Raw genomic sequence first — 144,179 nt, forward strand, 5'->3', positions numbered from 1 at the left:
GAGGAAACCCAGCGCAGTTTTGGCAGCACTGGCTTTGTGAATCCAGTGCTTGCCTCTCTGCGCTGCGTTGGCGCAGCGTACAGGAGATACGCTACAGCGGCATAAATGTGCGCCGCTGTCTGTGAATCTGGGCCAATGTATTTATCTGTTTGCCACCTTGAATGAGCCTGCAAGCTTTGTTGTGCAAAATTATCTTGAATACGCTAAATACCTACCTGCGCCCTATAAAAACCAAAGGGGTCTACTTATAACAAATATGCTGTGTGAATGTCTCAAGCATGAATAATCACTGTAATTTTGTTTATTTCCAATGATCGTCAGCTCCATCTAGTGGCTATAATTTGGTATATTCCCCAAAATACCTTAATCAGGAAAATACCACATTATGGCCCTTAGATGGAGCTGATGAGCATAGGAAAAAAATAATATTAGGCAAATTATGGGGACTATTCATGGCAGCAAAGAGACGTTCGCCTAGTGAAGGTTTATATATATATGTATATATATATATATATATATATATATATATATATATATATATATATATATATATAGACCCCATAGCGTATGGGCTCAATCAATGTAAATAAAACATGGAGCAAAAGCAAATGGTTTTCCACAACCTCCTAGTACAGTCATGGAACTCCCGGTACAGAATGGAAGCAGATATCATACAGATAGGAGACTTCATAGTCTACAGAGCGTATCTCAGCCCCTCGACAGAGCTTTGCATATATAATGTTTCTTGTTGTCACACGGGATGTCATTCATTGACCGAATGTTTTTCTTAATCTCTGCGCAGTTTTCACGACCGTAATCGTTATTGGGTTCCCCTTTGTCCCACGCACTGCAAAATGAAGAAAAAATTAAATATGTCACTTTTAGGTCTCCTTCATGCGGCTATGTTCATGCAGTCGCTGGATTCCAGCAGCAAGAATAATGCGTATGCTTGCGTCTGGAAGGACTGAGGGGGTACGCTGTGTGCGTGGAGTGCAGGACTGAGGGGTGCGCTGTGTGCGCAGAGTGCAGGGCTGAGGGGGTGCGTTGTGTGCGCATGGAGTGCAGGGCTGAGGGGTGCGATGTGTGTGCGGAGTGCAGGGCTGAGGGGTGCACTCTGTGTGTGAAGTGCAGGGCTGAGGGGTGCGCTCTGTGTGTGAAGTGCAGGGCTGAGGGGTGCGCTGTGTGTGCGGAGTGCAGGGCTGAGGGGTGCACTCTGTGTGTGAAGTGCAGGGCTGAGGGGGTGCGCTCTGTGTGTGAAGTGCAGGGCTGAGGGGTGCGCTGTGTGTGCGGAGTGCAGGGCTGAGGGGTGCACTGTGTGTGCGGAGTGCAGGGCTGAGGGGTGCACTCTGTGTGTGAAGTGCAGGGCTGAGGGGTGCGCTGTGTGTGCGGAGTGCAGGGCTGAGGGGTGCGCTGTGTGTGCGGAGTGCAGGGCTGAGGGGTGCACTGTGTGTGGGGTGCGCTGTGTAAATCTCCCCCCCACAGTACAAAGCTTGCTTACTCCCCCCAGTTCCTCTCCCACCACCTAGAAAAATTCAGAGTGGAGCTGCAGAGTACTCACAGTATGTCCGTGCAGGCTGCCAATCAGGAGGAGCTTCTCTCCATGTAGCTTCCCCTGCCCCTCCCTCCTCTTCTCTCCTATAGCGTTCGGCTCTTGTAAGGATTCCCCGCCCCTCCCTCCTCTGCTCTCCTATAGCGTACGGCTCTTGTAAGGATTCCCCGCCCCTCCCTCCTCTGCTCTCCTATAGCGTTCGGCTCTTGTAAGGATTCCCCGCCCCTCCCTCCTCTGCTCTCCTATAGCGTTCGGCTCTTGTAAGGATTCCCCGCCCCTCCCACCTCTGCTCTCCTATAGCGTTCGGCTCTTGTAAGGATTCCCCGCCCCTCCCTCCTCTGCTCTCCTATAGCGTTCGGCTCTTGTAAGGATTCCCCGCCCCTCCCTCCTCTGCTCTCCTATAGCGTTCGGCTCTTGTAAGGATTCCCCTGCCCCTCCCTCCTCTTCTCTCCTATAGCGTTCGGCTCTTGTAAGGATTCCCCGCCCCTCCCTCCTCTGCTCTCCTATAGCGTTCGGCTCTTGTAAGGATTCCCCGCCCCTCCCTCCTCTGCTCTCCTATAGCGTTCGGCTCTTGTAAGGATTCCCCGCCCCTCCCTCCTCTGCTCTCCTATAGCGTTCGGCTCTTGTAAGGATTCCCTGCCCCTCCCTCCTCTGCTCTCCTATAGCGTTTGGCTCTTGTAAGGATTCCCCGCCCCTCCCTCCTCTGCTCTCCTATAGCGTTTGGCTCTTGTAAGGATTCCCCACCCCTCCCTCCTCTGCTCTCCTATAGCGTTTGGCTCTTGTAAGGATTCCCCGCCCCTCCCTCCTCTGCTCTCCTATAGCGTTCGGCTCTTGTAAGGATTCCCCGCCCCTCCCTCCTTTGCTCTCCTATAGCGTTCGGCTCTTGTAAGGAATCCCCGCCCCTCCCTCCTCTGCTCTCCTATAGCGTTCGGCTCTTGTGAGGATTCCCCGCCCCTCCCTCCTCTGCTCTCCTATAGCGTTCGGCTCTTGTGAGGATTCCCCGCCCCTCCCTCCTTTGCTCTCCTATAGCGTTCGGCTCTTGTGAGGATTCCCCGCCCCTCCCTCCTCTGCTCTCCTATAGCGTTCGGCTCTTGTGAGGATTCCCCGCCCCTCCCTCCTCTGCTCTCCTATAGCGTTCGGCTCTTGTAAGGATTCCCCGCCCCTCCCTCCTCTGCTCTCCTATAGCGTTTGGCTCTTGTAAGGATTCCCCGCCCCTCCCTCCTTTGCTCTCCTATAGCTTTCGGCTCTTGTAAGGATTCCCTGCCCCTCCCTCCTCTGCTCTCCTATAGCGTTTGGCTCTTGTAAGGATTCCCCGCCCCTCCCTCCTCTGCTCTCCTATAGCGTTTGGCTCTTGTAAGGATTCCCCGCCCCTCCCTCCTTTGCTCTCCTATAGCGTTCGGCTCTTGTAAGGATTCCCCGCCCCTCCCTCCTTTGCTCTCCTATAGCGTTCGGCTCTTGTAAGGAATCCCCGCCCCTCCCTCCTCTGCTCTCCTATAGCGTTCGGCTCTTGTGAGGATTCCACGCCCCTCCCTCCTCTGCTCTCCTATAGCGTTCGGCTCTTGTGAGGATTCCCCGCCCCTCCCTCCTCTGCTCTCCTATAGCGTTCGGCTCTTGTGAGGATTCCCCGCCCCTCCCTCCTTTGCTCTCCTATAGCGTTCGGCTCTTGTAAGGATTCCCCGCCCCTCCCTCCTCTTCTCTCCTATAGCGTTCGGCTCTTGTGAGGATTCCCCGCCCCTCCCTCCTCTGCTCTCCTATAGCGTTCGGCTCTTGTAAGGATTCCCCGCCCCTCCCTCCTCTGCTCTCCTATAGCGTTCGGCTCTTGTAAGGGTTCCACGCCCCTCCCTCCTCTGCTCTCCTATAGCGTTCGGCTCTTGTGAGGATTCCACGCCCCTCCCTCCTCTGCTCTCCTATAGCGTTCGGCTCTTGTAAGGATTCCCCGCCCCTCCCTCCTCTGCTCTCCTATAGCGTTCGGCTCTTGTGAGGATTCTCCACCCCTCCCTCCTCTGCTCTCCTATAGCGTTCGGCTCTTGTAAGGATTCCCTGCCCCTCCCTCCTCTTCTCTCCTATAGCGTTCGGCTCTTGTAAGGATTCCCCGCCCCTCCCTCCTCTGCTCTCCTATAGCGTTCGGCTCTTGTAAGGATTCCCCGCCCCTCCCTCCTCTGCTCTCCTATAGCGTTCGGCTCTTGTGAGGATTCCCCGCCCCTCCCTCCTCTGCTCTCCTATAGCGTTCGGCTCTTGTGAGGATTCCCCGCCCCTCCCTCCTCTGCTCTCCTATAGCGTTCGGCTCTTGTGAGGATTCCCCGCCCCTCCCTCCTCTGCTCTCCTATAGCGTTCGGCTCTTGTGAGGATTCCCCGCCCCTCCCTGTAAGGATTCCCCGCCCCTCCCTCCTCTGCTCTCCTATAGCGTTCGGCTCTTGTGAGGATTCCCCGCCCCTCCCTCCTCTGCTCTCCTATAGCGTTTGGCTCTTGAAGGAATTCCCCACCCCTCCCTTCTCTGCTCTCCTATAGCGTTCGGTGCTCGTGTAGCTTCCCCCGCCCCTCCCTCCTCTGCTCTCCTATAGCGTTCGGCTCTTGTAAGGATTCCCCGCCCCTCCCTCCTCTGCTCTCCTATAGCGTTCGGCTCTTGTAAGGATTCCCCGCCCCTCCCTCCTCTGCTCTCCTTTAGCGTTCGGCTCTTGTAAGGATTCCCCGCCCCTCCCTCCTCTGCTCTCCTATAGCGTTCGGTGCTCGTGTAGCTTCCCCCGCCCCTCCCTCCTCTGCTCTCCTATAGCGTTCGGCTCTTGTAAGGATTCCCCGCCCCTCCCTCCTCTGCTCTCCTATAGCGTTCGGCTCTTGTAAGGATTCCCCGCCCCTCCCTCCTCTGCTCTCCTTTAGCGTTCGGCTCTTGTAAGGATTCCCCGCCCCTCCCTCCTCTGCTCTCCTATAGCGTTCGGCTCTTGAAGGGATTCTCCACCCCTCCCTCCTCTGCTCTCCTATAGCATTTGGTGCTCGTGTAGCTTCCCCCGCCCCTCCCTCCTCTGCTCTCCTATAGCGTTCGGCTCTTGTAAGGATTCCCCGCCCCTCCCTCCTCTGCTCTCCTTTAGCGTTCGGCTCTTGTAAGTATTCCCCGCCCCTCCCTCCTCTGCTCTCCTATAGCGTTCGGTGCTCGTGTAGCTTCCCCCGCCCCTCCCTCCTCTGCTCTCCTATAGCGTTCGGCTCTTGTAAGGATTCCCCGCCCCTCCCTCCTCTGCTCTCCTATAGCGTTCGGCTCTTGTAAGGATTCCCCGCCCCTCCCACCTCTGCTCTCCTATAGCGTTCGGCTCTTGTAAGGATTCCCCGCCCCTCCCTCCTCTGCTCTCCTATAGCGTTCGGCTCTTGTAAGGATTCCCCGCCCCTCCCTCCTCTGCTCTCCTATAGCGTTCGGCTCTTGTAAGGATTCCCCTGCCCCTCCCTCCTCTTCTCTCCTATAGCGTTCGGCTCTTGTAAGGATTCCCCGCCCCTCCCTCCTCTGCTCTCCTATAGCGTTCGGCTCTTGTAAGGATTCCCCGCCCCTCCCTCCTCTGCTCTCCTATAGCGTTCGGCTCTTGTAAGTATTCCCCGCCCCTCCCTCCTCTGCTCTCCTATAGCGTTCGGCTCTTGTAAGGATTCCCTGCCCCTCCCTCCTCTGCTCTCCTATAGCGTTTGGCTCTTGTAAGGAATCCCCGCCCCTCCCTCCTCTGCTCTCCTATAGCGTTTGGCTCTTGTAAGGATTCCCCACCCCTCCCTCCTCTGCTCTCCTATAGCGTTTGGCTCTTGTAAGGATTCCCCGCCCCTCCCTCCTTTGCTCTCCTATAGCGTTCGGCTCTTGTAAGGATTCCCCGCCCCTCCCTCCTTTGCTCTCCTATAGCGTTCGGCTCTTGTAAGGAATCCCCGCCCCTCCCTCCTCTGCTCTCCTATAGCGTTCGGCTCTTGTGAGGATTCCCCGCCCCTCCCTCCTCTGCTCTCCTATAGCGTTCGGCTCTTGTGAGGATTCCCCGCCCCTCCCTCCTCTGCTCTCCTATAGCGTTCGGCTCTTGTGAGGATTCCCCGCCCCTCCCTCCTCTGCTCTCCTATAGCGTTCGGCTCTTGTGAGGATTCCCCGCCCCTCCCTCCTCTGCTCTCCTATAGCGTTCGGCTCTTGTAAGGATTCCCCGCCCCTCCCTCCTCTGCTCTCCTATAGCGTTTGGCTCTTGTAAGGATTCCCCGCCCCTCCCTCCTTTGCTCTCCTATAGCGTTCGGCTCTTGTAAGGATTCCCCGCCCCTCCCTCCTTTGCTCTCCTATAGCGTTCGGCTCTTGTAAGGAATCCCCGCCCCTCCCTCCTCTGCTCTCCTATAGCGTTCGGCTCTTGTGAGGATTCCACGCCCCTCCCTCCTCTGCTCTCCTATAGCGTTCGGCTCTTGTGAGGATTCCCCGCCCCTCCCTCCTTTGCTCTCCTATAGCGTTCGGCTCTTGTGAGGATTCCCCGCCCCTCCCTCCTCTGCTCTCCTATAGCGTTCGGCTCTTGTGAGGATTCCCCGCCCCTCCCTCCTCTGCTCTCCTATAGCGTTCGGCTCTTGTAAGGATTCCCCGCCCCTCCCTCCTCTGCTCTCCTATAGCGTTTGGCTCTTGTAAGGATTCCCCGCCCCTCCCTCCTTTGCTCTCCTATAGCTTTCGGCTCTTGTAAGGATTCCCTGCCCCTCCCTCCTCTGCTCTCCTATAGCGTTTGGCTCTTGTAAGGATTCCCCACCCCTCCCTCCTCTGCTCTCCTATAGCGTTTGGCTCTTGTAAGGATTCCCCGCCCCTCCCTCCTTTGCTCTCCTATAGCGTTCGGCTCTTGTAAGGATTCCCCGCCCCTCCCTCCTTTGCTCTCCTATAGCGTTCGGCTCTTGTAAGGAATCCCCGCCCCTCCCTCCTCTGCTCTCCTATAGCGTTCGGCTCTTGTGAGGATTCCACGCCCCTCCCTCCTCTGCTCTCCTATAGCGTTCGGCTCTTGTGAGGATTCCCCGCCCCTCCCTCCTCTGCTCTCCTATAGCGTTCGGCTCTTGTGAGGATTCCCCGCCCCTCCCTCCTTTGCTCTCCTATAGCGTTCGGCTCTTGTAAGGATTCCCCGCCCCTCCCTCCTCTTCTCTCCTATAGCGTTCGGCTCTTGTGAGGATTCCCCGCCCCTCCCTCCTCTGCTCTCCTATAGCGTTCGGCTCTTGTAAGGATTCCCCGCCCCTCCCTCCTCTGCTCTCCTATAGCGTTCGGCTCTTGTAAGGGTTCCACGCCCCTCCCTCCTCTGCTCTCCTATAGCGTTCGGCTCTTGTAAGGATTCCACGCCCCTCCCTCCTCTGCTCTCCTATAGCGTTCGGCTCTTGTAAGGATTCCCCGCCCCTCCCTCCTCTGCTCTCCTATAGCGTTCGGCTCTTGTGAGGATTCTCCACCCCTCCCTCCTCTGCTCTCCTATAGCGTTCGGCTCTTGTAAGGATTCCCCGCCCCTCCCTCCTCTGCTCTCCTATAGCGTTCGGCTCTTGTAAGGATTCCCCGCCCCTCCCTCCTCTGCTCTCCTATAGCGTTCGGCTCTTGTAAGGATTCCCCGCCCCTCCCTCCTCTGCTCTCCTATAGCGTTCGGCTCTTGTGAGGATTCCCCGCCCCTCCCTCCTCTGCTCTCCTATAGTGTTCGGCTCTTGTGAGGATTCCCCGCCCCTCCCTCCTCTGCTCTCCTATAGCGTTCGGCTCTTGTGAGAATTCCCCGCCCCTCCCTCCTCTGCTCTCCTATAGCGTTCGGCTCTTGTGAGGATTCCCCGCCCCTCCCTGTAAGGATTCCCCGCCCCTCCCTCCTCTGCTCTCCTATAGCGTTCGGCTCTTGTAAGGATTCCCCGCCCCTCCCTCCTCTGCTCTCCTATAGCGTTTGGCTCTTGAAGGAATTCCCCACCCCTCCCTTCTCTGCTCTCCTATAGCGTTCGGTGCTCGTGTAGCTTCCCCCGCCCCTCCCTCCTCTGCTCTCCTATAGCGTTTGGCTCTTGTAAGGATTCCCCGCCCCTCCCTCCTCTGCTCTCCTATAGCGTTTGGCTCTTGTAAGGATTCCCCGCCCCTCCCTCCTCTGCTCTCCTTTAGCGTTCGGCTCTTGTAAGTATTCCCCGCCCCTCCCTCCTCTGCTCTCCTATAGCGTTCGGTGCTCGTGTAGCTTCCCCCGCCCCTCCCTCCTCTGCTCTCCTATAGCGTTCGGCTCTTGTAAGGATTCCCCGCCCCTCCCTCCTCTGCTCTCCTATAGCGTTCGGCTCTTGTAAGGATTCCCCGCCCCTCCCTCCTCTGCTCTCCTTTAGCGTTCGGCTCTTGTAAGTATTCCCCGCCCCTCCCTCCTCTGCTCTCCTATAGCGTTCGGCTCTTGAAGGGATTCTCCACCCCTCCCTCCTCTGCTCTCCTATAGCATTTGGTGCTCGTGTAGCTTCCCCCGCCCCTCCCTCCTCTGCTCTCCTATAGCGTTCGGCTCTTGTAAGGATTCCCCGCCCCTCCCTCCTCTGCTCTCCTTTAGCGTTCGGCTCTTGTAAGTATTCCCCGCCCCTCCCTCCTCTGCTCTCCTATAGCGTTCGGTGCTCGTGTAGCTTCCCCCGCCCCTCCCTCCTCTGCTCTCCTATAGCGTTCGGCTCTTGTAAGGATTCCCCGCCCCTCCCTCCTCTGCTCTCCTATAGCGTTCGGCTCTTGTAAGGATTCCCCGCCCCTCCCACCTCTGCTCTCCTATAGCGTTCGGCTCTTGTAAGGATTCCCCGCCCCTCCCTCCTCTGCTCTCCTATAGCGTTCGGCTCTTGTAAGGATTCCCCGCCCCTCCCTCCTCTGCTCTCCTATAGCGTTCGGCTCTTGTAAGGATTCCCCTGCCCCTCCCTCCTCTTCTCTCCTATAGCGTTCGGCTCTTGTAAGGATTCCCCGCCCCTCCCTCCTCTGCTCTCCTATAGCGTTCGGCTCTTGTAAGGATTCCCCGCCCCTCCCTCCTCTGCTCTCCTATAGCGTTCGGCTCTTGTAAGTATTCCCCGCCCCTCCCTCCTCTGCTCTCCTATAGCGTTCGGCTCTTGTAAGGATTCCCTGCCCCTCCCTCCTCTGCTCTCCTATAGCGTTTGGCTCTTGTAAGGAATCCCCGCCCCTCCCTCCTCTGCTCTCCTATAGCGTTTGGCTCTTGTAAGGATTCTCCACCCCTCCCTCCTCTGCTCTCCTATAGCGTTTGGCTCTTGTAAGGATTCCCCGCCCCTCCCTCCTTTGCTCTCCTATAGCGTTCGGCTCTTGTAAGGATTCCCCGCCCCTCCCTCCTTTGCTCTCCTATAGCGTTCGGCTCTTGTAAGGATTCCCCGCCCCTCCCTCCTCTGCTCTCCTATAGCGTTCGGCTCTTGTGAGGATTCCCCGCCCCTCCCTCCTCTGCTCTCCTATAGCGTTCGGCTCTTGTGAGGATTCCCCGCCCCTCCCTCCTTTGCTCTCCTATAGCGTTCGGCTCTTGTGAGGATTCCCCGCCCCTCCCTCCTCTGCTCTCCTATAGCGTTCGGCTCTTGTGAGGATTCCCCGCCCCTCCCTCCTCTGCTCTCCTATAGCGTTCGGCTCTTGTAAGGATTCCCCGCCCCTCCCTCCTCTGCTCTCCTATAGCGTTTGGCTCTTGTAAGGATTCCCCGCCCCTCCCTCCTTTGCTCTCCTATAGCGTTCGGCTCTTGTAAGGATTCCCTGCCCCTCCCTCCTCTGCTCTCCTATAGCGTTTGGCTCTTGTAAGGATTCCCCACCCCTCCCTCCTCTGCTCTCCTATAGCGTTTGGCTCTTGTAAGGATTCCCCGCCCCTCCCTCCTTTGCTCTCCTATAGCGTTCGGCTCTTGTAAGGATTCCCCGCCCCTCCCTCCTCTGCTCTCCTATAGCGTTCGGCTCTTGTAAGGAATCCCCGCCCCTCCCTCCTCTGCTCTCCTATAGCGTTCGGCTCTTGTGAGGATTCCCCGCCCCTCCCTCCTCTGCTCTCCTATAGCGTTCGGCTCTTGTGAGGATTCCCCGCCCCTCCCTCCTCTGCTCTCCTATAGCGTTCGGCTCTTGTGAGGATTCCCCGCCCCTCCCTCCTTTGCTCTCCTATAGCGTTCGGCTCTTGAAAGGATTCCCCGCCCCTCCCTCCTCTTCTCTCCTATAGCGTTCGGCTCTTGTGAGGATTCCCCGCCCCTCCCTCCTCTGCTCTCCTATAGCGTTCGGCTCTTGTAAGGATTCCCCGCCCCTCCCTCCTCTGCTCTCCTATAGCGTTCGGCTCTTGTAAGGGTTCCCCGCCCCTCCCTCCTCTGCTCTCCTATAGCGTTCGGCTCTTGTGAGGATTCCACGCCCCTCCCTCCTCTGCTCTCCTATAGCGTTCGGCTCTTGTAAGGATTCCCCGCCCCTCCCTCCTCTGCTCTCCTATAGCGTTCGGCTCTTGTGAGGATTCTCCACCCCTCCCTCCTCTGCTCTCCTATAGCGTTCGGCTCTTGTAAGGATTCCCTGCCCCTCCCTCCTCTTCTCTCCTATAGCGTTCGGCTCTTGTAAGGATTCCCCGCCCCTCCCTCCTCTGCTCTCCTATAGCGTTCGGCTCTTGTAAGGATTCCCCGCCCCTCCCTCCTCTGCTCTCCTATAGCGTTCGGCTCTTGTGAGGATTCCCCGCCCCTCCCTCCTCTGCTCTCCTATAGTGTTCGGCTCTTGTGAGGATTCCCCGCCCCTCCCTCCTCTGCTCTCCTATAGCGTTCGGCTCTTGTGAGAATTCCCCGCCCCTCCCTCCTCTGCTCTCCTATAGCGTTCGGCTCTTGTGAGGATTCCCCGCCCCTCCCTGTAAGGATTCCCCGCCCCTCCCTCCTCTGCTCTCCTATAGCGTTCGGCTCTTGTGAGGATTCCCCGCCCCTCCCTCCTCTGCTCTCCTATAGCGTTTGGCTCTTGAAGGAATTCCCCACCCCTCCCTTCTCTGCTCTCCTATAGCGTTCGGTGCTCGTGTAGCTTCCCCCGCCCCTCCCTCCTCTGCTCTCCTATAGCGTTCGGCTCTTGTAAGGATTCCCCGCCCCTCCCTCCTCTGCTCTCCTATAGCGTTCGGCTCTTGTAAGGATTCCCCGCCCCTCCCTCCTCTGCTCTCCTTTAGTGTTCGGCTCTTGTAAGTATTCCCCGCCCCTCCCTCCTCTGCTCTCCTATAGCGTTCGGTGCTCGTGTAGCTTCCCCCGCCCCTCCCTCCTCTGCTCTCCTATAGCGTTCGGCTCTTGTAAGGATTCCCCGCCCCTCCCTCCTCTGCTCTCCTATAGCGTTCGGCTCTTGTAAGGATTCCCCGCCCCTCCCTCCTCTGCTCTCCTTTAGCGTTCGGCTCTTGTAAGTATTCCCCGCCCCTCCCTCCTCTGCTCTCCTATAGCGTTCGGCTCTTGAAGGGATTCTCCACCCCTCCCTCCTCTGCTCTCCTATAGCATTTGGTGCTCGTGTAGCTTCCCCCGCCCCTCCCTCCTCTGCTCTCCTATAGCGTTCGGCTCTTGTAAGGATTCCCCGCCCCTCCCTCCTCTGCTCTCCTTTAGCGTTCGGCTCTTGTAAGTATTCCCCGCCCCTCCCTCCTCTGCTCTCCTATAGCGTTCGGTGCTCGTGTAGCTTCCCCCGCCCCTCCCTCCTCTGCTCTCCTATAGCGTTCGGCTCTTGTAAGGATTCCCCGCCCCTCCCTCCTCTGCTCTCCTATAGCGTTCGGCTCTTGTAAGGATTCCCCGCCCCTCCCTCCTCTGCTCTCCTATAGCGTTCGGCTCTTGTAAGGATTCCCCGCCCCTCCCTCCTCTGCTCTCCTATAGCGTTCGGCTCTTGTAAGGATTCCCCGCCCCTCCCTCCTCTGCTCTCCTTTAGCGTTCGGCTCTTGTAAGTATTCCCCGCCCCTCCCTCCTCTGCTCTCCTATATCGTTCGGCTCTTGAAGGGATTCCCCACCCCTCCCTCCTCTGCTCTCCTATAGCGTTTGGTGCTCGTGTAGCTTCCCCTGCCCCTCCCTCCTCTGCTCTCCTATAGCGTTCGACTCTTGTGAGACATTATGGGTGCATGCAGGGGAAGGCTGGCACTATTGGTTGTAGAGAGCCGAGCCCCTAGCTGGTCACCTAGCAACAGTAATGCTGTATAACCTTCTCTGTTGCCGATCGGGATGTGATCCAGGTGATGCTTCCAGTCAGATCTAATAAACACAGTATTTATTAGCTATATATACAGCTATAAATAAGCAACCGTATGTTCAGCAGCCATGTGGGCTCTATGCCTGTAAAGTGTGGACTTTGATCAATAGAATCACTATCATATTTAACATTAGGATTTGACTAGAAGCATCACCTGGATTGCATCCCGATCAGCATGTCAGAGAAGGCTGGATGAGCCGAACACCCCCCGGTTCAGTTCGCACCAGAACTTGCGAACAGTCAAAGAATTTGTTCAAACACACGAACACCGTTAAAGTCTATGGGACACGAACATGAAAAATCAAAAGTGCTAATTTTAAAGGTTATTATGCAAGTTATTGTCCTAAAAAGTGTTTGGGGACCCGGGTCCTGCCCCAGGGGACATGTATCAATGCTATTTTTTTTTTTAACCACTTAAGACCCGGACCATTATGCAGGACCCTTTTTGCGTTTCGGCACTGCGTCGCTTTAACTGACGATTGCGCGGTCGTGCGACGTGGCTCCCAAACAAAATTGGCGTCCTTTTTTCCCCACAAATAGCTTTCTTTTGTTGGTATTTGATCACCGCTGTGGTTTTTATTTTTTGCGCTATAAACAAAAATACTTTTTGCTATAATAAATATCCCCCAAAAAAAGATATAAAAAAAACTTTTTTTTTCCTCAGTTTAGGCCGATACGTATTCTTCTACATATTTTTGGTAAAAAAATCGCAATAAGCGTTTATCGATTGGTTTGCGCAAAGTTTATAAAGTAGGGGATAGTTTTATTGCATTTTTAATAATCATTTTTTTTTTACTACTAATGGTGGCGATCAGCGATTTTTTTTGTGACTGCGACATTATGGCGGACACATCGGACACTTTTGACACATTTTTGGGACCATTGTCATTCTCACAGCAAAAAGTGCTATACAAATGCATTGTTTACTGTGAAAATGACAATTGCAGTTTAGGAGTTAACCACTAGGGGGCGCTGTAGGGGTTAAGTGTGACCTCATACAGTATGTGTTTCTAACTGTAGGGGGGCGAGCTGGACGTGTGACGTCAGTGATCGTCTTTCCCTATATCAGGGAACAGACGATCAGTGACATTGCCTCAGTGAAGAACAGGGAAGGTGTGTTTACACTCACCTCTCCCCGTTCTTCAGCTCCGGTGACCAATCAGCAGCGATCGGGTCCGCGGGTCCCGCAAGCGCGGTCATGGAGCTTAGGACCGGGTCGCGAGCGCGCCGGTGCCATTCTGCCGACGTATATTGGCGTGAAGTGGTCCTTAACAACCTAACCCTCGAACCATATTGCTGGTCAAAGACCAGGCCACTTTTTGCGATTCGGCACTGCGTTGCTTTAACTGACAATTGCGCGGTCGTGCGACGTCGCTCCCAAACAAAATTGGCTTCCTTTATTTCCCACAAATAGAGCTTTCTTTTGGTGGTATTTGATCACATCTGTGGTTTTTCGTTTTTGCGCTATAAACAAAAATAGAGCGACAATTTTGAAAAAAATGAATATTTTTTACTTTTTGCCATAATAAATATTCCCAAAAATATATATAAAAACATTTTTTTTCCTCAGTTTAGGCCGATACGTATTGTTCTACCTATTTTTCGTTAAAAAAATTGCAATAAGCGTTTATTGATTGGTTTGCGCAACAGTTATAGCGTTTACAAAATAGGGGATAGTTTTATGGCATTTTTCTTAATATTTTATTTTTTTACTAGTAATGGCGGAGATCAGCGATTTTTTCGGTACTGCAATATTATGGCGGACACTTCGGACACTTTTGACACATTTTTGGGACTATTGGCATTTTTATAGCGATCAGTGCTAAAAAAAATGCATTGATCACTATAAAAATGCCACTGGCAGTGAAGGGGTTAACACTAGGGGCGGGGAAGGGGTTAAGTATGTTCCTTGGGTGTGTTCTAACTGAAGGGGGGGTGGGACTGACATGGGGAAATGACAAATCGCTGTTCATACATTGTATGAACAGACGGTCAGGCATTTCTCCCCTGACAGGACCGGGAGCTGTGTGTTTACACACACAGCTCACGGTTCTCGCTCTGTAACGAGCGATAGCGGGTGCCCAGCGGTGATCGCAACCGCCGGGCACGTGCGTCGGCATCAGGGGCGAGCGTGCCCCTATTGGCTACGTGATCTCGCCCAGCAGAGCCGACCTGCCGCCGTATAACTGCGGTGGGTGGTCGGCAAGCAATTAAGTGGTTAAAATGGATGTTTTTTCAGAGCAGTGATTTTAATAATGCTTAATGTGAAACAATAAAAGTGAAATATTCCTTTAAATTTCATACCTGGGGGGTGTGTATAGTATGCCTGTAAAGTAGCGCATGTTTCCCATGCTTAGAACTGTCCCTGCACAAAGTGTAATTTCTAAAGGAAATACAGATGAAAGTCATTGAAAAAATTACTGGGTCTGGTATGAATATTAAGGAGAACCCCTGCCATTTTTTCAATGACTTTCATCTGTATTGCCGTACCCGACAATTCATTAATAGCAGCGAGTAGTTTTAAATTACTTTTTTTTCTTCAAAAATGACATTTTGTGCAGGGAACCAAAATTTAAAAAAAAATGTGTGGGGGTCCCCCCAAATTCCATATCAGGCCCTTCAGGTTTGGTATGGATATTAAGGGGAACCCTGCATCATTTTTTTTAAATGATGTGGGGTTCCCCCAAATAATCCATACCAGACCCTTTAAGTCTGGTATGGATTTTAAGGGGAACTCCGTGCCGAAATTAAAAATAAATTGGTGTGGGGTCCTCCCAAAAATCCATACTATACCATTTATCTGAGCATGCAACCTGGAAGGCCGCAGGAAAGGGGGGGATGAGAGAGCACCCCCCCTCCTGAACCGTGCCAGGCCACATGCCCTCAACATGGGGAGGATGCTTTGGGGGTCTGTGACCCCTCAAAGCACCTTGTCCCATGTTGATGGGGACAAGGGCCTCATCCCCACAACTCTTGCCCGGTGGTTTTGAGGTCTGCGGTCGGGGGACTTATCAGAATCTGGAAGCCCCCTTTAACAAAGGGGGCCCCCAGATCCCGCCCCCTATGTGAATTGATAATGGGTACATTGTACCCCTACCATTTCATTAAAAAAGAGTCAAATTGTTAAAAACCACACAGACACAGCTTTATAAGTCCTTTATTAAAAATAAAAAAAAATTTAAAAGAGAAAAAAGATTCCAGCGATGTTTCGATCTCCACTCCAGCGATGGAATCCATTCTCAGTATTCAGCAATGGGTGATCTCTACGTTCCAGTGAGGAACACGCACACGATGCTGACCCCACCGGAGACACCCCGGGAATGACCGCGGCCAGCCTGACAGCTCTTATGTAGCTGAGGGCGGGGCCACCCGTCACATGACATCATCCCCCTCTGACGCAAGGGGAAACACCGGGCTTTCCCATTGATGTGGATGGGTGGTTTCCGTTGCATTTAGAGGGGGCGGAGTCACCCATCCACGTCACTGGGAAAGCCCGGTGTTTCCCCCTGCGTCATAGGGGGACGGGGTCACGTGATGCGTGGCCCCGCCCTCAGCTACATAAGAGCTGTAAGGCTGGTGCCGCGTCATTGGTCGGGTGCCTCTGGCAGGAGGCAGAATCGTGTGGGTGTTCCTCGCTGGAGAACGAGAATTGGATTACATTGCTGGAGATCGAGGATGGATTTTTTTGGATTACATCGATGGAATCTCTTTTTTATTTAATTTTTTTTATTTTTAATAAAGGACTTGTCCCAAGTCTCCTGTGGTTTTTTAACATTTTGACACTTTTTTTGTAAAATGTTACCAATTCACATAGGCGGGGCGGGATCTGGGGGTCCCGTTTGTTAAAGGGGGCTTCCAGATTCCGATAAGCCCCCCACCCGCAGACCCCACAAGCACTGGGCAAGGGTTGTGGGGGTGAGGCCCTTGTCCCCATCATTATGGGGACATCCTCCCCATGTTGAAGGGCATGTGGCCTGGTACGGTTCAGGAGGGGGGGCGCTCTCTCATCCCCCCTCTTTTCCAGTGGCCTGCCAGGTTGTGTGCTCAGGTAAGTGTCTGGTACGCCATTTTTTTTTATTTGGCGTAGGGTTCCACTTAATATCCATACCAGACCTGAAGGGCTTGGTAATGGAATTTAGGGGGGCCCCACACTTTTTTTTATTATTATTATTTTTCAATGACTTTCAATGACTTTTATGTGTATTGCTGAGACCCGACAATTCATTATAGCCGTGAGTAGTTTTAAAATCCTTTAGAAATGACACTTTGTGCAGGGACAGTTATAAACACGGGAAACGTGCGCTACTTTACAGGCATACTATACACACACCCCTAGGTACGAAATTTAAAGGTATATTTCACTTTTATTTTTTTACTTTAAGCGCTTAAGGACCGCCTCCTGCACATATACGTTGGCAGAATGGCATGAACAGGCATATCAACATACCTGTACGTCCCCTTTAAATGGCTGTTCGTGTGGTCGCGCGTGCACTCGCTGACCTGGCACCACCCCTGTAAATCGGATCGCGGGTCCCGCAGACTCAATCTCCGCAGGAATCCCCGCAATCGTCTCACTGAGGTATAGAGAGGAGAGATGCTTGTGTAAAAAAGCATCTCCCCGCTCTGACTAGTGACAATGACACTGATCTCGGCTTCGTGTACCTACAGTAAGAAACACTATGCAGGGAACACTTAACGCCTACAGCGCCACCTAGTGGTTAACCCCTTCACTGGCAGTGTTATTTTCACAGTCAACAGTGCATTTTTATAACACCGATCGCTGTGAAAATGACAATGGTCCCAAAAATGTGTCAAAAGTGTCCAATGTATCCGCCATAATGTCGCAGTCACAAAGAAAATCGCTGATCGCCGCCATTACTAGTAAAAAAAATTTTTTTTTATAAAAATGCCATAAAACTATCCCCTATTTTGTAGACATTATCACTTTTACGCAAACCAATCAATAAACGCTTATTGCGATTTTTTACCAAAAATATGTAGAAGAATATGTATCGGCCTAAACTGAGGAAAAAAAATGTCGCTCTATTTTTGTTTAAAAATAAAAACCGCAGAGGTGATCAAATACCACCAAAAGAAAGCTCTATTTGTGGGGAAAAAAGGACGTCAATTTTGTTTGAATACAACGTCGCACCACCGTGCAATTGTCAGTTAAAGCGATGCAGTGCCGAATCGCAAAAAGGGGCCAGGTCCTTTAGCTGCAAAATGGTCCGGGGCTTAAGTGGTTAAACATTATTAAAATCATTGCTCCCAAAAAAACTTCAGTTTTTAAAACTTTTTTTTTTGCATTAATATATGTCCCCAAGGGCAAGACCCGGGTCCTCAAACAACTTTTATGACAATAACTTGCATATTAAAGCAGAGCCCCGCTTTAAAAAAAAATATTAAAAGCCAGCAGCTACAAATACTGCAGCTGCTGACTTTTAATGTTAGGACACTTACCTGTGCTGGAGTCCAGCGACGTCTGCAGCAGATAAACGAGCGATCGCTCGTCTATCTGCTGCCCCCACCGCCGACCTCGGTGAGGGAACCAGGAAGTGAATCACTGCGGCTTCACTGCCAGATTCCCTATGGCGCATGCGCGAGTCATGCAGCGCCGTCCTCACTGGTTCCCGTTGTGTTCTGGGAGCGGAGTGTTTCCCAGAACACAACGGGTGGGGGCGGAAAGTAATGCACTACCCACAGAATCCCCGCAGTGAGGACTCCTGGAAGTGGATGCATATACCTGTCTTTGACAGGTATTTGCACCCCCCTCCCCCTGAAAGGTGTCAAATGTAACATCGAAGGGGGAAGAGTTCTGATGAGCTAGGGTGAAGCTCTGCTTTAACCCTTAACATTTTTCATGTTCGTGTCCCATAGACTTTAACGGTGTTCGCATGTGGGAACACATTTTTTGCCTGTTCGCATGTTCTGGATGCGAACAGAACCGGGGGGGGGGGGGGGGGTTCGACACATCCCTATTCAGGAGTGTATATTGCACAGGAGGCAGGACTCAGGAGTGTGTATTGTACATGGTGCATGGTTCAGGAGTGTATATTGCACAGGAGGCAGGACTCAGGAGTGTGTATTGTACATGGTGCATGGTTTAGGAGTGTATATTGCACAGGAGGCAGGACTCAGGAGTTTGTATTGTACATGGTGCATGGTTTAGGAGTGTATATTGCACAGGAGGCAGGACTCAGGAGTGTGTATTGTACATGGTGCATGGTTTAGGAGTGTATATTGCACAGGAGGCAGGACTCAGGAGTGTGTATTGCACAGGGTGCAGGGTTTAGGAGTGTATATTGCACAGGAGGCAGGACTCAGGAGTGTGTATTGTACATGGTGCATGGTTTAGGAGTGTATATTGCACAGGAGGCAGGACTCAGGAGTGTGTATTGCACAGGGTGCAGGGTTTAGGAGTGTATATTGCACAAGAGGCAGGACTCAGGAGTGTGTATTGTACATGGTGCATGGTTTAGGAGTGTATATTGCACAGGAGGCAGGACTCAGGAGTGTGTATTGCACAGGGTGCAGGGTTTAGGAGTGTATATTGCACAAGAGGCAGGACTCAGGAGTGTGTATTGTACATGGTGCATGGTTTAGGAGTGTATATTGCACAGGAGGCAGGACTCAGGAGTGTGTATTGCACAGGGTGCAGGGTTTAGGATAGGGTGACCAGACATCCCCGGTTTCTGGGGACAGTCCCTGGATTGAGGACACTGTCCCCAGACCAAGTCTGTCCCTGGTCTTGTCCCCGCATTGGATTTGAACAGGGGCTGGGGCAATTTCAAAGACAGTCAGTGCAGAATTAAAAATATATATATATGAATTACACACCCCTCCCCCGCTCTGCCGCTCCTACTAGCTTGGGGGGTGATTTTTTCCATCATCTGTGCCCCTTTCTGATGATCATGTGCTGGTCGGAGCGAAGGGAATATTTCTTCAGTTTCGGGCACATGCCCATTCAGCTCCTCTCGCATGTTCTTCCGCCTTGGCTCAAGTCCCGGTCAGCCGCCTGCCTATCACCTTGCCTTCCCTGGCGGAGTGATCTTCCTCCGCTCCCCACCCGGCAGTAGCCGGGGCCCGGAGAGTTGACAGGCTGTGAGGCGGGCGGCGGCGGCGATGGGCAGAGAGTCACTGATTGCCGCCATTAATAGTAAAAATAAATATGTCCCCGGATTTTATTTTAAAAATCTGGTCACCTTAGTTCAGGGGTGTGTATTGCACAGAATGGAGGACTCAGGGGTGTGTATTGCACAGAATGGAGGACTCAGGGGTGTGTATTGCACAGAATGGAGGACTCAGGGGTGTGTATTGCACAGAATGGAGGACTCAGGGGTGTGTATTGCACAGAATGGAGGACTCAGGGGTGTGTATTGCACAGAATGGAGGACTCAGGAGTGTGTATTGCACAGAATGCAGGACTCAGCAGTGTGTATTGCACAGGATGCAGGACTCAGGAGTGTGTATTGCACAGAATGCAGGACTCAGGAGTGTGTATTGCACAGAATGCAGGACTCAGGAGTGTGTATTGCACAGAATGGAGGACTCAGGAGTGTGTATTGCACAGAATGCAGGACTCAGGAGTGTGTATTGCACAGAATGCAGGACTCAGGGGTGTGCATTGCACAGAATTCAGGACTCAGGAGTGTGTATTGCACAGAATGCAGGACTCAGGAGTGTGTATTGCACAGAATGCAGGACTAATGTGTATGTATTGCACAGGGTTGGGTTACTCTTCACAGCCAGTTTCCCTTAGTTTAGGAGTGTGTATTGCACAGAATGCAGGACTCAGGAGTGTGTATTGCACAGAATGCAGGACTCAGGAGTGTGTATTGCACAGAATGCAGGACTCAGGGGTGTGCATTGCACAGAATGCAGGACTCAGGAGTGTGTATTGCACAGAATGCAGGACTCAGGGGTGTGCATTGCACAGAATGCAGGACTCAGGGGTGTGCATTGCACAGAATGCAGGACTCAGGGGTGTGTATTGCACAGAATGGAGGACTCAGGAGTGTGTATTGCACAGAATGCAGGACTCAGGGGTGTGCATTGCATAGAATTCAGGACTCAGGAGTGTGTATTGCACAGAATGCAGGACTCAGGAGTGTGTATTGCACAGAATGCAGGACTCAGGGGTGTGTATTGCACAGAATGCAGGACTCAGGAGTGTGTATTGCACAGAATGCAGGACTCAGGAGTGTGTATTGCACAGAATGCAGGACTAATGTGTATGTATTGCACAGGGTTGGGTTACTCTTCACAGCCAGTTTCCCTTAGTTTAGGAGTGTGTATTGCACAGAATGCAGGACTCAGGAGTGTGTATTGCACAGAATGCAGGACTCAGGGGTGTGCATTGCACAGAATGCAGGACTCAGGAGTGTGTATTGCACAGAATGCAGGACTCAGGAGTGTGTATTGCACAGAATGCAGGACTAATGTGTATGTATTGCACAGGGTTGGGTTACTCTTCACAGCCAGTTTCCCTTAGTTAAAGCGGAGTTCCACCCAAAATTGGAACTTCCGCTTTTCGGAACCCTTACCCCCTCCGGTGTCACATTTGGCACCTTTCAGGGGGGAGCAGATACCTGTTTAACCACTTAGTTCCCGCCGGACGACTATAAATGTCCTCTCTTTGAAGAGGAATACCGTTGTTATGATAGCAGCTACCTACCATAACCCCCGGTATCCTCTTCAAGAGCTGACGGTTCTCTTTCAGATAAAAGTGGTGTCTGCGGCGGATTCTTTTATCGGCGGCGGGAGAGGGCCCCCCTCCCGCCGCGCTCCATGCCCTCCACCGCTTACTGTGGCCGTCGGTAGCGGCGGTGGTGATCCGGGCCTGTCCCTAGCCTGACACGGAGACGAGTGAGGGAAGATGACCCCCACCCGTCTCCAAGTCATTGCAGGGCGGAAGCGACGTCAAAACATCACTTCCGCCCATACGACGTCAAAACATCACTTCCGCCCATACGACGTCAAAACCTCACTTCCGCCCATACGACGTCAAAACGTCACTTCCGCCCATACGACGTCAAAACATCACTTCCGCCCATACGACGTCAAAACGTCACTTCCGCCCATACGACGTCAAAACGTCACTTCCGCCCATACGACGTCAAAACGTCACTTCCGCCCATACGACGTCAAAACCTCACTTCCGCCCATACGACGTCAAAACCTCACTTCCGCCCATACGACGTCAAAACATCACTTCCGCCCATACGATGTCAAAACGTCACTTCCGCACCATAGCTCTTAAAAGATCATTATAAATATATATTTTTTTTAAAATGACAATTTTTTTTATTGCATTTTAGTGTAAATATGAGATGTGAGGTCTTTTTGACCCCCGGATCTCATATTTAAGAGGACCTGTCATGCTTTTTTCTATTACAAGGGATGTTTACAATCCTTGTAATAGGAATAAAAGTGACACAATTTTTTTTTAAAGAACAGTGTAAAAAATAAAAAATAAAAGGTAAAATAAATAAGAAAACATTTTTTTAAACGTGACCCGTCTCGCCGAGCTCGCGTGCAGAAACAAACACACATGTGAGTAGCGCCCACATATAAAAACGGTGTTCAAACCACACATGTGAGGTATCGCCGCGATTGGTATAGCGAGAGCAATAATTCTATCCCTAGACCTCCTCTGTAACTCAAAAGATGCAACCTCTTGAATTTTTTAAACAACGCCTATGGAGATATTAAAGGGTAAAAGTTTGTCGCCATTCCACAAGCGGACGCAATTTTGAAGCGTGACATGTTGGGTATCAATTTACTCGGCGTAACATTATCTTTCACAATATAAAAAAAAATTGGGCTAACTTTACTCTTGTCTTATTTTTTTATTCAAAAAAGTGTTTGTTTTTTCCAAAAAAAGTGCGCTTGTAAGACCTCTGCGCAAATACGGTGTGACAGAAAGTATTGCAACAACCGCTATTTTATTCTCTAGGGCGTTAGAAAAAAAAAAATATATATAGGCCCGGATTCAGATACAATAGTGTATCTCTCGGCGGGCGTAACGTATCTCAGATACGTTACCCTGCTGTAAATTAGGGCGCAAGTTCCGTATTCAGAAAGAACTTGCTCCCTAAGTTAAGGCGGCGTAACGTATGTGGTCCGGCGTAAGCCCACAGAATTCAAATGTGGATGATGTGGGCGTGTTTTATTATAATTAATAGTGACCCCGCGTATTTGAAATTTTTTATGAACGGCGAATGCGCCATTCGTGAAAAAATCCCAGTGCGCATGCTCGAAATTACGCCGCAAATCGTCATTGCTTTAGACGTGAACGTAACTTACGTACAGCCCTATTCGCGAACGACTTACGCAAACTACGTAACATTTTCAAAATTCAACGCGGGAACGACGTCCATACTTAACATTAGCTACGCCTCATATAGCAGGGGTAACTTTACGCCGGAAAAAGCCGAACGTAAATAAGTAAAAAAATGCGCCAGGCGGACGTACGTTTCTGAATCGGCGTATCTACCTAATTTGCATATTCGACACGGAAGTCTTGGGAAGCGCCCCTAGCGGTCAGCGTAAATATTGCACCCTAAGATACGACGGTGTAGGAGACTTACGCCGCTCGTATCTAGGCAACATTGAGGCGTATCTGATTCTATGAATCAGACGCCGAGATACGACGGCCCGCACTCAGAGTTACGACGGCGTATCAGGAGATACGCCAACGTAACTCCTTTCTGAATCCGGCCCCTATGTTTGGGGGTTCTAAGTAATTTTCTAGCAAAAAAAATGTTTTTAACTTGTAAGCACCAAATCTCAGAAATGGGCTCGGGTCTGTAGTGGTGAATACAGGTATTTGCTCCAGCTTCCGGGCAGAGATCGCCGCATTATTTGCGGGTATCTACACCACACTCCTCCATCTCCCCCGCTGTATTCTGGGAGACACACAGGTCCCAGAAGACAGCAGTGACCATTCGGATCGCGCATTGCGCAGTAGGGAACCAGGAAGTAAAGCCGCAAGGCTTCACTTCCTGATTCCCTTACCGAAGATGGCGGCGGCAGCATCGGAGAGCCGAGGGAGAGATCGGCTTCGGGTGCCGACATTACGGGCACCCAGGACAGGTAAGTGTCCTTATTTTATGCAGTATACGTAGCTGCTGACTTTAAAAAAAACTAAAAATTGGGCGGAACTCCACTTTAACATGCCGGTGATAGAGCCCCGAAGCTTGGTGAAGAATGGGCTCTGGTGAGGATGTAACTGGACCCATTGGCAGGTAAGTTATCAATTACAGTATTTTTAGCTGCTGACTTTAAATTTATTGGGGGGTGAGTGAAGCTCCTCTTTGAGCTGTAAAGGCAGCGGATGATGATGTACACCTGCCTGTAGCCAAAATTATGCCCCCTGTTGATTTTGGTGGGCAGTACCACCCTCTGAATGCAACGTATTCCACTAAGTAGGGCCGCACCATGACATAATGCCTTCTTGGATCACTTTTCAGATGGCTAACAATTGTATAAATGATCCCTTAGCGGGATGGGGAAGTAGAGTGGTATTATTTTGTTTCATGTTTCTTTGATGACTGAGTCCCCCTAATTGGGGGATACTAGGGTGACCACCTGTCCCGGATTGCCCAGGACAGTCCCACATTTTGCAGGTCTGTCCCGGGCACATTTATTCCAGGACAATACAGTGTTCCGGAATGAAACTGACACAGCCAAACCCCCCCCCCCCCCAGGCCAATCTGATGCCCCCAAAAAAAGGGGCCACATCACCGCTTTACTCACTGACAGTACTTGTCCTGGCAAGGAATGCCTGGAGGAGCACAGTCCCCGCCCCCTGCTTGTGATTGGAGAAATCATAAATCCCGCCTCTTGTGTCCAATCACTGTGCTGTGATTCGTTACAGCACAAGCTGATTTTTTGGGAAGGGAGGGTGTCCCTGAATGGTAATTTGGAAATGTGGTCACCCTAGGGGATACACTCACCTGAACGTGAGAGGGGTCCCATCTACCCACAGCCAGCGATCGCTGTTCTTGGTGTCCCGCTGTAGTCCTATCCAGTATCTATCTCCTTCCATGAAGGGCAGCAAAGAATCCTAGATTAGGGATGAAAAATTAATTAGCAGAAATATAACACTGAAAGAAACATTGTCACAGTTTCACATTGGTAGGTTAAAGTAGAAGGAGCCCCCCCCCCACAAACATTTGTGAGGTCAGGCACTGATGTGGGCGAGAAGGCCTGGCTCAAAGTCTCTGATCTAATTCATCCCACAGGTGTTCAATCGGGTTAAGGTCAGGACTCTGTGCAGGTTAGTCAAGTTCCTCCACCCCAAACTGGATTCAGGGGGTCGGATTCAGATAGCCTTTATGCCGGCGTATCTATTGATACGCCGCATAAGTGCTACGAAGCGCCGGCGTATCTTCTTTCTGTATTCAGAAAGCTAGATACGCCAGAATTTCCCTAAGATCCGTACCGTCGTATCTAAGTTGCATATTTACGCTGGCCGCTAGGTGGCGCTTCCGTATATTTATGCGATGAATATGCAAATTATTAGATACGCCGATTCAGAAACGTACGTTTTTTTACGTTGTTTACGTTAGGCGTTTTCCGGCGTAAAGTTACCCCTGCTATATGAGGCGTATCCTATGTTAAGTATGGACGTCGTTCCCGCGTCGAGTTTTGAAAAGTTTACGTCGTTTGCGTAAGTCTTCGCGAAAAGGGCTGTACGTAAGTTACATTCACGTCTAAAGCATTGACGATTTGCGGCATAATTTCGAGCATGCGCACTGGGATTTTTTCACGAACGGCGCATGCGCCGTTCGTAAAAAATGTAAATTGCGCGGGGTCACCATTAATTTAAATTAAACACGCCCACATCATCCACATTTGAATTAGGCGGGCTTCTTTCTTCCTAACGGAACTTGCGCCCTATTTTCCGGCGGCGTAACATATCTGAGATACGTTACGCCCGCCAAAAGATACACCAATGTATCTGAATCCGGGCCAATGTCTTTATGGACCTTGCTTTGTGCACTGGTGTGCAGTCATGTTGGAACAGGAAGGAGCCGTCCCCAAACTGTTCCCACAAAGTTGGGAGCATGAAATTGTCCAAAATGTCTTGGTATGCCGACTCCTTAAATGTTCCCTTCCCTGGAACTAAGGGGCCAAGACCAACCCCTGAACAACAACCCCACACCTTAACCCCCCCTCCCCCCCCCCACCATAATCCCCCCTCCACCAAATGATTTGGACCAGTGCACAAAGCAAGGTCCATAAAGTCATGGATGAGCGTGTTTGGGGTGGAGGAACTTGACTGGCCTGACCTGAACCCAACGGGAACACCTTTGGGATGAATTAGAGCGGAGACTGTGAGCCAGGCCTTCTCATCCAACATCAGTGCCTGACCTCACAAATGCTCCTCTGGAAGAACGGTCAAACATTCCCATAGACACACTCCTAAACCTTGTGGACGTCCTTCCCAGAAGAGTTGAAGCTGGTATAGCTGCAAAGGGCGGGGCCAACTCAATATTGAACCCTACAGACTAAGACTGGGAAGCCATTAAAGTTCATCCCAATGTATGCAACAAAAAACAGGAAATCGCCCTGGAGACTTTAAATGAGGTGAATGCGGTTAGCCAACAATTGACAGGGTAAATGCAGTCTCAAAATGTATTAAAATTGTCATGCAAACATAAGCAACAAGAATCATGGCCAAGCCACTGAAATGATACATACAGTAAAAAATGTCATTACACGTATCGTGGTATAAAATGTAAATTACAAAGTAATTTGAAAAGGCATGAAAAATATGCGAAACGCGTTGGGCTACTTTTCATGCCTGTGTATTTTATACCACGATACGTGTAATGACATTTTTTACTGTATGTATCATTTCAGTGGCTTGGCCATGATTCTTGTTGCTTATGTTTGCATGACAATTTTAATACATTTTGAGACTGCATTTACCCTGTCAATTGTTGGCTAACCGCTAGGCATGTGCAAGAGGAAAAAATTTGTTTTGTTTTGTTTCATTTTAATTCGTTATTTAATTCGTTTCGTTAAGTTAGATTCGTTACATGTGTTAAATTCGTTTTCGGAATTCGTTCGTTTTCGACCGAATTTCCAAAAATCCGGTCGGATTCGAAAATATTTCAATCGGATTCTAAAACAAATTCTATTCGAATCGAATTCGAAAACAATTTGATTCGAAAACATATTCTATTGTATTTGATTACATTCTATGAAATTCCATTCTGTTCTTTACCATTCTTTGATTTTCATTCTATTGTTTTATTATTTTATATTCTATTTTATTGTATTCTTTTTTAGATCTATATTTTTTAGATTTTGATTCAAATTTGCTTTCAATTTTCATTCGAATTTGTTTTAGAATTCAAGTCGAATAGAATTTGTTTTAGAATTCAAGTCGAATAGAATTTGTTTTAGAATTCAAGTCGAATAGAATTTGTTTTAGAATTCAAGTCGAATAGAATTTGTTTTAGAATTCAAGTCGAATAGAATTTGTTTTAGAATTCAAGTCGAATAGAATTTGTTTTAGAATTCAAGTCGAATAGAATTTGTTTTCGAATCGAATTGTTTTTGAATTCAAGTCAAATAGAATTTGTTTTAGAATTCAAGTCGAATAGAATTTGTTTTAGAATTCAAGTCGAATAGAATTTGTTTTAGAATTCAAGTCGAATAGAATTTGTTTTCGAATCGAATTGTTTTTGAATTCAATTCGAATAGAATTTGTTTTAGAATTCAAGTCGAATAGAATTTGTTTTAGAATTCAAGTCGAATAGAATTTGTTTTCGAATCGAATTGTTTTTGAATTCAAGTCGAATAGAATTTGTTTTAGAATTCAAGTCGAATAGAATTTGTTTTCGAATTCGATCGAATTTCGTATGCGGGTTTTCGATTCGAAAACGTTCGTTCGGATTCGGTTAATTAGTTAATATTACAATTCGGGAGATCGTATGCATCCGATTGTCCGAATAATGAAAAATTTGTCCGAATTTCGATTCAGAACGAAACAAAATGCACATGCCTACTAACCGCATTCACCTCATTTAGACCCCATTCACACCTGAGCGTTTTGTAGCATAAAGCCTGAAGCTACAAAACACTGGAGGGGAAAAAATTCATTATTCTCTATGTTAATGGTTCACATCTCCACTCCAAAACGACTGAAGCCCAGGCTGTGTCCCAGGGTGTGCCCAGGCACAGGGGGTGTGCCTGGGCACACCCTAATCACTCCAAGTGCCAATGTATCATCCAATGTATCCAAGTGTGAGCCTCGAGGGGACCAGCCTGAGGGCATGATTGTGAGTAGCAGGCATACTGAACCCCCTTTTTTCTCTCTCTCTCTCACCCCTCCTCTCCGTGCTCACCCCCAACTCTCCACTCTTTCGTGCTCTCTCCTACACCCTCATCCCCTCTTTCTCTCAACCCCCTCCCCCTATCTCACTCTCACCCTCTCTATCAATCACCCCCTCTCTCTCTCACCCCCCTTCTCTTACCCCCTGTCTCTCTCTCACCTCCCTCTCTTCCTCACCTCCTCCTCCTCCTCTTCCCTATTATATATTTTTCTCATCCCCTCTCTCTCACCTACTCTCTCTCTCATCCTCCCTTCTCTTACCCCCTGTCTCTCTCTCACCTCCCTTTCTTCCTCACCTCCTCTTCCCTATTATATATTTCTCTCACCCCCTCTCTCTCACCCTCCCTTCTCTTACCCCCTGTCTCTCTCTCACCTCCCTCTCTTCCTCCCTCCTCCTCCTCTTCCCTATTATATATTTCTCTCATCCCCTCTCTCTCACCTCCTCTCTCTCTCACCCCCTTCTCTTACCCCCTGTCTCTCTCTCACCTCCCTTTCTTCCTCCTCCCCTTCCCTCTTATATATCTCTCTCATCCCTTCTCTCTCATCCTCCCTTCTCTTACCCCCTGTCTCTCTCTCAGTTCCCTCTCTTCCTCACTTCCTCCTCCCCTTCCCTCTTATATATCTCTCTCACCCCCTCTCTCTCTCACCCTCCCTTCTCTTACCCCCTGTCTCTCTCTCACCTCCCTCTCTTCCTCCCTCCTCGTCCTCTTCCCTATTATATATTTCTCTCATCCCCTCTCTCTCACCTCCTCTCTCTCTCACCCCCTTCTCTTACCCCCTGTCTCTCTCTCACCTCCCTCTCTTCCTCACTTCCTCCTCCCCTTCCCTCTTATATATCTCTCTCACCTCCTCTCTCTCTCACCCCCTTCTCTTACCCCCTGTCTCTCTCTCACCTCCTCCTCCCCTTCCCTCTTATATATTTCTCTCACCCCCTCTCTCTCATCCCCCTTCTCTTACCCCCTGTCTCTCTCTCACCTCCCTCTCTTCCTCACCTCCTCCTCCCTTTCCCTCTTATATATTTCTCTCATCCCCTCTCTCTCTCACCCCTCTCAATCTCACCCCTCCTTTATTTCTCAACCCCCCCCTTCCCTCTCTCTCTCACCCCCCTCTTTCCCCCTCTGATCGGCTCTGCCGTAAGATGAAAACATTTATTAAAATATAAAACAACATTTATTTAAAAGATTGTGTGTGCCTGTATACATGTGTGTATTATTGGTGCACACCCTAATGCAATGGGCTGCGCACACCTATGCTGAAGCCAAAATCTCCAAAACGCCTGAAGCTCAAACAAGTTCTGGGACTTTTTTTCAGGCAGATCTCTGCTTTTTACATTGGTGACCTTTTGACCTGTACAAAATCGTGGCAAAAACGCGGTAAAAAAACGTTGCAAAAATCACTGCAAAATCGCGGTAAAATTGCGTGACTTTCTGCCTGAAAATGCTATGCTCAGGTGTGAATGGGACCTTAAAGTCCCGGGGGGATTTCCTGTTTTTCGTTGTATAGTGTATACACAGGGCAAGGACCAGGGTGGGCAGGAGAGGAAGCTGCCCTGGGCACTGTGCTATCATGTAATATGGGGGGGTCCCTGTGAGGATATTGAGGGGAAGGGGAGTTTGGGGCACAGCAGGGGGGTAAGAATTGCTAGGAGAGGTGACTTAGGGAGATTTGCATTGGAAAGGGGGAAAGGGATTTGTGCTAGAAGGGGGGATTTGGTAGGGTTGTACTGGAAGGGGTATTATGGTAGAGGGGGTTTGCTTTTTTTTGTGGGGGGGGGGATTTGTGCTGGTAGCGATTGCTGAGAGGAATTTGTACTAGAAGGGGACATTTGAGAGGGGGGTGGTTTGTGCAAGGAGGGGGTTTTTGAAGTGGGGGGAAGAAGATATGTACTCATAGGGGATATTTGAATGGTAGAAGATTTGTGCTAGGAGGAGTGATAGTTTTTTTTTGGGGGGGGGGTGGGTACTTGTGTTTGGGGGATTTGGGGGATTGGGGGACAAATATATGTGCTGGGGGGGGGGGGGGGTTCAGCAAGGGGGCAGATTTGTACTGGGGGAATGTATGCTTATGGAGTAAGCATGCTGATTAGTGCTCAATTTTTTTTTGGGGGGGGGGATTTTTACTCACACATCTTGGGGAAGGGAGGGGGGGCGCAATTTCGCATATTTTCCCTGGGCTCTAGATGACCTCATATACATATATACTGCATTCAGCAAGCATGTGGGAATTCCAAGCATCAGCAACATGGAAGCTCACACAAGAGACACCCTCCTCACACAGAAAAACTTTGCAGAATCATTTGACAGGAAGTAAGGAGGTGATCTGATGCTTCCTCTCCACCTGTTTTAACCACTTCAGCCCCGGAAGAATTTACCCCCTTCCTGGCCAGAGCATTTTTTGCGATTCGGCACTGTGTCCCTTTAACTGACAATTGCGCGGTCGTGCAACGGGGCACCCAAACAAAACTGACGTTTTCCCCCACAAATAGAGCTTTCTTTTGGTGGTATTTGATCACCTCTGCGGTTTTTATTTTTTGCGCTAGAAACAAAAAAAAATGCAATATTCTTTACTTTTTGCTATAATAAATATCCCCAAAAATATTAAGGGGGAACAATTGGGAGGTCCTAAAAACACAGCTCAAACATGCATTGTTATTGCCCCCCAACTGCAAGTCACAGTGAATCATTTACTTTGCGGGTCCTTCAAATATGCAGAAAACAGGATAGAAAACTGCAGTTGTAATATGTGATTGTACCTACTCCGTGTTTGCAACCCATAAAGAGAACCTGTCAGAACCACCACATACAGAGCTCAGACAATTACCAATTCATCCTTGTCCTTCAGGATCAGAAGAACGCCGCCATGCTTAGGACATTCCTCCCGGCTCCTCTCCCAAGTTTCCTCAGTTTCATGGAAATAGTAGCATTTGGAGCCAATCGGTATCCAGCCTTTGGGGCAGCAGGAACTGTTTGCTAGGGGAAAAAAGGATATTTACAAATGGAATTTGTAAAAGCTTAAAGCCCAACTCTGAAGCCTCGTACACACGCTCGGTTTTCTCGGCAAGAACCAGCAAGAAAACAGCTGGCAGAGCTTTCTTGCCGAGTAAACCGAGCGTGTGTACGAGGCTTTCAGGTTTCTCATCTGGAAATCTGCCCAGAATCTTGACGAGAAAAATAGAGAACCTGCTCTCTATTTTCTGGTCGGGATTCTTGTCGGCCTGTTTCCCGATGAGAAACCCGAGAGTGTGTATACTTACCTGTCGCTGTGGAAACCCGTGCATGCTCGAAATGACTTTGACTCATGCGCGGTAGCTTCCACGGCATTGGTAGGGTGAAGCAAGATGGCGGCGACGGCATTGAATGTGATGAGCGCATGCTTGTCTTACTCGATGATATGAATGGAACGTCTTTGATAGTCTGGTCTCAAAAAGTTGCCGACACCCCTGATGAACAGAAAAAGTGGAGGATCCCCCAGGGTGGGGCTTTTTAGGCAACAGTAGTACAAGTAGTCATAGTAGATACAAAGGTAAGTAGTAGTTTAATAGTAACAAGAAGTATCAAACAATATATGATAAACATGTATAATACAAAAGTTTAAAAACAACACATTAATAGGGTGTGATTGGAAAAGAGTGATGAGTCCACGATATGAATACCGGGCCCAGTATTCATATCGTGGACTCATCACTCTTTTCCAATCACACCCTATTAATGTGTTGTTTTTAAACTTTTGTATTATACATGTTTATCATATATTGTTTGATACTTCTTGTTACTATTAAACTACTACTTACCTTTGTATCTACTATGACTACTTGTACTACTGTTGCCTAAAAAGCCCCACCCTGGGGGATCCTCCACTTTGTCTTACTCGATGACGTCACCGCGTTCATGCCTTTCAAAAGAACCGTGGTTCTTATGAAAGGTCTGTGTGTACACTCGGGCGGCAAGAGATTCCTGTCAAGAATCTCGTCAGGAAAAACAATGTTTTTTCCTGACAAGATTCTGGCACGTGTGTACAAGGCTTAAGATCTGAAACTTCTCCCTTGAAATGGGGAATAACTTTTACTAACCCAATCTTTCATTCTGTCTGAAAATGGCACTCCCCCATACTCTGGAGATGGACTCTCCTTTGGAGTCTTCATGTCTATTATAAGGGTATGGACTTTATATCAGCCTTGATGACATCACAGGACCTTAGACTACTAGAGAATGGGGGGGGGGGAGACATTGTGCGGAGCAGTCTAGCAACACAAAGGAGCTGAGGATCTATAGATCAATCCATTTTAAGTCTACTTTTTCATTCCCCCTGGACCGGGAAAGCCTAAGGCCGCGGACACACGGTCAGTCCATCCGATGAGGACGGTCCGAAGGACCGTTGTCATCAGTTAACCGATGAAGCTGACTCATGCGGGACAGGGTCAAGGGAGCTTGGCTTTTTTTTGCCACACCAGTGGCTACTGATCAATGATGCATGCACTGTCCTGTCACCATTTAAGGCCACAAGGATGGTGAGCAGTGACAGTGCATGCATCAGTGATACTGTCCCTGTTTGGTATATTTTCTCCACTGCAGGTGGCGCTCAACCGCAGCAACATTGCAGGGGGAGAGAAAGTCAAGAGGAATGCGTTTTTTTCCCCATAAAATCCACACCAGATCTGAAGGTGGTCGAGAATAGGTGAGGGTTGTTGCTTTTACAGATCTGGATGGCATTTTCTATTTGATATATTTAATAACCAAAAGTAATGGAAACATTTTATTTTTTTCCTTTATATGGTAAAAAAGAAAAGTCCAGTGTTAATTAAAAGAGAAGTTTGCGAATGCAAGTAAACAAACATTTATATTTACCAGGTGGATCCCACTCTGCTTCTAGAACCAAGAACTGAGCAATCAAATACTGCTGATTGTTCAGTTCTCAGTCTTAAAGCGGTAGTAAACCCTCATCTCCTCTCCTAACTATTTACATATTCTGAAAGACATTGTATTGCTACATCGATCGATCGCTACGTAATAAGTGACATTTATAGTCGTACCGTTTAAATCTTTGATTTTGTGCAGTCTCCTTGTTATAGTATGCCCGCGCCATTGTTGATAATATCTTCCGCATCTTATGCAGGGATAACTTCCGCCCACAGTTGATTACTCTTGCTGAAATCCCGCGTGTGTGCACTACAGCTATTATTCAAGCCTCCTCTTCGTTTCCGGTTACTATGGAAACGAAGAAAAGCTCTTCACAGAGAGTCACAAGGTAACCATGAGCCTCTGGGGGGAGGAAATGTCAGCCTATACTTTGCGTGATGTCGGGGCTGACGTCAACAGCAGGAAATGACGCAGCCCCGACATAAACAGAGATTTTGCCGGCAGCGTCTCGGTTTGCCGGATTTGGCGATCATACGGCGCATGTGCGGAACAACATCATCAGTCGGTATATCGGCGATATCAAGAAAAGGAAGCAGGTAGGACACAAAAAAAAAATGATCAATGATTTGGGGAGATTCAGATGCCTTGAGAAATATACAGTATAACATTTAGGTATACAACCACTTTAAGTGAGCAGAGAGAGGTGAGTGTCAGTCAGCTCTCTGCTCTGCCCCTACATTATTTACTGGAGCACCGGGTTGTGGAGAAGGCAGGAGTGACTGGCTCAGACTCCCAGTGGCTCGCTAAGATGGGATCTCTCCAGAGCCTAGAGTGGCTTAGTGACATCAGCCAACAGCAGATTTTAGCTGCTGTCAGCTGAAAACAGAATCATGTATGCAGGATCTCCTTCCACTACCTCCTCCTCCACAGAATTATGTATGCAGGATCTCCTTCCACTACCTCCTCCTCCACAGAATTATGTATGCAGAATCTCCTTCCACTACCTCCTCCTCCACAGAATTATGTATGCAGGATGTCCTTCCACTGCCTCCTCCTCCACAGAATTATGTATGCAGGATCTCCTTCCACTACCTCCTCCTCCACAGAATTATGTATGCAGGATCTCCTTCCACTACCTCCTCCTCCACAGAATTATGTATGCAGAATCTCCTTCCACTACCTCCTCCTCCACAGAATTATGTATGCAGGATGTCCTTCCACTGCCTCCTCCTCCACAGAATTATGTATGCAGGATCTCCTTCCACTACCTCCTCCTCCACAGAATTATGTATGCAGGATCTCCTTCCACTACCTCCTCCTCCACAGAATTATGTATTCAGGATCTCCTTCCACTACCTCCTCCTCCACAGAATTATGTATGCAGGATCTCCTTCTACTACCTCCTCCTCCACAGAATTATGTATGCAGAATCTCCTTCCACTACCTCCTCCTCCACAGAATTATGTATGGAGGATCTCCTTCCACTACCTCCTCCTCCACAGAATTATGTATGCAGGATCTCCTTCCACTACCTCCTCCACAGAATTATGTATGCAGGATCTCCTTCCACTACCTCCTTCTCCACATAATTATGTATGCAGGATCTCCTTCTACTACATCCTCCTCCACAGAATTATGTATACAGGATCTCCTTCCACTACCTCCTCCTCCACAGAATTATGTATGCAGAATCTCCTTCCACTACCTCCTCCTCCACAGAATTATGTATGCAGGATCTCCTTCCACTACCTCCTCCTCCACAGAATTATGTATGCAGAATCTCCTTCCACTACCTCCTCATCCACAGAATTATGTATGCAGGATGTCCTTCCACTACCTCCTCCTCCACAGAATTATGTATGCAGGATCTCCTTCCACTACCTCCTCCTACACAGAATTATGTATGCATAATCTCCTTCCACTACCTCCTCCTCCACGGAATTATGTATGCAGGATCTCCTTCCACTACCTCCTCCTCCACAGAATTATGTATGCAGGATCTCCTTCCACTACCTCCTCCTCCACAGAATTATGTATGCAGGATCTCCTTCCACTACCTCCTCCTCCACAGAATTATGTATGCAGGATCTCCTTCCACTACCTCCTCCTCCACAGAATTATGTATGCAGGATCTCCTTCCACTACCTCCTCCTCCACAGAATTATGTATGTAGGATCTCCTTCCACTACCTCCTACTCCACCTAATTATGTATGCAGGATCTCCTTCCACTACCTCCTCCTCCACAAAATTATGTATGCAGGATCTCCTTCCACTACCTCCTCCTCCTTCACAGAATTATGTATGCAGGATCTCCTTCCACTACCTCCTCCTCCACAGAATTATGTATGCAGGATCTCCTTCCACTACCTTCTCCTCCACAGAATTATGTATGCAGGATCTCCTTCCACTACCTCGTCCTCCACAGAATTATGTATGCAGGATCTCCTTCCACTACCTCCTCCTCCACAGAATAATATATGCAGGATCTCCTTCCACTACCTCCTCCTCCTCCTCCACAGAATTATGTATGCAGGATCTTCTTCCACTGCCTCCTCCTCCACAAAATTATGTATGCAGGATCTCCTTTCACTACCTCCTCCTCCACAGAATTATGTATGGAGGATCTCCTTCCACTACCTCCTCCTCCACAGAATTATGTATGCAGGATCTCCTTCCACTACCTCCTCCTCCACAGAATTATGTATGCAGGATCTCCTTCCACTACCTCCTCCTACACAGAATTATGTATGTATAATCTCCTTCCACTACCTCCTCCTCCACAGAATTATGTTGGCAGGATCTCCTTCCACTACCTCCTTCTCCACAGAATTATGTATGCAGGATCTCCTTCCACTACCTCCTCCTCCACAGAATTATGTATGCAGGATCTCCTTCCACTATCTCCTCCTCCACAGAATTATGTATGCAGGATCTCCTTCCACTACCTCCTCCTCCACAGAATTATATATGCAGGATCTCCTTCCACTACCTCCTCCTCCACATAATTATGTATGCAGGATCTCCTTCTACTACCCTCCTCCTCCACAGAATTATGTATGCAGGATCTCCTTCCACTACCTCCTCCTCCATAGAATTATGTATGCAGGATCTCCTTCCACTACCTCCTCCTCCACAGAATTATGTATGCAGGATCTCCTTCCACTACCTCCTCCTCCACAGAATTATGTATGCAGGGTCTCCTTCCACTACCTCCTCCTCCTCCACAGAATTATATATGCAGGATCTCCTTCCACTACCTCCTCCTCCACAGAATTATATATGCAGGATCTCCTTCCACTACCTCCTCCTCCACAGAATTATGTATGCAGGATCTCCTTCCACTACCTCCTCCTCCACAGAATTATGTATGCAGGATCTCCTTCCACTACCTCCTCCTCCACAGAATTATGTATGCAGGATCTCCTTCCACTACCTCCTCCTCCACAGAATTATGTATGCAGGATCTCTTTCCACTACCTCCTCCTCCACAGAATTATGTATGCAGGATCTCCTTCCACTACCTCCTCCTCCACAGAATTATGTATGCAGGATCTCCTTCCACTACCTCCTCCTCCACAGAATTATGTATGCAGGATCTCCTTCCACTACATCCTCCTCCACAGAATTATGTATGTAGGATCTCCTTCCACTACCTCCTCCTCCACAGAATTATGTATGCAGGATCTCCTTCCACTACCTCCTCCTCCACAGAATTATGTATGTAGGATCCAGTGGCGGCTGGTGGTCAAAATTTTAGGGGGGGCGCAAAACAGAACTGGCCCCCTGCACTTGCTCTCCCCCCCAAGGCAGGCTCTTGCACTACATAGTAGTTGGCAGATCTATAGGAAATTGCACAGACTGTATTGCATATAGTCTGATGAAAAAGGGGATTGGACAGCGTACGGTCAGCTTTAGGACAATACCAACTGCTTTTATATAGGAAAGAGGAGGGATAGCCACAATATACACAACCAGCAGGAAGGGGTGTGAAGGGATGGATGGACAGGTAGGGGAGTGAATAGATGGGTGGGAGAATGGGTGGGTGGATGATGAGGTGGATGGATAGGGTGGGTGGATGAAAGGGGTGGAATGGATGGGATGGGTGGATGAATGGGGTGGGGTGGGTGGATGAATGGGGTGGGGTGGGTGGATGAATGGGGTGGGTGGAATGGATGGGATGGATGGATGAATGGGGTGGGATGGGATGGGTGGATGAATGGGGTGGGGTGGGTGGAATGGATGGATGGGTGGGGTGAGTGGAATAGGATGGGTGGATGAATGGGGTGGAGTGGGGTGGGTGGGTGGATGAATGGGGTGGAATGGATGGGATGGGTGGGGTGGGTGGATGGATGGGATGGGTGGATGAATGGTGTGGGATGGATGGGATGGGTGGATGAATGGTGTGGGGTGGGGTGGATGAATGGGGTGGAATGGATGGGATGGGTGGGGTGGGTGGATGGATGGGATGGGTGGATGAATGGTGTGGGATGGATGGGATGGGTGGATGAATGGTGTGGGGTGGGGTGGATGAATGGGGTGGAATGGATGGGATGGGTGGATGAATTGGGTGGGGTGGGTGGATGAATGGGGTGGAATGGATGGGATGGGTGGATGAATGGTGTGGGGTGGGGTGGATGAATGGGGTGGAATGGATGGGATGGGTGGGGTGGGTGGATGGATGGGATGGGTGGATGAATGGTGTGGGATGGATGGGATGGGTGGATGAATGGTGTGGGGTGGGGTGGATGAATGGGGTGGAATGGATGGGATGGGTGGATGAATTGGGTGGGGTGGGTGGATGAATGGGGTGGAATGGATGGGATGGGTGGATGAATGGTGTGGGATGGATGGGATGGGTGGAATTGATGGATGGGTGGGGTGGATGAATGGGGTGGGTGGAATGGATGGGATGGGTGGGGTGGATGAATGGGGTGGGTGGATGAATGGGATGGATGGGTGGGGTGGATGGATGGGGTGGGGTGGATGGATGGATGAATGGATGGAATGGATATGATGGAGCAATGAAGGAGATATTTAATGATCAGGAGGAGAATGTAGATCTGCCTGATCCAGCACAGATCAGTGTACAGTGAAGGAAGCTTGTCTTCTCCTCCTCCTGTCTTCCCAGCACAATGTCACCATGCCATCCAGTTTGATCTGATCCCCCTGCCAAGGAGAACCTCTAATCTCTGCTCTCAGACTGGGAGCAAATTTAGCTGGATGAGAGGAGAGGACAGCCTGAACAACTATTCTAACATTATCCACTACGTCCCAGGCTGCCCCTCCCCCTACCTGCCACACATATAACACTAGCAGCCCCATCCAGATTACTGTCCCCAGGAAATGTGCTAAAAGCTTCTCAGCCCTTCACTGCACTCCCCCCCTTCTACCCCCCAGATCCACTACACAAAGTACACAGGAAACTGCTGCACGTCCTGAGAGCACAACTCTCTGCCTAATTACCTGCCAGCAGCTTCAGTGAGCTGTCCCGACCCCTGGCCGAATTCTCTCATGTTCAGACTAGCCAGGATGAGTCACACAGAAAACCGGAAGTGATTGGTTGGTCTGATAAAAGCACCGCCCTAAGTCCTATGGACCAGCCAATCACTAACCACCAACAGGACACATCCAGCACAGAGTGGTTGTGCGAGCGCGGAGCTTTGCGCTCCATGGACAGTATAAAAGCCAGCCGATAGATTTGCTTGCGGCTTGCCAAATCTCACGATTTCGATGACATCATGCTTCCCACAGCACCTCTGTGGCCGGCGCTCCGCCCCCCCCCCCACACACACACACACTTAAAGGGACATGTTATATTAAAAAAAAAAAAAATGTCATTTTTTTTTTTATTATTTTTTTTTTTCATTTTTTTTTTCTTTTGTTGATGAGTAGCTTTGGGGGGCGGCGCCCCCGCGCCCCCTATGGACGGGCCGCCACTGGTAGGATCTCCTTCCACTACCTCCTCCTCCACAGAATTATGTATGCAGGATCTCCTTCCATTACTTCCTCCTCCTCCACAGAATTATGTATGCAGGATCTCCTTCCACTACCTCTTCCTCCTCCACAGAATTATGTATGCAGGATCTCCTTCCACTACCTCCTCCTCCACAGAATTATGTATGGAGGATCTCCATCCACTACCTCCTCCTCCACAGAATTATGTATGCAGGATCTCCTCCCACTGCCTCCTCCTCCACAGAATTATGTATGCAGGATCTCCTCCCACTACCTCCTCCTCCACAGAATTATGTATGCAGGATCTCCTTCCACTACCTCCTCCTCCACAGAATTATGTATGCAGGATCTCCTTCCACTACCCTCCTCCACAGAATTATGTATGCAGGATCTCCTTCCACTACCTCCTCCTCCACAGAATTATGTATGGAGGATCTCCTTCCACTACCTCCTCCTCCACAGAATTATGTATGCAGGATCTCCTTCCACTACCTCCTCCTCCACAGAATTATGTATGCAGGATCTCCTTCCACTACCTCCTCCTCCACAGAATTATGTATGGAGGATCTCCTTCCACTACCTCCTCCTCCACAGAATTATGTATGCAGGATCTCCTTCCACTACCTCCTCCTCCACAGAATTATGTATGCAGGATCTCCTTCTACTACCTCCTCCTCCACAGAATTATGTATGCAGGATCTCCTTCCACTATCTCCTCCTCCACAGAATTATGTATACAGGATCTCCTTCCACTACCTCCTCCTCCTCCACAGAATTATGTATGCAGGATCTCCTTCCACTACCTCCTCCTCCACAGAATTATGTATACAGGATCTCCTTCCACTACCCTCCTCCTCCACAGAATTATGTATGCAGGATCTCCTTCTACTACCCTCCTCCACAGAATTATGTATGCAGGATGTTTTCCACTACCTCCTCCTCCACAGAATTATGTATGGAGGATCTCCTTCCACTACCTCCTCCTCCACAGAACTGCTTTCCGTACTTTCCACAAAACGTTCTTTCTATGTATTCAGGAAATATTATTATACAATTGAAATGATGAAAAAACTGAGGCATTAAATACTTACCTTTACTCTTCAGCTGTGAAATTGCATCTTCAATATTTTTATCTGAGAAGGAAAAACAATTCACAACAATTTATTTTCATCATGTTTGACGACTCACATGGGCAAATGTTTAGAACCCAACCTGAAGATATATAGCCAGATCCACGTAGGAGGGCGCAACGTTAGGCAGGCATAGCATATGGCATATACGCTACGCCGTCGTAAGTTATAGAGGCAAGTGCTGTATTCACAAAGCACTTGCCTCCTAAGTTACAGTGACGTAGCGTAAATAGGCCTGCGTAAGGGCACCTAATTCAAATGATGAACAGGGGGGCGTGTTTTATGTCAATGACTAGTGACCCGACGTGATTGACGTTTTTAACGAACGGTGCATGCGCCGTTCGTGGACATATCCCAGTGTGCATTGCTCCAAAGTACGCCGCAAAGACGTATTGGTTTCGACGTGAACGTAAATTTCGTCCAGCCCCATTCACGGACGACTTACGCAAACAACGTAAAAATTTCAAAATTCAACGCGGGAACGACGGCCATACTTAACATTGGCTAGGCCAGCTATTTGTTCGTCTAATTATACGCCGGAAAAAGCCTTACGTAAACGATGTAAAAAATGCGCAGGACGCACGTACGTTTCTGAATCGGCATATCTAGCTTATTTGCATATTCTACGCCAAACTCAATGGAAGCGCCACCTAGCGGCCAGCGTAAATATGCACCCTAAGATACGACGGCATAGGAGACTTACGCCGCTCGTATCTTAGCCTAATTTAAGCGTATCTGGTTTCCAGAATACGCTTAAATTTACGACGGTGTAGATTCAGAGTTACGACGGCGTATCTACTGATACGCCGGCGTAACTGTCTCTGAATCTACCTAATAGTCAGCTGATTGGACAAAAGTGTTTTGAATATTGGTCAACTTAAAGCGGGGGTTCACCCCCCAAAAAAATGTTTAACATTACATTCAGGCGAGTTATGATAATGACATTAGGCTGTTTTTTTTTTAAATCCTTGCCGTACATACCGTTTTATATATATATATATATATATATATATATATATATATGTTCACCGCAGCTTCCGTGTATAATCTGCGGGACTGGGCGCTCCTAATTGATTGACAGGCTTCCGACCGGCACATACAGCACGTCACGAGTTGCCAAAAGAAGCCGAACGTCAGTGTGCAGGCGCCGTATAGAGCCGACTCGCAGTCCGGCTTCTTTCTGCAACTCGTGACGCGCTGTATGCGCCGGTCGGAAGCATGTCAATCAATTAGGAACGCCCAGTCCCGCAGATTATACCTGGAAGCCGCGGTGAACATATATATATATATATATATATATATATAAAACGGTATGTATGGCAAGGATTTAAAAAAAAAACAGCCTAATGTCATTATCACAACTCGCCTGAATGTAATGTTAAAAAAATTTTTTTGGGTGAACCCCCGCTTTAACTGGGGATATTGTACCATCCTCCTCCTCCATAGAATTATGTATACAGGATCTCATTCCACTACAATCCTCCTCCACCACCACTGAGTTACATTTCTTGTACTTTACACAAAATTTCACTACTATGTATTCAGGAAATCTTATTATACAACTGAATTGATGAAAAAACTGAGGCATTAAATACTTACTATCACGCTTCAGCTGTGAAATTGCATCTTCAAGATTTTTATCTGAGAAGGAAAAACAATTCACAACAATTAATTTTCTTGATGTTTGAGGACCCACATAAGCAAATGTTTAGAAATCAACCTAAAGATATATAGCCGGATACGGGTAGAGCGGCGTATTGTTAGGCGGGCGTAGCACAGCTCATATGCGCTACGCCGACGTAATTTAGAGAGGCAAGTGCAGTATTCATAAAGCACTTGCTCCGTAAGTTGCGGCGGCGTAGCGTAAATCGTCCGGCGTAAGCCCGCGTAATTCAACTATGGAAGAGGTGGGCATGTTTTATTAAAATGAGCCATGACCCCATGCAAATGAAGCGCCGATCGTACGGCGCATGCACTCGCATGCTTAGTATCACATCGAATTCACTCCCTAAGATACGCCGGCTCAATGCCTGTGACGTGAATGTAACCTACGCACATCCCCATTCACGTACAACTTACGTAAACGACGTAAAAAGACTTGCTTGTTCCGACGTCCATACTTAACATTGGCTGCGCCATCTTTTTGGTGGTTTTTCTTTACGCCTGAAAAACGTCTTACGTAAACGGCGTAGCTTACTGCGATGGGCGTACGTACGTACGTTCGTGAATAGGTGTATCTTGCTGATTTACATATTCTAGGCGTAAATCAACGTACACGCCCCTAGCGGCCAGTGTAAATAGGCAGCTAAGATACGGCGGCATAGGAGACTTACGCCGGTCGTATCTTAGCAACTGAGAAGCGTATCTCATTTTGAGAATACACTTAAAGATACGGTGGCGCGGATTCTGACTTACGACGGCGTATCTACTGATAAGTAGTAAGTCTTTCTGAATCCGGCTAATAGTCACCAGATTGTATAAAACTGTTTTGATTATTGCCCATATTAACTGCAGATATTGTACATTCCTCCTCCATAGAATCATGTATGCAGGATCTCCTTCCACTACCTCCTCCTCCACAGAATTATATATGCAGGATCTCCTTCCACTACCTCCTCCTCCACAGAATTATGTATGCAGGATCTCCTTCCACTACCTCCTCCTCCACAGAATTATGTATGCAGGATCTCCTTCCACTACCTCCTACTCCACAGAATTATGTATGCAGGATATCCTTCCTCTACCTCCTCCTCCACAGAATTATGTATGCAGGATCTCCTTCCACTACCTCCTCCTCCACAGAATTATGTATGCAGGATCTCCTTCCACTACCTCCTCCTCCACAGAATTATGTATGCAGGATCTCCTTCCACTACCTCCTCCTCCACAGAATTATGTATGCAGGATCTCCTTCCACTACCTCCTCCTCCACAGAATTATGTATGCAGGATCTCCTTCCACTACCTCCTCCTCTACATAATTATGTATGCGGGATCTCCTTCCACTGCCTCCTCCTCCACACAATTATGTATGCAGGATCTCCTTTCACTACCTCCTCCTCCACAGAATTATGTATGCAGGATCTCCTTCCACTACCTCCTCCTCCACATAATTATGTATGGAGGATCTCCTTCCACTACCTCCTCCTCCACAGAATTATGTATGCAGGATCTCCTTCCACTACCTCCTCCTCCACAGAATTATGTAAGCAGAATCTCCTTCTACTACCTCCTCCTCCACAGAATTATGTATGCAGGATCTCCTTCCACTACCCTCCTCCACAGAATTATGTATGCAGGATCTCCTTCCACTACCTCCTCCTCCACAGAATTATGTATGCAGGATCTCCTTCCACTACCTCCTCCTCCACAGAATTATGTATGCAGGATCTCCTTCCACTACCTCCTCCTCCACAGAATTATGTATGCAGGATCTCCTTCCACTACCTCCTCCTCCACAGAATTATGTATGCAGGATCTCCTTCCACTACCTCCTCCTCCACAGAATTATGTATGCAGGATCTCCTTCCACTACCTCCTCCTCCTCCTTCACAGAACTATGTATGCAGGATCTCCTTCCACTGCCTCCTCCTCCACACAATTATGTATGCAGGATCTCCTTCCACTACCCTCCTCCTCCACAGAATTATGTATGCAGGATCTCCTTCCACTATCTCCTCCTCCACAGAATTATGTATGCAGGATCTCCTTCCACTACCTTCTCCTCCACAGAATTATGTATGGAGGATCTCCTTCCACTACTTCCTCCTCCACAGAATTATGTATGCAGGATCTCCTTCCACTACCTCCTCCTCCACAGAATTATGTAAGCAGAATCTCCTTCTACTACCTCCTCCTCCACAGAATTATGTATGCAGGATCTTCTTCCACTACCCTCCTCCACAGAATTATGTATGCAGGATCTCCTTCCACTACCTCCTCCTCCACAGAATTATGTATGCAGGATCTCCTTCCACTACCTCCTCCTCCACAGAATTATGTATTCAGGATCTCCTTCCACTACCTCCTCCTCCACAGAATTATGTATGCAGGATCTCCTTCCACTACCTCCTCCTCCACAGATTTATGTATGCAGGATTTTCTTCCACTACAACCATCCTCCACCACTGAGTTATATTTCCTATACTTTTTACAAAATATCACTTCTATGTGTAGTGGCCTGCTACTTTCTGGCCAGCAATGCTTTAAATTTAGGGGGTAGTCTGAGAGTTAGTTGACTCAGACTGTATGTTTTTTTCACTAAATTTGGGCCTCTGTGAGTGACCATATTGTTGTCTGGGGTGTCGTTATCACTCCAGGCCAAGGGTGGCAGCAGTCAGGTCAAGGTGTTTTGGGTGTTCCCCTTCAGCAGCCAATCAGAGGGAGTTGATTGTCCCGTTGTGCATGCTGGGGAGGAGTACTTAAGGGACAGATGTCATTAGCTCAGGGTTGTCGTCACCGATCCTGGCCTGTCGTCTCATCACCCCCATTTGTGTCCCTCCTGGCCAGGGGTGCGTGTTCAAGTGTTCTTGGTTTCGGGGTTGTGATCTACTAAGTAGGCCCTGTAGTCAGACTGGGTCTACATTTGCAGAGTGGTCCTGTGCTGTCTGTCCTGGAGGGAGGAAGCCACTCGATGAAGAACCTGTCTTGGAGAGCACCGAGCACGAGGCTGGTATCTCAGGAGAGGCCTTGAACTTCATCGAAGGACGCACCATTACTGAGAGGCTGATTGATGGTCATCTGTCAGTTCTGAGTTCACAAGAATTTATTCAAGAGAGATCCGGCTGCTTAATCCTGTGCTGAGAGGATTCTGGACCGAATATATCTCCATCTTTGGGAAGGTCTGTGGCAGAGACTTTACTAAAGTTTCTGTGTGACATTCTGGCTGCTAGGCTAGTGATAGAGGCCTATCCAGGTCACAATACCCACTCTGGCTCGAGCGGTGACGAAAGCTACGTTGCTGGAAGCAGGAGTGTTTCCGAACAAAAGTTATACACCTGAACCTATTACCTATTACAGGGCCGATCCTAGGCAGGGTGTACAGGGTGCATTGCACCCAGGCGCTTGCAGAGGTGGGGGCGCCAAAGTGTCAGAATTCTCCCCTCCCTCCTCCTCTCCTTGTTTGTGTCTGTCCAGAACTGATGTGTGAGCAAAAGGGCAGCCCGTCCAGCCTGGCAGTGCTCGGGGGAGGGGCCGCTCCTCTTCCTGACATAAGGGTTCTAGTGGCTGCTGAGTGCTGATGTGCAGGAATGAAGTCTTGGATCCCACACTCCACCAACTCCAGTTGGAATGCCTCCCCCTCCCATCTTTATCTCGGGCGACATAGAGAGATGACAGAGGTGAGTCACAGTGTTCAGCGTGCTGTGTGCTAGGGATGGCAGTATCCCTTTACACGTGCTCTGGGCTGCCCCTGTTCTAGATTTTTTATAGCATGATAGATTGCATAGGATACACAGTCCCTGCCCATTCCTGCGCCTAGTCTATCTAGAGATGTGATGTATAATGAGATGTACCAAGAGCCCTTTCCCACTGACTGTGCTGGGGCATCAGTGGTAAAGCGCTGCTAGTTTTAGCAGCGCTTTACTGTCATTTTAGAGGTACATTTAACCCCCAATAGCGGCCAAATAAAGGGTTCAAAGGCACCAGTGCCGAAGCGCTTTGCAGGCACTACTTATTGATTTCAATGGGCAGGGGCGCTTTAGGAGCGGTGTAACGCTAAAGCGCCTGAAAAATGCCTCCATGTATGTCCTGTCTAATGGACCATCTCCTGTACTATGTCTGCAGTTTCTGATCATCTCCTGTACTATGTATGCAGTCTATGATCATCTCCTGTACTATGTCTGCAGTCTCTGATCATCTCCTGTACTATGTCTGCAGTCTCTGATCGTCTCCTGTACTATGTCTGCAGTCTCTGATCATCTCCTGTACTATGTCTGCAGTCTCTGATCGTCTCCTGTACTATGTCTGCGGTCTCTGATCATCTCCTGTACTATGTATGCAGTCTCTGATCATCTCCTGTACTATGTCTGCAGTCTCTGATCGTCTCCTGTACTATGTCTGCGGTCTCTAATCATTTCCTGTATTATGTATGCAGTCTCTGACCATCTCCTGTACTATGTCTGCAGTCTCTGATCGTCTCCTGTACTATGTCTGCGGTCTCTGATCATCTCATGTATTATGTATGTAGTCTCTGATCATGTCCTGTACCATGTCTGCAGTCTCTGACCATCTCCTGTATCATGTCTGTAGTATGTCTGGGGGCTCTAACAGACTCTTTAACAGAAGCCCTCTCTGTGTCCATCAGAGAGGCCCCCCCTCCAGGTCCCAATAAAGTCCTCTGCTTCTCTTCCTGTATTTAGTTTATTGTAAAGAGATCATGTAAGGATACCAGGGTAATGAAGACTTTGTGGGGGAGCATCTCTGTGGTTAAGTCATTGCCATAGAAACATTTGTAAAGGGGAGGAGTTAGTAAAATGACGACGCCCATGTGGGGGCGCCAGAAATATTTCTGCACCCAGGTGCCTGTGACCCTAGGATCGGCCCTGACCTATTACCCTTCCACCTCTTCAACTACTACTTGTATTCTTTTACCACGTTGGGTAAATAAAACAAAGAAAAAGAAGTCTAAGCGTGGACATTGAAGTTTTTCTCAACTCTCATCTGATACCCTAGACGGCGAGGAAATAGAGGTAACATGCCACCCTAATCAAACCAGCAGCTCCTTCGGGGGTAGTGATACATATGTATTCAGGAAATCTTATTATACAATTGAATTGATGAAAAGACAGAGGCAATAAATACTTACTATTACTTTTCAGCTGTGAAATTGCATCTTCAGTATTTTTATCTGAAAAGGAAAAACAGTTCTCAATAATTAATTTTCTGGATGTTTGAGGACCCACACAAGCAAATGTTTAGAAATCAACCTAAAGCCTAAAGCAACCAAAAACTCTTATAAACAGTATGGGAAAGTGTTAACCCGATTATTGTTAAACCGGCCTTGCCTACACACAATTGTAAAAAAAAAATGCTCTAGCAAAGCGCGGTGACATACAACACGTACGACGGCACTATAAAGGGGAAGTTCCGTTCGGATGGCGCCACCCTTGGGGCTGCTTTTGCTGATTTTGTGTTAGTAAAAGTTTGGTGAGAGACGATTCGTGCTTTTCAGTCTGTTACAGAGTGATGAATGTGCTATCTCCCTTACGAACGCTAGTTTTACCAGAACGAGCGCTCCCGTCTCATAACTTGCTTCTGAGCATGCGCAGATTTTTCTTTTCGTTAAAGCCTACACACGACCGTTTTTTACAACGTTAAAAACAACGTGAAAATTTAGAGCATGTTCTAAATTTTTAATGCCCATTTTTTACATCTAGAAAAATGCTCTAAAGCCCACACACGATCGTTTTTAATGACATTAAAAAAACGTAATTTTTTACATCCCGAAAAACGGTCATGTGTACGCGGCATTACTCCCAGAATTTCTTTAAGTATTAAATTGGGCGATGGAAGAGGGAAAGTTGCCTACCTCAATGACTGAAGCTACAATAATAGTATTGCACAAGGAAGGGAAGGACCCATTAGAGACTACATCATATCGACCTATTTCCCTTCTTTGTGCAGACGCTAAAATATTGGCTAAAATAATGGCGGGTAGGTTAAACAAAATTGTTTCGAGACTTGTACACCAGGATCAAACTGGATTCATTCCAAGTAGATCAACTAGCATGAATATTAGGAGGGTATTTCTTAATTTACAAATGCCAACAGAGAACAGGGGCACAAGACCAGTAATGTCCTTAGATGTGGTTAAAGCTTTTGATAGCTTGGAATGGGGATAAGTTTGTCATGTCCTAGAAGTTTTTGGGTTTGGCCCTAAATTTATTAGGTGGATTCAAATATTGTATAATGGCCCTAGCGCAAGAATCAGAGTCAATAATGACTATTCAGTCAAGGTTCAGTTAGAGAGAGGCACGAGGCAGGGGTGCCCATTGTCACCCCTGCTTTTTGCCCTATGAATGGAACTGTTGGCTACTGCAATAAGAACAGATACAAAAATGGAGGGATTTGTGAGGCCGACCGGGGAGGAGAGAATCGCTCTACAGTATATGCGGACGATGTTCTCCTCTTTCTCTGTGACACAGATCACTCCATTAGGCAGGCAATAACCTTCTTTAGAGAATTTGGAAGACTCTCAGGATTGGGTATAAATTGGGAGAAATCAGCATTAATGCCGGTAGACACAATGAGTATCCAAGCCTTAGCAGAAATCCCACAACTGGAGATAGTGGGGACAATTAAATATTTAGGAATATACATAACAAGTGACCTTAATAAATATATAGGGCCAAATTCTCAAAAGAGATACGCAGACTTAACTGCTGTTCAGCCTGCGTATCCCTGTGCCTAACTTTGGAAACGATTCTCAAAAGGCTTTTTCCAAAGTTAGGCAGAAAATCTGACATGTGTAAGACACTTACACGGTCAGATTTTAGGATGCAGTACCGCATCCGCCACTGGGGGCATTTCTCATTGAAATGCAGCTTTGCGTATGCAAATGAGGACTTAAGCAGATTTTCAAAGCATTTCAGCACTTTGATTTCTGCCTAAGTTCCGAATTTGCCGGCGCAAAACTACGGCTGGTTTTATAATGTGGAAAGTTAGCCAAACCTTGTAAAGGCCCATTCCAGCGACGGCATTTGGTATGCATTCCTGAGGGAGAACTCCACGGCAATTTTTAAATTCAAAACCGGCATGGGTTCCCCCCCAGGAGCATACCAGGCCCTTAGGTCTGGTATGGGTTGTAAGGAGACCCCCCTCCGCCGAAAATTGACGTAGGGGGTCCCCCTACAATCCATACCAGACCCGTATCCAAAGCACGCTACCCGGCCGGTCAGGAATGGGAGTGGGGACGAGCGAGCGTCCCCCCCTCCTGAGCCGTGCCAGGCCGCATGCCCTCAACATGGGGGGGTTGGGTGCTCTGGGGCAGGGGGGCGCACTGCGGGCCCCCCCACCCCAGAGCACCCTGTCCCCATGTTGATGAGGACAGGACCTCTTCCCGACAACCCTTGCCATTGGTTGTCGGGGTCTGCGGGAGGGGACTTATCGGAATCTGGGAGTCCCCTTTAATAAGGGGGCCCCCAGATACCGGCCCCCCACCCTAAGTGAATGGATATGGGGTACATCGTACCCCTATCCATTCACCTGGAGGCAAAAAGTAAAATTTAGTAAACACACAACACAAGGCTTTTTAAAATAATTTATTATTCTGCTCCGGATGCCCCCCCTGTCTTCGTTATTAGCTCAATTAGCAGGGGGGGCTTCTTCTTCCACTCTCCGGGGGTCTTCCGCTCTCCGGGGGTCTTCCGCTCTCCGGGGGTCTTCTCCGCTCTCCGGGGGGGGGCTTCTCCGGACTCCGGGGGGCTTCTTCCATCTTCTCCCCTCTTCCGCTGTTGACTCGGCGAACCCCGGTTCTTCTGCAGCTCTCCGGTGCCTTCTTCTTCAGCGCTGGCTGCCTGCTATGTTTGTGTGTTAGCTCGATTTCAAACAGGCAGCCGGCGCGGTCTTCTGTGGCATCAGGGTCTTCTGGTCTTCTCCCCTCTTCCGATGTTGCCTCGTCGCCTGTTGTCGCTGTAATGATGGAAGCGCGCCTTGCATCACATTTATATAGGCATCACCGTCCCATCATGCTCCGGTAGGTACCCATGTGGTGGGTGCACGTGGGTAGGCACCCACCACATGGGTACCTACCGGAGCATGATGGGACGGTGATGCCTATATAAATGTGATGCAAGGCGCGCTTCCATCATTACAGCGACAACAGGCGACGAGGCAACATCGGAAGAGGGGAGAAGACCAGAAGACCCTGACGCCACAGAAGACCGCGCCGGCTGCCTGTTTGAAATCGAGCTAACACACAAACATAGCAGGCAGCCAGCGCTGAAGAAGAAGGCACCGGAGAGCTGCAGAAGAACCGGGGTTCGCCGAGTCAACAGCGGAAGAGGGGAGAAGATGGAAGAAGCCCCCCGGAGTCCGGAGAAGCCCCCCCCCGGAGAGCGGAGAAGACCCCCGGAGAGCGGAAGACCCCCGGAGAGCGGAAGACCCCCGGAGAGTGGAAGAAGAAGCCCCCCCTGCTAATTGAGCTAATAACGAAGACAGGGGGGGCATCCGGAGCAGAATAATAAATTATTTTAAAAAGCCTTGTGTTGTGTGTTTACTAAATTTTACTTTTTGCCTCCAGGTGAATGGATAGGGGTACGATGTACCCCATATCCATTCACTTAGGGTGGGGGGCCGGTATCTGGGGGCCCCCTTATTAAAGGGGACTCCCAGATTCCGATAAGTCCCCTCCCGCAGACCCCGACAACCAATGGCAAGGGTTGTCGGGAAGAGGTCCTGTCCTCATCAACATGGGGACAGGGTGCTCTGGGGTGGGGGGGCCCGCAGTGCGCCCCCCTGCCCCAGAGCACCCAACCCCCCCATGTTGAGGGCATGCGGCCTGGCACGGCTCAGGAGGGGGGGGACGCTCGCTTGTCCCCACTCCCATTCCTGACCGGCCGGGTAGCGTGCTTTGGATACGGGTCTGGTTTTTTTTCACCCGTCGCAACTTTAGTGTCCCGTCGAAATTCTCAAAGCCGACCGGCGTTAATTACATTCGCGCGCTGCACGTCGGGAAAATGACGTCACACGCATTCGCAGTACGGCCGGCGCGGGAGCGCGCCTAATTTATATTTTAAACGCCCCCAGGAGAGGAGGACCGCCTTACGACGGCGGCACTTAAGTTACACAGCGTGTAATTTCTACCTAAGTGCTTTGACGATCAGGCACTTAGGTAGAAATTTTAAGTCAGTGTAACTTAACTGCTGAGATTTAAGTTACGCAGACTTTTTGAGAATTTGGCCCATAGGGAATAATCCCCTCCTGTCGAAATTTAAAAATAAAATTCAAATTTCTCGGTTCCTCCCATTGTCAACGGCGGGGAGATGTAATTTGATCAAAATGCTGTGGATGCCACAATTATTATACGTATTGCATAACGCACCAATATGGATACACAAATATGGTTTAGGAAATAGATTGGGGGCCAGGTTATGAAAAGAATTACGCCGTTGTATCTACAGATACACCAGCGTAATTCGAAAATCCAGCCGGCGTATCATTGTTTTGTATTCTCAAAACAAGATACGCCAGAATTAGGCTAGGATCCGACTGGTGTAAGTCACTTACACCGTCGGATCCTAAATGCAATACTACGCTGGCCGCTAGATGGCTTTTACGTAGATTTCAGCATTGCATATGCAAATGAGCCGATACGCCGATTCCCAAACGTTTTTGCGCCGCTTCGCCATAATTTACGTTGTTTCCGTAAGCGTAAGTTTACCCCTTTTTTGAGGGGTAACCTTACGTCGGTCCACCGTATGCCATGTTAAGTATGGCTGTCGGGACAGCGTCGGGTTTTTCCGTTGTTTACGTCGTTTACGTAACTCGCCACGAATAGGGCTGTGCGTTAATTCCATTCACGTCGAAACCAATGTATTTGCAGCGTACTACGGAGCATGCGCACTGGGCTACGTTTAAGGCCGGCGCATTCGCAGTTCGTTCGGCACTGGGGAGCGCTTAATTTAAATACAAGCCGCCCCCTTTGATTTACGCGGGGATACGCCGGGCCATTTACACCACGCCGCCGCAAATTACGGAGCAAGTGCTTTGAGAATACGGCACTGGCTCCACTAAGTTGGAAATCTACCCACATATATGTGAGGGAAGTATCAAGGGCCCAGAACAACTCAAAAGTAGAGAGAAATGGGAGGAAGACCTGGGGACGATAACAGATGGACACTGAAGAAAGATATTGGAGAGAGGACTAATGACATGTGACAGTCTCGCCCGCACATAAGTTTTCATTCTTGAAGATGATACATAGGACGTATTAAACACCAAAAAGATTATTCCATCTTTGGTAGAGAGTAGATGCGAGATGCCCCAGGTGCCAGGATACGGGGGACTTAATACCTATGCTATGGAGGTGACCGAAATTGTTCAGGTATTGGCTGGGGATCCTCAATGTTATAAATACAACTTAAAAAACGAAGCTGGAGATGGATCCCAGAACGTGTATTTTGGGATTAGGGGAAGAAATGTGGAGAAGCCAGTACAATAAAAGCAGTATTAAGGTACCTCTTTATACTCAATTGCTCAAAGATGGCAAGCAGAGAAACCCCCATCAGTAAGAGAGTGGGTAAACACAGTTACCGAAACAATATGGAAGGAGAAGGTAGTATATATTAAGAGAAGAAACATCAGGGAATTTGGTAAAATGTGGAACCCTTGGTTGGAAAAAATGGGATATCCCATGTAAAAAGAAAACCCATTAACACAGACAGTAAAGTGGAGGGGTGGGGGATAGAAAACTGGATAAAGGGGGGTTATTGAAAAGGTTAACCACTTAAGCCCCGGACCAAAATGCAGCTAAAGGACCAGGCCCCTGTTTGCAATTTGGCACTGCGTCGATTTAACTGACAATTGCGCGGTCGTGCAACGTGGCTCCCAAACAAAATTGGCGTCCTTTTTTTCTCACAAATAGAGCAATAGAGCTTTCTTTTGGTGGTATTTGATCACCTCTGCGGTTTTTATTTTTTGCGCTATAAACAAAAATAGAGCGACAATTTTGAAAAAAATGCAATGGGCCAGATTCACAAAGGATTTACGACGGCGTATCTCCAGATACGCCGTTGTAAGTCCGAATGTGAGGCGTCGTATCAATGCGCCTGATTCAAAGAATCAGATACGCCAGAATTTGTCCAAGATACGACTGACGTGAGTCTCTTACACCGTCGTATCTTGGGTGCATATTTACGCTGGCCGCTAGGGGTGCTTCCGTAGTTTTACGCATAGAATATGCAAATGAGCTAGATACGCTGATTCAGAAACGTACTTGCGCCCATCAGATTTAGCTACGCTGTTTACGTAAGGCGTCGGTCTGGCGTAACTTTACCCCTCATAAAGCAGGGGTAAGTCATGTTAGGGTATGGACGTCGGAAACGTCAGGACAACGTCGTATTTTACGTTGTTTGCGTAAGTCATACGTGAATGGGGCTGGGCGTATGTTACGTTCACGTCGACAAAGCATTGAGCCGACGTATCTTGTATGCAGGATCTTCTTCCACTACCTCCTCCTCAACAGAATTATGTATGCAGGATCTCCTTCCACTACCTCCTCCTCCACAGAATTATGTATACAGGATCTCCTTCCACTACCTCCTCCTCCACAGAATTATGTATGCAGGATCTCCTTCCACTACCTCCTCCTCCTCCACAGAATTATGTATACAGGATCTTCTTCCACTACCTCCTCCTCCACAGAATTATGTATGCAGGATCTCCTTCCACTACCTCCTCCTCCACAGAATTATGTATGCAGGATCTCCTTCCACTACCTCCTCCTCCACAGAATTATGTGTGCAGGATCTCCTTCCACTACCTCCTCCTCCACAGAATTATGTATGCAGGATCTCCTTCCACTACCTCCTCCTCCACAGAATTATGTATGCAGGATCTCCTTCCACTACCTCCACCTCCACAGAATTATGTATGCAGGATCTCATTCCACTACCTCCTCCTCCTCCACAGAATTATGTATGCAGGATCTCCTACCACTACCTCCTCCTCCTCCACAGAATTATGTATACAGGATCTCCTTCCACTACCTCCTCCTCCACAGAATTATGTATGCAGGATCTCCTTCCACTACCTCCTCCTCCACAGAATTATGTATACAGGATCTCCTTCCACTACCTCCACCTCCACAGAATTATGTATACAGGATCTCCTTCCACTACCTCCACCTCCACAGAATTATGTATGCAGGATCTCCTTCCACTACCTCCTCCTCCTCCACAGAATTATGTATGCAGAATCTCCTTCCACTACCTCCTCCTCCTCCACAGAATTATGTATGCAGGATCTCCTTCCACTACCTCCTCCTCCACAGAATTATGTATGCCGAATCTCCTTCCACTACCTCCTCCACCACAGAATTATGTATGCAGGTTCTCCTTCCACTACCTCCTCCTCCACAGAATTATGTATGCAGGATCTCCTTCCACTACCTCCTCCTCCACAGAATTATGTATGCAGGATCTCCTTCCACTACCTCCTCCTCCACAGAATTATGTATGCAGGATCTCCTTCCACTACCTCCTCCTCCACAGAATTATGTATGCAGGATCTCCTTCCACTACCTCCTCCTCCACAGAATTATGTATACAGGATCTCCTTCCACTACCTCCTCCTCCACAGAATTATGTGTGCAGGATCTCCTTCCACTACCTCTTCCTCCACAGAATTATGTATGCAGGATCTCCTTCCACTACCTCCTCCTCCACAGAATTATGTATGCAGGATCTCCTTCCACTACCTCCTCCTCCACAGAATTACGTATGGAGGATCTCCTTCCACTACCTCCTCCTCCACAGAATTATGTATGCAGGGTCTCCTTCCACTACTTCCTCCTCCACAGAATTATGTATGCAGGATCTCCTTCCACTACCTCCTCCTCCACAGAATTATGTATGCAGGATCTCCTTCCACTACCTCCTCCTCTACAGAATTATGTATGCAGGATGTCCTTCCACTACCTCCTCCTCCACAGAATTATGTATGCAGGATCTCCTTCCACTACCTCCTCCTCCACAGAATTATGTATGCAGGATCTCCTTCCACTACCTCCTCCTCTACAGAATTATGTATGCAGGATCTCCTTCCACTACCTCCTCCTCCACAGAATTATGTGTGGACTTTCCATTTCACGTCTGTATATTTATGAGAACTAATTGCAAAACCAAATAATTTTTTTGTTTACAAACTGTTTTTATTGAGTACAAATGGGTGGTACAAAAATACAACAGATGCCAGGATAATTACAAAATTAGCAAGTTGTATATACGGAAAATCAGGAAAATGGTATACATTAAGGTGAATACATTTTTCTATAGTCTATGGTCAGTGTTTGTACAGTCTTTTATCATTACATACTTACATTTAGCCTTCAGTTGTGTCATTTCTTCCATATTTTTATCTGAAAATGGAAAATGATTCACATAAGTGAATGTTTCTTGATGTTTGATGACACACAATAACAAATATTTCTATGCTTGGGAGACACAGCTGTGGTATATAGAAAGGTGTAGTATTGAATGGCTGTATGCCAACTGTAAATGGAAATATCACATGATTATGTTAAATCTCAAATGTGCAAGGGTGGAAATCCATCAATGCACAAAAACAGTGCCCTACTACCCATTACTCACTACTCTCTTATTCAACTTGGTTATATATGTGGTGTCTCCTCCCACTACCTCCTCCTCCACAGAATTATGTATGCAGGATCTCCTTCCACTACCTGCTCCTCCACAGAATTATGTATGGAGGATCTCCTTCCACTACCTCCTCCTCCACAGAATTATGTATGCAGGATCTCCTTCCACTACCTCCTCCTCCACAGAATTATGTATGGAGGATCTCCTTCCACTACCTCCTCCTCCACAGAATTATGTATGCAGGATCTCCTTCCACTACCTCCTCCTCCACAGAATTATGTATGGAGGATCTCCTTCCACTACCCTCCTCCTCCACATAATTATGTATGCAGGATCTCCTTCCACTACCTCCTCCTCCACAGAATTATGTATACAGGATCTCCTTCCACTACCTCCTCCTCCACAGAATTATGTATACAGGATCTCCTTCCACTACCTCCTCCTCCACAGAATTATGTATACAGGATCTCCTTCCACTACCTCCTCCTCCATAGAATTATGTATGCAGGATCTCCTTCCACTACCTCCTCCTCCACAGAATTATGTATACAGGGGGGCAGATTCATATAGATCTGCGGATCTTTAGATCCGCTAGATCTACCTGGTTTACGATCCGCCGGTGCAATTTAGCGAGGCAAGTGCATGATTCATAAAGCACTTACCTCGCAAACTGCACCGTCGGATCCTAACTCCCCCGGCGGAATGCAAATTCCGCGGCTAGGGGGAGTGTACAATTTAAATCAGGCGCGTTCCCGCGCCGATTTAACTGCGCATGCGCCGGGACGAAAAAGCCCAGTGCGCATGCTCCAAATGACGTCGCTACGACGTCATTGTTTGCGGCGGGTACGTCGTTTGCGGCCATCGGTATTCCCGATCGCGGTACGCAAACGACGTAGAAAATTTAAAAATCGGCGCGTGAACGTCGGCCATACTTAACATTAGCTACCCCTCATAGAAGCAGGGGTAGCTATCCGCCGGAAAAACCCGAACGCAAACGACGTAGAAAACGAGCGACGGGCGGGCGTACGGACGTGAATCGGCGGTTTTCCTCATTTGCATATGCGACGGGTAAAAAATCGCGACGACACCTAGCGGCCGGCGGGAGATTACAGCCTAAGATTCGACTGGTGTAAGTCACTTACACCAGTCGGATCCAAGGGAGATCTATGCGGAACTGATTCTTATGAATCAGTCGCATAGCTCCGACGGTGGGATCTCACAGATCCGACCGTCGGGTCTCACAGATACGACGGCGGATCAGGAGATCCGCCGGCGTATCTCTATCTGAATCTGCCCCAGGATCTCCTTCCACTACCTCCTCCTCCACAGAATTATGTATGCACGATCTCCTTCCACTACCTCCTCCTCCTACACAGAATTATGTATGCAGGATCTCCTTCCACTACCTCCTCCTCCACAGAATTATGTATGCAGGATCTTCTTCCACTACCTCCTCCTCCACAGAATTATGTATGCAGGATCTCCTTCCACTACCTCCTCCTCCACATAATTATGTATGCAGGATCTCCTTCCACTACCTCCTCCTCCACAGAATTATGTATGCAGGATCTCCTACCACTACCTCCTCCTCCACAGAATTATGTATGGAGGATCTCCTTCCACTACCTCCTCCTCCTCCACAGAGTTATGTATGCATGATCTCCTTCCACTACCTCCTCCTCCTCCACAGAATTATGTATGCAGGATCTCCTTCCACTACAAACCTCCTCCACAGAATTATGTATGCAGGGTCTCCTACCACTACCTCCTCCTCCACAGAATTATGTATGCAGGATCTCCTTCCACTACCTCCTCCTCCACAGAATTATGTATGGAGGATCTCCTTCCACTACCTCCTCCTCCACAGAATTATGTATGCAGGATCTCCTTCCACTACCTCCTCCTCCACAGAATTATGTATGCAGGATCTCCTTCCACTACCTCCTCCTCCACAGAATTATGTATGCAGGATCTCCTTCCACTACCCTCCTCCTCCACAGAATTATGTATGCAGGATCTCCTTCCACTACCTCCTCCTCCACAGAATTATGTATGGAGGATCTCCTTCCACTACCTCCTCCTCCACAGAATTATGTATGCAGGATCACCTTCCACTACCTCCTCCTCCACAGAATTATGTATGCAGGATCTCCCTCCACTACATCCTCCTCCACAGAATTATGTATGCAGGATCTCCTTCCACTACCTCCTCCTCCTCCACAGAATTATGTATGCAGGATCTCCTTCCACTACCTCCTCCTCCACAGAATTATGTATGCAGGATCTCCTTCCACTACCTCCTCCTCCATAGAATTATGTATGCAGGATCTCCTTCCACTACCTCCTCCTCCACAGAATTATGTATGGAGGATCTCCTTCTACTACCCTCCTCCCACATATAATTTAATCTTTCTTATTTTTAGGACTCATGCACATTGGACATTTTGGTAAGTCTCCTAGACTCCTTTCCTCCTGGCAGCAGAGTTTTGTAAACTTGTGTAACAATTTTAAGCACATTTAGGCACCTCAAAGTTTGGGCATTCATTTATTTCAACAGCTGGATAATAATTTTGTTAATTAATGCTCAAGCTCTAGATGCCTAGTGCTTAGGCATGTTTAAACTTGTTGACATGCATTTACAATCGCTTAGGTGAGTCAAACATTTTTTCCTTAAAAACTTCTCTGCTCCTGGACATATTTTTTTTGTTTGCCTCTAAAAACGCCTGTCTCTAAACATCTGTAAACACTGTGTGTGCGTTAACACATAGGCTAACATGCAGGGGCATTTAGAGGCTGGAAGAAAATGCTGCTTATTTGGAAAAACTAATTACAGAAGCAACTCAGAATTTTATACTCACCGCTATTCTTCAGATGTGACATTTCTTCATTTATACGTTTGTCTGAGAAGGAAACAAAAAACGTATCAGCGAGTTTTCTTGATGTTATAGTACTCACATGTGCAAATGTTGTTTAACTGCTTAATCCCCGGACCATTTGGCTGGCCAAATACCAGGCCACTTTTTGCGATTCGGCACTGCGTCTCTTTAACTGACAATTGCGCAGTCGTGCGACGTGGCTCCCAAACAAAATTGAATTCTTTTTTTTCCCCACAAATAGAGCTTTCTTTTGGTGGTATTTGATCATCTCTCAAATATTTTATTGTTTGCGCTATAAACAAAAATAGAGCAACAATTTTGAAAAAAAAGCCTATGGCCCAGATTCTCAAAGGGCTTACGACGGCGCAATGCCATGTACGCCGTCGTAAGTTCTAATCTGGGCCGTCGTATATATGCGACTGATTCTTAGAATCAGTTACGCATAGATAACCATTAGATCCGACAGTCGTAAGGCTCTTACGCTGTCGGATCTTAAATGCAATTTTTTTTTCGGCTGCTAGGTGTCGCCTCCGTCGTTTTCCCCGTCGAGTATGCAAATGAGCAAAATACGCAAATTCCCGAACGTACGCGCGGCCGACGCAATAAAGTTACGACATTTACGTTGGCTTGTCCTGGCGTAAAGTTGCCCCTGCTATATGAGGCGCAACCAATGTTAAGTATGGCCGTCGTTCCCGCGTTGAAATTTGAAAAGTAACGTCGCTTGCGTAAGCCGTCTGTGAATGGGGCTGGACCCAATTTACGTTTACGTCGAAAACAATGAAGTCCTTGCGACGTCATTTGGAGCAATGCACCCTGGGATTTTTTACGGACGGCGCATGCGCCGTTAGTTCGGCTTCATTTAAATGAAACACGCCCCCTACCCGCCGAATTTGAATTACGCGGCCTTATGCCGCGTGATTTACGCTACGCCGCCGCAACTTTACACGCAAGTGCTTTGTGAATAAAGCACTTGCATGAAAAACTTGCGGCGGCGTAACGTAAATGACATACGTTACGCCGCCGCAGACATACGCCCGATCTACGAGAATCTGGGCCTATATTTTTTACTTTTTGCTATAATAAATATCCCTAAAAAATATATAAAATAACATTTTTTTTCCTCAGTTTAGACCGATTTGTATTCATCTACATATTTTTGGTAAAAAAAAACGCGATAAGCGTTTATTGATTGGAAAAAGAAGGGGGGAAGGTTGGGACTTTAGGCAGGGGCGGACAGGTAACTTGTGGGGCCCCCTGGGGACGAAGACACGTGATCCCGCGTCGTAACGCGTAGGGATTGGACGGACGGACGTACACCTGGAGTGACGTATGCTGGCGCCGTGGACGCCGCTCGTTTTTAATTTTTTGCTGCACTATTTATTTATTTTGATGTAAGCACAGGCTTTTTCTTTATTAAATACCCCTGATTCTTACATATTTCATGATTGGAGGCCCTCCTTTTGTTCCCTCTCTTTCCACTTGGGTCTGAGTACTATCTGGATCTACTGAGGAAGACGGGTACAGAGTGGCTGCGATCACCCATAGAGGATTGCCAGTGAGGCTTATACTGGATGCCCCTTACTATTGGCCTGGAGGTAAGAGCTCTGTGAGCCCAGGGAGGGATATGTGTGTTCTTCTGTCAACATTCTAAGTGGAATTCAGCAACACCAGCAGCTCCTTTTGGCAGTTTTTATTTTATATAGGACTATCTCTGCACATTGTCACTTTAGTATTCCTATTGTGATTGGTGATATCACTCATTCATTCATCATTTTTTGGGACTTTTTTCACTTTTATTGTTGGTTTCATTGCTTGTTGAGCTTGCTAGCTCTCTCATTTATATATTTATTTATATATTCATACATTTAGATATTTATTTGTCACTTATTATTATTTTTCACTTACCATGTGTGCGTGATAGGTTGCGCAGAATCCCATTTCTATTGATGTGTGGAGGTTTACCGACTTAATCAAGCCAATGAGTAAGTCTTTTGGTGGAAAAATAAGTTGTATGCAGAGCACACAGCCATTTCTCCTGTCTGCTAATAATAATAAGCACACATTTCGTCTTAATAATATAATGCATCTTACCAATCATTCGATTTCCCATTCATTCAAGTAAAAATACATCACCATCCTATGTTTTCAGCTTCACTGCCTGGGAGCAGTCTGTGTCCCTATTTTATTAAAATACTCACAGGAAGTGATGTCACCGTCACTAAAGAAGTTACCAACAGGAAGTGATGTCACAGCATGTGACCTTCACTCAGGGAAAATGACCATATAAGGACAAAGAGAAGATATGTAGGTGAATGAATGACTTCCTATTGAGCAACAGTCACTCACAATCCCATCAGAAGGGTAGATTAAAAGGATTGGCATTTATTAAAATAAACCATATAAGGACATCCCTCCAACAGGATGTGCAATACAATACAATACAAAACAATACAATACAATTAAAAGATTCTGATGGGTGTGTCTGAGCAGAGACAGGGTGAATGCAAGCTAAACAAACATGGACGCCATCTCTGGTCATAACAGCCCAAGACTCCCATTTTACCGCTGATAGGAATCTTTATTCTGCGCTATTCCAAAGGTCCATTGGTCATCCGGGAACACCTTTGGCTTGTTTTCAGCGGTAAATGATCCAGTGAGGTTTCTGGGTGTCATTTAGTGGGGGACAGCAATGCCACCAATAAATGAATGACAAGGGTTTGGCCACATTGTTCAATCGTTTGCCAAACTGCAAACATGCTGGGATGGGAAGAATTCATGGCAAACCCAAAGAACATTCCTACTCACTTCTGTACCCTGGTTCCTCTTCTATTACATCCCCTTCCCCTTGGTGCTGTCATTTTCCAGCCTTTCCACCCAACGTGATGACCCCCAAGAACCATAATGGTTATCACATCCCTGCCTGTCTGCTGTGGAACAAAACAATACGTTTAATGCAATCATCTGATAATAATTGTTCCCTCTCTGTTTTTTCCTTTTGTAGATACAATAACAAAGTGAAGAAAATTGATAAATAGTATAGAGATACTCACAGTAAATGAACAAGAAAATGGTGAGGATGACCAAAGCAATGAAGACCAATATTAGGAGGACCCCCAGGGTCAGTATCGCCCGGTTCTGTGTACTCTTGGCAGGCGGAGACTCTACAGAGAGAGAGGATAGTGAGTAATCCTGAGTGTATCCGCCGGTATAATAATCCTCCAAAATTCTTATCTCATATAAAGCCATATTATATTCATCCCAAATCATCTGTGTGATCCACCTCACCATACAAACCTGTAATAGTAGGTGATAGTAGGTGTGATATTGGGGATTGTATAGCTCAGTGGTAGATGTGGGGGGTACTCACTTGAGCCATCGCCCAGTCCATTAGCCTTACTTGGTGAGCAGATGAACATGAATTTTTGCCAATTGACTGTATTCATGATGTAAAAATGTTGTATCTTTATATGTACTATGAATATATTCTTGCTAGTTTATGTATACTATATTGTATATTATACAGACCTTCCTGAAGAAGCGGTGTTAACCGCAAAACCAGTTGAGGTTTTGGCCTTTCTCCACTACAACAGACACGTGACGGTCTTCCGTTATCAAGAATGCTGTTTTCTATTGTGCGGTTCGGCTCAAATGTTTTTAATCTTGTATAAAGTTTTTATGTTCAATAAATATTTATTTATTCTATTTTGCTTGTTGTGTTATCAGTGCCTAGAAAAGTCCAAATCAACATCCCTATTCTTGGTGACCATTTATGGGTTAGACGGCACTAGCAGCCCTCACCCTATGCTCATCCGGTTCAACTCCTTATCAGTGGTAGATGTGTTACAGTGGGCCCACGTGATTCAGGAAGTCTGTTTTGGGGGTTGGTGGCCCACTTTTATTTATAAAAAAACTAAAAGATCACAAATCAGTTGCCCATGCAGGGGATTTTCAACAACACAACAGATAATGAGACTACTAAGCCACCTAGCTCACCAACATCAGAGCCTTCAAATCGCTGTGCATTCTCCAGCAGCATGTCCCCAACACTGTGGTTGAATAATTTGGGGGACTCCTCTGTGCATTATGGAGGGGCTACAGAAGGGGTGACTGTGGACAAGGAGCCGGTGGAATAGGCCGCTTTGACAGCTGAGTTGGAAGGCAAACTACTCTGAGCATGGGTAACAGAGGATGAAGACGGCTTTCTTAGATACTGTCAGGTACCTTTTCCGAGGCAAAGATGCTGAGAGAGGCTCCTCTTGCGGCTAAGCGCAGTATACCCCTAAAGGTGGTACCGGAGGTATAGGTCTCAAAGAAGCACGGGTTGCCAGCAGATTGAGAAAGCTTTAGCTGATGATCACTTGGAGACTTTGCTTGAGAAGACAACAAGGAGTATTATGGACAATTAGTAAAAGCTTGGCTGAGGGTAGAAGACAGGAGAGCAGATTGGAGGCTGTGGTGAGGCCAGCTGAGGGTCAATCACAGGTAAGTGATAAGCAAAGTCTGTGAGCCAAGCCGGGGGGGTCAAACACTGGTAATCAGGCAGGTGCAAGTATAGCAAAGTCCATGAGCCAAGCTACAGGAGTGAGAGAGAGGGGGAGCGAGAGAGAGCGATAGGAGGAGTGCGAGAGAGAGAGAGAGAGAGGGGAGCGAGAGAGAGAGAGAGGGGGAGTGAGAGAGAGGGGGAGTGAGAGAGAGGGGGAGTGAGAGAGAGGGAGAGAGAGAGAGGGGGAGCGAGAGAGAGAGAGGGGGAGCGAGAGAGAGAGGGGGAGTGAGAGAGAGGGGGAGTGAGAGAGAGGGAGAGCGAGAGAGAGAGGGGGAGTGAGAGAGAGGGGGAGCGAGAGAGGGGGAGTGAGAGAGAGGGGGAGCGAGAGAAAGAGATAGGGGGAGTGAGAGGGGGAGCGAGAGAGAGAGCGAGAGAGGGGGAGCGAGAGAGAGAGGGGGAGCGAGAGAGAGAGAGAGAGGGGAGCGAGAAATAGGGGGGGAGTGAGAAAGAGGGGGGCTGAGAGGAATGGGTGATATTAGTAGACATGTATCTAATGTATGAAGAGGATACCCCTTATTATAATAACTTACCTTTGACTTTTAGTGTTTTCTTCATCCTCTGTACATCAAGATCACACGTGTTGGCATATACATTGTCCTCACAAGAATGCTCTGCAGAGAACCATAAACCTTCTTATCAGTATTGTAGATTTCAGGGAGGATATTCAGATATAATGGAGCTCTATGTGAGCAATGCATTCTCTCCACTCAGTATTCCTTCCATGAGAGACCCACACATGTCAGCTACTCTAATAATAATCTTGTAGCATGAAGGTTAAAGTGGAGGTTCACCCAAAAACTCAATTTTTAACATTAGATTGAGGCTCATTTTGTGGAATCGGGGGGGGGGGGATCGGGTGTTTTTTTTTTTAATCGAAGCAGTACTTACTGTTTTAGAGAGCGATCTTCTCCGCCGCTTCCGGGTATCGGCTGCGGGACTGGGCGTTCCTATTTGATTGACAGGCTTCCGATGGTCGCATACAGCGCGTCACAATTTCCTGAAAGTAGCCTGTTCAACCGGCATTCGGCTACTTTCGGCTACTCGTGACGCGATGTATGCGACCGTCGGAAGCCTGTCAATCAAATAGGAACGCCCAGTCCCGAAGACCATACCCGGAAGCGGCGGAGAAGATCTATCTCTAAAACGGTAAGTACTGCTTTGTCTTTAAAAAAAACACCCAATTCCCCTTCACAAAATGAGCCTCAATCTAATGTTAAAAATAGTTTTTCGGGTGAACTCCGGCTTTAAAGTGGATTTAGCATTGATATGTCTTCATGATAAGAGAAACATGCCAAGTCATGTGTTGGGATATCACTTCCCTCACAGAGATCACAGGACTCCCTCTCCCCGCTAATGTCTGTATCTGATTTTCTTTCCAGAAGAACGGAACCATCTGTGTCTCTTCTGGACTGAGATTCTGTTCAGAGAGGACACAACCATGTAAATCTTGTTCACATATATGACACAGCAGCATACTGTATATGCTTATGCCTAAGGATCTGATTGGTAGAGGTGCCAATCCTAATAGATAAATTACGAAAAATACAACCATGGAGGAGACTTTGAGGCACCAATAACCATCAACAAATGTATATAAAATTAAATAAAAAATATTAAAGCATGATTAAAAACATCAATGGGAATAAGACATAATATGTGCAAAATAGGAGGAGAAACAAAACATACAGTGCTTTGGAAAAGTTTTCATACCCCTTGACATTTCCCACATCTTGTCACGTTACAACCAAAAACGTAAATGTATTTTATTGGGATTTTATGTGATAGACCAACACAAAGTGGCACATAGTTGTGAAGTGGAAGGAAAATTATAAATGGTTTTCAAACTTTTTTTACAAATAAATATGTGAAAAGTGTGGGGGGTACATTTGTATGGCGCCCCCGGAGTCAATACTTTGTAGAACCCCCTTTTTCTGCAAGTCTTTTTGGGGGTGTCTCTACCAGCTTTGTACATCTAGAGAGGGACATTTCTCCTCCATTCTTCTTCTTTGTAAAATATCTCAAGTTCTGTCAGATTGGATGGAGAGCGTCTGTGATCAGCAATTCTCAAGTCTTGCCACAGATTCTCAATGTGATTTAGGTCTGGACTGTGACTGGGCCATTCTAACACATGAATATGCTTTGATCTAAACCATTCTATTGTAGCTCTGGCTGTATGTTTAGGGGCGTTGTCCTGCTGGAAGGTGACCCCCCCCCCCCAGTCTCAAGTCTTTTGCAGACTTTTTCTTCTAAGATTGTCCTGTATTTGTCTCCATCCATTTTCCCATCAACTCTGACCATCTTCCCTGTCCTTGCTGAAGAAAAGCATCCCCACCACATGATGCTGCCATGTTTCAAGGTGGGATGGTGTGTTCAGGGTGATGTGCAGTGTTAGTTTTCCCCACACATAGCGTTTTGCTTTTATGTCAAAAGTAAAATTTTGGTCTTATCTTAGCAGAGCACCTTCTTCCACATGTTTGCTGTGTCCCCTCCCCCACATGGCTTCTCACAAACTGCAAACAGGACTTCTTATGGCTTTCTTTCTCCAATGTCTTTCTTCTTGTCACTCTTCCATAAAGGGCAGATTTGTGGAGAGCATCCCCCCTATGCGCCACCTAGCGGCCAGCGTAAATATGCAGCCTAAGATACGATGGTGTAAGACACTTACGCCGGTCGGATCTTAGGGAAATCTATGCGTAACTGATTCTATGAATCAGTCGCATAGATACGACCCCGCAACTCAGAGTTATGACGGCGTATCCGGAGATACGCCATCGTAACTGCTCTCTGAATCCAGGCCCAGGAATATATCTATTTTCCCTGATGGGGCACATTGGACTATGTTTTATAAAGATTTTCTTTTTTTTTGCCTTCATCTGGATCAATTGTAGTATAGAGCTTTGTATATTTATATTTATTTATTTGATTGTTGAACTTGACCGGCTTTGGTCTTTATTCATTCTGACTAATTCTGTAATCATGTCACTCGTAGGATCAAGAAGAGCTGTTTTTTCTCTAACAAACATAACACAACTTTTGTATTGGTATTTTTACCAGGCCAACAAATAAGAAAAGCTCATTAATTACACCCACTTTAAGGATACTACACTTTTTTGTCAGGATTCTCACCTCCTTCACCATTCATACAATGATCACATCTCTGACCTACCTGACTCCATCTCCAGATTCTCAGGTCTCCTCATTGCACGGTGTCGGTGCGGACAAACCCGATTCCGTGTCCTGCAGAGTCGGTGTCTTCACTATCTGTGATTGTTATCTATAGAATATTGTTAAAAGAAGATGTTGCCCGTTACTACATTTTGGTTTTAGGAACTTACAAAAGCCACAGAAAGAGGAAGTGTATGAATTTCTGTATTTTCTGTAAACTATTTCTGACTTAGATATTTGAACTTGGGGGGGTTTCTGGCCTTGGAGCGATGTATAATACATTGGGGTACATCACTCCCCATTAGGGATGAGCTCTGGGTTGGGCTGAACCCACGATAGGACTGTTTTAAGGCTGTTTGGTGGTTCTTTGACTGGCCAAACGAAATAGGTGTGAGCTGAGCTGAACGAGCGAGCAGTGATACATTTAGCAGCGATATTACTGGGGTGGATTCAGGTAGGGGCGCGCACTACTACGGAGGCGCAGCGTACCGTTTTAACGCTGCGCCTCCGTAAATTACCGGCGCTACGCTTCATTCACGAAGCAGTAGCTCCGTAATTTGCGTGGGCGCTCCGTAAAAATGGCCGGCGTAAGCGCGCGTAATTTAAATGATCCCGTAGGGGGCGTGGATCATTTAAATTAGGCCGTTCACGCGCCGAACGTAGTGCGCATGCTCCGTCGGGAAACTTTCCCGACGTGCATTGCGGCAAATTACGTCACAAGGACGTCATTTGCTTTAATGTGAACGTAAATGGCGTCCAGCGCTATTCACGATTCACTTACGCAAACAACGTAATTTTCAAACATCGCGACGCGGAAACGACGGGTATACTTAGCATTGGCTGCCCCTGCTAATAGCTGGAGCAGCCTTACGCGGAACCCGACGAACGCAAACGACGTAAAATGCATACGCAGGGCTCGCGTACGGTTGTGAATCAGCGTGAGTATGCAATTTGCATACTATACGCTGACCACTACGGGAACGCCCCCTAGCGGCCATCGTAAGATTGCAGCCTACGATACGACGGCATAAGAGCCTTATGCCAGTCATATCTTAGGCTGCAGTCGGCGTAACGAGCTTTCTGAATACAGAAAAGTCGTTACGCCGACGCAACTAAGCAATTGCGCTGCGTAACTATGGATACGCAGACGCAATTGCTTACTGAATCCACCCCACTGTTACTAAATGTGACAACTTCCCACCTAGGATGATAATTGTCAGTTAAAGCGACGCAGTGACGAATCGCAAAAAATGGCCCCCGGTCATTGGGCAGCCAATTCTTCCGGGGCTGAACAAAAAACACAATCATCCAAAATATTGGTGAGATTTTGACAAGAATAAAGAGTATAAAGGGATGCTAAAACATTGCACGGCTATGCTACGAAAGACTTGCGATCGAATGTTGTATCCAGTACAAAGTTTTCAAGAGATAAAAAACTAGAGTTGTAAAGAATTTTTTTTTTCACCTTAATGCAATCTATGCATTGAGGTGAAAAAACATTGGATGCTGCCGCCCCCCCCCCCCCCGAGGCCCGTTATACTTACCTGACCCCTCGAAAGTCCCGCGCAGTCCCGAGATCCTCTTCGTCGCTCAGCCTGGCCGCTGATTGGCTAGAGACGATGGATTGAGAGCAGCGCAGCCATTGGCTGGCGCTGCTGTCAATCACATCAAGTGACGCGGCGCGCCGAAGGGGCGGGGCCGAGTGATACAGTGAGCGGTTATGGCCGCTCTCTGTATCACGGGAGCGCGCCCGCAATTACTGATCACCATGCGAGCTCTAGCATGACTGTTGTCAGTAATTGCGGGGAGGACCAGAGACAGCCGCTGAGGGACCCCAGAAGACGTGGATGGGGGCCACTCTGTGCAAAACGAACTGCACAGTGGAGGTAAGTATAACATGTTTGTTATTTTAAATGAAAAAAAAAAATTCCTTTACTAACGCTTTAACTTAAAATATATAATAACAAACAATAGATATAACGTGTCAAACTGTGAGAACAAAACTGTGTTGGGCATCATAGTTAGGTCAGGTCACATCTTCACACTTTAAGTGTTATTGAGGGTGAGGCACGTAGTAAGTTTGTTGCACATTATATTTGTGTTGTACATGCTGCTGTATGTTGTACAAATTGATACAAATGTTCTCTCGGGAATGCATTAAGAACTTGCTGTCTGGGGCAATTTTAAACTTTTTCCCACACAGGTTAAAATCAGCATTTTTTATGGTTATAAAATTACTTACAACCTCCAAATATGATATGTTTTCTGAAAGCAGAGGCCCCGTGGGAAAGAAATGGAGGCTGCAGCAATTTTTTATGCCGCATGGTACATGGGCAGCCGCTTATCAAGCACACATTTTCGCAAATCGAAAGACAAAAGCAAGGGCTCCATTGATACCACCCACCATCCTTGGACACATCATCACCTCCGGCACCAAAGTCAAAAGCCTCTGAGTCATTGTTGACTCAGAGATGTCGATGGAAGCACAAATAGGATCAGTAGTGAGCGGATCCCACCATCTCCTCTGCCTACTGTGTAGACTCATCCCCTACATCCCGGAAGAGGACACAGCAGTAGTAGTCGGAACCATCATCAATTCCCGACTCGACTACGCAAACTCCCTCTACCTAGGACTACCAAAATACCAAATTTCACGCCTCCAAGTTGTCCAGAACACGGCAGGAAGACTGGTAATGGGTTAAAAAAACTGGGAATCAATCACCCCGTCCCTGTGGACCCTCCATTGGCTAACCGTAAAGGATCGTGTTACATTTAAGACCCTCTGTCTCACCCACAAATGTACACAAGGAAACGCTCCTCAATACTTATGCAAGAAAATAAAACACTACATCCCCAATCGCATTCTCCGATCAACTAACCAAAACCTCCTCCACGTCCCCAAGTCCCGCTACAAATCAAAGGGAGAACGAAGATTCGCAGTCCAAGGACCACGGCTATGGAACGCTCTACCCACGGACATCCGCATGGAGGAAAACCATTGGGCCTTTAGGAAAAAAACGTAAGACCCACCTCTTCTGAAGGATCAGGATGACACCAGATGGAAACAAGCGCCTTGAGGCGATTTAGTTCACATTTGTAGCGCTATAAAAAGTTATTTACTCACTCACTAACATTTTCAGGAAAAATACACTTACAGAATATAAATTTTAGTGCACACAAACCCAATATACGTGCAGGTGTGCACTAAAATATTTTGATCTAATGAGGACCTCCAGATACCATGGATAGCTGATATCCTTCTGTATGTAGTGGGTTGTGAGGCATGGTGGGTATATAGTTGTTAAAGTTATTGGGCGCCAGACACTTCTTGAATTCCAAATAAAGTATATTTCTTTTAACAACCCTTTTTGGGGGAGAGAGGGTTAGGGTGGGTCCCGGAGCATGATGGGACTGTGATGTCATAAGAGGCCTATATAAATCGGTGCGAGCCACGCACCTGGCATTACAGCGGGAGGAAGCATTGCGTCAACATAAGAAGAAAAGAAGAAGGCAGAAGACGGCAAAGAAGAGCGGGCTGCGCCGTCGCTAGTAAGAGAGCCAAAAAGAAGATATCAGCGACCATCCCCGAAGAAGGCACTGGAGAGCGAGCGGGAGAAGACCCGGGGAGCGCCGAGATGACAGCGGAGAGCGGAGAAGATGGAAGAAGACCCCCTGGAAAGTGGAGAAGACCCCCTGGAAAGTGGAGAAGACCCCCCGTAGAGTGGAGAAGACCCCCCCGGAGAGCGGAGAAGACCCCCGGAGCTGACTAATAAATTATTTTAAAACCCTGTGTTTTGTGTTTATTTTATTGACACTTTGCCTCCAGGTGAATGGGTAGGGGTACGATGTACCCCATATTCATTCACCTAGGGTGGGGGGTCGGTATCTGAGGGCCCCCTTATTAAAGGGGGCTCCCAGATTCCGATAAGCCCCCCGCCCGCAGACCCCGACAACCAACGGCCAAGGTTGTCGGGAAGAGGCCCTGTCCTTATCAACATGGGGACAGGGTACTTTGGGGTGGGGGGGGCCGCAGGGCACCCCTCCTGCCCCAGAGCACCCAACCCCCCCATGTTGAGGGCATGCGGCCTGGTACGGCTCAGGAGGGAGGGGGCGCTCACTTGTCCCCACTCCTTTCATGACTGGCCGGGCGGTGTGCTTGGATATGGGTCTGGTATGGATTGTGGGGGAACCCCCACGCCGTTTTTTCGGCGTAGGGGGTTCTCCTTACAATCCATACCAGACCTAAGGGCCTGGTATGCCCCTGGGGGGGAACCCATGCCATTTTTTATTTAAAATTTGGCGTGGAGTTCCCCCTCATGAATAATACCAAACGCCGTGGCTAGAATTGGCGGGAATCCAAGTCGGATCCCCGTCGCTTCTATGACGCGCTCGCTGGAATGTGCTTTTTCTATTCCAGCGAGTGCGAGATGTCGGCACCATGTCGCCGAGAATCAGCGCGATACCGTCATGCTGGAAACACATTCTCTGCGACAGGTATTGTACTCTTGGCCAATAATTTTGTGAGGAGCAACCCTGCTTAAATTTAAACACAGGGTGCTACATCTATATTTTGCGATATAAGCAAAAAAAGAGCGAAAGTTTTGAAAAAAAAAATCTACTTTCTGTTTTAAAATAAATCCAATAAAATTAATTTTCTTTCATAAATTTTAGGCCAAAATGTATTCTGCTGCATGTCTTTGGTAACAAAAAAAATCACTGACAACTGCTGTGTGAGGAGAGGAGAGCCATTCGCCTAGCAACCGGCTCTCTATTTACATCACATCACAACTGTGATTGGACACAGCCATCATGTGATCAGGAGGGCCAATCACAGAGCCCTCCTGCCAATCTGAGACGCGATGTGTCCGGGTGACACGAGCGTATCGGAATTACGCCGCTCCACGGGCACGCGGCCGTGTGATCCCGCTCCTTCTGAGGGACGTTCCTGAATGACTACTCAGAAGGAGGAAGCGCCCACCCGGCCGTTTATGTGCAGTGGCCCAGTGGGAAGTGGTTAAGTAGAACTTCAAGTTCCCATTGTCCCATAGACAATAAAGAGCTAATAGGGGGCGGGGGGAATCTCTTTGGCTTGTAGAGGGATTTTATTATTTATACCGGTGATAAATCTTGGTTATCTGCTAGGGATGATAGGGGACTAGGGTTTGTGAATAATTTATGTAGTGCTGCAGTCTTTTGGAAAACTTTTAGGCCTCATACAGACGGGCAAACATGTATGATGAAAACAGTCCGCCGGAGCGTTTTCAGCGTACATGCCCGCCCGGAGATTTCTGTATGATGGCTGTACACACCATCATACAGAAATCCGCGCGTACACGATACGCGGCGACAAGGCCGCGCCGTCGCCGCGACGATGACGCGGCGACGTGCGCGGCCCTGGCAGTTCAAAGCTTCCACGCATGCGTCAAAGTCATTCGACGCATGCGAGGGATGGCGGCCGCTCGGACATGTACGGTAAGTCTGTACAGATGACCGAACATGTCCGACGGACAGGATTCCAGCGGGCATGTTTCTAAGCAAGTTTAGAAACATTTGCCCGCTCGAAAACGGTCTGGCGGGCAAATGTACGCTGGAATCCTGTCCGCTCGGCTGTACAGACGATTGAACATGTCTGCTGAAACTGGTCCGCGGACCAGTTTCAGCAAACATGTTCGGTCGTCTGTACGGGACCTAATGCCCCGTATACACCATCACTTTATGTGATGAAAAAAAACGACATTTTCTGTGAAGTAAAAAATTACGTTTTTGAAACTTCAATTTTCAAAGACGAAGTTGCCTACACACCATCGTTTTTCTCACAATGTTCTAGCAAAGCGAGGTTACGTTCTCACCACTTTTTCCATTGAAGCTTGCTTCATAAGTGGCTTCTGGGCATGCGCGGGTGAAAAAACGTCGTTTTAAATGACGTTTTTTACTACACACGGTCAATTTCTGTGAAGTAAAAGTTGATGTTTTGAAAAACGACACATAAAATTAAAGCATGCTTCAATTTTTTTTGGTCGTTTTTTAGAAGACATAAAACGACGTTTTCCCCCACACACGGTCAATTAAAGTGAAGTTTTTAAAAACGTCATTTTTTTTTCATCACATAAAGTGATGGTGTGTACGCGGCATTAGAGTTGTGCTTATCAGAGGATGATTTTTAATTGTCAAGGGGTATTGTGAGGGATTTGTCTATGGGAGGAATTGTAGGAGGAAGTGTGAACCTGATTTTTCTAGTTAAACCCAGTCTTTATTTTTGGCATGACAGTGCTAATCTATTATTCTTGCTATATGTGTTGCATAGTAATATTTCCTGAAGTCAGAAAGTCCCATTCCTCTTTTAATTTTAGGAAGTGTGAGTAGTTTTAGTTGAATCTGTGGTTGTTTATGTGCCCATATGAAGTTTTTTTTGTCTGTTGTGGGTTTTTTAAAGAAGGCGGGGGGAATGTCAATTGAAAGTGCGTGGAATAGATAGAGTAGTCTGGGTAGTACCGTCATTTTCAAGATTGCTGCTCTGCCAAACCAAGAACATTTTTGATGTTGCAGATTTTGAGGTCAGTTTCGATTTTTAGTTGTTGTCATAATGGTCCTCTAGTTTTAGGGTTAATGTAATACCTATCGCCTGGATTCACAGACAACGGCGCACATTTATGCCGCCGTAGCGTATCTCCTGTACGCTACGCCGACGTAGCGCAGAGAGGCAAGCATGGAATTCACAAAGCACTTCCTCCCAAAACTGCGCTGGGTTTCCAAGGCGTAAGTCGGCGTAAGTTAAAGTGGGCGTGAGCCATGCTAATGAGGCGTGACCCCATGCAAATGATGGGCCGAGCGCCAGATAGATACGTATCACCAACTGCGCATGCACCGTCCCGTGGACGCATCTCAGTGCGCATGCTCACAATCACGTCGGAACAACTGCCTAAGATACGCCGGATCAGTGCCTACGGCGTGAACGTAATCTACGCCTAGTCATATTCACGTCCAACGTAAACTACATAAAATACGTCGGCTTGTGTTCCCTGGTGCAGACCTTTGCATGTCTGCTGCTGAGTTACACCTCCTTTTTAGGGCTTAACTGTACGCCGGACGTACGACTTACGCGCACATCGCGTAGCCTGCATCGGGCACACGTACGATCGTGAATCGCCGTATCTTCCTCATTTGCATATTTGAATAGAAAATCAATGGGAGCGCCACATGCGTCCAGCGTAAATATGCGCCCACTCTACGCCAGCGTAGGCAAGTTACGTCGGTGGAATGAAGCCTGTTTTTAGGTGTATCTTAGTTTTGTGGGCCCGGCGCACAGATACGACGGCGCATATTTGCACTTACGCGGCGTATCTGGAGATACGTCGGCGCAAGTGCTTTGTGAATCCGGGCCTATGTATTTAATCGTTAGTTGTTCTCTTGCAAGGATCAACTTCATTGCTTCAGATTTTTACAGATGAAACAAATTGTTAAAATTTGGAATTGAAATATGTGGTTGGGTAATATAGAAAAGCAGATTATCTGCATATGCAGCGAGTTTCTACTCTTTCTTGTCGATGGTAATTCCATGTATTGCTCTTTGTGAATTTATAGTCCTGATTAAAGGTTCTAAAGGCAAAATAAATAAAATTAGGGAGAGTGGGAATCCCTGTCTCATTCCGTTGTGTATATTTATTGGGTCAGAATAAATGTCATTGACTTAGATTTTTTTTTTTTATAATTTATTGAAGAAATCGACATACAGATAAATATCGTGAGCAACGGGAGGGCCCCCGTGTCGCCCTAAATAGTACATTTTAACATAGGTAGAAGACACAAATCAGTAAATCCAGTGAAACCGTTGACAATAACTAGTAAACCACAATACAGAACTGGATGCATCATTCCGATAACAAGGAAACTAAATTGTGATGGGGGGGGGGCTAGAAGGGGAGAGAAAGAAGGAGAGGAAGAAAGGGAAGGGGGGGCTACCTGCGACAATTTTCCTAAGGTTTTTAATTGGATAACTAGTTCGTCAGGCAAAGGTAGAGAGTTGACCCTCTAAGTCGGACATTTGCTGGTAGGAGTGAACAGTCTCGAACCATACCCGGTAGGTGTGTGGGGGGTATAAAGAGTGAAATGGAGCTCAGGGAGTGACATTGTTATCCTTTTGTGACAGGAGATTCTTGTAGTAAACGAAAGGGCTATGAAAAGACTTGAGTGACTCTTGGTGTACTGTTGCGTTCATAAAAGCCCCCAACGTGAGAAGAAGCGATGCTTTGAGACCAAATGGTTGAAATCCGTAGTCATTTTTTCCTTGTAGAGTTGCAGCAGTAGTGATATTGTTGGACAGGATGAGGTAGTCCAATTTTTTAGAATAGCTCTCCTTGCCGCTAAGAGGCTGATGAGGATCCACTCTTTATCTTGATGATCAGCATTGGAAGGCCAAGTTAGAAGTTGCTTGTCCCAGTAACCAACGATCAGAAGCAGGGGGTCTTTAGGGGGATGCAGCAGGGTAAAACCCTGTATGAAGGCTGTGATTTGTTCACAGAAAGAGGAGATGAATGAATATGACCAGAAGCGGTGTGTTAAAGTAGGTTTTGGCTGGTTGCAGAGGGGGCAAAGAAAAGACTGGGGATTGCTTTTGTCTATGAGGAAAGGTATATAAGCACGGTGCAGTATTTTCACCCGAGTTTCCCTCCAGTATTCACAAGGTATCAGTTGGAGGACTTTGTTGTATCCCTGCAAAAGTTTGTCAGTAAGCTCTGGATTAGGAAAGTCTTTGACCCAGTGCGCAACAGAGGAAGATGCGATGGATGGGGTGATCTTGCATAGTAGAGGTTTACTGGAGATGGTATTTGAATCCGCATGCAACAATCTGTTTGTGATGGATGATATAAATATCTTGTCTCCTTCCCTACAAGAGGGGCGGATAAAGTTGACACATTACCTGTAGAATGTGTGAGAATTTGGTAGAGCGAACTTCCGAGCTATGTCTGAGAATGCATGTGGTAGAACATATCACAGAGGGAGGAAAAAAATTGAGACTGTTCCTTGACCATAAAGTGTAGATTTGGGCCCAGATTCACAAAGCACTTACACTGACGTGTAACACGTTACGCCGACGTAAGTGCCAATATGCGCCGGCGTATGTGTGCGGCAGACCCACGAACCAACATGCGCCTAAAAACAGGCTACACCCCCGCCGACGTAGCTTGCACACGCCGGCATTGGGTGGGCGCACATATGGGCTGGACGCATGGGGCTGCTCCCATTGGTTAGCAATTCAAACATGCAAATGAGGGAAATACACCGATTCACGAACGTGCGTGTGCCCGGCGCATGCTACGCGATATGCGCGTAAGTTGTACTTCCAGCGTAAAGTTATTCCCCATAAATGAGGTGCAACCCGGCAACAGACATGCACAGGTCTGCACCAGGGAACACAAGCCAGCGTATTGTGTGTTGGACGTGTGTCTGGCTGGGCGTACGTTATGTTCACGGCGTATGCTGTGATCCGATATAGCTTAGGCAGATGTTTCGGTGTGGTTGTGAGCAGGCGCAGGAGGGTGCTGTGTATGTGTCTACGTCACGGCGCAAGCGCAGTTCGTGATACGTACATGTCTGCGCTCGGCCCATCATTTGCATGGGGTCACGCCCACTTCCACCTACGCTGGCGTGCGCCTTCGAAACCTACGCCACTCTGGCACAGCGTTGGGTGCACTGGCTTGCTGAATGCAATGCTTGCCTCTCCGCACTACGTTGGCGTAGCGTGCGGTGTGTGCTCTACGGTGGCATAATGTGTGCCTTGCTCTCTGTGAATCTGGGCCTATGTGTCCATTCCAGGAGAAAAGCTAGGGTTTCCTTGGGTAGGTGAGTGCCTGGATAAGAAAGGGTATAATTTTTCACTTTTTCATACTTCTCTCCATGTGATGACTGTGTCACGTAGGAGAAGGTTATGTTGTAAGTCCGGACGTACAGATCTCAATTGGCAGTGTAGTAGAGCCACCAAAGAGTGGGGGTGTGCCATTGCGGATACTAGAGGAAAGTTGGAGTATCGAGATGCCTGTTATATCCAGTCTAGGCCTATCCTTAATAAGCAAGCTAGGTTTTACACTCTTAAGCCGCGTACACACGATCAGTCCATCCGATGAGAACGGACCGACGGACCATTTTCATCAGTTAACAATCGTGTCAGAATGCGGTGACGTAAAACACAACGACGTGCTGATAAAAATGAAGTTCAATGCTTCCAAGCATGCGTCGACTTGATTCTGAGCATGCGTGGATTTTTAACCAATGGTTGTGCGTACTAACGGTTAGCAATCTATCAGTTAAATTTTAAAGCAAGTTGTTTTTTTTTTTTTTAACCGAAGGTTAAATAACCTATGGGGCCTACACACGATCGATTTGGATCAATGAAAACGGTCCATCAGACCGTTATCCTCTGGTTAACCGATCGTGTGTACGAGGCCTAATATTTGGTAAACCAATGCCTCCCTTGCACCTGGGGAGATGTAGCTTAGTCAGTGCTATTCGTGGCCTCTTTTGTCTCCAAATGAATTTGGAGGTTGCTTTATTCAAAAGCTGGATGTCTCTATGTTTTAAGAGTAAAGGTATGGTTTGGAGTGGTTAAAGGAGCCGTGCGAAACCAAACATTTTAAACAAATGGCATCTCCCCAGGAGCGAGAGAGGCAGATCCATCCAGTTTTCCAGTTCTTGTATGATTTTGTTTATTAGAGGTGGATAGTTTAAGGTATACAGAGAAGAAGGGATTTTACCAATCTTAATATCCAGATAAGTAATGTGAGATGTGGCTATGGTGAAGGGCGAGAGTGACACCCAGGTAGGGTTGGAGATGGGGCCAAGAGGAAGAATTTCACTTTTATTGTAAATTATACGTAGACCCGAGCATAGTCTAAAGTCATCAAAGATTTGTTTAATGGTGAACAAGTCGGAGGTGGGGTTGCCTGTAAATATGAGTACATCATCTGCGAAAAGAGCAGATCTCAACTCATGTTCACCTAAGTGGATTCGATGCAAAGGTGCCTCAGTATTTAAGAATCTAGAGAGGGGTTCCAGTGCCAAGTTGAAGAGTAAAGGTGATAAGGGGCAACCTTGTCTTGTCCCTTTAAATAGATGGAATCCTTCAGAGAGGAGATCTGCCACTACCAATCTGGCCGTATACATGGTTTTAACCTCCCTGGCGGTATGATTCTTTCAGAAAAAAGGTGCTGAAAGCGGTATCATTATTGGCAAGGAAATTTGGCGTTTTATACTGTAGGTCTGTAATTCTTAGGAATAACTCACTTAAATCTGTCAAAACAAGAGTCTAGTAGGCATCCCGGGTATGACATTTTTTTAAAAACAAAATTATAAATTATAATATAATAAATAATTATAAATAATTATAACAAATAATAATATAATTATAATAAAAATTATTCAATAATGTAATCAATTTAAAATCACTGAAATTTGCTCAGTTGCAGAATTGTCGCTGTCATTACTTTTATTTTTTTATGATGAATTTCCCCACAAATCGCTATTGCACAAATCTGCAAGTGATTATAATTTATTATCGCTGTTTTCTAGCTGATCTAAAACCATTTTTGACATAAAGGGATACTTTTGGTTGCTATGGACAATCTACAGTTTGCAGGCAGAAAGAACAGTTTTTATTATATAAAAGAACATGTAGGGCACTGGGCAGACCACTAGGGACAAGGGGGGTGTGTATTTTTTTACATACAGTACTGTAATCTATAAGATTACAGTATACTGTATGTATTGTGTTTGTTTACCTTTTTGAATTTGGCGCTGTTCTCCACTCCCGTGCGTCGTAACGTCGCAGGGAACGGAGATCGGCGGCACACAGAGGTACTGTGTGAATCGAGCGAGGTCCCGCTCGCTCACACAGCACGGTGGCATCGCTGGATCCAGGGACAAGGTAAGTAAACCAAGCCTGTGGATTCAGCGAGGTGAGCCCGAGTCTGACTCGGGGTTACCGATCGTAGCCCAAAAATCTCACCCCGAGTCAGACTCAGGAATACCGCGGGGTAATGAGATGATTAAATGGACCCGGTAGGCCCAGCCTTGAGAGGACTAAAGAGAGCCAGTTGAAGCTGACATTGTCAAAATGTATTAAAAAAGGGGGGAACTAATGCACATACCAAAGGGAAATAATCTAAAACCTAAAATAAATAGCAGCAGCCACCTAAAAATGTTCACACATAAATAGTAATATTAAAAAGAAGAAGGTAGGGGGCGCTCACTGACTGAATAACTATGTAACTATATGGGTGAACAGAAGGATAATTGATAAGATAAAAACTGATCACTTAATAAAATGTCCAAAACAAATCCAAAACATGCATGCATATAACTGAGGGGATGCGATAGTGGACACGTAGCAGTGCCGAAGTCTAAATAACACTTGATATTACTAGAGTGGTGGACGTATGAGCACCATATTTAAAGAGTCAGCGAGGATTGTAGCAATTGTTTGATCTTGAGGATTTAAGGCGTTTGGGTGAGTCCTTGCGTGGACTGCATTGATCCAGGAGTCTGGGGATCGGAGTTGCCTTGGATTGAAAGTTGGTTTGTGCATCTTGGTGTAGAGAACGCATTGATTTGTCTGCTTCTGATGGGTCTTGGAAGGCGAGTTGGTCCCCATTGGGTGCCTTAAGGTGAAGGGTAGCCGGGAAAGCCAAAGTGAATTTTAACTGTTGTTGGTGAAGCACTGAGCATATGTGCTGGAAACCTTTTCTTTTCGTGGAGACATTGATTGAATAGTCGTCGAAGATCAGAATTTTAATTCCGTCAATTTGAAGGCATTTGGCTTGCCGGTATTTCAGTAAAATGTCTGCTTTATCTGCATAGTTCAGGTACTTGCCAATAATTGTATGGGAAAGAACCTTCAGAGAAGTACACCCCCATGCAATGAGCTTGTTCTATTGTGCATGGTCCAGGTAGACCTAGAGCTTCTGGAATGCGACAGGAGCAAAATGTTGCTATGGCTGAGGATTGTAGCGATTCTGGCACGCCTACAAATAGGGTGAGGATGGTAGTCGTTCCTTGTTCGGTTCACTTTGGAAGGAATCCTGGGATTGGTCACAACTAGTGTTGTATGAAAGGTATTTGAAGATCTCAAGCAAGTGAGATAACTCAAGTAACTGTACATCTAGAAGTCTTGAATGAGTTTTATAGTGTTGAAATATTTGTATAACAGCATCATCTAGTGGCAACTTCTTCTTTTTTTATTTAAACTTTATTTTATTTAGGAGTATTTCCACATACAATACAAGATACATATACATTTTAAAATCTTACAAACATCCTATATTTGTTTAACCTTGTTTGTTTTTTGTTTTTTGATTTTCAAGTCATTTGTTATGGTTGCAATTTGTAAATTCGTAAATTAAAAAATGTGTAAATTTGCTAAATCATAAAATTGTAAATTAGTAAATTTGCTAATTCATAAATTCACAAATTTGCAAATTCATAAAATCGTAAATTTGCAAATTCGTAAATTCGAAAATCCAAAAATAAGAAAGAAAATTAAAAAACTCAAAAGGAAAACAAACTAATATTAACTAACTACAGTATTAAATTGTTGAAAATCTGATATAATAATTAACTAATAATAACTTAAAGCGGAGTTTCCATCAAAATTATTTTTCCATTATAGTGAAAATTAGACCTAAAAAATAAACGTTTTTCTTTTTTATTTTACTCACCTGGAAATGCCTGTTACTATGCGGTCCCACAAAATCTGCCTTCGGAGTCACCTAGGATTCTGACATCAGCTCCCTTTGCTCCTCAAGAAAATTTCCCAGGATGTCGTGCGATTCCCCTAGTGTTAGAATCGCGGGACTTCGAGACCGCAAGTGACGCGATTCAGTGAGGATTTTGGTGCCATTTTCAAGATTGGCAAAGCCCTTTGTTTTGATCATAAGTACACACAGCCTTCTTACTAGCTTCTTTGTTGCCATCACAACGGCGTGCACTTCCGCCGCCACCGCCTATTGTGATGGCAACCCGATTGCTGGATGGCGCGGCGCTGGTATTACAATGCGCATGCTCCAGAATGGGGTGGGACTGGCGGCCCATTATCAATAAGCGTCATGGAGTTCCAGGAAGTAAGTGCTTGTGGGCTTCACAATGCCCACAAGCAAAATGGGAACCTTCGGAAAGGAAATTTTAAAAGTCTTTTTTTCAGAAAAACACTGCAGAGCGGCGCGGGATTTACAAATAGTAAGTGAAGTCAGTTGTACCACCATAACGCATAATGAAAGCACATACATTTAAAAAATTATCTGTGTGGTTGGAACCCCGCTTTAACTATTACTAGCTATAAAATTATATGTATTGGAATTTCCTTTAAAAGTTGGCTGTTGGTGGATGTAGCGAATACGAATTCATCCGAAGTTACGAATAAGTCGAAATAACAAATGCCATAACTAAACAAATGAAAAAAAAAACTAATTTATAATAACAAATAATAATAAATATTTGTATAACAGCATACTCTAGTGGCGACTTCTGATATCGTTTTGCAATCAATATCGCTTTTTTGTCAGATAACTGAAAAAACAAAAAACTAAAAGTTCTGTTTGGCAATGTATGAAGAATGAAGAATTGGGTTAGTAAAAGTCTGTGAGAGGCCATATTTATTGGTGGTTTTCCCTCACTCTAAGGGATTTTGGAGGAGGGGTAGACATGCTTTGTCCTTCATATTGTTTCTGTTTTTTCCCTTTGGGAAAAGGAGATTTTTTAGGTGAAGGTCTTTGAGAGGTTGGTGTCAGATAGACATGTGCACTGCCAAAAAAAAAATTTTGTTTTCGTTTCATTCTGGGTTTTATAAAAAAAAATCATTTTTCAGGTCATTTGTTATGATTGCAATTCATAAATTTGTAAATTCAAAAATGCGTAAATTCGCAAATTTGTCAATTCGTATATTTGCAAATTCATAAAATCGTAAATTTTAAAATTTGAAAATAAGAAAGAAAATTAAAACATTCAAAAGGAAAACGAATTAATATTAACTAACTATTAAATTATCGAAAATCTGATATAATAATTAACCACTTAAGACCCGGACCTTTAGGCAGCTAAAGGACCTGGCCAGTTGTTGCGATTCCGCACTGCGTCGATTTTACTGACAATTGCGCGGACGTGGCTCCCAAACAAAATTGACGTCCTTTTTTTCCCACAAATAGAGCTTTCTTTTGGTGGTATTTGATCACCTCTGCGGTTTTTATTTTTTGCGCTATAAACAAAAATAGAGCAACAATTTTTTAAAAAATGTAATATTTGTTACCTTTTTCTATAATAAATATCCCCCAAAAATATATAAAAACATATTTTTTCCTCAGTTTAGGCCGATACGTATTCTTCTACCTATTTTTGGTAAAAAAAAAATTGAAATTAGCATTTATCGATTGGTTTGCGCAAAATTTATAGCGTTTACAAAATAGAGGATAGTTTTATTGCATTTTTATAATTTTTTTTTTTTTTACTACTAATGGCGTCGATCAGCGATTTTTTTTTCCGTGACTGCGACATTATGGCGGACACTTCGGACAATATTGACACATTTTTGGGACCATTGTCATTTTCACAGAAAAAAATGCATTAAAAATGCATTGTTTACTGTGAAAATGACAATTGCAGTTTGAGAGTTAACCACAAGGGGGCTCTGAAGAGATAATGTATGACCTCATTTGTATTTCTAACTGTAGGGGGTGTGGCTGTAGGTGTGATGTCATCCATTGTGTTTCCCTATATCAGGGAACACACGATCGATGACGGCGCCACAGTGAAGAACGGGGAAGGTGTGTTTACACACAGCTCTCCCCGTTCTTCAGCTCCGGGGGCCGATCGCGGGACTCCAGCAGCGATCGGGTCCGCTGGTCCTGCGGTCGCGGTCACGGAGCTTCGGACGGTCTGGGCACTTAAAAGAAGACGTACAGGTACGCACTTGTGCCCAGCTGTGCCATTCTGCCGATGTATATGTGCAGGAGGCGGTCCTTAAGCGGTTAACTAATAATAACTTAACTATTACTAACTATAAAGTTATAGGTATTGGAATTTCCTTTAAAAATTTTCCGAAGTTACGAATAAGTAACGAATGTAATATCTAAACAAATGGAAAATACATTTATAATAGCAAATAACAATAATAATAAATATTTGTATAACAGCATACTCTTGTGGCGACTTCTGATATAGTTTTGCAATCAATATCGCTTTTTTGTCAGATAACTGAAAAAACAAAAAATAAAAAGTTCTGTTTGGCAATGTATGAAGAATGAAGAATGGGGTTATTAAAAGTCTGTGAGAGACCAGATTTATTGGTGGCTTTCCCTCACTCTAGGGGATTTTGGAGGAGGGGGTAGACATGCTTTGTCCTTCATATTGTTTCTGTTTTTTCCCTTTGGGAAAAGGAGATTTTCTAGGTGAAAGTCTTTGAGAGGTTGGTGTCAGATAGACACGTGCACTGCCAAAAATAAAAAAAAATTGTTTCATTCTAGGTTTTTTTTTCTTCAGGTCATTTGATATGATTGCAATTCAAAAATGCGTAAATTCGCAAATTTGTCAATTCGTAAATTAAAAAATTCATAAATTTGCAAATTTGTAAAATCGTCAATTTGAAAGTTCATAAATTCGAAAATCCGAAAATAAGAAAGAAAATTTAAAAATTCTAAAGAAAAAATAACTAATAATAACAACTAACTATTAAATTATCGAAAATCTGATATAATAATTAACTAATAATAACTTAACTATTACTGTAATGGTCAGGGGTTAACTCAGTTTACGATATTCCATTCCACCAACCCACGACAGCTTATCGACACTCCACAATCAAAGGGACAATGACACACTCCATCCACAACATCACACAATGGGTACTAACGAGCCTCCAATACACATCTTTTAGTCAGACTTTTTGGCGCCAGGTCTGGCATAATTAACATGAACTGATTACTACAGCTGACAAGTCAGACATTATGGGCTAGATTCACGAACAATTACAGCAGTGTAACGTATCCCCTTTACGTTACTCCGCCGCAAGTGCTTGATTCACAAAGCACTTACGTGTAAACTTGCGGCGGCGTAGCGTAAAGCCATCTGGCGCAAGCCCGCCTAATTCAAATGGGGCGTGTACCATTTAAATTAGGCGCGTTCCCGCGCCGAACGTTCTGCGCATGCTCCGTTAGGAAATTTCCTGCCGTGCTTTGCGTGAAATTACGGCGCCCAGACGTGGTTTTTGAACGGTGACGTGCGTAACGTACTTTCGTATTCCCGGACAAATTTAAAAATACGCCGGCGTATCAGTAGATACGCCGGCGTATTACAACTGTGAATCTGGCCCTATGACTTTTAGACTGTGCTAACTCACAGTACAAATCTATCATCAATAGAAATTCACACAATACAGTGTCAATTAGCATAACACAATGAAAGGTCTTTAGAAGCCAGACTAAGGTTAGTTTACATGACAGTAGCAGACTTAATTACCCCCTTAACAGTCTGTGTTCCCACATGAATGAGTCACTCTTCTATTGACCTGTTGGGTTCAGAATCAACAACCTGTAATTAGTTCTTCCAGACATTCTTGAATATATTGTGGATTACATTACTGCCCCATCTCATGTAGTCCAAGATTTCATTTCTCAGTCATCCTATGCCCTTAGTGGACATAGGATGACTTTGGACACAAGAGTCATCGGTGAAACTGAAACAGGAGTACCCCACACCCTGCAAGAGCCTCTGGGTCCCATGGGCCCTCCCGTTACAATTACTAACTATTAAATTATAGGTATTGGAATGCCGTATCTAAACAAATGTAATGTAACAAATTTATAATAACAAATAACAATAATAATAATAATAAATAGTTGTATAACAGCATACTCTAGTGGTGACTTCTGATCTAGTTTTGCAATCAATATCGCTTTTAAGTCAGATAACTGAAAAAAAAAAAAAAAGTTCTGTTTTGCAATGAATGAAGAATGGGGTTAATAAAAGTCTGTGAGAGGCCAGATATATTGGTGCTTTTCCCTCGCTCTAGGGGATTTTGGAGGAGGGGTAGACATGCTTTGTCCTTCATATTGTTTCTGTTTTTTTCCCATTGGGAAAGGGAGATTTTTTAGGTGAAGGACTTTGAGAGGTTGGTGTCAGATAGACATGTGCACTGCCAAAAAAGGTGTTTGTTTTCGTTTCATTCTGTTTTTTTTCCGCATTTGTTATGATTGCAATTCGTAAATTCGTAAATTTGTCAATTCACAAATTCTCAAATTCACATATTTGAGAATTCGTAATTTCGCAAATTTTCAAATTCGAAAATTTGCTAATTAATAAATTAGAAAATCCAAAAATAAGAAAGAAAATCCGAAAATTCTAAAGAATATCTAACTAACTAATAATAACTATATAAATTAACGAAAATCTGAAATAATAACTAACTAATAATAACTTAACTATTACTAACGATAAAATTATAGGCATTGGAATTACCTTTCAAATTTGGTTGTTAGTGAACGATCAATACAAATACAAATTTATCTAAATGTTACGAATTATCCGAAATAACGAATGCCGCATTTAAACAAATGGAACGGAACAAATTAATAATAAATAATAATAATAATAAAATGTTTTTGTTTTATTATTATTATTATTGTTATTTATTATTATAAATTAGTTACGTTCCATCAGTTTAGATACGGCATTCGTTATTTTGGATAATTCGTACCTTCGGATAAATTCATATTTGTTACATTCACTAACAGCCAAATTTGAAAGGAAATTTCAATACCTATAATTTAATAGTTAGTAATAGTTCAGTTATTATTATTTAGTTATTATTTCAGATCTTCAAATTTTGGGATTTTTTAATTCTGAATTTCCGAATTCACGATTTCTCGAACTTACAAATTTACAAATTTTTGAATTTCCGAATATTCTGAAAAATTTGTTAAATGGGTTTTCGTTAATTTGGATATTTCCGAATTGACAAATTTGCCTAAATTCATTAAACAAATTCGGAATGAAAAAAATTGCACATGTCTAGTGTTAGAGGGATTTGTGGAGGTAGACGAAATTCCATTGCGCGGTTGCGCGACACTATACCTAAACAAAATGTATCATTTTTTTTCCCATAAGTAGAGCTTTCTTTTGGTGGTATTTGATCACCTCTGAGGTTTTTATTTCTTGCGCTATAAACAAAAAAAGAGCGACAATTTTGAAGTTTTATGCTATAATACATATCCAAAAATAATATATATATATATATATAAAAAAAAAAACTTCTTCAGGGCCTTAGACTGAATTGCAGGCAGCAAAACACAATTTCACCCTGTAATGTTTAAATAAAGTGATGTGACACTTGTTAAAACACAATTTTTAACCACTTCCCGCCCACCGTATGCAGAATGAAGGCCGGGAAGTGGTTCTGTTATCCTGACGGGGAGTCATATGACGTCCAGCAGGATAACATGCCGGCGTGCAGAACGGCGATCGCGATTGTGGCGTATCAGCCTGACACCTCACATCTCTGATTGTGATAAGGAGCCTCTGTCAGAGGCTTCTTACCACATGATCAGCTGTGACTAATCACAGCTGACCATACCGTGAACCAGGAAGTGACGGTAAACGGCATTTCTCAGTCTGAGCTGACAGGGAGAGCCGATCAGCGGCTCTCCTTGTCAGAGGGGGGGGTCTGTGCTGATAATAAGCACATTGATTATCAGCACAGCCCCCTCATATGTGCAACAACACCTTTTAAAATGTGCCCATAAGCTGTCAGTCAGTGCCCATAAAATCACAGCTCACACTGCCCATGTCAGTGCTAATCAGTGCCCACCCCAGTGCTGCATATCAGCGCTGCCTATTGGTGCCCATCAGTGCTGCATATCATTGCCCGTCAATTCTACATATCAGTGTATCCTCATCAGTGCCACCTCATCAGTGCCACCTCATCAGTGCCTGTCAGTGTAGGAGAAAACTACATTTTAAAACCGAAACAAAGAAAAACTTGTTCTTTTTTTAGTTTGTTTAACAAAAAATGAAAACCGCAGAGATGATCAAATACCACCAAATTAAAACTCTTTTTGTGGGAACAAAATTATAAAAATTTTGTTTGGGTACAGTGTAGCATGATGGCGCAATTGTCATTCAAAGTGTGACAGTGCTGAAAGCTGAAAATTGTCCTGGGTGTTAAGGGGTGAAAGTGCTCGGTATGGAAGTGGTTAAGAAATGTATTGGAAAAGCAACACTGGCTTATAGCGTTTACAAAATAGGAGATAGATTTATGGCATTTTTATTAATACATTTTTTTTACTAGTAATGGCGGCGATCAGGGATTTTTTTTTCGTGACTGCGACATTATGGCGGACACATCGGACACTTTTGACACATTTTTGGGACCATTGTCATTTTCACAGCGAAAAGTGCTATAAAAATGCAATGATTACTGTGAAAATGATAATTGTAGTGAAGGGGTTAACCACTAAGGGGTTAAGTGTGCCCTAAGGGAGTGATTCTTACTGTAAGGGGGCGGGGCTGGACATGCGACGTCACTGATCGTCGTTCCCTATATCATATCAGGGAACAGACGATCAGTGTCACTGCCTAAGAGAAGAATGGGGAAGCTGTGTTTACACTCACCTCTCCCCGTTCTTCAGCTCCTGTTACCCAATCGCGGGACACCGACGGCGATCGGGTCTGCGGGTCCCGCGGGCGCGGTCATGGAGCGTCGGACTGGGTTGCGAGCGCGCCTCCGCCGGTGCGCTCGCGACCCCGCGGCTGGGCTCTTAAAGGCAATCTACAGGTACGTGCTTGTGCTTAGCCTTGCCCTTCTGCCGACGTATTTCGGGATGAAGGGATCCTTAAGTGGTTAAAGGGGTTGTAAAGGTACAATGTTTTTTTCCTAAATAGCTTCCTTTACCTTAGTGCCGTCCTCCTTCACTTACCTCATCCTTCCATTTTGCTTTTAAATGTCCTTTTTTCTTCTGAGAAATCCTCACTTTCTGTTCTTCTGTCTGTAACTCCACACAGTAATGCAAGGCTTTCTTCCTGGTGTGGAGTGTCCTGCTCGCCCCCTCCCTTGGACTACAGGAGAGTCAGGACACTCTCTACATTGCAGATAGAGAAAGGAGCTGTGTGTTAGTGGGCGTCCTGACTCTCCTGTAGTCCAAGGGAGGGGGCGAGCACGACACTTCACACCTGGGAGAAAGCCTTGCATTACAGTGTGGAGTTACAGACAGAAGAACAGGAAGTGAGGATTTCTCAGAAGAAATAAGGACATTTAACAGCAAAATGGAAGGATGAGGTAAGTGAAGGAGGACGGCACTAAGGTAAAGGAAGATATTTAGTAGACATGTGCGTTCCCGTTCGAAACTAATGGATTTTTGTACGAATTTGTTAGTATTAGTACATTCGGATCAATTCGAACATCCGAAAAGCTGAAAGAACCAAACTACGAAAATTACAAAATTACGAATAAGCAAAAAAACGAACGAGCGAAAATACGAACGTACGATTGGACAATCTTACTAAAATCCGAAACACCGAAACAGCAAAAGAATGAAAATGACATCTATAACGAACGATTTGCATTCCGTGTTATAAATCCTTTGTCTGTTTGTATTTTCATTTGTGTGTTTTGTAAATCAGTTTCTTTGTCTGTTCGTAAACTTGTGTACTCGTATTGTTCTTTCGAATGGTCACTGGGCAGTGTAGTTAGTGAGTGACGTATCTTACTTAAAGCGGGGGTTCACCCTATTAAAAAAAAAAAAAAAAAAAAAATTTATTATACCATTACATTCGGCATCGTAGCGCGAGCTACAGTATGCCGGTCTTACATTTTTTATCCCCGTACTCACTGTGCTATGGATCATTGAAGATTCCGGGGAATGGGCGTTCCTATGGTGAGAGAAGGTGATTGACGGCCGGCCCTGGCACGTCACGCTTCTCTGGAAATAGCCGAAATAGGCTTGGCTCTTCACGGCGCCTGCGCATAGCCTGTGCGCAGGCGCCGTGAAGAGCCGAGACCTACTCCGGCTGTCTTCGGGGAGCGTGACGTGCCAGAGCCGGCCGTCAATCATCCTCCCTCTCCATAGGCACGCCCATTCCCCGCGGGAGTCGGAAACTTAACTACGGGATTAAACTGTGAGTACAGCCCAAAAAAAAAAAATGAAGGCATACTGTAACTCGCGCTAGTATGCTGAATTTCATGGTAGAAAAGCAACACTGGCTAAGCTTTTTAATTGCACCTTAATGCCCAAAAACAATGGGTATCTTCTGCACTCCGCATGGCAGAGCTCAAAGGGAAGGACTGCTTTTACATCAAATTTCTAAACTCTTGCAAATAGAGTAATGTTGTGTTAATCTGAAGGGATGTGGGAGGAACCAGGTGTGATCCTTTACTGATAGGGCTATCAATGATGGAGCCGGTGGTGCCACCCTATGTCCTGCACCTTGGTGATGGTGACAGCTCAGTCATCTCTATCCCCTTCTACTCAATCACTCATCAGAACCACCAGTCCCCACCAAGTGATAAAGAGCCTAGAGCAGTGGGTCTCAACTTTTCTAGTGCCGTGACCCCTTGATAAAATTTCCCAAGCTGTGGGGACCCCTAACAGCAAAATTATTTTCATAGCGTGGGCTGTCAGCACCCAAGGCAAGACAAGTAATTTGCGCCCCTAATGCATGGACATTTAGCACTCCCTGAGTCCCTTCCGCTCATACAATATTACAGTAAAACCCTTTCTGGTACATTTTAGGATGTACCCTTCTCTCTTTGTTCTCCTTTCTTTCCCTTTTATCTCTTTCTATCTCAATTTCTTGTTTTTTTTCCCATCCCTCTCTCTAGCCATCTTTCTTGTTTCTCTTATTCTTTCTCTCCCATTTTCTTTGTTCCTACCCCTCTTTCCTCGCCCTTCCATGTATTCTCTATTTGTATTCCTTCTCTTACTACTTGATGGGGGGGTGGGGGGAATGGGATGAGTGGCAGTACTGGTGGGAGAGTTGGGATGAGTGGCAATGCTGGTGGGGAGTTGGGATGAGTGGCAGTGCTGATGGGGGGTGGGATGAGTGGCATTGCTGGTGGGGGGTGGGATGAGTGGCAATGCTGGTGGGGAGTTGTGATCAGTGGCAGTGCTGGTGGGAGAGTTGGGATGAGTGGCAGTACTGGTGGGAGAGTTAGGATCAGTGGAAGTGCTGGTGGGAGAGTTGGGATGAGTGGCAGTACTGGTGGGAGAGTTGGGATCAGTGGCAGTGCTGGTGGAGAGTTGGGATGAGTGGCAGTGCTGATGGGGGGTGGGATGAGTGGCAGTGCTGGTGGGGAGTTCGGATGAGTGGCAGTGCTGATGGGGGGTGGGATGAGTGGCAGTGCTGGTGGGGAGTTGTGATGAGTCGCAGTACTGGTGGGGAGTTGGGATAAGTGGCAGTACTGGCGGGGAGTTGGGATGAGTGGCAGTGCTGGCAGGGAGTTGGGATGAGTGGCAGTGCTGGTGGGGGGTTGGGATGAGTGGCAGTGCTGGTGGGGAGTTGAGATGAGTGGCAGTACTGGCGGGGAGTTGGGATGAGTGGCAGTGCTGGCAGGGAGTTGGGATGAGTGGCAGTGCTGGTGGGGGGTTGGGATGAGTGGCAGTGCTGGTGGGGAGTTGAGATGAGTGGCAGTGCTGGTGGGGAGTTGGGATGAGTGGCAGTGCTGGTGGGGAGTTGTGATGAGTCGCAGTACTGGTGGGGAGTTGGGATGAGTGGCAGTGCTGGCGGGGAGTTGGGATGAGTGGCAGTGCTGGCGGGGAGTTGGGATGAGTGGCAGTGCTGGTGGGGGGTTGGGATGAGTGGCAGTGCTGGTGGGGAGTTGAGTTGAGTGGCAGTGCTGGTGGGGAGTTGAGTTGAGTGGCAGTGCTGGTGGGGAGTTGGGATGAGTGGCCAATCGCTGGCTCTAAAAAATAACCCCGAAAGCCGAGGACGCATGTCTGCATACGCTCGGCGGGAAGGGGTTATAGTGAAACAAATAAAACCCCCTCCTCTGTCTCTCAGATCCCCCTCTGTCTCTCAGACCCCTCCTCTGTCTCTCAGACCCCTCACCGCAGAGGTGATCAAATACCACCAAAAGAAAGCTCTATTTGTGGGAAAAAAGGACGTCAATTTTGTTTGTGTACAACATCACACGACCAGGCAATTGACAGTTAAAGCTCTGCAGTGCCGTATCGCAAAAAATGGCCCAGTCAGGAGGGGGGGGGGGTAAATTCTTCCAGAGCTGAAGTGGATAAATCTTCTGCAAGTACTTCACAGTATACAGAGCGTGTCTCAGCACTTTGTTGGAGCTTTGCATACGGAAAGTTTCTTATTGTCACAACGAGCGTCATTCAATGACCGAGCGTCTTTCAGAATCTCTGTGCAGTCTTCATCACCTCCTGCGTTGTTGGGTTCCCCTTTATTCCACACACTGCAAAATGAAAAAAGAAACAAAATTATAACATAAAAACATTTCACTGTAACCGCCTCCTGCCGGCCGTATTGTCAAATTATGGGCGTTGGCTCTGTTGTTCTGGGAGGGAGTCATATAACGCCCCCCCCCTTTGGCCGCGCCTGTCCCTGGGACACGGCACATCACCGATCCTGGTAAAGAGCTGATGACGTGGCTCTTTACCCATAGCTGTGTCCAATCATAGAGCCAACGGGGGACAGTTGCAGCATCCACCTAGGCACTGTGAGTATGATTCTTAACCACTTGCTTACCGGGCACTTTTACCCCCTTCCTGCCCAGGACAGCTTTCAGCGCTCTCACACTTTGAATGACAATTGCGCGGTCATACAACACTGAACACGTATGACATTTTTTTTCACATAAATAGAGCTTTCTTTTGGTGGTATTTAATCACCACTGGGGTTTTTATTGCTTTCTATACAAAACAAAAAAAGACTGAAAATGTTGCTATAAACAAAACAAAACATTTTTCATAAAATTTTGAAAACAGTACATTTTTCTCCTTTACTGATGAGCACTGATAGACTGCACTGATGATCACTGATAGGCTGCACCGATGGGCACTAATGGGCACTGATAAGCTGCACTGATGAGAAGGCACTGATGGGCACTGATGAAGTGGCACTGATGGGCACTTCTGATGAGCACTGATGAGGCGGCACTGATGGGCACTGATAGGCAGCACTGATGGGCACTGATGAGGCGGCACTGATAGGCAGCCCTGAGAGGTGGCACTGATGGGCACTGATAGGTAGCATTGATAAGTGACACTGATGTTGAGTCACTGATGGGCACTGATAGATGGCACTGATGGTCACTGATGGGCAGCACTGAGTGAACAGAGAATGCCCAGCATGGCTCTAATCAGGCGCTTCCAAAAAACACCCCCGCCGGTGTAACTCAGGTGTCCGGTGACCAACAAGGGGCAGACACCTGAATAGGGGTGTCAGCAGTGACCATAAATCCATCTATGGTAAATAGAGCGGTGCAAGAGAGAGGGGGTGGCGCTCCTGCACCCTTTATGGACGCACCGCCACTGGCTGTGGATAAGGGGGTATCGCAGGACCTCCTGTAAAGGGCCAGGGCTAGCAAGGGAACCCAGGCAGCAGGATGAATCAAATGTTAACAGGGAAGGTGATCATTGCGGCGAGGGGGCAATTACTGGAACCGACCCCCTGTATGGCTCTCTCTGCAGCAGCTGAAAATTAGCTTCTCCTCCATTCCCTCCCGCTGGCTTTCAGCTGCTGCAGAGAGACCCATACAGTCGATCGGTATAAGTAATTGCCCCTCTTAGCTGCACTGATCACCTTTTCTGTGCACCATACATTTCCCCCTGCTGCCCAGGCCCCCCTGTGTCCCCCCCCTGATGGCTTCTCTCCTCTCCTTCCCACCGGCAGCTACAAGCACACAAAAGGATCCTTCAGGATGGAAATTGGGGGAAGGGTCAGGCAACTATTTTATAGTAACCAGCCCCTTCCTTCTCTGAATGAACATGTTAGTGATCAGGACCGATCTCACTCACTGGCCCAGATTCAAGTAGAATTGCGCGATATTTGCGGGGGAGCAGGGCAACGATTTTGCCCTGCGCCCCCGCAAATATTTTGCGCTGCCCTCGATTCACGGAGCAGTAGCTCCGTGAATTGCGAGGGCGCGTCGGCAAATTTGCCCGGCGTAAGTGCGCGCAAGTTAAATGATCCCGCCGGGGGCGGGAATCATTTAAATTAGGCGCGCTCCCGCGCCGAGCGTACAGCGCATGCTCCGTCGGGAAACTTTCCCAACGTGCATTGCGGCAAATGACTTCACAAGGACGTCATTTGCTTCTAAGTGAACGTGAATGCCGTCCATTCACGTTTCACTTACGCAAACGCCGTGAAATTCAAATTTCACGGCGCGGGAAGGCCGGCTATACTTTAGCATTGGCTGCCCCTACTATTAGAAGGGGCAGCCTTGCGCTAAAAGTAGCCATACGGAAACTCCCGCAAGCTTGTGAATCAGTGGTAATATGCAATTTGCATACTACACACTGATACACAATGGGAACGCCCCCTAGCGGCCCCCGCAAGAATGCAGCCTAAAATCTGCGAGGCATAAGAGCCTTATGCCACGCAGATTTTAGCCTGCAGTCGGTGTAACGAGGTTCCTGAATCAGGAGCACTCGTTACACCGGAGCAAGTAAGCACTTGCGCTGCGTAACCTATGGTTGCGCGGGCGCAAGTGCTTCTTGAATCTGGGCCACTGTGTTTATTCATAACTGTAGCTTGGAAAACTGTGTTTAATGGGGGATGGGCTGTGGTTTCTAACAGCAGCCTTGCTTCAAGGTGCATAGTTGCCAGTTATGGGTCATTCTTCATTAGCGTTCTCCTAAAGAGGCCGATCTTTTATTATGCCTCGTGCTTTCACATAACCGGGAACGGGTTTATTTTGATCAAAGTCAGAGATTTACCCTTTTACAATATTAGAATGTTAATTTAACAATAATGTTACTTTGTAATTGTCTAAAAAATTGTTGTGATTTCCCTTAACCACTTAAAGCGGTGGTTCACCCTAAAAAAACAAGTTTCTACCATGAAATTCAGCATACTAGCGCGATCTACAGTATGCCTTCATTTTTTTTTTTGGGCTGTACTCACAGTTTAATCCCGTAGTTAAGTTTCAGACTCCCCGCGGGGAATGGGCGTTCCTATGCAGAGGGAACATGATTGACGGCCGGATATGGCGCGTCACGCTTCCCGAAAATAGCCGGAGTAGGACTCGGCTCTTCACGGCGCTATACGGCGCCTGCGCACACACTAGGAGCTGACTGCGCAGGCGCCGTGAAGAGCCAAGTCCTATTTCGGCTATTTTCGGGAAGCGTGACGTGCCATAGCCGGCCGTCAATCATGTTTCCCTCTGCATAGGAACGCCCATTCCCCGCGGGGAGTCTGAAACTTAACTACGGGATTAAACTGTGAGTACAGCCCAAAAAAATAAAATAAAGGCTCGCGCTATTATGCTGGATGGCATGGAAAACATATTTTTTTTTTTTTAGGGTGAACCCCCGCTTTAAGCCCCGGTCCATTATGCAGGTTAAAGACCTTGCCCCTTTTTGCGATTCGGCACTGCGTCAATTTAACTGACAATTGCGCGGTCGTGCGACGTGGCTCCCAAACAAAATTGGCGTCCTTTTTTTCCCACAAATAGAGCTTTCTTTTGGTGGTATTTGATCACCTCTGCGGTTTTGATTTTTTGCGCTATAAACAAAAATAGAGCGACAATTTTGAAAAAAATTCAATATTTTGTACTTTTCGCTATAATAAATATCCCCAAAAAATATCTAAAACATTTTTTTCCTCAGTTTAGGCCGATACGTATTCTTCTACATATTTTTGGTAAAAAAAAGAAAAAATGCAATAAGCGTTTATTGATTGGTTTGCACAAAAGTTATAGCGTTTACAAAATAGGAGATAGATTTATGGCATTTTTATTAATACATTTTTTTTACTAGTAATGGCGGCGATCAGGGATTTTTTTTCGTGACTGCGACATTATGGCGGACACATCGGACACTTTTGACACATTTTTGGGACCATTGTCATTTTCACAGCGAAAAGTGCTATAAAAATGCACTGATACTGTGAAAATGATAATTGTAGTGAAGGGGTTAACCACTAAGGGGTTAAGTGTGCCCTAAGGGAGTGATTCTAACTGTAGGGGTCGGGGCTGGACATGCGACGTCACTGATCGTCGTTCCCTATATCATATCAGGGAACAGACGATCAGTGTCACTGCCTAAGAGAAGAATGGGGAAGCTGTGTTTACACTCACCTCTCCCCGTTCTTCAGCTCCTGTTACCCAATCGCGGGACACCGACGGCGATCGGGTCTGCGGGTCCCGCGGGCGCGGTCATGGAGCTTCGGACTGGGTTGCGAGCGCGCCTCCGCCGGTGCGCTCGCGACCCCGCGGCTGGGCTCTTAAAGGCAATCTACAGGTACGTGCTTGTGCCCAGCCGTGCCCTTCTGCCGACGTATATCGGGATGAAGGGATCCTTAAGTGGTTAAAGGGGTTGTAAAGGTACAATGTTTTTTTCCTAAATAGCTTCCTTTACCTTAGTGCAGTCCTCCTTCACTTACCTCATCCTTCCATTTTGCTTTTAAATGTCCTTATTTCTTCTGAGAAATCCTCACTTCCTGTTCTTCTGTCTGTAACTCCACACAGTAATGCAAGGCTTTCTTCCTGGTGTGGAGTGTCCTGCTCGCCCCCTCCCTTGGACTACAGGAGAGTCAGGACACTCTCTACATTGCAGATAGAGAAAGGAGCTGTGTGTTAGTGGGCGTCCTGACTCTCCTGTAGTCCAAGGGAGGGGGCGAGCACGACACTTCACACCAGGGAGAAAGCCTCGCATTACTGTGTGGAGTTACAGACAGAAGAACAGGAAGTGAGGATTTCTCCGAAGAAATAAGGACATTTAACAGCAAAATGGAAGGATGAGGTAAGTGAAGGAGGACGGCACTAAGGTAAAGGAAGATATTTAGTAGACATGTGCGTTCCCGTTCGAAACTAATGGATTTTTGTACGAATTTGTTAGTATTAGTACATTCGGATCAATTCGAACATCCGAAAAGCTGAAAGAACCAAACTACGAAAATTACAGAATTACGAATAAGCAAAAAAACGAACGAGCGAAAATACGAACGTACGATTGGACAATCTTACTAAAATCCGAAACACCGAAACAGCAGAAGAATGAAAATTACATCTATAACGAACGATTTGCATTCCGTATTATAAATCCTTTGTCTGTTTGTATTTTCATTTGTGTGTTTTGTAAATCAGTTTCTTTGTCTGTTCGTAAACTTGTGTACTCGTATTGTTCTTTCGAATGGTCACTGGGCAGTGTAGTTAGTGAGTGATTGTATCTTACTTAATATATTAGCCAATCAGCTTATCTCTTTTGTGCTGAGTCACATTGGACGGTGTAAAGCCTCGTACACACGATCGGACTTCAAACAAACTTTTCCGTGGATTTTTGTCTGAAGGGAGTTGGCCGGACTTTTGAAACCGGAAAAGTTTGTCCGATGGAGCGTACACACGGTCGGATTTTTTGGAAAACGCTCATTTTGAAGTTTGTTGGCAAAAAGTCTGACCGTGTGTACGGGGCTTAAGAGAAAGTATATCTTAATATGGATCAGCCGCGTGTTGAAAATTAAACTAAAATACGAGATTGCGAATGACCGCGCCGCGATGTATTTACGAAAGTACAAAATTACAAATCCATTAAACGAAAATTATCATCTAGCAAAATTACGAATTTCGAATCAATGAAAATAAATTGGACAGAATTACGAATCATTCAGTATAAACGAAAATAAAACTGTTACGAAAATACGAACGGGTCCGAACAGGAAAGCTTGAGTCTTACGAAATTACAAATCTTTACGAATCCACGGAAACGAGACGAAACAAAAAAAAAAAAAGTTTTTTGTTGTGCACATATCTAATATTTTTAGGAATTTTTTTTTTTACCTTTACAACCCCTTTAACCACTTGAGACCCGCGCTGTAGACGAAAGACGTCCACAGCGTGGCTCTCAAGTGCCGGGTGGACGTCCTGTTGTTTACATTCCCTGTGCGCGCCGCTTGGGGCGCGCAGCGGGGAAACACTGTGCCCGGCGCATCGCTGGGAAGCCAATGCGCGTGCCTGGCGGCCGCGATGTCCGCCAGGTACCCGCTATCGGCAATGACAGAGCAGGGACGTGGAGCTCTGTGTGTAATGATGGGGTGTAAACACAGAGCTCCACGTCCTGTCAGGGAGAGAGGAGACCGATGCTGTGTCCCTTGTACATAGAGACACAGATCGGTCACCTCCCCCAGTCACCCCCCTCCCCCTACACACAGTTAGAACACACCCAGGCTACACATTTAACCCCTTCCTCACCCCGTAGTGTTAACCCCTTCCCTGCCAGTCACATTTATACAGTAATTAGTGCATTTTTATAGCACTGATCGCTGTATAAATGTGAATGGTCCCAAAATTGTGTCAAAAGTGTCTGATACGTCCGCCGCAATATCGCAGGCCTGACAAAAAAAAAAATCGCAGATCGCCGCCATTACTACTAAAAAAAAAATTATTAAAAAAAAATAATAAATCTATCCCCTATTGTGTAGGCGCTATAACTTTTGCGCAAACCAATCAATATACGCTTATTGTGATTTTTTTTTACAAAAAATATATAGAAGAATACGTATCGGCCTAAACCGAGGAAAAAAATATTTTTTTTTAAAAAAAAATTGGGATATTATTATAACAAAAAGTAAAAAATTTTGTTTTTTTTTCAAAATGTTCTGTCTTTTTTTGTATATAGCGCAAAAAATAAAAACCGTAGAAGTGATCAAATACAAACAAAAAAAAGCTCTATTTGTGGGAAAAAAAACGAAAAAAATATAATTTGGGTACAGTGTTGTATGATCGCGCAATTGTCATTCAAAGTGCGTCAGCGCTGAAAGCTGAAAATTGGTCTGGGCAGGAAGGGGCTTTAAGTGCCCAGTAATGAAGTGGTTAATGTCTGGATACACTCACCTGAACATGAGAGGGGTCCCATCTACCCACCGCCAGCGACTGCTGCCCTTGCTGTCCCGTCGTAGTCCTACCCAGTATTTATCTCCTTCCAGGAAGGGCAGCAGAGAGTCCTGGTTTAGGGATGAAAAGTTAATTAGCAGAAATATAACACTGGAAGAAACATTTAGGTAGATTCATATAGATGGCCGCAACTTTAAGGCGGCGTAGCTTAAGGCGTTTAAGCTACGCCGCCGTAAGTTAGCGAGGCAAGTACATGATTCACAATGTACTTGCATGCTATGTTACGGCGGCGTAGCCTAAAGCTGGCGGGCGTAAGGGCGCCTAATTCGAATTTGTCTAAGGGGGCGTGTTTTATGTTAATGGGGCTTGACCTTACGTTTTTGACGTTTTTTTTTTAACTGCGCATGCGCCGTGCGCCTACATTTCCCAGTATGCATTGCGGCTACGTCCGCCGCACGGGCCTATTGATTTAGACGTGGACGTAAACAACGTAAATCCGTATTCACGGACGACTTACGCAAACGACGTAAAATTTTCGAATTTCGACGCGGGAACGGCAGCCATACTTAACATTACTATTCCATCTATTTGATGGAATAACGTTAGGCGGCCTATCTCTTACGTAAACGGCGTAAATGTACTGTGGCGGCCGGGCGTACGTTCGTGAATAGGCGTATCTACTAATTTACATATTCTACGCCGACCGCAATGGAAGCGCCACCTAGCGGCCATCCGAAATATTGCAACCTAAGATAGGACGGCGCAAGCCGTCGTATCTTAGATATGTTTAAGCGTATCTCTGTTTGAGAATACACTTAAACATATGTCGGCGCAGATTCTGAGTTAGGTTGGCGTCGACCTAACTCTACCTGAATCTAGCTAATTGTCACAGTTTCACATTGGTACGGTTAAAGAAGGAGGATCGCACAAGCCCCCCCCCGCCAAAAAACAACTGTTGAGGGGAAACTAAAAACACATTTTAAACACATATGTTTAGCGTCCCTCAAACAGCAAGTCCAAATGAGACCTCAGTCACTTAGTGGGGGTCTTCCATGTATGCAAAAAAAATAATAGAAATCATCAGTTTGTAAACTTGTAAAAAAAATAAAAAAAAAACAATTGGAAAAAAGTCACCATATTGTCTCTATAATTTCCTTTTCTTTTCACAATCAAGTTTTATTGAAAGTAAATGACAGTTTACAAAGTGACATCATTGAATATAGTTAGATCTAGCATGTTAGATCTACATGTCTTTTTACATAAAATTGTCAGGGTAAGTAATAATGTGCGGTTTGGTAGTAAGGGGATAAGAAATAATATAATAAGAAAAACATAATAATAATAATAATAATAATAATAATAATAATAATAATGATGATGAAATAATAATAATAATAATAATAATAATAATAATAATGATGATGAAATAATAATAATAATAATAATAATAATAATGATGATGAAATAATAATAATAATAATAATAATAATAATAATAATAATAATAATAAAATACAAATAAAAAATAAAATAATAATTATAATAAAAATAATGTAAATCAATTTTATGAAGTTATATTTTTATTTCTATTTCCATGTTTAATTTTCCTAATATGTCATTGTAACTACTCTGTGTTTGCAACACTTAAAGTGAACCTGTCACTTGTCAGGACCACCATGTCCAGAGTTCAGACAGTTACCAAATCAGCCTCTTGGGCAATGGCTAGCCAAAGCACCTGCACTGGCACTTATTTATTTAACCGCTTAAGGACCGCTGCACGACTATTTACGTCGGCATGGCTGGGCACATGGACGTACAGGTACATCCCCTTTAAGATGCCCAGCTGTGGGTTGCGAGCGTGCTGCCGGTGGCCCGCTCGCGACCCGGTCCTGTCCCCTGTGACCGCGCCCATGGGACCCGCGGACCCGATTGCCACCGGTGTCCCGCGATCGGGTCACAGAGAGGAAGAGCGGGGAGAGGTAAGTGTAAACAAACCTTTTCCGTTCTTCCTAGTGTGGCTGTCACTGATCGTCTGGTCCCTGTGTTAGGGAACGACAATCAGTGATGTCACACGCACAGCCACGCCCCCCACAGTAAGAAAACTATCTTAGGTCACACTTAACCCCAACAGCGCCCCCTCCTGGTTAACCTCTTCACTGCCAGTGTCATTTTCACAGTAATCAGTGCATTTTTATAGCACTTTTCGCTGTGAAAATGACAATGGTCCCAAAAATGTGTCAAAAGTGTCCGATGTGTCCGCCATAATGTCACAGTCACTAAAAAAAAAACGCTGATCGCCGCCAATAGTAGTAAAAAAAAATTAGGCAGTAGGCTCCTGACGGGGACTGAGGTACTCACTAGGTCCATCTGGCCGAGACCAGATGGACCCCTTCCTCTGGAGGGTCTGCCGAAACAGACCCACCCAAGTACTCGGTGAGGCTTCTCTGAAGGGAGACCCCATAAAAGAGGGCAAACTAAGCCAGAAGGCTACGTCCACCCCCTCCCAAAATATTTAGGGTAGGCCCGAGGACCCACACCCTAGTAATCACACTGTGACAAATGTGTACCAACCAACAAAAAATACATAAAAGTGACAAACACTGAGATAAATAATAAGAAAGTGGGAAGAAGGAAGGTAGGAGAAGTGAAAATGACCATTGTGTATCACAATGGCCGGCCCTTCGGGCCGGGAATCAAAAATCCCTCTGGTCCTAGCCAAAAGGCTCTGCCCTAGAGGCAGGTGCGAAAAAAGTGTGTGTAGTGAAGTGACCAAGGTGCCAAAACTCTAAGTGCCCCTCAACACTTGTGCGAGCTATGGTACCCCTGGACTGCCACTCCAGGGGCACATTCACCACAAGCTTTTCTCTCAACCCTGACCAACAGCCAGTCCACCAGGCCTTTTGTCTAGGTGGACCATGATTGTGCCTTGCCCCTGTCAGGAGCTCTGTGACCTTACGCGTCAGGGTAAGGAACTTTTTTATTCACTTATGGGTATTTTGTTTTTGCGCACAACTGCAGGTGAAAAACAAAATGTTTTACCAATTCAGCCTTGTTGTCCAGGATCAGAAGAATGCTGTAACTCTTAGTGCATTCTTCCCGACTTCTCTCCCAAGTTTCTAGAGTTTTTTGAAAATAGTAGCATTTGGAACCAACTAATGTCCATCCCTTGGGGCAGGGGTCACAGGCACTGCTTCTGATGTTTCCTGGAAAAGAAAGAACAACCTTGAAAGAAGAAGATCCAGGCACAATTCCTTAAGGAGGGTTGTCTCCGTAATTGTAATCAGAGAGGGCCTCTGGCAGAGGTTTCTCCCTGAGTCCATTCCAGTAGGGTCTGTGGCAGAGACTTTTTCCTCAAGTTCAAGGTTCAAGTGATACTCCGGCTGCCAGGTCAGTGAGAGAGGCCTGTCCGGGTATACTAAGCCCACTCAGGCAGGAGTGGTTCGGAAAGTGTTACATGTGGGAGCAGGACTGTTTCCAAGTACTACGCCTGAATCTGCAGTTCTTCTTCCTTCAACTCTATCCTTTCATCACCAGTTTATTGTTTTTACCCGGCTGGGTAATAAAGAGCACAGCAAAAGACACCTGTTGCAGACATTCCTTTACTACTGCTATATGTGCCATACACCCCTAGGAATTCAGAGTGCCACAAGGTAAATGTGCCACCCAAAACAAACCAGCAGCTCCTCCGGGGGTAGTGCTACACTGATATCATCCAACAATGTAGATTCAGTGGCAATCACGATCAACGTCAGGAAGATACGCTGTACTCCCATCACTGAGGCCTCGTACACACCACCGGATCTATCCGCTGGAATTGATCCGCGGATCAGTTCCAGCGGATAAATCCGGTCGTCTGTATGGCCTAGCGGATATTTATCCGCGGACATTTCTCGGCCCGATCGATTTCAAGCGGATATAAATTTCTTAGCATGCTAAGAAATTTATCCGCTTGAATCGGGTCCAGCGGATTGATTCGGTGGTCTGTACAGACTCACCGGATCAATCCGTCCGCTCCCCTCCCTCGCATGCGTCGTAATGATTCGACGCATGCGTGGAAGTACTTACCTTCCAGCGTCGCGCACGTCGCCGTGTCATCATCGCGGCGACGGCGCGACACGTCACCGCGGATGAATTCCGTGCGGATTTTGATCCGATGGTGAGTACAAGCCATCGGATCCAAATCTGGAGGAGGAATCTCCGCTGGAAACGGTCCGGCGGACCGTTTCCAGCGGAGATCCCCTCGTGTGTACGGGGCCTTAGGCCGAGTTCACACATTGGGGTTTCTCCGCATCCAATTTGCGTGACAGGCGAGTGTGACCCGCTCTCAATGAAGGCGGATCACACATGTCCCGGGTGACTGCGATCCAACTTTAATAAGGGTCCTGTGCATCTTTGGGTCCGGTTCAGGTGCAAATTCAGGCAAAATTCTGACCTAATTTGCACCTGAACCAGTGTAAAGAAACTCACTAAATGACAGTTCCCAGGAATCCAGTGATTTTGGGTGATGTATTTCACCAAATACAAGCATAACCATATTTGGTAAATAACATTTACCTGCCACTTTATTTACAGGGAACTGTCCTTTAGTGGCGGTAGTTTAACCACGTGTTTACTGGGCACATATACCCCCTTCCTGCCCAGGCGAAATTTCAGCTTTCTGCCTAGTTAGGGAGAAGACGTGGCTCCCTTCGAGCCCATAGGCCTGGAGGCTTTTTAGTTTAAATGTATTTTTGGATTTTTTGTTTTATTTACTTATTTCATTTTTTAATTGTTCCTATGATCTTCGATCAACTGCCGACTGGGCAACAGGCTGGATCCCAGATCCTTGAAGTCCCCCCAGTTTCAGCCATCGAGCGTGTGCCGACAATTTCTACGCACTGGGTTGTCCACGACGGTGATCTATATGCTCCAGGGCATGCATATGACCAGTCTAGAGGGCCGAGTCGCAGCAGCCGGGCTGACAGTCACCTCCGTTACCATGCAGGAGATGGTCTGTCTAGGATGCATCCATGTAAAAAAGGGGGGGGAACGGTCAGGGAAGGGAATGAGCGCAATTGATCCACTATTATATATAGGAGATAGTATTTATTACCTATATTGATCGTATACCCAAGTGGGTTGTGTTGCTGTAATCTGAACTATTATCTCAAAAATGTCAGGTGGGAAAAGGAAAAAAGAAAAAAAAAAAAAAAGGGGAAGAAGGAGGGAGAGGGAGAGGGGGGGGGGGAAGGAGGGAGGGATTGGATTTTAGAGAGGAAGAAAAAGAAAAGGTAGAAAATCAGCCAGTTGGCTTAAAGGGGATTACTTTTTGCAACACTATTATGATCAGTAGGAGGAGACAATGATACGTTTAAATTATTTATTAGTATCAAAATTGTTTAAGGCATTAAAGGTTACAAGTATTATAAAAGTACTGTGTATCAATGGTGGCCAAAAAATTGTTCATGGCTACCTTCAAAGGAAAAATACAAGAAACATGCGCAATAAATAAGGACAGGACATAGACAAACATTTAACAATTAACGTGATCCGGACACGTTCTGTTCAGACCGATCATGTATCGACACTCTGGAAAATATTTAATAATAAATTGGATGCAAAAATATAATAACAATAAAGTACATACGGACAAGTATAGTCCCTAGACTGTTTGCATCTAACCAATGGAGTGTCGATATGAAATGAAGGGGCTGAACATGGGCTGGGAGGGGGAGGGAAGAGGAGGGGATGGTTATTCCTGGATTGTTAATAATGGGACTATATATTAGTAGTGGATAGACTTGAGCACCTATTAGTGGTTAGTCCTGAGGTTGTTCAAGAGTCACAATAGAATCCCGGTGTTTTAACGGGAAAAACCAATTAATGCTGATCTCTGATCGTTTAATTGTTCAAGGTGGCACGGATGGCTTACTTTATATGAGCAAGTGTTTCGCTGTAGCTTTAAGGCAAAGTATGGCTGTACATTATATTGTAACAAACTGTATCAGGGTGTACCAGCAGTGAGTGTAAACATATTTCAGACAATGTATGTGCTGAAACTAAACACCAAGTCCAGTGTAAGAAGCCAGTATGGATTGGATTATACAGCAAGTCATCCCAATTAAGGGGAGGTCAATACTTTACCAGACCGTAATGGGTAGAGTGTATGGTACGAGTCCGTCTTAGTGCTGCTGTTGGTAGTATAGACCGCACGGCTGAGATGGCTCTTAACAACTTCCCCTGTTATGGTCGGTACTGTGCTGGAGTTTGTTGGTCAGCTGGGACGTATTTGTCTTCGTATCCCTTGAAATGATATTTCCTCTTTACTGCCGGCTCATATACACAAACGCTGCCTGCGGTGCAGCCCGTAGCCTGTTCTGTGATCAGCGCGATCAGCGTGATCCATCCGTGTCAGGGCGATAGACGCCTCCGATCCTCCGATCCTCCGTCCTCCGACTCCAAACTTCCGGGGTCAGGCGATCACGCTACTAGGTGACGTCAACGCGTTTCGCCAGGCGCATTGGCGTAGCTTCGTCTTGGACGACCCACAGGAAGGGTAAGTAGTTACCACCTTGCTTCGGCAGGAGGACAGAGCTAGGCATTCCTGGAGAGGTGAGTAAAGGGCTCTATCCCCTTTCTCCCTCCCTCCCTTCCTTCCTCCCTAGGCTCTCTGAGCTAGCTGCTGGGGAGGGGGTTCCCCTGGGGCGCTTAACCTGGGGGGAACCATGTACGTTCACTAAATCAGTGTATAAAGTGCCAAGAGAGATTGCTTACCTGTGTCCTGCTCCATGCTGTCTGCGACCATTTTTCCTGTGATCCATGCTGTATTTGTACTTGCACTGACGACCATTTTCTTGTGGCCGCATTGTATTGGCCTCTATTGGCGCTCGGCGCCCATACTTTTGGTGATTTCTACTATGTTTACTTCCTGGGGTGTTACATCTTGCACTGGCGGCCATGTTCTTGTGGCCGCATTGTATTGGCCTCTATTGATGCTCGGCGGCCATACTTTTGGTGATTTCTGCTATGTTTACTTCCTGGGGTGTTACATCTTGCACTGGCGACCATGTTCTTGTGGCTGCTGCTGACTAGTCAAACTGAAGAGCTGACAAAAGCAGCAGCCCTATTAAGTAGCCAGCTATCGCAGCTATCATAGCCTTTTTCAAACTGCACAGACCGACAGACACACTCTGCTAGTGTTCAGCGGACAAGAAGCAGCTCAGCTACAAAACGGCACCGTACTACTAAGTTCCTGGGTGGTGAGTCCTCTGGGGGGGAACCCCTCATCTCTGCTGCAGCTAGGAGGGTGGGTTACTGTACTTTGCTTGGGAGTCCCTGTGTCAGGCGTGTGGGCAGCATGACGTCAGAAGCAGACGTTTTTCCCCTGAGACACCTGAGCTGGCAATTGATGCCCCTGCACCCGATGTATCGGTGGACGCTATGTCGGCAATCCTAGATACCTTTGTTGCCAAGGTGGAAGCAGCGTGTGAGAAAACGGGGGCTAGAAAGCGCCCCGCCATCTTCTGGGGACAACTCAGATATAGAGCCAGGCCCAGCTACTGCTCAGGACCCTGGCTCTGAGGTATCTGAGGATGCAGACCTAGATCGGCCAGACAGTGAGGATGACTGCGGACCCAGGTCAGCACGCGATAGGGCTCTGGTAAGTGACCTTGTCACCGCAGTGCGAGATACTAAAAAATAGAGGGGTTTACAGAAGCGACAGAAGCGCCGGTCCATTTTGGGTTCCGTAAGGTGACCTGCACTGCTAAGGTGTTCCCTTGTGTGTCTTACTTAGACAAACTTTTATACAAGGAGTGGGACAAACCACAGAAGACTCTTTCAGTACCCAAAAATCTGGCGGTGCGTTACCCTCTTGAGGAGAGTTTCTTGAAGAATCGGACCTCGCCCCCGATAGTGGACCATCCTGTGTCCAGACTAAACAAGCTAATCACTATACCAGTGGAGGGGGCTCCCGCCTTCAAAGACCCTGCGGACAAGAAGGCTGAGGCGATCACCCGCAACCTATACACGGTAGTAGGTTCGGCGGTATGCCCAACCATAGTTGGGGCCCTGGTGTCTCAGACACTCACAGAATTAGAAAAGATGCTGCTCAATGGGTTAGAAGCACATCAGGCTTCCCAAGACGAGGTAGCCCTAGCTGACCAGCTGGTACAGGGCCTAAAATTTGTTTGTGAATCAGCCTTGGACACGATTCCTCTGCTGGCCAGGGCTTCAAGCCATGTGGTGGTGTTACGCCGTCTACTTTGGTTAAAGAATTGATCTGCGGACCAATCTTCCAAGAAAGCCCTGATGGACTTGCCCTTTAAGGGTGACAGACTTTTCGGAGCTTCCCTGGATGACATAATTAAACATGCCACAGTTGCTCCCACAATCCAAAATGGGAAGGAGCCACGCCGTAGGCAAAGGCCCTTCTTCACCGCACACAAGCGTTATTTTGTCCGCCCAGGGCGGCAGGTAAAAGACCTCAGGCCGATAAAGCACCTGCTCAGGGACAGAGATGTCCCTGGTTTTGCAATCCCAACAAACCTGCAAACAAAGCTGCTTCCGCATGAAGGTTTGCCCCCACCCATCTCTCAGGTGGGGGGACGTCTTTGCGAATTTGCGACCCGGTGGACATTTCAGGTTCCCGACTGGTGGGTTTGCGAGGTAGTCTCTTCAGGGTACAAGATAGAATTTCTATCATGCCCACCAAACAGATTTTTTCCCTCCAACCTCCAGCTTCAACCGACTCGTCGGGAAGCCTTTTTGTGGCAGTTCAGGACCTGCTGAAACGCGGGGTGGTTATTCCTGTCCCAGTACAAGAACGGTTTCAGGGGTTTTACTCCAACCTGTTCATAGTACCAAAAAAGGAGGGCGTTCGTCCAATTCTGGACCTCAGGGCCCTCAATTTCTTTGTGAAGTTGCAAAGATTCTGGAAGGAATCAATTCGCTCTGTCATCGCTGCCCTCCAGCCGGGGACTTTTTGGCATCCCTGGACATCAGGGATGCCTACTTACATGTCCCTATATGCACAAGGCATCAGAGATATCTGAGTTTTGCGGTCGTGGAAGACCACTATAAATTTGAGGCTCTCCCATTTGACCTGGCATCAACACCAAGGGTGTTCACCAAGGTGCTTGCCCCAGAAGAAAGAAAGTCACTGCTCCAGGTGGGTCTACTATATGGTCACACACTGTTACAGGATTCCAAGGGTGCTGGCGGTGCACTAGGCAAGCCCCAATTCTCGCCCATCTAAGACAACGTGGCATCGCTATCGTGAGCTACTTGGACTACCTGCTTCTGAGGGCTGCTTCAGCCTCAGAATTAGAGGTGAGCGTGTCTATAACCTATCAAACCCTCCGACACTTTGGTTGGGTACTGAACATTCAGAAGTCAGTTATGGTACCGACTCAACGCCTAGTATATCTGGGGTTGATTCTGAACTCCTCAGAGGCAAAGGTTTTCTTCCTTGTGGAAAAATTGCAGACCCTCCAGGCTGCGGTGCGGCAGTTGACATCCCAGAAATGGTCGTCACTCCACTTTTGCATGCGAGTCCTGGGCCTCATGGTGGCCTCCTTTGAGGCAGTACCATATGCACAATCTCATTCGCGAGTGCTACAGAAGGAAATTCTGTCCAGATGGGACAAGTGCCCATCATCCCTGGATTATCAAATCCGGGTGAGCCACCAGGTCAGGACCTCTCTAGTTTGGTGGCTGACCTCACTGGCACTTCTATCAGGAAAGTCGTTCCTTCCTTATCAAAGGATAGTCATCACGACGGACGCCAGCCTTACTGGTTGGGGGGGAGTCTGGGGGGTTCAGTCGACCCAGGGTCGCTGGTCTCTGGAAAATTTCCGTCTTGCCGATCAATGTTCTGGAACTTCGGGCGATCAGGCTGTGCATCTCCACATGGTCTCAGAGGCTACAAGGGCTTCCAGTCAGGATCCAGTCGGACAACGCCACAGCGGTAGCATATGTCAATCATCAAGGAACTGTGCCCATTAAAAGCAGCCACTGTGCCCATCAAAAGCAGCCACTGTGCCCATCAAACGCAGCCACTGTGCCCATCAAACGCAGCCACTTTTCCCATCAAACGCTGCCACTGTGCCCCAAATGCTGCCACTGTTGCCACTGTGCCCATCAAATGCTGCCACTGTGCCCCAAACGTTGCCACTGCCCATTAAATGCTGCCACTGTGCCCCCACCTGCCCACCATCTGCCCAACCCATCTCGGGTGGGCAGCGGGTGACGGCGGCAGGCGGTGAGCAGTGTCTGGTGTCCTCCATTTCTTCCGTTCTCCCGCCTGCTCCTCCTCTCCTATGATTGGGTGCCCCTTAATGAACGCACCGCCACTGCATACAGTACAGAGCACCGGGATCACAATGCAGTGAAAGTCAATGAAATACAGAGCAGAGTGTACACAGAGTGGTAGCCCAAAGTCAAAAACTTGGGTGAAATATCCAGACATACTGAATATATGGACAAAATTAAGGCATCCCTGTCCACTGTCTCTTTTTTTAATTATTATTTTATTTAAAATATCATTAAAACAAATTCCACAAAACAACAAGTCACAGATATATATATACACATGTCATTATACATCATTAAACATAAGTGTAAAAAAAAAAAAAGACAAAAACAATTCAAGTCATAAAACCCCCCACACATAAAACCCATAAATCTTTCCCTAAAATCACTTTCCCGTAAACCACTAGAGACTAGAAATTATTCGACTTCTCTGTCCCTCCACCAAAGCTCATCATCACTCATCCTACAAAAAAAAGGACAAAAATTAATACCACACAAAAACCAAAACCATCACTCCGATCCCTTCCCACCTCCCATCATCCACCTCCCCTGCATTTACCTAAATCCCTCCCACACCCTTCCAAAATACATAAAACATTACACCTCCTCCTCCCACCCATAAGCCCCAATATACACACACAACTATATAATATACCCCTCCATCCTCCCACTTTGCGATACCATCCCAAAAAAACAAAAAAGGAAACTTATGTAGCACCCTCCTAGGTGCTAGATTGAGTGTATATAGTTTTTGGTTTCTCTACCTAAAGCGGAAGTAAACCCATCCATAAAACAGTTTCATTTCTGGCACATGCCGGAAATGTAACACTCCCTTTGGTTGTGCTCTCAACCATACTGTCAAACCATCCAATGGCTTGTGTCATAACTGATCACATGTGCAGCATCATGGCAGTTGTAGATTAAACAGAGGCCAATATGGCAGCTTCCTTGGCTGAAAACGATAGGAGGGTTTACTACCACTTTAACAGGGAGACAGCTATGCAAATCTATGTTCTGTCTGCTTAAAGTGGTTGTAAACCTTTGTGTTTTTTTACCTTAATGCATCCTATGCACAGGCTTGTCGCGACAAGGCAAGCAAACCCAGCAATTGCTTGGGGCCCCGAGCTAGCCTGGGGCCACAAGCAGGGCCCTTGCCTTGCCGCGCTTCCTATAAATGCTGCAGTCCCCTGAGCGCAGAGCACTCTATAGAGAGCCTCAGGCGGCTGCAGCACTGCAGTGCTGTCTCTCTCGTCAGCATGGCCGAGCTCCTCTGTTTCTCGATCCTGTCAGTCCGGCCAGGTACCACATGGTACAGAAATAGGAGAAGAATATATATAGACAGCCGCACTCCGCGCGGTACAGGAGATTTGGTTTCCTGTTCCCGGCCGGACTCACAGGAAGTTCACACTGAGTGTTCATTTGCTTTCAGTCCGGCCGGAAACAGGAACGGGACACGGAGGGAGTTAAGGAGAAGGGGAGATGAGGAGAACACAGGGAAGGGGGAGGTGAGGAGAAGGGGAGATGAGGAGAACACAGGGAGGGGGAGGTAAGGAGAAGGGGAGATGAGGAGAACACAGGGAGGGGACAGGTGAGGAGAAGGGGAGATTAGGAGAACACAGGGAGGGGGAGGTGAGGAGAAGAAGAGATGAGGAGAACACATGGAAGAGGGTTATGGGGAGATGAGAACACTGGGAGGGGGAGGTGAGGAGAAGGAGAGATTAGGAGAACACAGGGAGGGGGGTGAAGAGAAGGGGAGATGAGGAGAACGCAGGGGGGGGGGAGATTAGGAGAACACAGGAAAGGGGGGTGAGGAGAGACTGGTAGGGGAGGGTGGGGGAGAGGAAAGACCACTAAGGGGCAGGACAGAACTCTAAGGGACAGAAGAGAGAGCTCTATAGGACAGCCTGGAAAGGGGGCAGACAGCCAATTCAAGTGTCAGAGGTATACAACCAACCAAGCGTAGCTAACTGCTTACTTGAATTCACTGGGAGGGGTCCAGGATGTGTCTGGAAGATGACAGCCTTGGTGATACTGTAAGACAGTTGGACTGGACAACATTCCCTCCACCCCCACACCCACACCTATCACCCTACGGCAGAATACAATTAAAATTCCCTACCAGTAACGTGAGTTTCCTCCCCCTAGAAAAGTCTAAATTTATCATACAACACAATTCTCTCATTTCTATTAGTACTTGCATGCACTCCCGCCACCCAACATACCACACCCCCATACTCAAACTACACTACCACACATCTTCCCCGCACTACATGAATAATTGTTTTAATTTTACATTTGTTTACTCTTAAAGGGCAATGCAACCCCTTTGTTTTGTTTTTTTTTCATTCCTAGGGACCAAACAGCGGCACCATACGGCCACTCCGCAGCTTTGGGTTCCTCTGCTAAATTGTAGTCCTGCAAGACAATGATGTCACACTTTGATGCAGCTCATAATCTCAGAAGAGTGGCTCTCCTACATACCAAGTGAATGCTCTTTACACTCAAAGATGAGAGCCTTAGCTGCATCATATGGGCATACTCTGGGAAAACAAAGTCACAAGAGAAGCATGATTCTCATGAGGGGAGTCTTGCCCTTGAACCTGTTCTACAAGTTGGCCTAGGTGGGTCCTCTGTTTTAACCCCTCTCATCTCCACCTTTGGCTCAGTCTTACGCTGATTCCCCTTTGTCTGCTTCCAAAAGCCTGTTACCTGCTGGAAGCTCTCAACCTGTCCCGGGTTGGCAAAAGCCTGGGTGGATGCATCTGAGTCACCGGTAGACATAGCAGGGCTTGGAGATTCCTCTATCTAGCCAGAGGACGATGGAGACTCTGGACTTTTCCTTTTCAGGGACATGCTTTGGTCCACTTCCTCCCTATATGGGTCCTCCACCTCTTCTTCTCTTTCCTCTTAATCAACCTCTTCCTTGCCTCTGTAACCAGGGCTTCAGCTTCAACTTTCCTATGCGAGAAAAATATTCCCCTCCTCGCTGACTATATCACTGGGAGGACCCAGAGAGGGAAACTTAGGCTCCAGCACCACAAGAGGCGCCTGGACATTCTCGATTGGTTTTACCCCTCGTGCCACATCCACATAGGAGACTTGGGCCTGAGCCACAACAGTCTCACTTGCACTGCCCTCACATCTGCATGCTCCGCCCTGTCATGGTGCAGCACAGGACACTGCCTTGCCAGGTGCCCTTCATTGCCACAGATGTGACATTTCTGATCTTTAGGAGAATCAGCCATAACATGCCCTGCCTTATAGCAATTAAGGCATATGTGGGACCAGGTACCCCAGGTAGTCACAGTTACTTCGGATCGAAAAAGCCTGAGGATGGTGACATACTCCCCCTACTCCATCCTGGTCAGCCTTGAACTGTGCCCAAAATCGTCTATGACCGTTAAAGGTCCCAAACACATTTGTGGGTTTTGTGCCTGGAGTCACAATAACACAGCAAGAATACAGATATCTCATCATCTTTTACAAAAGGAGTGTACATGTGTACGGTCGCAAGCACCCACTGCCTGGACTCACTTAATAGGGGATCATCCTCCTTCTGACTTTCTCCCAACATAAATGTCTGAGCATCCTTCTTGTGCCAGAAGGTAATGTCGTAGTATCCAGAGCTAGGGAAGCACCCAAGATATCCTAAGGCCCCTTTCACACTGGGGAGGGAGGTGCGTTGGCGCTATAGCGCCACTAAAAATACCGTCGGAAATGCCATAGGATTCGGCCGCTAGCAGTGCGGTATTAACCCCCGCTAGCGGCCAAAAAAGGGTTAATACCACCCGCAATGCGCCTCTGCAGAGCTTCCCATTGTTTTAAATGGGAAGGAGTGGTATACACACCGCTCCTCTCACCGCTCCAAAGATGCTGCTTGCAGGAGATTTTTTTCTCTCCCGCCAGCGCATCGCTTCAGTGTGAAATCCCTCGGGCTTTCACATTGAGAATGCTGGGCAGGAGTTTTTCAGGCGCTATTTAGGCGTTATTTTTAGCGCTAAACCGCCTGAAAAACTCCTCACTGTAAAAGGGGCCTTACGCTCCATGCCCAACATGTCCTCCACAATATCCTTCTGAATGTTATATAGGACACAATCTCGAATCTTATGCCGCATACACACCATCACTTTATGTGATGAAAAAAAACGACATTTTCTGTGAAGTAAAAAACGACGTTTTTGAAACTTCAATTTTCAAAGACGAAGTTGCCTACACACCATCGTTTTTCTCACAATGCTCTAGCAAAGCGAGGTTATGTTCCACCACGTTTTTCCATTGAAGCTCGCTTCATAAGTAGCTTCTGGGCATGCGCGGATGAAAAAACGTCGTTTTGAACAACGTTTTTGCTACACACGGTCAATTTCTGTGAAGTAAAAGTTGACGTTTTGAAAAACGACACATAAAATTGAAGCATGCTTCAATTTTTTTTGGTCGTTTTTTAGAAGACATAAAACGACGTTTTCCCCCACACACGGTCAATTAAAGTGACGTTTTTAAAAACGTCATTTTTTTTCATCACATAAAACGACCGTGTGTACGCGGCATTAGGTTCGGCCACAACCAGCCTAACTCTATTGGAAGCTTCAGGAGCACGCACCACCATCCCCCCGCCAAAAGCACCACGATACACTTACAAAGAATGGCCAGATAAGGGGATCGCTTCTTGTTGCCATGGGACTAAGCCTTAAGCCAATAGCAGCAAGGGAACACATTTCTCCCTCCCCCCAAGGCCGACCCTCACTGCAGAGCTGATCAAATACCACCAAAAGAAAGCTCTATTTGTGGGGAAAAAAGGACACCAATTTTGTTTGGGAGCCACGTCGCACGACCGCGCAATTGTCAGTTAAATCGACGGAGATGCCAAATCGCAAAAAGTGCTCTGGTCTTTGGCCAGCAAAATGGTCCGGGGCTGAAGTGGATATTTATTATAGCAAAAAGTAAAAAATATTGGCCCGGATTCAGATACGAGTTACGACAGCTTATCTCAGGATACGCCGTCGTAACTGTGCGGGGTTGTATCTATGCGCCTGATTCTTAGATTTCCCTAAGATCCGACTGGCGCAAGTCTCTTACATCGTCGTATCTTAGGCTGCATATTTCCGCTGGCCGCTAGGTGGCGCTTCCGTAGATTTACGCGAGGAATATGCAAATTAGGTAGATACGGCGATTCAGAAACGTACGCCTGCCACTTTTTTACGTCATTTGCGTAAGGCTTTTTCCGGCGTAAAGTTACCCCTCATAAAGCAGGGGTAAAGCAGGGGTAAGTCATGTTAGGTATGGACGTCGGAAACACACGAACAGCGTCGTATTTTACGTCGTTTAAGTAAGTCGTTCGCAAATAGGGCTGTATGTAAGTTACGTTCACGTCAAAAGCATTGACAGTTTGCGGCGTAATTTGGAGCATGCGCACTTGGAAACGTTCGTAAAAAATGTCAATTAAGTGGGGTCACAAGTAATTTAAATAAAACACGCCCACATCATCCACATTTGAATTAGGGGGGCTTACGCCGGCACATTTACACTACGCCGCCGTAACTTAGGGCGCAAGTTCTTTCTGAATACGGAACTTGCGCCCTAAGTTACGGCAGCGTAATGTATCTGAGATACGTTACGCCCGCCGATAGATACGAAAATGTATCTGAATCCGGGCCATTGTGTTTTTTTTTTCAAAATTGTCGCTCTTTTTTTGTTTAAAGCGCAAAAAATAAAAACCGCAGTGGTGATAAATTACCACTAAAAGAAAGCTCTATTTGTGGGAAAAAAAGGACGTCAATTTTGTTTGGGAGCCACGTCGCACGACCGCGCAATTGTCAGTTAAAGTGTGACAGTGCCGAAAGCTGGAATTTTTTCCTGGGCAGGAAGGGGGTATATGTGCCCAGTAAGCAAGTGGCTAAAGTAATGGCAACATTTTTTTGTTTTTCCATTTTTTTTTTACTAATGAAGTAAAAGTAAAAAGACAAATGGATATAAATTACTACTAAAATAAAGCTCTATCTGACAACAAAAAAAGTTATGTAAAACCCAGTTGAGAACAGAATGGCATGAGTAATTGTTACTTAAATCGTAGCACTGACAAACGGCCTGTATAAGAAGAGATATTACAGGCTGGTACCTCCTCCTCCCCCACAGATTAAAGCAGAACTTCAGCTATTTTTTGAACTTTACATCTATTATATCTTCTGCCCTTGTTGTTGTTGTTTTAAAGGAGTTGTCAAGGAAATGTATATATTTTTTTTAAATAGCAAACATGTTATACTTACCTCCACTGTGCAGTTCGTTTTGCACAGAGTGGCCTTGATCCACGTCTTCTGGGGTCCCTCGGCGGCTGTCTCTGCTCCTCCCTGCAGAAACTACACACAGAAATGCGAGCAAGCGTCATTGGATGATGGGGGCGAGCGCGGGTCTTTTGAAGGGTCAAATAAGTAAAAAGGGGGCTCGGGGGGGGGGGGGGCATCATCTGATGTTTTTTTTTTACCTTAATGCATAGAATGCATTAAGGTGAAAAATGTTTTACCTTTACAACCCCTTTAACTTTGGATAGTAAAACATTTTTTTTTCTGCCAGTAAATGCCTTATACAGCCCACTGGGAGGGGTGATGAGTCATAAGAGGGCCAACGAGAGCTGCAGGTGTCTGTTAAAGCTGCACGATTAATCATCAGGACGTTATCGTGATTTTTTCCCCGTTGCGATCCTGAGAAATGGTTTCCCGATCTTTGGTATGCAGAGAATTTTGTCTCTGCTCTCAGCACTTAAAGGAACACTAAAGGATTTTTTTTTGTAAAATAACAAACATGTTATACTTACCTCCACTGTGCAGATTGTTTTGCACAGAGTGGCCCCGATCCTGGTCTTCTGGGGTCCCTGGGCAGCTGTCTCGGCTCCCCCCGCAAGAACTATCCACCTTCATGCAAGCTCTCTCGCTTGGTGGTTAGTCCTTGAGGGTGCGCTTTCCAGTGATACAGTGATTCCCGTGATATAGCCATCGGCTGTATCACTCAACCTCACCCCCCAGCACTCAGCCCCACCCCCCAGCACACCGAGTCATTGGATGTGAGTGAGTGAGTGAGTGAGTGAGTGAGTGAGTGAGTGAGTGAGAAACTTGTAAAGCGCAACACATGCGAACTGAATGGCCTCTGGGCGCTGTATCCATTTCATGGGTAAGGAACCCCTTTGACCTCAGAAGAGATGGGTTTTAATCTTTCTCCTGAAGGCCAAGTGGTCCGACTCCAGTCGGATGGTGGTTGGTAGTGCATTCCACAGACGAGGTCCCTGGACTGCAAATCTTCGATCTCCTTTGGACTTGTATTTGGCTTTGGGTATCTGGAGTAGGTTTTGATTGGTGGATCGCAGAATGCGATTGGGGTTATGGGCTTTTATTTTTTCGCATAGATATTGGGGGGCGTTGCCTTGAATACACTTATGTATTAGGCAGAGAGCCTTGAAAGTGATTCTGTCTTTTACTGGCAACCAATGAAGGGATCTCATTGAAGGTGAGATTGATTCCCATGTTTTTTTTCCGATCACTAGTCGAGCGGCCGTATTTTGAACGACTTGCAGACGAGTGATTTGGTATTTGGGGAGTCCTAGATAGAGGGCATTTGCATAGTCAAGTCTGGAATTGATGATTGTTCCCACCACTACTGCTATGTCCTCTTTCGGGATAAAGGGCGTGAGTCTGCGTAGTAGGCGCAACAGATGGTGGGATCCGCTGACTACTGACCCTATTTGTGCATCCATAGAGAATAAAATGGTAGTTGTTGCAATATTTTATGTTGCACTGTATTTGCGCAGTGGTCTTTATTGGAAAAAATTACTTTAATGAATAAAAAAATAAATAAAACTAAACAGTAGAGTTGGCCCTCATTTTTTTGTATAATGTGAAAAATGTTACGCCGTGAGAACCGTGAGAGAATCGTGATCTTTATTCTAAGCAAGAAAATTGTGATTCTCATTTTGGCCAGAAACGTGCAGCTCTAGTGTCTGTGTAAATCCAGGAAGTGAACAGGCAGCAGCTTCAGCTGCCCACAGTTAAGATGGATGCAGCCAGACTCAGTTGAGGGATATTTCTGCAGCATATTTGGCAAGTACAGAATCACAGTATATATAAAATAATATGCAGAGTGGTTGGAGGCAGGGCCATCTTAATGCATGCATCAAGTGCATGGGGGGGGGGGGCATGATCAGGGCCAGAAAAAGGGGGGGGGGCAGGTGTGGTGTTGGGGGTGTGCACTGGCAATTTGTCTGCTCAGTTGGGAACAGCATTTGTGATCTGTATGTACAAGGGGCAAGGGGAGGGACACAACTCTGATAGATGGGGACACCTAATGCATGGGGATACTGTGATGGAGCCACCTGATGTATGGGGGACACCTTATGTTTGGGTACACCTGATGTAAAGGGAAACACTGTGATGGGGTAACCTGATGTAAGGGGGCAGGGTCATGGTAAAATCTAATGTATAAGGGGACACTGTCACAGGGATGACATGTCAACGTGCAATATATGGGCACTGTGATGGGAAAACCTGGTGTAAGGGAGCACAGTGAGGGGACACCTGATGAAGGCTGGTAGTGGCCATAGTGCATTACTTTGCCCAGAGGCCTATGATGCTATTAAGATGGCACTGCTTGGAGGGAAGCTTCAGGAAGGGAAAATGTGTTATTACAAATTATGTGAGCAGACTTAAGTTCCTTAAGTATACAAGATCTCCTTCCACTACCTCCTCCTCCACAGAATTATGTATACAGGATCTCCTTCCACTACCTCCTCCTCCACACAATTATGTATGCAGGATCTCCTTCTACTACCCTCCCCCTCCACAGAATTATGTATGCAGGATCTCCTTCCACTACCTCCTCCTCCACATATATATGTGTGACGGTATCGGTATGATATCCCCGTCAACGTTCCCTTCTTCCCAAAACGAAAATCGCCCCAATAGTCCACGAGGAGGGATATCCCTGGAATCGCCCAGAAAGCCACACATGCCAAGCTTACTGCTGGAACAAGACACTTTATTGACACAAAAACTCAGCTTATATGTGGTTACAGCCTGTTAGGAACGCCCCCCTCACACAGTGGGGTTTCCCATACAGATTATAGGAGACAAGTCGGAGCCGACCCTGCAGACACGTTTCTTTAGATAAAGACATCAGTGGAGTTAAATACTAGTTGTAACAGCCTGACCACAATGAAGCAATCAGAATAATTAACATGAGCCACTTATCTAATCATTGTAAACAGTAAGGCCGGTCTCCTTCCCACACACAATAAATCAATTACCATTTGAACTAGGGAGCTGGCTGAGGAAGGGTCATTAACATATCAATCAGTCTGTAACACATGAATCCATTTACCTCTAACCCACAATTTAACCAAGCAGGGATATTTACACTGACATATCCTTCACAATATGTATGCAGGATCTCCTTCCACTACCTCCTCCTCCACAGAATTATGTATGCAGGATCTCCTTCCACTACCTCCTCCTCCACAGAATTATGCATGCAGGATCTCCTTCCACTACCTCCTCCTCCACAGAATTATGTATGCAGGATCTCCTTCTACTACCCTCCTCCTCCACAGAATTATGTATGCAGGATCTCCTTCCACTACCTCCTCCTCCACAGAATTATGTATGCAGGATCTCCTTCTACTACCCTCCTCCTCCACAGAATTATGTATGCAGGATCTCCTTCCCCTACCTCCTCCTCCACAGAATTATGTATACAGGATCTCCTTCCACTACCTCCTCCTCCTCCACAGAATTATATATGCTGGATCTCCTTCTACTACCCTCCCCCTCCACAGAATTATGTATGCAGGATCTCCTTCCACTACCTCCTCCTCCACATAATTACCGTATTTATCGCGGTATAACGCGCTCCCGCATATACCGTGCACCCCCAAAGTGGCCCGAATTCCTGTGGAAAAAAGTTTTTTTGTACTTACAGTATTGGTGTCTTGCGCGGCGTCCATCGGCGGCCTCGTCGGGTCCGGCGTCCTTCTGCGGCTTCGGGTGTCCTCTTCGGCGGGTCCGGTGTCCTTCTGCAGCGGGTCCGGTGTCCTCTTCGGCGGGTCCGGTGTCCTCTTCGGCGGGTCCGGCGTCCTTCTGCGGCGTCCTCGCGGCCTCCTCGCGTCCTTCCCGCCACGAGTTTGAATACCGCGCCGGCATATACCGAGCGCAGTACACTCGTGAAGCTTCAGGCAGGCTCGGCAACTGTCGCGCTGACGTCCTGTACGTACAGGATGTCAGTGCGAGAGGCGCCGAGACTGCCCAAAGATTCACGAGTGTACTGCGCTCGGTATATGCGAGCGCAGTATTCAAACTCGTGGCGGGAAAGCGGGTATCGGCGTATATCGCACACCCACGATTTTGCCCTGATTTTCAGGGCAAAATAGTGCGCGGTATACGCCGATAAATACGGTATGTATGCAGGATCTCCTTCCACTACCTCCTCCTCCTCCACAGAATTATGAATGCAGGATCTCCTTCCACTACCTCCTCCTCCACAGAATTATGTATGCAGGATCTCCTTGTACTACCTCCTCCTCCACAGAATTATGTATGCAGGATCTCCTTCCACTACCTTGTCCTCCTCAGAATGATGTATGCAGGATCTCCTTCCACTACCTCCTCCTTCACAGAATTATGTATGCAGGATCTCCTTCCACTACCCTCCTCCTCCACAGAATTATGAATGCAGGATCTCCTTCCACTACCTCCTCCTCCACAGAATTATGTATGCAGGATCTCCTTGTACTACCTCCTCCTCCACAGAATTATGTATGCAGGATCTCCTTCCACTACCTTGTCCTCCTCAGAATGATGTATGCAGGATCTCCTTCCACTACCTCCTCCTCCACAGAATTATGTATGCAGAATCTCCTTCCACTACCTCCTCCTCCACAGAATTATGTATATTGCATTACTTAAAATCTGTAATTTCAGGAGAAAAAAATTACAGAACCAAATACAACACAAACCGGGAGCGTTAGGAATTTTCTATTACCTTTCAGTTTTGAAATTTGCTCTTCAATTCTTTTATCTAGGAATGAAAAAGAAAATATTTATATATTGTGAGGGGTTAGCTCGGTAGCGGGGTGTGTGACCCCTTGCTTGGGTTCACCACACACTGATTTTATACAGACTGGCAGTCGAAGACAGTTCAAAAATAAAGTTTTTGGTTTATTTTTCCCTCTTGCTGGAAAATAGTTGCAAGCATCCAAACAGCATAAACAAAACAAAATATAAAATAAATCCTACCCACTCTGGGCATCTACCTTCCACACAGGAACCTATCTAAGGAGTCTGGCTCAGCCTAGCGCTGGGCAGACAATGCTGGACATATTGCAGAAAACAATAGTCTTTTGGGTTTTTATCACACAGAAAAGTCCATCCTTTCCTTACCTCCTCTCAGAAGACTTTCAAGGCTGCTCTCCTTGCTCAGAAAGCCTCAGGAATGATCCAGCAACAAAGTGGCAATCCTCTGGCTACTTATAAAGGCCTTGATTGCTTCATTCTAAACAGCTGAAGCTTTTCAATGGCCTTTAGCCTTCCTCTAGCTACGTTTGTAGCCGACACCCGATAACAATCTGTGTATCGTCCTAAACAAGGCAGAAATGTATGTCCCATCAGTGACAACACCCACAGATTTACCTGACTTGCTGTCACATACCCCCCCTCTTGTTTCAACCCTAGGGTTGGGACACAGGTTTCCAGGCAGGCATGCACTCGGGACAACCCATCTGCATTCCCCATTTTAGCACCGGGGCGATGCGTTACCACAAAACTAAATTCTTGGAGGGCCAGGAACCACCTATTTATTCTTCTATTGGTTTCTTTGTTCTGTGCCATCCACTTCAATGGGGCATGATCCGTCACCAGTTCAAACTGTCTACCCACGAGGTAGTACCGGAGAGAATCCAAAGCCCATTTCACCGCCAAACATTCTTTCTCAATGGTGGCATAATTCTCTTCATGGGGATTCAACTTTCGGCTGAGGTACATAATAGGGTTTTCCTTCCCCTTGATAACCTGAGACAGTACAGCTCCTAAACCCACATTTGATGCATCTGTCTGAACCACAAACTCCCGTGAAAAATCAGGCGAATTTAAAACTGGCTGACTACGTAAGGCCTGTTTTAAAGCCTGAAAAGCTGTTTCTGCTTCGGGAGTCCATTTGGTCATTACGGACTCCTTCCCTTTGGTCAAATTGGTCAGGGGAACAGCCTGTGAGGCAAAATGGGGGATAAAGCGGCGATAGTAGCCCGCAATTCCCAAAAATGCACAAACCTGTTTTTTGTTGGTGGGACGTGGCCAATCCTGAATAGCCTCAACTTTGTTTATTTGGGGCTTAATTAGACCTCTTCCAATAATATACCCCAGATACTTTGCCTCTTCTAGCCCAAGGGTACATTTTTTTGGATTGGCTGTAAACCCGGCTTTCCAGATGGAATCCAACACAGCCTGAACTTTTGGCAAGTGTGATTCCCAATCCTCACTGTGGATGACAACGTCATCGAGGTATGCAGCAGCATAGGCTCGATGAGGCCGAAGGGTCTTATCCATGACGCGTTGGAATGTGGCGGGGGCATTTTTTAACCCAAAAGGCATTCTCCGATATTGGAAAGATCCGTCTGGAGTTACAAATGCTGTTTTTTCCCTGGCCGACTCCGAGAGAGGAATTTGCCAATAACCCTTGGTAAGGTCTAACGTTGTCATGTACCGAGCAGTGCCTAGGCGATCAACCAGTTTGTCTATGCGGGGCATGGGATAGGTGTCAAACTTAGTGATTTGATTCAGGCGGCGAAAGTCATTACAAAACCGCCAACTTCCATCTGGTTTGGGCACTAAGACAATGGGACTTGACCAATCAATATTTGACTCTTCTATCACCCCCAGCTCAAGCATTTGTTTTACTTCCTGGCGAATTGCCTCTCGTCAGGCTTCTGGAATTCTATAGGGCTTTAACTTGACCTTATTCCCTGGGGTGGTGATAATGTCATGTTCAACTCCGGAGAGTCAACCTGGCAGGTCTGAAAACTTCTCCTTATTACGGAGCACAAACTTTTTAACTTCCTGTTTCTGAGTTTTGGATAGAGTCTCCGCTATCCCAACTTCAGGGATAGCCCGGTCAAATGGAGCAGAAACTCGGGTAGTCTCAGCGACCAAGGACTCTCTATCCTTCCATGGTTTCAGCAAGTTTACGTGATAGAGCTGCTCAGGTTTTCGTCTTCCCGGTTGGCTAATTTTATAATTCACCACTTCACCACTTTTTCCAACACTTCATATGGACCCTGCCAGTTGGATAGGAACTTACTTTCAACCGTGGGCAACAAAACCAACAACCTATCACCAGGTGCAAAGGAACGGACCTGGGCCCCACGATTGTAAATCCTTTGTTGAGCCAATTGGGCTTGGGCTATATGTTCCTTCACAATCGGCATTACTTGGGCAATTCTGTCTTGCGTTTGGGCCTCATGTTCAATCACACTTCGATGGGGGGAACTCTCACTCTCCCATGTTTCCCTGGCAATGTCCAGTAGGCCCCGAGGGTGCCTCCCATACAGTAACTCAAACGGAGAGAACCCTGTGGACGATTGGGGAACCTCTCTTATTGCAAACATCAGATAAGGGAGCAGATAATCCCAATTCTTTCCGTCTTTATCCACCACCCTCCTCAACATTTGTTTTAAGGTTTTATTAAACCTTTCCACTAACCCGTCTGTCTGAGGGTGATATACAGATGTACGTAGTTGGGTCACTTTCAGGAGTTTACAAAGTTCTTTGGTCACCCTAGACATAAACGGGGTGCCCTGGTCAGTTAGGACTTCCTTAGGAAGACCCACATGGCTGAAAACCTGAAATAGCTCTTTGGCAATTGTTTTTGCAGAGGTGTTTCGGAGAGGAATCGCTTCTGGGTATCGGGTGGCATAGTCCATTATTACCAAGATGTGCTGGTGCCCTCTAGTGGACTCCAATAAGGGGCCAACCAGGTCCATGGCGATCCTCTCAAAAGGGACCTCGATAATGGGCAGGGGTACCAACGGACTGCGGAAATGTGGCATGGGTGCAGTAATCTGACACACTGGACAGGAAGAGCAGTACAATTCCACTTCTTTAGTGATCCCAGGCCAATAAAACCTCTGGGTGATCCTCTCCTGGGTTTTTTCTGCTCCCAAATGTCCCCCAAGAATATGCCCTTGGGCCAGTTCCAAAACCAACTTGCGGTACGGTTTAGGCACTACCAGTTGCTCAATGGTGTCCTTCTATCCTCTGTGACACCCGATATAACAGGTCCCTTTCAATAATAAAGTAAGGGAGGGCAACCCTCTCGTCAGGATTAACTAACTCCCCATCTATCTTCACTGCATTCTCTCTGGCTCTTAGCAATGTGGGGTCCCTCAATTGTTCAGTGACAAAGTTTTCTCTGTGCACCTCGAGGTCATCAAACCCTATCGGCCGCTGTTCCTCTTCTGAGGTAGCAGGCTCCTCCCTAGGGACTGGTGTTTCCCCTGCTAATACTGAGAATGGAAACTCAGGAGAATCCTCACAGTTATAGGTTTCTGGAGTAGATGGTTCAGACTCAGAAGAACCACCTACTGGGGATTCTGGGCAGTCCCAGAGTTCCCAGAATTTTGGGAAATCCCTTCCCACAATGGCGTCATGTGGCAGTTTGGGAACTAAACCTACCTGGTGACACAAGTTACCAGGGGAGGTTTCAAAGGAAACCGTAGTCACCGGATATTCTCGAATGTCCCCATGTACACAAACTACAGCCATTTTCCTCGGATGTAAGGTTTTTCCCACCACTAGGTCACTTTTCACTAAGGTGACCAGGCTACCTAAATCCAACAATACCACAACATTTTTTCCATCTAAGCACATTCTATATAAAGGTTTCTCATTTGCCTTTACTGCAGTGCAGGTGGTTGCAAAAAGGGACTGTCGTCTCTCAGTCAGAAAGTCACACTGCATGGGTTCATCACCCGCTGGGCAAACCGCTGCTACATGACCCTCTTCATGGCAACGGTAACAGATCAACCTTCTGGTCCTCTCCTGTGGGATGGGTCTTCCAGGCCGTTTTCGCCAGACATTAGCAGTAGTCCTGATAATTCCTCTAGTTGCTCCTTGGTATCTCTCTCCACCCCCATCCCTTGATGCAGTCTTACCTATAGGTGGGGACGGTCTGGTCTTGGGGTGAAAAGTCTGTGCGTCTCTGGTGGAAGAGGACAAGTTCTCCGTTGTTAGATTCCTTTCAACCAGGTCTACACGTTTGTCTGCGGTTTCCAGACCACCATGGTTCACCCATTTCTGCAGGGCATTAGGAAGAGACCTAAGAAATTTGTCCATGACTACTCGCTCCAAAAATTTTGGTCCGGACAGAGTTTCTGGCTGCAGCCATTTCCTAGCCAAATGGATGAGGTCATACATCTGCGACCGCGGTGGCTTCCTCTGCTGATAACTCCAATTGTGGACCCGCTGAGCATGGACATCCAGGGTTACACCGAAACGTGCCAATATTTCCGCTTTTAATCGATCATAGTTCTTTGCGTCTGCAAGCTCCAGATCAAAATATGCCTTTTGGGCTTCTCCAGATAATAGGGAGGCCACTAGTCCAGCCCACTGGTCTTTAGGCCAATTCTCTCTTTTCGCTGCTCTCTCAAACGTGGTCAGAAACATCTCAGGGTCCTCATCTGCAGTCATCTTTGGCAATAAGTGACGCACCTGAAAAGTCGGTACATTACTGGCCTGACTCCCAGCCTCAGTCTGCTGTCTCTGAAGTTGTTTCACAATGGCCTCCATTTGCTGCTGGTGTCTCTGTTCCAAGCCTGCAATGCTCTCTTGGTGAGCCTGTTGTTATGCTGCAAGGCTTTGCTGTTGAGCTGCAATGTTCCGTTGCAAAACTGCATTCGTCTGTTGTTGATTTGCATTTGCCAAAGCCAGCTGTTTCAGTATCTCCTCCATTTCGGGTTTACTTTAATTGCTTGCATTCTCCACCATATGTGAGGGGTTAGCTCGGTAGCAGGGTGTGTGACCCCTTGCTTGGGTTCACCACACACTGATTTTATACAGACTGGCAGTCGAAGACATTTAAAAAATAAAGTTTTTGGTTTATTTTTCCCTCTTGCTGGAAAATAGTTGCAAGCATCCAAACAGCATAAACAAAACAAAATATAAAATAAATCCTACCCACTCTGGGCATCTACCTTCCACACAGGAACCTATCTAAGGAGTCTGGCTCAGCCTAGCGCTGGGCAGACAATGCTGGACATAGCAGAAAACAATAGTCTTTTGGGTTTTTATCACACAGAAAAGTCCATCCTTTCCTCACCTCCTCTCAGAAGACTTTCAAGGCTGCTCTCCTTGCTCAGAAAGCCTCAGGAATGATCCAGCAACAAAGTGGCAATCCTCTGGCTACTTATAAAGGCCTTGACTGCTTCATTCTAAACAGCTGAAGCTTTTCAATGGCCTTTAGCCTTCCTCTAGCTACGTTTGTAGCCGACTCCCGGTAACAATCTGTGTATCATCTAAACAAGGCAGAAATGTATGTCCTGTCAGTGACAACACCCACAGATTTACCTGACTTCCTGTCACAATATACATTTTATTTCATGAATAAGGACTCAATTGAGCAAATGTTTAACCTAAAGATAAAGTGAGCAGATTGTACAAAAGTCAGTGAATATTGATAATCTTTACTGCAAATATTGTACCCTCCTCCTCCAGAGAACTTTATATTTCCTGTACTTTTCACAAAACTTCACTATGTATTCAGGAAATCTTATTACCCAACTGAATTGATGTAAAGACAGGAGGTATTAAATACTCACCATTACTCTTTAGCTGTGAAATTGCATCTTCAATATTTGTATCTAAGGAGAAAAAACAATTCACAGCAATTCATTGGATGATGTTTGAGGACTCACATTAGTAAATGTTTAGAAAACAAAAGATATAGTCAGCAGATTGGACAAAAGTGTTTTGAATATTGGTCACATTACTGCAGATATTGTACCATCCACCTCTATATATTATGTATGCAGGATCTCCTTCCACTACCTCCTCCTCCACAGAATTATGTATGCAGGATCTCCTTCCACTACCCTCCTCCACAGAATTATGTATGCAGGATCTCCTTCCACTACCTCCTCCTCCACATAATTATGTATGCATGATCTCCTTCTACTACCTCCTCCTCCACAGAATTATGTATGCAGGATCACCTTACACTACCTTCTTCTCCTTCACAAAATTATGTATGCAGGATCTCCTTCCACTACCTCCTCCTCCACAGAATTATGTATGCAGGATCTCCTTCCACTGCCTCCTCCTCCACAGAATTATGTGTGCAGGATCTCCTTCCACTACCTCCTCCTCCACAGAATTATGTATGCAAGATCTCCTTCCACTACCTCCTCTTCCACAGAATTATGTATGCAGGATCTCCTTCCACTACCTCCTTCTCCACAGAATTATGTATGCAGGATCACCTTACACTACCTTCTCCTCCTTCACAAAATTATGTATGCAGGATCTCCTTCCACTACCTCCTCCTCCACAGAATTATGTATGCAGGATCTCCTTCCACTGCCTCCTCCTCCACAGAATTATGTGTGCAGGATCTCCTTCCACTACCTCCTCCTCCACAGAATTATGTATGCAGGATCTCCTTCCACTATCTCCTCCTCCACAGAATTATGTGTGTAGGATTTTCTTCTACTACCTCCTCCTCCACTGAATTATATTTCCTGTACTTTTCGCAAAACGTCTGTAGCCAAGGTTTGCTACTGTGCTTTTCATCAAGGGACAGTGTGTGGTTTTTATATATGAGTTTGGCTCCTTCTAGTGCATGCTGTACTCTATGTGTGTTTTTTTCCTCCTGTGAGAATGACCAGAGCAATGTATCATGGAACATGTAGTCCGGGATGAGGATGTGACACTGTTAGCTGGACAAATCTGGACCAAAATGTATCAGAATGCTGTGTGCACAGAGCAGCCTGCTGGGAAAAGAAATAAAAAGAGCGGGTGTGGCCTGTTTTCGCTCTCTTTGGATACCATTCTGACCCTTCCAGGAGCAGTTCTGTGTGACTCAGAGGGATCTCAGAGAACAGAATTGATATTCCAGCACGGCATACCAGCCTGCGTGCCAGACCATATGGAGACACCTGCAAACCAGTCCACTGGGAGCTGCAGCACAGCGTGGCGGTACCATTTCCCCCAGACAGAGACATAAATAATTCCGGCTGGAACCCTCTATCCATCTGACGTCCGTAGTGGTGGACGGGCACAGCCCCTTGTGATAGTTGATAACAGTATTTCTGGAGTAATTTCTTTACAGACTGACTGGTGATACTTGTAGTTCCAGGGATGTGAATCTACTTCTTCCCAGACCTCACCCAGCAGGCACTTGGGGCCCATTCTCCCCATTGTGCTTTAAAGTCAGTAGTGTGAAAAAATTTCTGACACAGTTAAAGAGGAGCCTACATGTGGTAACATCCCTTCAGATAAAGTGCAGATTTGTTCTTCTTTCCACCTTGAATTACAAATTTTACTGCAGTATAAACAACAGGCTAGCTGAAGATAACCGGAATTGAAGGAACACTTATCATTTCATCTTTTCTGTGCATATGTTTTTCACTGTTTGAGGGAAAGTATACAATATATGTGTTACAGTGTTGGGTATTTGTTTCTCTGTCTACCTGTTCACATGGGTCTTGTAGTGGATTTATGTCAAGTATCTTTGTGTATCGGTTGTGACTGTGAGACCTATTCACTGTTAAACTAAAGCTGTGTTTATTCATGCCATTCTTTGTGTTCATTTCATCTCAGTAAACATATATGAGTGGTTCGGTGATACTGTGTGAGTTTCTCATTACTATCGCAGCTGAGCGGGATGGAAACCAAGGTGTCAGAGGTAAGAGAGGATTTGCAGAGTCAAGGTAACCAATGGGGTATAGAGTCTACTAGCAGCCTTCACGGGGTACCGCTACATTTGGTGGTTCCATGAGATACCCCATCTGGGACACTCGAGAAGATCAAGTGACGTGTCCAGGATGGAAAAAAACATGGACCCCGCCGCTACCACTGAGTGGAGTCGGCTGGAGCAAACCACAGTTCTGCAGCTACCAGGAGTCCGGTGGTTTGACAGGGAGGTGCGACAGTTGATTAGGTAGGTTGCCTCAGAACAAGGGTCCTACCTCTTGAACCTGAAGCTTGAGTTTGATGAGGACTGTACATATGTCGTTTTAAAATGGAAGGAGAGTATTCCGGCGGAGTTTAGAAGAGTGTTGTGAGCCTAGCAGAAATCCTGGATGGTCAAGTGATCCCAGTGCAGTTGCCAGAGGAAGAGGATGAGGATTCCCCTCTGTCGCTACAAGGAAGTCCGGTCGCAAACGGTCCAGTTGTAGGAAGTCCAGTTGTAGGAAGCCCATCGGACTTTTGTCCTTCAAACCAAAGTTTTAGAACTTGCTTTAAAATCGGACTGATGAATGCCTGACCGTTGGTCAAAACCGATGGTTAGTACACAAAAGCATCGGTTCAAAACCCGCGCATGCTCAGAATCAAGTTGACGCATGCTTGGAAGCATTGAACTTTGTTTTTTTCAGCACATCGTGTGTTTTACGTCACCGCGTTCTGACCCAATCAGTTTTTGAACTGATGGTGTGTATGCACATCAGGCCATCAGTCTGCTTCAGCGGTGAACCGATGAAAATGGTCCATTGGACCATTCTCATCAGGTGGATCGACCGTGTGTACGTGGCCTCAGAGTCCTTATGCATCCCCCATTGTAGTGGTGCAGAAGAAGAATGGGTCGTTACGTATGTGCATGGACTACCAGACTCTGAACCGGCACAACCATCCTAGATCAGTACACAACTCCCCGCATTGAAGATGCACTTCAGTGTCTTACTGGAGCCAAGTGGTTTAGTGTGTTCGATTTTTGAAGAGCGGGTATTATCAGATCCCCATGCATCCAGAAGACCAAGAATTGGTTTCTACAAAGTCAATCGAATGCCTCAAGGTTTGTTGGGAGTCCCTGCGCCCTTTCAATGGTTAATGGGGAGAACAGTAGGAGACATGAATCTTGTGGAGGTGCTGGTATATTTGGATGACATCATTGTGTTAGGAAGAACGCTAGAAGAACATGAAACTCGGCTGGAAAAGGGGTTTTCCCGCCTCCATGAAAAAGGATTGAAGTTGTAGTTGGAGAAATGCCAGTTTTATAGACCCTCAGTCACATATCTGGGTCATGTTGTCTCTGCAGAAGGGGTTGCTACAGACCTACAGAAGTTGGAGGCTGTTATCACCTGGCCCAGGGCAAGGACTGTAACTGAGCTAAGACCTTTCCCGGGATTCTGTTCCTACTATTGATGTTCTGTGGCTAGCTTTGCCAAGATTGCCCGGCCTCTTAATGAGCTGTTGCAAGTGACCAGAGGGCGAAGATGAAGTCAAAGCCAAGAAGGGTGGTGCTTGCAGGAAGGGAAAGTCGGTTCATGGACAGTGGACCCCTCAATGCTTAAGAGCATTTTGGCAGCTGAAGAAGAGTCTCACGGAAGCCCCAGTCCTGGCTTATGCTGACCCTGGCCTACCCTATGAACTTCATGTGGATGCCAGTAGAGAAGGGTTAGGAGGAGTTCTATATCAAGAACAGAATGGAGGACTAAGACCAGTGTCCTATGTGAGTCGAAGCCTTACCCCATCTAAAGGAATTACCCCGTCTATAAGCTGGAATTTCTGGACCTCAAGTGGACGGTGATGGATAAGTTGAAGGACTATCTATATGGGGCAGAGTTCATTGTCAAGACTGATAATAATCCCTTAACGTACATTCTGACTTCAGCTAAATTAGATGCTACAGAACACAGGTGGCTGGCAGCTTTGGCATCATTCCGGTTCAGTTTAAAGTATCGGCCTGGACTCGGAAACCGAGATGCAGATGCTTTGTCCCACAGGCCTCATAGGAAGGAAGAAGAACCAGAGAGTTGGGCCTATGTAACTGAAGAAGGTGTGCAGGCTTTCTGTCAGGGCATGGCCCAGAAGATGAAGGGAGGTGTGGTTGCTGAATATATCAGGGTTTACCCCTCTGGAATACCAAGGCACTACTGTGGGTTGACACAAGTGAGAGAAGAAGGCCTACCCTTGTTGACAAAGAGAGACTTGAGGAAAGACCAAGAACAGGATCCCTTAAGCCATCTGACTATCCAAGCCCTGAACAAACAGGATCCCAGGCTATTGCTGAGAAGCTGTAACGCCGCCGTCGTTACTTTAAGTACAACGGGAGCTGCTGCTTCTTCTCCTAGCAGCTCTGCTCCATTCTAAACAATCGGCGTATCACTTCCTGTGCACCGCCGCTGCGTTCCACCCTGGAACGTGGAAGTGCGCTCAGCCAGGCGCCGCTCCAATCCCTCATCTCGGCGCCCTATTTAAACCTCCAGCGGTGACAGTATGGCGTTCCTCTATTTTGCAAGGACGCCTGCTGTCCCTCGGATCAGTTTCCCCGTTCCGAGCACCACCTCGCACCAGGCTGGACCCCGCTCCAGGACATCCCTGTACAGCACCACTAGGACCTCCAACTCTCAGTCATCTCTGTACTGCACCACCACCTCTTCCAGCATCCTTGGTGATCCAACACCTAACCGCAAGTACTCAGATCGTGTTCAGTAGCTCTCATATGCTGTGACCTGTGCTAATGTTATCGAGTATTGTGGGAAGCCTTTCATGCCTGCTCAGTAGTTATCAATTGCCTTGAACGGTTCCAATCATACCAAGTATTGCTGCTTCCTCTGATAATTGCTCAGAAGATCTCACATACCCATGAACTTTGTTAATCAGACCAAGTATCACTGCAAGACTCTCACACCAGCTCTGTACTACATATATGCCTCTGAACTGTGTTACCCATACCCAAGTATTGCTCTAGCTCTACAGCTCTAGTACTGCATGGTCTCTTCATTTCCTCACATCATAGTCCTTAGTTTACACCTTTACTTTACTAACGCCTATGAAGGAATAAGCGTCATTTATTTATTTGAGGCTGTGATGACTGAACCCTAACTCTCTTCAGAGTTTGAGAGTGAAACCTGGGTTCATACCTGAGAAGCCTCCGCAGTTGCTATCCACACATTGAGACCCCCTGATTGGCGTACCGTTACAGAAGCACTATAAATGGAGCCAAGACCCTACATAGGGAGTGGAACCAACTGCAGGATTGAGTTTTGTATAGGCAAGGCCCTTCGGGGGATAAAAAGGAGAAATTGCAATTGTTCCTTCCTGAGAAGCTTTGCCCCCCTGTTCTGACATCCCTGCATGATGATCACAGACATTTAGGAACAGAAAGGACATTTCACTTGATTAAAGATAGGTTCTACTGGCCTTACATGAGAGGGGAGGTAAACAGTTATTGCCACTCCTGCTTGGCTTGTATTCAGCATGAGACATTTCCCAATGGGTCACTTGCAGAGACAGGAGCAGGGGCGGACTGACAACTCATGGGGCCCCTGGGCAATAGAAGATTATGGGGCCCCTCTGGCTTACAGATGACCACCACGCCAGGAGGTAGTGCAGAGGCGGGCAGCTAAAATCTTGGGATATTCACATTAAAAGCATGTCATTTTCGGACATATCAGGGACAGATCTAAAAAAAACACAGATTTTTACATACTGTCCCTGGTTTTACTGAGCCTGGCAACCCGGATGGGGCCCCCTAGTGGCATGGGGCCCTCGGGCAGTGCCCGAGTGACTCAATGGTCAGTCCGCCCCTGGACAGGAGCCATTAGACTTGGTTTGCATTGACTTTCTGTGCCTGGAACATGATACAGGTGGAAGAAACAGTATTTTGGTAATGAGTGACTGATCCTTTCACCCATTACGCACAGGCCTACCCTACCAAAGAATAGAAGGCAAGCACTGTGGCTAAAGTTCTTGTAGAAAAGTTTTTCGTGCACTATGGATTGCCTGTACAGATCCACTCTGACCAGGGAAGAGATTTCGAGAGTTAACTAATTCACCAACTGTGTACTCTGTTGGTTATCAAGAAATCCCATACTACACCATACTACCCTCAGGTGGATCCCCAGCTTGAACGATTCAATCGAACTTTGTTAAATATGTTGGGAACTTTGCCTCCAGAGAAGAAGCAGCATTGGGGTAACCATATCGCAGCAATGGTGCATGCCTTCAACAGCACTAAGAGTGATGCTACTGGTTATTCCCCTTATCGCCTTATGTTTGGGAGAGAAGCTTGTCTTCCTGCTGATCTGGCTTTTGGTACTTTAATTGACAATATCTCTTTGACGTCCCACAAAGGCTATGTTGATAGACTACGGAAGAACCTGCGACAGGCCTATGAGAAAACTATGGAATATGTCTCTACTAGAGAATCAAGAAATAAGCGAAACTTTGATTTGAAATTAAGAATACAAGACTTACAACCGTGGGATTGAGTGTTGCTGAAAAATATAGGGGTGCCATGGAAACATAAGTTGGAGGCCGCAAACCTATGTTATTTGTAAACCGCTCCCTGGGTTACCAGTGTATCAAATCAGACCTGACGGAGAAAAGGGGCCTTTGAAGATGTGGCTCTGTGTTATCATCAGGAAAAACAGGGATTGAAAGGGAGAAAGAAGAGGAAGATATAGTGACTGTGCCTTTCTGGTTGTGGCTTGCAGAGAATGATTCGGAGGCTAGAATTTTTGAAAGAGAAGGAGAAAGGAGAGGTAATCACCAAAGTGTCACCAAGAAAGACAACCAAAGTAACTAAGACGGTATGCCGGTCTCTCAGCTCGGAACTGGAGAAACTGCCACCTTTCAAGGGAACTGATGGGATCAAAACTGAAAGAGTTACCCCATAGAGAGAAACCGGGGATTTGATAGACTCCTCTGGTGAACTTTCACCAGTTCCTGAAACAAGTTGCTATACTGAAGTAGGAGGCCTTTGCCCAGAAAGGGAGAACATAGATTGTCAAGAAAGTTCCTCTACTCCTCTGGAAGGGGGCTAATGTTTCATACCCCACGTTGAGTCCTGAACCTGCAAGTGCAGATCTTTCAATGGAGCCTGATGTTCAGAGCGGTGCCAATGAAACAGAACACTCTGTACAGACTGCAAAATGTACATCCTCCCAAAAGACTCACCTATGACATGTTGGGAGAGAGCCCTGAAGAATTCATACTATTTGCAGACCAGCTCCTAATTCTACACCCTCTACTGTTAATTTGATGGGGGAGGGTGACTCTGCTCTAACCTCTGACACCAATGGGTAGGACAGGGCAATTGCCCTGGCCTGTTCAAAAACTGAGTTTGAATTAACTGAAAATGTGTTTAGATGGTTTCAGAGGAATCCAGAAGTTTGTCAATACTTGTTAAATCTAGATTGTGGTCGATATTATTATGAAAATCACTAATGATTACTATTTCTCCTCACTAAGTTTAAGGTGGATTTCTCTAAGTCTTTGGGGACCAAAGAGTTTAAGTGGGGGGAGTGTTTAGTCAAAGTTTGCTACTGTGCTTATCATTAAGGGACAGTTTGTTGTTTTTATATATGAGTTTGGCTCCCTCTAGTACATGCTGGACTATGGGCCAGATTCACGTATCTGGGCGCATCTTTGTGCGGGCGTTGCGCGGGCGTAGCGTATCCTATTTACGCTGCCGCAACTTAGACAGGCAAGTGCAGTATTCACAAAGCACTTGCTCCGTAAGTTGCGGCGGCGTAGCGTAAATGGGCCGGCGTAAGCCCGCGTAATTCAAAGTAGGCTGGTAGGGGGCGTGTTGTATGGAAATGAATCGTGACCCCACGTAAATGACGCGCCTAACGAAAGGCGCATGCGCGTGTATGCTCAGTATCACGTCAAATTTTCTCCCTAAGTTACGCGGGCTCAATGCTTAGTCGACGTGAACGTAACCTACACCCATCCCCATTCACGTACGACTTACGCAAACAACGTAAAATACGACGCTGTTCCGACGTTTCCGACTTCCATACCTTAACATGACTTACCCCTGCTTTATGAGGGGTAAAGTTACGCCGGTCGTACGCCTTACGTAAACAGTGTATATTAATACGCCGGGCGCAAGTACGTTCGTGAATCGACGTATCTAGCTCATTTGCATATTCGACGCGGAATTCTAGGGAAGCGCCCCTAGCGGCCAGCGTAAATATGCATTCAAGATACGATGGCGTGAATGCTGGAGGGGTTGTTCAGCTAGGGGAACAATGGCGCACTTGTGGTGGGACTGCCCGAAAATAAAAAGGTTCTGGAAAAAAATTCTGACATTGATCAAGGACATAACTAAGAAAGAGATAGAAGAAGACCCATGGGGGGTCCTTTTCTACGGGGGGAAGAGACCATAAAAGAATACAAAAGTTCCTTGACACCGCATTTGCTGAACGCAGCTAAACGGCTGATCCCTAAGAAATGGATGGAAGTGGAAAGTCCTCAGGTCTGGGAGTGGATTGATTCTGTTGAGGATACATATAGGAGGGAGGAGCGGAAGTACTGGGTAGAGGAGGACAACGTAGGTCTCAGGGACAAATGGGTAATCTGGAAAGAATTTAAAAAAAACTGGAGTTTTGCGGAAAATCTGAGAGTGTTGTGAGGTAGGCCTGGTGGTAATAGGTCTAAAATCAGTTAGAAAAGCAAGTAAAGAAGGGACTGTGGAGCCACGAGATGGTGTTGGGATCAAGAGTTTTTCTTTTTTCTCACTCTACACTGCGTCATTATGGGGGAATCTTCTCTATGGTAGGGGGCAGCATGGGGAGGTTGGAGGGGGGCCTAGGCCTGCATATATCACCTCCCAAGTATTTCTACTATTTACTTTTTTTTTCCAATCAACCATAAAAAAAGAAAAAAAAAAAGACAAGTATGTAAAATCTAAGTAAAAACTATTTTTTCCGCATATGATGCTAAACTTTCATGGAGACGATGGGGGCCCATCTTCCATGAGTAAGTCTCCTAGAGCGTTGAGTCTGAGTGAAAAAAAAAGATACAATGGCGTAGGAGACTTACGTCGGTCGTATCTTGGCAACAGTGAGGCGTATCTGATTCTATGAATCAGTCTCATAGATACGACGGCGCACTTTCGGACTTACGACGGCATACATGGAGATACGCAGTCATAAGTCCTTTGTGAATCTGGCCCTGTGTGTGTTTTTTTTTCTCCTGTGAGAATGACCAGAGCAATGCATCATGAAACATGTAGTCCGGGATGAAGAAGTGACACTGTTAGCCGGACCAATCGAGACCAAAGTTATCAGAATGGTTTGTGCATAGAGCAGCCTGCTGGGAGAGGAAATAAAAGGGCGGGTGTGGCCTGTTTTCGCTCTCTTTGGATAACATTCTGACCCTACCAGCAGCAGGTCTGTGTGATGGGGAGTGGAAAATCTGCAGCCTACACAGCGGGGAGCCAGATAGCCAGCCTCAGAGGGATCTTAGAGGACAGCATCGCTATTCCAGCACAGCGGAGCGGCCTGCGTGCCAGACCATCTGGAGACACCTGCAAGCCAGTCCACTGGGAGCTGCAGCGCGGCCTGGCGGTACCATTTCCACCAAACAGAGACACAGAATTCTGGCTGGAACCCTCTATCCATCTGATGTCCATAGTGGTGAGCGGGCAAAGCCCCTTGTGATAGTTGATAACAGTATTGCTGAGTCATTTTTTTTACAGACTGGCTGGGGATACTTGTAGTTCCACGGATATGAATCTACTTCTTTCCAGACCTCACCCAGCAAGCGCTTGGGTCCCATTCTCCCCATTGTGCTTTAAAGTCAGTAGCGTGAACATTTTTCTGACATAGTTAAAGAGGAGCCTACATGTGGTAACATCCCTTCAGATAAAGTGCAGATTAGTTCATCTTTGTTCTTCTTTCCACCTTGGATTACAAATTTTACTGCAGTATAAAGAGGCTAGCTGAAGATAACCGGAACTGAAGGAACACTTATCATTTCTTCTTTGCTGTGCGCAACTTCTTTACATTCCTTTGCTAATGCATTGATCTACAAACACAGTGGGAGCCAATCTAAAGGATATTGTTCAATTTACATTGTGTTCTATTTATGCATATGTTCATCACTGTTTGCTGGTCTGTGTGTTGAGAACACCGAAGGAAAGTATCCAATATACTGTATGTGTTACAGTGTTGGGTATTTGTTTCTCTGTCTACCTCTTCACATGGGTCTTGTAGTGGATTTATGTCAAGTATCTTTGTGTATCAGTTGTGAGACCTATTCACTGTTAAACTAAAGCTTTGTTAATTCATGCCATTCTTTGTGTTCAATTCATCTCAGTAAACATATCTGAGTGGTTCAGTGAAACTCAGTGAGTTTCCCATTCCTATCACAGCTGTGGCAAGATGGAAGCTAAGGTGTCAGAGGTAACAGAGGATTTGCAGAGTCGAGGTAACCAATGGGGTATAGAGTCTACTAGCAGCCCTCACGGGGTACCGCTACACGTCACTTCTATGTATTCAAGAAACCTTATTACACAACTGAATTGATGAAAAGACAGAGGCATTACATACTTACCTTTACTCTTCAGCTGTGAAATTGCATCTTCAATATTTTTATCTGAGAAAGGAAAACAATTCACAACAATTAATTTTCATTATGTTTGGTTTCTAAACATTTGCCAATGTAAGTCCCTCCTCCTCCACATAATTATGTATGCAGGATCTCCTTCCACTACCTCCTCCTCCACAGAGTTATGTATGCAGAATCTCCTTCCTCAACCCTGCTACTCCACAGAATTATGTATGCAGGATCTCCTTCCACTACCTCCTCCTCCTCAGAATTATGTATACAGGATCTCCTTCCACTACCTCCTCCTCCACAGAATTATGTATGCAGGATCTCCTTCCACTACCTCCTCCTCCTCAGAATTATGTATACAGGATCTCCTTCCACTACCTCCTCCTCCACGGAATTATGTATGCAGGATCTCCTTCCACTACCCTCCTCCTCCACAGAATTATGTATGCATGATCTCCTTCCACTACCTCCTCCTCCACAGAATTATGTATGCAGGATGTCCTTCCACTACCTCCTCCTTCACAGAATTATGTATGCAGGATGTCCTTCCACTACCTCCTCCTCCACAGAATTATGTATGCAGGATCTCCTTCCACTACCTCCTCCTCCACAGATTTATGTATGCAGGATCTCCTTCCACTACCTCCTCCACCTCAGAATTATGTATACAGGATCTCCTTCCACTATATCCTCCTCCACAGAATTATGTATTCAGGGTCTCTTTCCACTACCTCCTCCTCCACTGAATTATGTATGCAGGATCTCCTTCCACTACCTCCTCCTCCTCCACAGAATTATGTATGCAGGATCTCCTTCCACTACCTCCTCCTCCACAGAATTATGTATGCAGGATGTCCTTCCACTACCTCCTCCTCCACAGAATTATGTATGCAGGATGTCCTTCCACTACCTCCTCCTCCACAGAATTATGTATGCAGGATCTCCTTCCACTACCTCCTCCTCCACAGAAATATGTATACAGGATCTCCTTCCACTACCTCCTCCTCCACAGAATTATGTTGGAAGGATCTCCTTCCACTACCTCCTCCTCCACAGAATTATGTATGCAGGATCTCCTTCCACTATCTCCTTCTCCACAGAATTATGTATGCAGGATCTCCTTCCACTACCTCCTCCTCCTCCACAGAATTATGTATGGAGGATCTCCTTCTACTACCTCCTCCTCCACAGAATGATGTATGGAAGATCTCCTTCTATTACCTCCTCCTCCACAGAATTATGTATGCAGGATCTCCTTCCACTATCTCCTCCTCCACAGAATTATGTATGCAGGATGTCCTTCCACTACCTCCTCCTCCACAGAATTATGTATGCAGGATGTCCTTCCACTACCTCCTCCTCCACAGAATTATGTATGCAGGATCTCCTTCCACTACCTCCTCCTCCACAGAAATATGTATACAGGATCTCCTTCCACTACCTCCTCCTCCACAGAATTATGTTGGAAGGATCTCCTTCCACTACCTCCTCCTCCACAGAATTATGTATGCAGGATCTCCTTCCACTATCTCCTTCTCCACAGAATTATGTATGCAGGATCTCCTTCCACTACCTCCTCCTCCTCCACAGAATTATGTATGCAGGATCTCCTTCCACTTCCCATACTTTTCACAAAACTTCCCTTCTATGTATTCAGGAAATCGTGTTACCCAACTGAATTGATGAAAAGACAGAGGCATTAACTACTTACCTTTACTCTTCAGCTGTGAAATTTCATCTTCAATATTTTTATCTGAGAAGGAAAAACAATTCACAGCAATTCATTTTCATGATGTTTTGTTTCTAAACATTTGCCAATGTAAGTCCTCAATCTAAAGCTATAGCCAGCCAACTGGACATAAGTGAATTGAATATTGGTCATCTTAGCTGCAGATATTGTTTCATCCTCCTCCACAGAATTATGTATGCAGGATCTCCTTCCACTACCTCCTCCTCCACAGAATTATGTATGCAGGATCTCCTTCCACTACCTCCTCCACAGAATTATGTATGCAGGATCTCCTTCCACTACCTCCTCCTCCTCCACAGAATTATGTATGCAGGATCTCCTTCCACTACCTCCTCCTCCACAGAATAATGTATGCAGGATCTCCTTCCACTACCTCCTCCTCCACAGAATTATGTATGCAGGAACTCCTTCCACTGCCTCCTCCTCCACAGAATTATATTTCCTGTATTTTTCACAAAATGTCACTTCTAAATATTCAAGGAATCTTATTACACAACTGAACTAATGAAAAGACAGAGGCATTAAATCCTTACCTTTACTCTTCAGCTGTGAAATTGCATCTTCAATATTTTCATCTGAGAATGGAAAACAATTACAGCAATTAAAGTTTATGATGTTTGAGGACCAACATAAGCAAATGTTTAGACACCAACCTAAAGATAGCGTCAACTGATTGGACAAAAGTGTTTTGAATATTGGTCAACTAAACTGCAGATATTGTACCATCCAACTCTATACAAATATGTAAGCAGGGTCTCCTTTCACTACCTCCTCCTCCACAGAAATATGTATGCAGGATCTCTTTTCACTACCTCCTCCTCCACAGAATTATGTATGCAGGATCTCCTTCCACTACCTCCTCCTCCACAGAATTATGTATGCAGGATCTCCTTCCACTACCTCCTCCTCCACAGAATTATGTATGCAGGATCTCCTTCCACTACCTCCTCCTCCACAGAATTATGTATGCAGGATCTCCTTCCACTACCTCCTCCTCCACAAAATTATGTATGGAGGATCTCCTTCCACTACCTCCTCCTCCACAGAAATATATATGGAGGATCTCCTTCCACTACCTCCTCCTCCACAAAATTATGTATGGAGGATCTCCTTCCACTACCTCCTCCTCCACAGATCTATGTATGCAGGATCTCCTTCCACTACCTCCTCCTCCACAGAATTATGTATGCAGGATCTCCTTCCACTACCTCCTCCTCCACATAATTATGTATGCAGGATCTCCTCCCACTACCTCCTCCTCCACAGAATTATGTATGCAGGATCTCCTTCCACTACCTCCTCCTCTACAGAATTATGTATGTAGGATCTCCTTCCTCTACCTCCTCCTCTACAGAATTATGTATGCAGGATCTCCTTCCACTACCTCCTCCTCCACATAATTATGTATGCAGGATCTCCTCCCACTACCCTCCTCCACAGAATTATGTATGCAGGATCTCCTTCCACTACCTCCTCCTCCACAGAATTATGTATACAGGATCTCCTTCCACTACCTCCTCCTCCACAGAATTATGTATGCAGGATCTTCTTCCACTACCTCCTCCTCCACAGAATTATGTATACAGGATCTCCTTCCACTACCTCCTCCTCCACAGAATTATGTATGCAGGATCTCCTTCCACTACCTCCTCCTCCACAGAATTATGTATGCAGGATCTCCTTCCACTACCTCCTCCTCCACAGAATTATGTATGCAGGATCTTCTACTACAGTACCTCCTCCTCCACCACAACATTTTATTTCCCTTACTTTTAACAAAACGTCACTTCTATGTATTCAGGAAATCGTATTACTCAACTGAATTTATGAAAATACAGAAGCATTAAATACTTACCTTTACTCTTCAGCTGTGAAATTGCATCTTCAATATTTTTATCTGTGAAGGAAAAACAATTCACAGCAAATTAAGTTTCATGATGTTTGGTTTCTAAACATTTGCTAATGTAATTCCTCAATCTAAAGCTATAGCCAGCCAACTGGACATAAGGGAATTAAAATATTGGTCATTAGGGATGAGCCGAACACCACACTCCCCGGTTCGGTTCACAGCAGAACATGCAAAAAGTTTGTTCGAACACGCAAACACTATTAAAGTCTATGGGACACAAACGTAAAAATTATAAAGTGCTAATTTTTAAGGTTAATATGCAAGTTATTGTCATAAACAGTGTTAGGGACCCGGGTCCTGCCCCCGGGGACATCTATCAATGCAAAAAAAGTTTTAAAAACTGACGTTTTTTCGGGAGAAGTGATTTTTTTTTAATTATTAAAATTTGTATTGTTTAACATTTCCATTTAACATTATATCACATATCAAACAGTGTGATAGTGTAAACATCCTTATCTATATCCTATACTCCCCCCCAAAAAAAAGGAGAAAAAAGGGGACGCATTGCGTCCATTATTCCACAAAGCGTGTGCTCCGACAGGAGGGACAATATCACTGATACATGCATTGTGACTGCTCACCATCTGCGTGGCCTCCTCAAATGGTGACAGGACAGTGCATGCATCCTTGATCAGCAGCCACTGGTGTGGAAAAAAAAAGCAATCTCCCCTGACCCTGTCCTGGTGCCATACTCAAACAGGTACTCATTGATGGCCCTCTGCTGCCTGTTCAGCCGCTGCAGCATTGCCAACGTTGAGTTCCACCTGGTGGGTATGTCACAAACGAGACGGTTGTGTCATGGTCTTACCTCTTTGCAGGCTTCTTACTTCTGACATGTGCTGGCGGCCATATTGCTTCCTGGGGTTCTTATAACTTACCACACCCTGCGGCTCCTCCTGGATGCCTTGCATATATATATAGGAGGGCTGTTGCTGCATTTCCTTGCTTGGGCCTCTTGTATTCACATGCTCCTGAGATTGTGCTGCTGCTCTTGGTTTCCGACCCGGCTCCCACGGACGATCCTTCTGGCTCCTGATCCCCGGCTTCGTCTCACCACCTCTCTCTTGTTACGGACTCCGGCTTGGCTGACTCTCATCCCTGGCTATCGACCCTGGCTCCGGTGGAAGACTCTGCTGACTGTTTGGTCATCCATTTGGACTTTAACCTTGCTGTTTGGTTTTTAATAAAGCCTTCCTAATTCATTTATCTGTTGTTGTACGTCTGATTCATGCTTCTGTGACAGGTTGGTGGGCAGGTTGCATTCCCTTTCAATATCAGCCAGCATGAGTCACTTCTGACAATCTATGCCGACACCATAAAATCCCGGGATAAAGCCCCACCCCCCTCCAGCACATTGCAGGTGATCAAAATAATTTATAGAAGTTGCCAGACAGCAATACAAGCTCCTTCTTTACCTACCAGTTTTCCTCAGACGTGACTGCTCCTCGGTCATGTTCTTATCTGGACGGGATAAAAGAATAATAGGAGATGTTATCCAATGACAGAGAACACAACGATTGATGAGATTTGGATTCAGGTCAAATTAAACTTTAATCTCAATCAAAATTTCAAAACTAAAATACATTTTCTTATATTCAAATTTCTTCAATTTCAACCCATTTCCGAATTCCCAATCATATCTGTTGTCAGACAATTTGCACCGACCCACATTTGCCATCTAGTTTAGTATTAAATGAAGGAATTCAAGTTTTTACAGTAAAATGTTTGTAGGGATGCCCTTTACTGTTTGTATTTGTGAATAACCTAGTTTTCACAGAGCTATGTATGAAAAACGATGTATCATCACTGTCACGATCAGGCGTCGGGCTTGAGGACCAGTTGCTATAGAAGTTGCAGGACTACCACTGACCAGCAGGACAGGTGCACAGGCAGTCACCATGGCAGATGACACAGGCTCCCCTGAGGTGCGGAATCGAAGTACTAGCTGGTGTTCACCAGATCTCCTGATGGTGGAGATGGATTTAGCTGCATGGTATTCCCAGGTCGCGGTCCTCAGGTTTGCCCCACCAGGGGGTCCAGTAGCGGATGAGCAGATAACGATCAAACGGCAGCGTGGTCAGTAAACAAGCCAAAAGGTCGGTAATGAGTAATTGCAGGTTGAGATCAGGCAGTAGAGTAGTCAAGGAACAAGCCAAGGATCGGTCACGAGTGGTAGCAATACAGACTGCAGCAGGGAAGACAAGAGCAAGGCACTGGCTGAGAAGGCACAATAAGCAGGAAAAGAGGAAGTGCTGAGACAAGGCTTATATAGAAAGTTCATGGGAGGATCAAGGAGTTCAAGGTTCAACAGCAATCAAGACACAAGGCAGGCTTGTCCAATGGATCAGATAGGATTGTCCAATAGATCAGGCAGGGAGCTGTCCAGCATCCCAGATAGCTCAGTGGGAAGAGTCAACGCCAGACACAGAAGAGGTACCAGGTTCAAGCCCAGGTCCTGACAATCACTTCCTGTCTCTAGGAGACTGGTTTGGAAACCCCAGAAGGAGGAAGAGGAGCACATGTCTCCATGAAAGAACTGTAGTAATTCCAGACCAGAAGCAGGAAATATTAGGCAAGTGTTCTTATTTTAATAGTTTACTATTGTTGCCCTACATGTTTCGTCATTGGATGACGTGTTTTTTTTATATAAACAAGACCAAGGATAAATCCAAGGAAAGCCACAGAGCCTCGTCACGGCACACTGGTATCTGTAGTCCTATCTCTAGCTTATGAGAGACTCCACAATGGAAGCACATAAATTCTGATGGATAGGTGGAGGTCAGGTGGACTGAAGGGAGCCCACCCCTTCTTAAAGGTACAGGGACAGACTGAACACCCAGCGTGTTTTTTACATGAAAATAAATAAAATTGTGTTTAAATCTTTTAATAAATAAAACTTGATTGAGGATTACTGCACCATGAGGTTTGTTCCTTTGTGTTCCTGGAGACCAGGTTGCCCGTATTTATCTTCCTTTGCCTGTTTGGTAGTGATGTGTTGGGATCAAGGGGTCTTCTTCTTATAACATCCCATGCCCATTTAACCTTTGCTATGAGGGTCCACAGAGGAGGGTAAGCGGCAGTGTGATCAGGTGCTGATGGTGGTTTGCTCTCCTTTTTACACTCAGTGAATACTTTTTTTGTTTATAGTGAAAAAAAAAAAAACTCAGTGGTGATCAAATACCACCAAAAGAAAGGTCTACTTGTGGGAAAAAGGGGATATTATTTTTTTGGGGGTACAGCGTTGCACGACTGCGCAATTATAAGTTAAAGCAATGCAGCGGCGTACAGCAAACAAAAGACCTGGTCTCGAAGGGGGTAAATCTTTTGGAGGGCAACTGGTTAACCGCTTGCCACCCGCCAGGCCTTCAAATGACGGCTGGGCGGTGCGGCTCTTGTTCTGGCCAGGTGTCATACAAAGTCCTCAGCTTCTCTGCCTCTAGGGGGCGCCACGTCACTCAGGTACAGGTACAGCTCTATTTGTGGGGAAAAAAACATAAAAATTCCATATGTGTACAATGTTGTATGACCGCGCAATTGTCATTCAAAATGCGACAGCGCCGAAAGCTGAAAAATGGCCTGGGCAGGAAGGGGGTTTAAGTGCCCTGTATTTAAGGTGGTTAAAGCAGTTTTGACAGCTCAGTGTAAACATGACATTGGATGGCTGTCTACCTTCAGCTGGTGCACATTCACTCAATATGCTCACCCAGGGTCGCCATCCTGGGCTCTCTTGTTCCACTGGGGAGCCTGGTACTGCCACACGGTATTTTTGGAGGGCAGAAGCAGGACCTGTCACTACCCCAGCTATCAACAAGGGATGTTGTTCATCCCTTGTCATACCAATTAAGTTTGAATAAAATAAATAAAATAAAACAGGGTAGAGAAATACATTTAAATTAAATAAATAATAATAAAATAATATTTGTGTGGGAATGGGAATGCACATAAAGGTCTCGTATTCATGATTGCACCACACATATGAGATATCGCTTTGGAGTGGGAGAAATAATTCTACCACCAGAGCTCATGTTTAACTCTAAACTGGTAACCTATAAAGGCTTTTAACCACTTCAGCCCCGGACCATTTTGCTGCCCAATGGCCGGGCCACTTTTTGCGATCCGGCACTGCGTCGCTTTAACTGACAATTGCGCGGTCGTGCGACGTGGCTCCCAAACAAAATTGGCGTCCTTTTTTTCTCACAAATAGAGCTTTCTTTTGGTGGTATTTGATCACCTCTGCGGTTTTTATTTTTTGCGCTACAAACAAAAATAGAGCGACAATTTTGAAAAAAAAAATGCAATATTTTTACTTCTTGCTATAATAAATATCCCCCAAAAAAGATATAATTTTTTTTCTTCAGTTTAGGCCGATACGTATTCTTCTACATATTTTTGGTAAAAAAAATTAGCACTAACTTTTATCGATTGGTTTGCGCAAACATTTCTACAAAATAGGGCATCGTTTTATGGCATTTTTATTAAAATATATATTGGTGGCGATTTGCGATTTTTATTGTTTCTGTGACATTATGGAGCACACATCGGACACTTTTGATGCCATTTTGGCACCATTGTCATTTTTACAGCGACCAGATGGGCCGATCCGCCCTATAGGCTCACTATGCAACCCGCTTAGGGCCCCACAAAGCTGCGGAGGGCCCCCCAAATTACTAGAGGCCCCGCCTGGTGAGAAGTCATTTTCGGCCCCTCACCCCACTTCTCAACTTGCTGGCTGCATGGGAGAGGATGTAAGAAGGAAGTCAGAACCCCCCAATCTTTAATGTGACATGTCACTGTCGGCAGCACAAGCCCCCCCCCCCCCCTCACTTCTCAACTTTAATGTGACATGTCATTTTGCTTAGGGTCCCAGGGAGGTCAGGATCGGGACTGGCAACCGGTGCTATAAAAATGTACTGATTACTGTGTAGATGACACTGGCAGTGAAGAGGTTAACCACTAGTGGGCGAGGAAGAGGTTAAGTGTGTCCTAGGGAGTTATTCTAATGTGAGGGGGCTGGGCTACAAGTGACATGACAACGATCACTGCTTCCGATGACAGGGAGTAGATCAGTGTCCTGTCACTAGGCAGAACAGGGAAATGCCTTGTTTACAAAGGCAACCCCCCCGTTCTGCCAATCTGTGACACGATCGCGGGCCGCCGGCGAACATCGAGTTTGTGGGACCTGCGGGCACGGTCACAGAGTGCGACTGCGTGCCCACGCCCATCGCATGGCTTCTGGATGTACATTTTCCCACTGCTGCCATTCTGCCGACGTATATCGGCGTGCAACGGTCGGCAAGTGGTTAAAACAGTTTCTGTGTAGGAAAGGGATATATTCAGTTTGATTAGGTGCAGAATATTTGGAGTATAATTTATAGAAGTTGTCAGACAACAATACAAGCTCCTTCTTCACCTACCAGTATCCCTCAGACGTGACTGCTCCTCGGCCATGTTCTTATCTGGACGGGACAAACCAATAATACAAAATGTTATCCAATGACAGAGAACGCACATATCCAAACTTCATTCCCAATCCAGATTTCAAAACTAATTTTTTGGGTTTTTATGTTCAAATTTCTTCAATCTAAGCCCCATTTCTAATTCACAAACACATTTGTGGTCAGAGAAGTTGCACTAATTCACATCTGCCATCTAGTTTAGTATTAACTTATGAAATTCAAGTTTTTCAAATGAAAGGTTTTATTAAAGCTACAGTGAACAAAGAAGGTTATTTACTAAAGGAAAATTTTAAATTGCACTGAAAGTGCACTTGCAAGTGCAGTCGCTGTAGATCCGAGGAGGACATGCAAGGAAAAAAAAACAGCATTTTAGCTTGCACATGATCGGATGATAAAATCAGCAGAGCTTCCCCTCATTTCAGATCTACCCCTCAGATTTACAGCGACTGCACTTCCAAGTGCACTTTCAGTGCAATTTTTAAGTGCACTTTGCACTTGTAGGGCCAGATCAACAAAAGAATTACGCCGGCGTATCTATTGATACGCCGCGTAATTTCAAAGTTCCCGCGTCGTATCTTTGTTTTGTATCCACAAAACAAGATACGACGGCATCTGGGATCGATCCGACAGGCATACGTCTTAATACGCCGTCGGATCTCAAGTGCATTTTTTCGGCGGCCGCTAGGTGGCGTTTCCGTCGATTTCTGCGTCAAGTATGCAAATGAGCTAGTTACGGCGATCCACGAATGTACGTCCGGCCGGCGCATTTTTTTACGTCGTTTGCGTTCGGCTTTTTCCAGCGTATAGTTACCCCTGCTATATGGTGGCGTACTCAATGTTAAGTATGGCCGTCGTTCCCGCCTTGCATTTTGAATTTTTTACGTCGTTTGCGTAAGTCGTTCGCGAATAGGGATTTGCGTAGAATGACGTCACCGTCGTAAGCATTGGCTTGTTCCGGTTTTATTTCGAGCATGCGCACTGGGATAACCCCACGGACAGCGCATGCGCCGTTAAAAAAAAACGTTGTTTACGTCGGGTCACGACGTATTTACATAAAACACGCCCCCATCACATCCATTTGAATTCTGCGCCCTCACGCTGCCAAAGTTACACTTCGCCGCCGTAACTTACGGCGCAAATTCTTTGAGTATTCGAAAAAAAAAAGTAAGTTACGGCGGCGTAGTGTATCTTAGATACGCTACGCCCGGCAGTAATATGCGCCGCTGTACGTGTACGCTGTATGAATCTACCCCGTAGTTTGCACTTGTAGTGCAAATTGGATTTACCTTTCGTAAATAACCCCCAAAGACTCTGGTAACCATAAATGGTTCCAGCAATACTGCATCCCTGTGTACAAAGCCAGC

At 46.5% G+C, this 144,179-nt stretch overlaps 2 protein-coding genes across 2 annotated transcripts; both read right to left on the reverse strand.

Annotated features, from left to right (window-relative positions):
- Positions 1-526: 526 nt before the first annotated feature.
- On the reverse strand, positions 527-64,959 carry LOC120930806 (CD209 antigen-like protein C). The gene is made up of 11 exons (XM_040341982.1): positions 64,853-64,959; positions 62,217-62,297; positions 60,194-60,304; positions 57,126-57,167; positions 53,988-54,026; positions 45,756-45,797; positions 40,551-40,592; positions 38,913-38,954; positions 29,830-29,978; positions 23,618-23,727; positions 527-847 (listed from the first exon to the last, which is right to left on the reverse strand). The coding sequence occupies exons 1-11, from the start codon at positions 64,884-64,886 to the stop codon at positions 709-711; spliced, it is 831 nt and encodes a 276-aa protein (XP_040197916.1). The 5' UTR covers positions 64,887-64,959; the 3' UTR covers positions 527-708.
- Positions 64,960-89,148: 24,189 nt separating this feature from the next.
- LOC120930807 (CD209 antigen-like protein C) lies at positions 89,149-102,712 on the reverse strand. The gene is made up of 4 exons (XM_040341983.1): positions 102,637-102,712; positions 98,923-99,086; positions 95,885-95,994; positions 89,149-89,287 (listed from the first exon to the last, which is right to left on the reverse strand). The coding sequence occupies exons 1-4, from the start codon at positions 102,710-102,712 to the stop codon at positions 89,149-89,151; spliced, it is 489 nt and encodes a 162-aa protein (XP_040197917.1).
- Positions 102,713-144,179: the final 41,467 nt, after the last annotated feature.

This window comes from Rana temporaria, chromosome 3 (assembly GCF_905171775.1).
Source record: "Rana temporaria chromosome 3, aRanTem1.1, whole genome shotgun sequence".
NCBI classification, from domain to species: domain Eukaryota; kingdom Metazoa; phylum Chordata; class Amphibia; order Anura; family Ranidae; genus Rana; species Rana temporaria.

Coding starts and splice junctions, on each gene's coding strand:
- LOC120930806 (XM_040341982.1), bottom strand. CDS start 64,886: ATGAGGAGACCTGAGAATCTGGAGATGGAGTCAG. Junction 60,305..62,216: donor GAAAACACTAAAAGTCAAAG/GTAAGTTATTAT, acceptor CTCTCTCTGTAG/AGTCTCCGCCTGCCAAGAGT. Junction 29,979..38,912: donor TTCACAGCTGAAGAGTAAAG/GTAAGTATTTAA, acceptor TTTTTCCCCTAG/CAAACAGTTCCTGCTGCCCC.
- LOC120930807 (XM_040341983.1), bottom strand. CDS start 102,712: ATGGTCGTCAGTGCAAGTACAAATACAGCATGGATCACAGGAAAAATG. Junction 95,995..98,922: donor TGGACAACAAGGCTGAATTG/GTAAAACATTTT, acceptor TCCCTAAACCAG/GACTCTCTGCTGCCCTTCCT. Junction 89,288..95,884: donor GGGACCCCTCTCATGTTCAG/GTGAGTGTATCC, acceptor TTCATTTTGCAG/TGTGTGGAATAAAGGGGAAC.